The 144,179-nt window shown below is 43.8% G+C and overlaps 4 protein-coding genes across 6 annotated transcripts; 2 read left to right on the top strand and 2 right to left on the bottom strand.

The window, feature by feature from the left end:
- Positions 1 to 9,069: 9,069 nt before the first annotated feature.
- On the bottom strand, positions 9,070 to 41,915 carry LOC311102560 (all trans-polyprenyl-diphosphate synthase PDSS2-like). Of its 3 annotated transcripts, XM_084143938.1 has the most exons (9): positions 41,823 to 41,915; positions 41,248 to 41,389; positions 34,290 to 34,427; positions 15,079 to 15,277; positions 12,270 to 12,344; positions 10,914 to 11,087; positions 10,574 to 10,705; positions 10,418 to 10,453; positions 9,070 to 9,412 (listed from the first exon to the last, which is right to left on the bottom strand). In XM_084143938.1, coding segments are annotated over exons 1-9 (1,053 nt in total). In that variant the 5' UTR covers positions 41,824 to 41,915; the 3' UTR covers positions 9,070 to 9,256. The 3 variants fall into 3 exon arrangements, with proteins under 3 accessions (XP_084000064.1, XP_084000062.1, XP_084000063.1); XM_084143936.1 differs by lacking the exon at positions 41,823 to 41,915 and having other exon boundaries at positions 41,248 to 41,575; XM_084143937.1 differs by lacking the exons at positions 9,070 to 9,412; positions 41,823 to 41,915 and adding an exon at positions 9,673 to 9,828 and having other exon boundaries at positions 41,248 to 41,575.
- Positions 41,916 to 50,486: 8,571 nt separating this feature from the next.
- LOC311103063 (sine oculis-binding protein homolog A-like) lies at positions 50,487 to 75,809 on the top strand (the record flags this gene model as incomplete). Its single annotated transcript, XM_084144586.1, has 8 exons — positions 50,487 to 50,582; positions 54,535 to 54,606; positions 55,605 to 55,737; positions 56,761 to 56,973; positions 58,997 to 59,148; positions 59,664 to 59,687; positions 63,109 to 63,204; positions 73,761 to 75,809. 8 exons carry the CDS (start codon positions 50,487 to 50,489, stop codon positions 75,807 to 75,809), a joined length of 2,835 nt encoding a protein of 944 aa, XP_084000712.1.
- Positions 75,810 to 81,617: 5,808 nt separating this feature from the next.
- Positions 81,618 to 131,264, top strand: LOC311102300 (rho-associated protein kinase 2-like). Its single transcript, XM_084143602.1, has 32 exons — positions 81,618 to 82,445; positions 112,905 to 112,986; positions 113,061 to 113,161; positions 113,285 to 113,422; positions 115,746 to 116,006; positions 117,514 to 117,658; positions 118,414 to 118,552; positions 118,713 to 118,804; positions 118,966 to 119,125; positions 119,303 to 119,366; positions 119,652 to 119,663; positions 119,823 to 119,911; positions 120,008 to 120,056; positions 120,184 to 120,319; positions 120,410 to 120,501; positions 120,677 to 120,923; positions 121,027 to 121,133; positions 121,240 to 121,396; positions 121,523 to 121,868; positions 122,000 to 122,069; positions 122,207 to 122,310; positions 122,590 to 122,776; positions 125,012 to 125,105; positions 125,203 to 125,297; positions 125,428 to 125,619; positions 125,830 to 125,998; positions 127,611 to 127,681; positions 127,773 to 127,861; positions 127,977 to 128,055; positions 128,180 to 128,444; positions 130,131 to 130,344; positions 130,942 to 131,264. The coding sequence occupies exons 1-32, from the start codon at positions 82,347 to 82,349 to the stop codon at positions 130,997 to 130,999; spliced, it is 4,203 nt and encodes a 1,400-aa protein (XP_083999728.1). The 5' UTR covers positions 81,618 to 82,346; the 3' UTR covers positions 131,000 to 131,264.
- Positions 131,265 to 132,881: 1,617 nt separating this feature from the next.
- Positions 132,882 to 136,433, bottom strand: LOC311102949 (solute carrier family 66 member 3-like). Its single transcript, XM_084144446.1, has 7 exons — positions 136,125 to 136,433; positions 134,703 to 134,785; positions 134,332 to 134,401; positions 134,146 to 134,203; positions 133,771 to 133,891; positions 133,500 to 133,541; positions 132,882 to 133,373 (listed from the first exon to the last, which is right to left on the bottom strand). The coding sequence occupies exons 1-7, from the start codon at positions 136,268 to 136,270 to the stop codon at positions 133,270 to 133,272; spliced, it is 624 nt and encodes a 207-aa protein (XP_084000572.1). The 5' UTR covers positions 136,271 to 136,433; the 3' UTR covers positions 132,882 to 133,269.
- Between the last annotated feature and the right edge of the window lie 7,746 nt (positions 136,434 to 144,179).

Raw genomic sequence — 144,179 nt, 5'->3', positions numbered from 1 at the left:
GAATTGAAAGGTAAATAACTAGCTACATTATTTGTGGGTAATTTGCGAATCCCCATATGAGGCTTGATAGCCCTGCAGGCTATTTCATGTGAGCTGGCATACTGGCAGAATACGGCCCAACCGCAGATTTTCTCTGCATTTCAACAGGTAGCTGCAATATAGCGCTCTCTGAAGATGTGCAGTACCTTCACAGAGTGGGCCACAAACTAATAATACTAAACAATGGAGAAAATGCATCCCATGACATTTTCACCTGCACAAAGTGAATTTAGTGTTCAATTACATTCCATGAGACTACATAACCTACCTACATATTTGTGATAGAATAGTTTATAAACAAATTATGTATTCAATGACAATGAAAACATCGATCAAATTGATTTAGAAACCCCGGCCTTTAATACACATTGCAATCAATCCACATCCGCCTTTTCAGATCCACTTGCAACTTGGACATAAAAAGTAACATTACTATGGTATGTCTCCCTCCTGTGTTTTCAAATGGAATTGCATTTACAACAGAGGGTGGCGGTGAAGAAATAGCTATTGGGCCCACTACTGTTGGTCCAGGTCAGATTCCCAGATAAAAATGTAAATAAATCGTATTTCTCACACTTAAAATGCCTGAAATCCAACATCATCCCATTTGATCCAAAGAATATGTCAGCATCCAGAAAAAAAATCCAGTTTTGTAAGGGCATTAATGCATGTCTGAGGATTAGAGGACTAAGTCGTTATGTAGACATAAAGGTAGCTGCTATTCTACCTTTTAAAATTATTATATGCGGAATTCAATTAATCTTACTTTAATATGAATAAAGACTTGCTAAAGTGCCAAAACTCAGCAATTTGACATGTCCCTCCGTGCACACTCTGCGACTTCTAGGAAAACTTTAACCCACTTAATCCCAACATTTCTCCAAGTTTTTACCATAATTGTAAAGCATTAGTTATTTTATTGCTTTGACAGTCATTTCTGAAGAATACTAATTATTGAATGTGAGTCCTTTACATCTGCCCCTCATTTTAAGGTCAACCCTGTTACGTGAACTGAACTGAATATGGTGAAACTATTACTTTTTAAATATTTTTTTCAAAAGAAACAGTCAAATCAGTGTAAAGCATGAGAGCTGGTTCTACTCTTTTCTGGTGTTGTGGTGGAAAACAGAGGGTTTAGCATAATATGTCAACCCATAGATACAGGCTAGACATTTTTTAACAATTGCATTTGTTTTGTGAAGTTTGCATTCTATTGCCCCTCCCTGTTGCGTACAACAAGCTTCCATTCCCCCTGTCACAAGAGGATTTATGGCTGATTGAAGATGAAATCGTCAACCCTGTTATGATCAACCCTGCTACTTTATTTGTATTTATTAGGGATCCCCATTAGCTGCTGCCAAGGCAGCAGCTACTCTTCCTGGGGTCCAAACACATTAAGGCACTTACATCACACATGAAATACCCCTACATATCTACAATACAAAATCTATAATACAGTGCCTTGCAAAAGTATTCATCCCCCTTGGCGTTTTTCCTATTTTGTTGCATGGATTTCATGTAATGGACATACACAAAATAGTCCAAATTGGTTTAGTGAAATGAAAGAAAAAAAGAATGGAAAAGTGGTGCGTGCATACGTATTCACCCCCTTTGCTATGAAGCCCCTAAATAAGATCTGGTGCAACCAATTACCTTCAGAAGTCGCATAATTAGTTAAATAAAGTCCACCTGTGTGCAATCTGTGTCACATGATCTGTCACATGATCTCAGTATATATACACCTGTTCTGAAAGGCCCCAGAGTCTGGGGCACCACCAAGCAAGCGGCACCATGAAGACCAAGGAGTTCTCCAAACAGGTCAGGGACAAAGTTGCGGAGAAGTACAGATCAGGGTTGGGTTATAAAAAAATATCAGAAACTTTGAACATCCCACGGAAAAATTTAAAGAATATGGCACCACAACAAACCTGCCAAGAGAGGGCCGCCCACCAAAGCTCACGGACCAGGCAAGAAGGGCATTAATCAGAGAGGCAACAAAGAGACCAAAGATAACCCTGAAGGAGCTGCAAAGCTTCACAGCGGAGATTGGAGTATCTGTCCATAGGACCACTTTAAGCCGTACACTCCACAGAGCTGGGCTTTACGGAAGAGTGGCCAGAAAAAAGCCATTGCTTAAAGAAAAAAATAAGCAAACACGTTTGGTGTTTGCCAAAAGCCATGTGGGAGACTCCCCAAACATGTGGAAGAAGGTACTCTGGTCAGAGGAGACTAAAATTGAGCTTTTTGGCCAAAGGAAAACGCTATGTCTGGCGCAAACCCAACACCTCTGATCACCCTGAGAACACCACCTCATTTCTACCAGCATGTTAAATGTGCAACCACCTTTACTCCACACACAGAGACACGTACAAAGCTCTCCCTCGCCCTCCATTTGGCAAATCTGACCATAATCCTATCCTCCTGATTCCTGCTTACAAGCAAAAACGAAAGCAGGAAGCACCAGTGACTCGGTCAATGAAAAAGTGGTCAGATGAATCAGATGGCACTTGGGAGCCAGGCCCACCCATTGCAGAGCCCAGCCAATCAGTGTAAAAAAAAAAAGTCGGTCCTGCTCCTCTCCTCGCTACCTAACTTCCCCTCACAGTCCCTTCAGTTTCCCGTTAGTTTGGCTGCTCAGCCTACCTAAGTTATCCCTCACCCATCATAGCCCTGCCATTCCCAACCAATCAGAGCGCTTGGAAATGTGCATCTGGACACTGCACCCACCCACTCAGCTCAGAGTGTTATCGTCATCCAAAGGGAGAAGACATGTTTCTGAGGAAGATGAGTTGCGAGGCCCTACACACCTCTCTCATCTAAGAGACTACCAGCCCTGCTCCAGGCCTCCTCAGTGGTCAGGGAGTGACCACACCCTCACCAGTTGGGAGCTGATGAGGGAATACGAGTACCTGCATCATGAGCAGCAAGAGATCAGGAGGGCGTACTCTAGGCCATCCCGGCCTGAGTCACCGCCACGGGAGCGCCGCTACTCTCCTGACCACCACCGCTCTAGGCCTCCCTGGCTAGAGACATCGTCACCGCCACAGGAGCGCCATCACTGCCGGTACGCCATGAGTCGGCCTGGCTACTCCCCTGAGAGACACTACTCCAGGCCCTCCCGGCCTGAGTGTTCGCCATTGGGACCCCCACTACGTCCCGAGGTGGCCCAGTTATTCAACAAATCTTTGTCGTTCCAGGCCCTCCCGGCTGGAGCCTACGTCGTATTTGCCAGATCGTCAGGAGCGCCACCTCCCCCCCGAGGTGGTCCAGCCGCTGTCCCAGCCGATGTCCCTCTAGGCCCCTCCGGCCAGAGGCACGGGAGCGTCGGGTCCATTTCTGCTCCCCAGAGAGGCCTAGCTCCCAAGCAGATGGAGACAACTCCAGAGTGCACAGTCCACGACACCAAGGTCTGCACCCTCCTCAGCCAGCTCGACTAGCCACAGTTAAGGAGACTCCCACTCCAGTCGTGGAGCCACAGCCAGCCACTGCCATGGGGCCTGTTCTGGTTGCCGTTGCGGAGTTGTCCTCTCCTCCCAGTGGGGATCCCCTGCTAGTCGAGTCAGGTGACCACCAAACACACAGCTGTTTCCAATTGAAGATTACAAGTCATTCTGATTACCAAAATCATATAAACATCTTCAAATGGAAACAGCTGTGTCTGCGTGTGGGTGTGGTGGTGACCAAGTGTTCAGTATGGGCCTCAACATCATGTTCTAACCAGACAGCACTATAGAGGACAGAACCAAACCAATCAGTTATAAGTACATAGCGGGTGAGGGCATTCACAGCTGACCGCTCAGACGGGTGAGGGCATACCAGCCAACAGTTTTTACATGGTCCTTCTAGCCAGATTTAGTGACCAACAGTTCTTTACATGGTCTGTCATTTCTCCGGATTTAGCGACCAATAGTTTGCACAGTGAGTTTTTACCCACAAAAGGGCTTTATTACAGAAATAAATACTCCTCAGTTTCATCAGCTGTCTGGGTGGCTGGTCTCAGACGATCCCCGCAGGTGAAGAAGCCAGATGTGGAGGTCCTGGGCTGGCGAGGTTACATGTGGTCTGCGGTTTTTAGTCCGGTTAAACGTAATGCCAAATTCTCTAAAACGACATTGGAGGCGGCTTATGGCATAGAATTGAACATTAAATTCTCTGGCAACAGCTCTGGTGGACATTCCTGCAGTCAGCATTACAATTGCATGCTCCCTCAAAACTTTAAACATCTGTGGCATTGTGTTGTCACAAAACTGCACATTTTAGAGTGGCCTTTTATTGTCCCCAGCACAAGGTGCACCTGTGTAATTAATGATCATGCTGTTTAATCAGCTTCTTGATATGCCACACCTGTCAGGTGGATGGATTATCTTGGCAAAGGAGAAATGCTCACTAACAGGGATGTAAACAAATGTGTGCACCACATTTGAAAGAAATACGCTTTTTGTGCATATGGAAAATTTCGGGGATCTTTTATTTCAGCTCATGAAACATGGCACTTTACATGTTGCGTTTATTTTTGTTCAGTATAATTGTCACCATGGAAGGCCAAAACTCCATCCCACTAAAACAGGTTGAAATTTCAGGCGGTCTTTTCAAACAGCTCTTACACTAAAAGGGCATTATCATCATTTTCACAATGTCACAGTATTATTTCAACCTCATATTGTTGAAATAAATATAACACAGGAAAATTACATTTTTGACTGCACAGGGCCTTTAATAGGCACTTACTATAGTAAAACAAAAATTACCTCTTGAGATGGGAACATGTTTTTAATTATGTGAAATCATAAAGACACCGAATTGGTGGAAGAACCATGAACTGCCCTTAAAAAGGCTATACAAAAGGAGGATATAATAACCTTTGGCCCCTGGGTTGCTCTTTAGCCAAAAAGGGTCCCCTAAATAAACAGGAATACTTGTCCAGAAACGACCATATTGGACAGGTTCCAAATCCCAGACCCAAATTCCATGGCATTACAAATGGATTCTGCAAATGAACAAAGAGATTTCGTTAATCAGTTCCGTCACAATGTAGGGAGCACAACTTGACCTTGTTCTGTCGAGGACATACTGTATCATATCTAACATCCACGCACACTCTAGTTAGTACCCAATGTTCTAGCACTGACTGGTCACAAATTTGTCGATGTTGGGCTGATATAACAGCTGAGACGGTGCGACAGTCATTATTTGGTTAATGAGCTGTCTCAGTGGCAGTGTGTGGCGCGGCAGTCTGATCTGTCAGCCAATGAAATGCGAGACCTGTGCTGGAAAGTCGGGGGTCACTGAAGCGAAGGCTTGCAACAAGGGGCTGGGATTCAGCACTTAACACTTTGAAGTGCTCGTTAAAATGTCATTTTTGGACAATATGCTCGTTTCTGTTGAAGAGAGAACAGCATATTGTTCCTAATGCACTGAGTGGTTTCATCCATCACCATGTGATGGTATTAACAGGTGTTCACTGAAAGGTAATTTGTGAAAAGACTAATTGAAAGTCTATCACGGCACTATTATTGATTAGAGATCTTTCAAATGCACACAAAATACACTAAACAAAAACATACGCAACATGTAAAGTCCCATGTTTCATGAGCTGAAATAAAAGATCCCAGACATTTTCCATACGCACAAAAAGCTTATTTAGCTCAAATTCTGTGCACAAATTTCTTTACATCCCTGTTAGTGAGCATTTCTCCTTTGCCAAGATAATCCATCCACCTGACAGGTGTGGCATATCAAGAAGTTGATTAAACAGCGTAATCATTACACAGGTGCACCTTGTGCTGGGGACAATAAAAGGCCACTCTAAAATGTGCAGTTTTGTCACAACGCCACAGATGTCTCAAGTTTTGAGGGAGTGTGCAATTGGCATGCTGACTGCAGGAATGTCCACCAGAGCTGTTGACAGAAAATTGAATGTTAATTTCTCTACCATAAGCCGCCTTCAACATCGTTTTAGAGAATTTGGCAGTACGTCCAACCGGCCTCGCAACCGGAGACCACGTGTATGGCGTCGTGTGGGCGAGCGTTTTGCTGATGTCAACGTTGTGAACAGAGTGCCCTATAGTGGCGGTGGGGTTATAGTATGGGCAGGCATAAGCTATGGATTACAAACATAATAGCATTTTATCGATGGAGATTTGAATGCACAGAGATACCGTGACGAAATCCTGAGGCCAATTGTCGTGCTATTCATCTGCTGCAATCCTTGAAGAGGAGTAGGACAACATTCCACAAGCCACAATCAACAGCCTGATCCACTCTATGCAAAGGAGATGTCGCGCTGCATGAGGCAAATTGTGGTCACACCAGATACTGACTGGTTTTCTGATCCATGCCCCTACCTTTTTTTAAAGGTATTTTTGACCAACAGATGCATATCTGTATTCCCAGTCATGTGAAATCCATCATTAGGGCCTAATGAATTTAATTTAAATTGACTGATTTCCTTATATGAACTGTAACTCAGTAAAATCTTTGAAATTGTTGCGTGTTGCGTTTTATATTCTTGTTTAGTATAGAATACTGAATGCCAGGTAAAGGGCTAGGTCTTCAATGAAAATTAGGTTTAGAATGCAGGCAAACCAATGGATGGATGTTTCCACGAAGGGGAAAGACTACCTATATGTTTGCCCCCCAGACTTATTTTCTGTGTCCATTTTGGGACACTCCTGTCAGTGTTACGTTAGTGGACTAGCCAACAGAGTACTCATCTTCTTTTGAGTGGCATGTAGAGATTATGCCCTTTTGAAGACACTCTTGTTGAAGTCTCTGTTTTATGGACATTTGTCCTCTGTCTGTAGGAGCATGATGTGGGGAAGCTGTAATAGAATCTGTTTTGCTGCGCTGGCTGGCTCTCCACTGCGCCCCATCTGTAATTACACCACACAGACACCCACTCACATGGGGTAGCTGCTGCCTGCTGCCCCCTCCACAACATTATTTGTGTAAACTCAGCCATCTTGTCAACCTAGCAGTCTGGGTGCGACGGATGGGAAACCACAAAAATAATCTCTATGAACAATAACACTGTAGGGTTTCAGATATATGATACTGTACATGGAGTGGTCACTCTGTATAGAGATTTCTAAAATGCAACCTCCCTGCCTTGAAGTGATCACTAATCTGTAAGGACTGAATTTTAAATAGAGATCCACACCTGTAATTCTGGGCCTGTAGCAAGGACCTCAAGAAAGACAGGTAAATGTTCTCAGTAAAAATTGTTCCCAATTTTAAGAAAAACTTTAGTTTGAGTTATTTGAAGACCCTTATTCTCCTCTTTATGTTTGGTCCCTTTAACTTCCTTCTTTCCTCCTGTCTGCTCACGGCATGGATTAATATTACATCAATGGCCAAAGGCTTGCTCTTGTACACAATGTTCCTACTAAATGGAGGCAGCACTGCAGCTAACCTAACAGCGCCAAAAACATAGTGGGAGTGGACTCAAACTACTACCCACATCCCATCGACTGAGATCCACATTTTTATTTGAAATGCCCTCTACATTACTGGATAAGCTTCGCAGTCCTTTTCTTTTCCCCTTCCTCTGTACCGCATGCCCTTCAGGCCAGGCCGCATGTGACAGACAGACACTGATGGTAGTGGTGACGCTTCTCCAACAATGTTCCCTCTACAATTTTTCAGCACTGAGCAAATTTCAGGTCTGCTGAGTGCAAACTTGAACCTTGTGAAATTTCTGTGCAACTTCCGGTGCGCATTTACTGTGAACACTGAGGCCGTACCCGCTTTAATTTACTGTTTTAGGTTACTGTGGCTATTTGATCATAATGTAGGCCTACCATTTAAAAAAACAATGGATAAAATGCATCACATAACATTTTAACATGGAAATTGTGGTTCTATCATTCAGCCTACAGTAGAAGCCAATGTGTGGTGTTCAATGTAGACCTACATTCCATGTGACTTTTGAAAAGAACATGCAGGGCTTGACATTAACCTGTTTATCCACTTGTCCTTCAGACTAGGAGCTGACTGAACATTTTGATGTGTTGTTTGATACAAGAAACCACTTTACAAAATAAAATCCATTATTATTCCCATACCATTATTACAGAGAATCAGACAAATTATGCTACCCTCTGCCTATTGGCTACTTAGCTTATTCAAGCCCGTCTCAAAACACTGCCCCTTTAAGACACAAAAAAAGCTCTTTACCTGACTTGCTTTTCAAAGATGGCTAGAAATGTACAGGTTTTGTGCTCTTGTAGGAAGCAATCACTCCCACATTGCTGACTACAAATGAGCTATAACTGGGCTAATAACTCACTAACTAGCTAAGGATATGAACAAATGTACACACGTGGCTACATGCAGCTCTTGCGTTGATCTTAAAACAAGCGCATAATAATCCTGACCGCTCATGCTGTAAAACAGTTGAATGTGAATGGCACAAATCCATATGGCAATGGTCTATTTGCATATAGGCCTACTGCAGCTCTGATTGATTATAGCGCACCGGTCTGTGTAGAGTACGGGCCTGAGTCATGCCTGTCAATGCAATAGAATCCTACTCCAATGCGCTCTGCCTACAACAAAATCTCTTGCATAGTTAGTTTTGTTTCGGTATGTTGCATTGAAAGTGGCTAATATTGCGTTGATTCAATCACAATTCCCACAGTAAAGGGAAATGTTGATAGTGTTAACTAAAGGGGAAAACTCTAGAAAGTTGAGTGAAGTTCAATCTCATGCTTAGAGGGAACATTGTTCTCTACCCAGTTTCACACCTTGGCTGTCCCCTGCCGAGAGTGCCAGGGAAACCACAGACCACCACCCTGGCGCCAACCCACAGGGGCACATCGGCCCAATCAATATCCTTGCATTTCCTGTCCATTTGCTGCAGGTCATGGGAATGGGCCTCATTAATAATTACTGCTGGCGGAGCTTCGAGTGTGTTCCTCGTGGCAGGGCCAACGAAATTTGACATTTTTCCCTCCTAGATTTTTGCTGTTGCACAGTGACAGAGCAAAGTCGTAATAGTAGTAAACACAATAAAATAACTCAACAGATGACTGGATGTGAATTGTTTTAATAGCAAACAGTTAAATTGAGTTTTAAAGGTGTGATCTGTAGTTTCATTTCCGGTAAACGCCGGTGAGGGTTGCGAGTGTTCTGCTCACCGATTGGCTTAAATGGAACCAAGATAGTTTTTTGTGTGTGTTTGAGCATTGATTGATTGTGGCCACAGGGGAGTAGGGGGTCAGAACTTTGTGACCGCGCGAGCGATGTTCTCCAAGGCTGAGCGCGCCTCAGAGGAAGGGAAACACTGGATGGACTCCAGAGCTTTGTTGCCGTGGTAATGACACAGATCTATTGTCGAGGTGACACCTTTCTCCAACTTGATCGTGGACCGCAGCTGTTGCAGGAAGAGACCATATGACATGACTTCAGCATTTTTTTTTGTAAGCAAATGTTGAAATTAGCATCCTATTGTGAACAATGAGGATGGAATGTGCAGTGGTCAAGACAAAACTGTACATTGGTCATGAGACTCCCCCTCCTCCCAGACACACTGAGTAATCTTGGGTGTCTTTCCCCCTTCTGCTCTGACTCAGTCAGGACATCTTTTTGCTTAGGGCGTTCTACCTAATGAATTCTGGGACTGAAAAGCCCCTGTGGGCTTTCGCTTAAAAAACAGCAGGCAGGGAGCATTGCTCCTCTGCACTAATGTGGGTGCACGCTCCTCAGTTTGGAAACGGGACACAGCACACTCCAAGGGTCTCCACCATACTCCATTAGTCCCCAGAAAGTCCTGTCCACCACCTTCTCTTCCTATGTTGAACAACAGGTGGCAGAGATTACCAAAATATGGTCTGACTGAGACCATCTCCATGGATGTTCAGACTGCATTACATTTAAGACTAACAGGAGCAGTGCACAGGGCACACCTAGTGTTTGACACAATGTGTATTTCAGAGTAAAAGCCCAGGCAAGCAGGACACATTTATTATATTGTAAATACTAATCTATATGGAAATGAAAATTATAGTTACTACAATAACTGTTGTGCAGTTAGGAGGATACGTTCTCCCCATATCCCCCCTCCTGAAGGAGATTCTCTGACAATGGATCTGTCTCAGTCTCTCTGTCTCCTCCACAAATAGTCCTGGTTACCTAATCCCCACGATCTGGTTTCAGACGTGACCAGAGATTCCCCCCCCCCCCCCCCCCCTTGTCTCTTCCTGCACCCCCATCTGTCCCCTCCTTTCCTTTCTAACTGACTTTGGGAAGGAAATGTCAAACTTGTGATTGGTTACAGTGGATATCAACACTCTCTAAGCATCTTTGACAGTCTTGCAACCTACCTTGCTACCATAGCACAATAATAAACATCCACTGTATGTACATTCACCCTGCTCACCTTTGTATAGTCAATTTGTCTTCCAATAGTTTTTGCCTGTTCACAGAGAAAGATGGTGGGAAAGAAAATTCAAGAAGTAAGTATACATCCTAACCTTGTGGCTATATAAACAATTAAAATGTCAAAAGTAATAGCACAGGATAAGTGGTTCAGTACCTGTTGCAGCTGATGACACCATCTCTCCTGCCCCACAATCTGCCGGTGGAAAACCACAGGGGCCGAGTTAAAACTGAAGGTTACTGGGTCTGCTGAGCTGCTCTTCACAAATAGCTGCAGGTCAGAGTTCAACTAAATAGGGGGGAATGACAGCATTTGTCAATAATCATGACAGCCTAGTCATGATCCTTACATGTTACGTTTCACCACCTATCTCAGTGTATTGCAAATACCCACTGTGTCTTTCACTCGCATTTTCACATTTTTAGGAAAGATTGAAAGCAGCATGATTCTATACTTTTCAGCAAAGCCAATCTTTCAGGTTTCCTGCAATACTTGCCTTGTGGCCCAGTGATAGATGCTTGGCATATTTGTAAGCCAGTCCTTGGGCATCTTTGTCATGTTTGGCGAGCTCCATCGCTGCCTGACAGCTTTTTGCCAGCAAGGCACCATGGGACAAGAACGTCTGCTCCTCCCACGTGACCATGTTGATTTCATCAGTCAGGCTATTGTCCTGAAAAGAGCAGTTTACATAAAGTGTTATGTATTCAGTTATGACTGTTTCCATTACATAGAAGTACATTTTTATCCGATTATCTACATTTCGAATAACAGCGCCAACTATAGAATATACGGTACAACTTTAATTCTTTGGAACTTAATTGTTCATAAGAGCATTTCACTGGAAAAATAAAAACTGGAGACTAAAACTTTATATTTTGTTTAAAAATTGCGATTTATAACCACAGTATAAAGTTCCAAGGAGAGAAGAGCCCAGGTTGAAACTGGAACCTCCTCTGAGGTAGAACATAACACTGAGTTCTGCTGGGAAAGCTCTTCTTCAGAGGGTGAGGTGTAAACCGTATCTCTCTACCCGTCACAAATAATCAGGTTGCATCCAGTACGTAATACTAGCAGACTGATAAATGAACAACACTGTTCTATCAGGTAAGCACACTAAAAAGTTTGTCCAAATTAATAATTTAGTAAAATGCATGTTTTCATTTTATGTTAAAAACAAAACTCACCTTTTTTTTAGTTATTATGACCATAACTGTAGTAGGGGATGCCTTGACATATTTTTTTAGTAATGTTCTCAGTTAGTTTGTATGGTGTCATGTAACTACAGGTAACTGCCAAAATAAAGGACACACTTGAGTAAATGAGGGATACAAAGTATACTGAAAGCAGGTGCTTCCACACAGGTGTGGTTTTCTGAGTTATTTAAGCAATTAACATCCCATCATGCTTAGGGTCATGTATACAAAAATGCCTAGTTGCCCATTATTTTGGCTACCATGGCTAGAAGAGATCTCAGTGACTTTGAAAGAGGGGTATCAAAGGAGCACAGGGGGTTTAAAGGGTGTATGTGTGTCTCAGTCACCAGAACTCAACCCAATTGAACACTTATGGGAGATTCTGGAGCGGCGCCCAAGACAGCGTTTTCCAGCACCAGCACCATCAACAAAACACCAAATCGACTGAATATTTTGTGGAAGAAGGGTGTCACATCCCTCCCATAGAGTTCCAGACATTTGTAGAATCTGTGCCAAGGCGCATTGAAGCGGTTCTGGCGGCTCGTGGTGGCCCAACGCCCTATTAAGACACTTTATGTTGGCGTTTCCTTTATTTTGGCTGTTACCGGTAGCTATAGCTGGCTAGGGTGTCCCTGGTAGTGGTATATAAATTGTCTTACCTCCAAACTGTTGGGCATCTCATGGTAGGTTCCCTGCACCAAGTCACCAATGGCACTCGAGATCAACTCCACAACCTGTCAAACGCAAAAGAAAAAAGCTTTGGTTAACCACCATGAAAGTACTTTATGTAGTATTGAAATTGCTCTAAAGTGAGATGGGGATGGGGTTTAGGCTAAGAGGGTGTCTGGGCTGTAAATTGACCAGCTCTAACTCCTCACATTTCCAGCTCATTATCGGAACAGTGTGGACTGACTGAGGACTGCCTGCTGTTTTTATTAAGCACACCCAGACTGAGCTTTGTCAATTTCAATCTTATTTATAGTGACCCCCAGTTTAAACTGTATTATGAGGCTTTATCAGGTATCCAGTCTGAGAAGATGAAAGGCTGGCAAGGCAGAAATCAGGAAATGTTATGAGGGCTGAGGGGTTGATGAGGCTCTGGAGCAGTGGTCTGACATCTGGTGCTGGGGCTCTTTGTCATCAACAACCCAACTCAGAATTGATTATCAATTTGATACCTTCTTGTTTTAGATATAACTTCACTCTGCTCAACAGGTTGTGGCCCGGCGGTATTGTATATTCATCATTTTTATAATGTTTTACACTAGCTCCCTCCCTTTGAGGAATTCTCAAGTCTACTAGGTCCAGGTGTGTGGGCATGTAGTGGAATGAATGTTAAAAAAAGGAAACAAATCTTAATTGTTTTCTTATTTAGGATTCAACTTGCCCCAGTTAAAATTGTGAACTTTGGGGCATCAAGTCAAAGATCTCGGGAGGCTGAACAGCTTTGTCACATAAAGCTCCATTAAAACTTGGAGGTCATAGTGTCATCTGTCTGCAGTTGCCCAGTCCCTCTTGCAGTGGGAATCCATGATCACTCACACACTATACTAAATTCAGTCAGGCACCTTATTTTATATGATTGTCCAAACCACTGACTGAGTTTAAATAATCACAAACACGATGTTCATCAGCTTTATCTTCTTTCACAATCAATTGCTCCTAAAGAACAGTGTATGGGCACAAAGATTTACAGGTAGATAAGAAAGACAATCTATTTGTTGTACTCCCTTAAATTCAAGAGGTTTTTTCATGATTTGAGAGTGTGTCTCTATCAGAGTCTTCATACTGCGCTCTGGGTAACCAGATCCTTTAGGAAATATTAAAGAAACTCAAGCCTCACGAAAGGCCCAAAAGGACAATACCCCTACAGTGTTACCAGATGTGCTGTCTTTGCTAGGCTGGGAATTAGGAAAATGAAGGGAGGGGGGAGTGGGGGTCTTTTTTTGGAAAGTATCAGATAAGCCCCCGCCTCCCCCTTACTCTACTCCCAAATCCAGGCAGATCGTGTTTTGCCGACAGGTCTGTGAGGGAGAGAAACCGGAGCTGGGCTCCGAGATCACTTTACCCTTTATACCGGCCTAGGATTCCTCTCAAGGCCGGAACACATAGTCCAGATCAATTGCTCCCCTGAAATATTCCCTGGTTTATGTGAAATGCTTATAAACCTCTAAGCGCTTATGCTACGACTGCTACTACTGTCATGTCTGTCTTAGGTGACACACACGTAAACACAATAAAATCCTTGAAAAATATATTTTCTCACATTACACCTCAAGCAATTGGTGAGTGTGAACATTTTATTCTCTATCAAGGTTTGAATAGGGGTCTCTATTTGTCATTGTCCATTTGTTTAGGAGGCAGTGTCGTGACCATAGTTTAGACACACGTGAGTACTAATTTCAACATTTTAACTAGGCTGTTTTACAACTCTTGTGGGGGGGGCACATGTATGCATGTCCAGCAGGGGGAGCTCTAGAATGTCATTACATTATTGAAAATAAGACAATCTGAATTATACTGCAAAACAAATGAGTGTCATGATGTTCATGTAAGGTGTTAAAAATGCCTATGTATACCACTTTGACAATGCCCAAATTTAAAGAAAAAAAAGTACTTCTGTTATCAGAATTGTCATGATCACCGTGTCTTTAGGTGGCATTTTAAATGCCTGTTTGTCTGTCTGAGCATGAACAATCTGAGCTGAGGGAGTGGGCAGGGGGGAGAATTTGGAAGATTGCAAAGCAGAGAGAAAAGTGGTTATTATGATCCTCTTGTGCAGCCACATTCTGTCAGTTGAGGTTGGTGACACATTCTGACAGTTGAGGTTGGTGACACATTCTGACAGTTGAGGTTGGTGACATATTCTGACAGTTGAGGTTGGTGACACATTCTGACAGATGAGGTTGGTGACAATCTGTCAGTTGAGGTTGGTGACATATTCTGTCAGCAAAGGATTGCCAGTGTATGCACTGGAAGTGACCTGTGACCCACCATGCCCGCACCCAGACACGCACACAGACACACAATCTGCAGAAGTGCTTAGTAAGAATGAGTAGAAGGCCGTAAGAGAATGTAACCTGTGTAAATGAGGGTGCATTATTCCCACCCAAGCATATGTTGTGTGTGAGTATCGGTCTGCCTGCCAGTGGCCTAAGTGAGATAATATATTTGTTGATTCGATCAATCCACAACGGCCAGGAAAACTTGACACAGCAAGCTGATGTAAATGGTGTTTAAACTCCGCTTAGACTGTTTGTATTCTCATCACTATCCTTAGTTGTACTGCAGCGATCTTAGCATTGTCAACTATCATCTTCATCTCACTGACGATCTATTGAGATCTCACAGGTAAAAAGTCTGAATTCAGATTGCATTTTGGAAGAAATTTAAAGGCAGAACGAAAAAGCTACAGGGCAAGAAATCTGTATCTCCAACATAATGTGTTATATGACGACTATTTCATACCTTAGTATTGTTTAGCTGGGCCAGTCCAGTGCAAGCATTGGCGAGCAAGAAGTCCCCACTGAGAACGGACATCTTGTTTCCAAACTGCATGTCCTTCAGAGGTCCGTCAGAGTTGGTCCACTCCTTGAGATTGACGATCCCACGATGCACCAGGAAGGCCGTGTGGATGAGCTCTGTGATTTCAGCCAGGTTCCTCTGGCTGTAGAGGAGGAAATATTTACATTATCGAATTGTCATCAGTAAAACATATACAGTGAGGGAAAAAGTATTTGATCCCCTGCTGATTTTGTACATTTGCCCACTGACAAAGAAATGATCAGTATATAATTTTAATGGTAGGTTTATTTGAACAATGAGAGACAGAATAACAAAAAAAAAAACGCATGTCAAAAATGTTGTTTTTTTTCAAATTGATTTGCATTTTAATGAGGGAAATAAGTATTTGACCCCCTCTCAATCAGAAAGATTTCTGACTCCCAGGTGTCTTTTATACAGGTAACGAGCTGAGATTAGGAGCACACTCTTAAAGGGAGTGCTCCTAATCTCAGCTTGTTACCTGTATAAAAAGACACCTGTCCACAGAAGCAATCAATCAATCAGATTCCAAACTCTCCACCATGGCCAAGACCAAAGAGCTCTCCAAGGATGTCAGGGACAAGATTGTAGACCTACACAAGGCTGGAATGGGCTACAAGACCATCGCCAAGCAGCTTGGTGAGAAGGTGACAACAGTTGGTGCGATTATTCACAAATGGAAGAAACACATAATAACTGTCAATCTCCCTCGGCCTGTGGCTCCATGCAAGATCTCACCTCGTGGAGTTGCAATGATCATGAGAACGGTGAGGAATCAGCCCAGAACTACACGGGAGGATCTTGTCAATGATCTCAAGGCAGCTGGGACCATAGTCACCAAGAAAACAATTGGTAACACACTACGCCGTGAAGGACTGAAATCCTGCAGCGCCCGCAAGGTCCCCCTGCTCAAGAAAGCACATATACAGGCCCGTCTAAAGTTTGCCAATGAACATCTGAATGATTCAGAAGAGAACTGGGTGAAAGTGTTGTGGTCAGATGAGACCAAAATCGAGCTCTTTGGCATCAACTCAACTCGCCATGTTTGGAGGAGGATGAATACTGCCTATGACCCCAAGAACACCATCCCCACCGTCAAACATGGAGGTGGAAACATTATGCTTTGGGGGTGTTTTTCTGCTAAGGGGACAGGACAACTTCACCGCATCAAAGAGATGATGGATGGCGCCATGTACCGTCAAATCTTGGGTGAGAACCTCCTTCCCTCAGCCAGGGCATTGAAAATGGGTTGTGGATGGGTATTCCAGCATGACAATGACCCAAAACACACGGCCAAGGCAACAAAGGAGTGGCTCAAGAAGAAGCACATTAAGGTCCTGGAGTGGCCTAGCCAGTCTCCAGACCTTAATCCCATAGAAAATCTGTGGAGGGAGCTGAAGGTTCAAGTTGCCAAACGTCAGGCTCGAAACCTTAAAGACTTGGAGAAGATCTGCAAAGAGGAGTGGGACAAAATCCCTCCTGAGATGTGTGCAAACCTGGTGGCCAACTACAAGAAACGTCTGACCTCTGTGATTGCCAACAAGGGTTTTGCCACCAAGTACTAAGTCATGTTTTGCAGAGGGGTCAAATACTTATTTCCCTCATTAATGTAAATCAATTTATAACATTTTTGACATGCGTTTTTCTGGATTTTTTTGTTGTTATTCTGTCTCTCACTGTTCAAATAAACCTACCATTAAAATTATAGACTGATCATGTCTTTGTCAGTGTGCAAACGTACAAAATCAGCAGGGGATCAAATACTTTTTTCCCCTCACTGTACAAATATAAAAACGCAACATGCATCAATTTCAGTCAATAAATAAATTAGGGCCTAATCTATGGATTTCACATGACTGGGAATACAGAAATGCATCTGTTTGTCACAGACACCTTAGAAAAAAATGCTAATAGCCATTTGATTAGCTGTTCAGGAGTCTTATGGCTTGGGGGTAGAAGCTGTTAAGAAGCCTTTTGGACCTAGACTTGGCGCTCCGGTACCGCTTGCCGTGCAGTAGCAGAGAGAACAGGCTATGACTAGGGTTGCTGGAGTCTTTGGCAATTTTTAGGGCCTTCCTCTGACACCGGCTGGTATAGAGGTCCTGGATGGCAGGAAGCTTGGCCCCAGTGATGAACTGGGCCGTACGCACTACCCTCTGTAGTGCCTTGCTGTCGGAGGCCGAGCAGCTGATGCAACCAGTCAGGATGCTCTTGATGGTGCAGCTGTATAACTTTTTGAGGATCTGAGGACCCATGCCAAATCTTATCAGTCTCCCGAGGGGGAATAAGCTTTGTCGTGCCCTCTTCACGACTGTCTTGGTGTGTTTAGACCATGATAGTTTATTGGTGATGTGGACACCAAGGAACTTGAAGCTCTCAACCTGCTCCACTACAACTCCGTCGATGAGAATGGGGTCGTGCTCGGTCCTCCTTTTCCTGTAGTCCACAATCATCTCCTTTGTCTTGATCACGTTGAGGGAGAGGTTGTTATCCTGGCAACACACGGCCAGGTCTCTGACCTCCTCCCTATAGGCTGTCTCATCGTTGTCAGTGATCAGGCCTACCACTGTTGTGTTGTCAGCAAACTTAATAAAGGTGTTGGAGTCGTGCTTGGCCATTCAGTCATGGGTGTACACGGAGTACAGGAGGGGACTGAGCACATCCCTGAGGGACCCCCATGTTGAGGATCAGCGTGGCAGATGTATTGTTACCTACCCTTACCACCTGGGGGCGGCCCGCCAGGAAGTCCAGGATCCAGTTGCAGAGGGAACTGTTTAGTCCCAGGGTCCTTAGGTTAGTGATGAGCTTGAGGGCACTTTGGTGTTGAACGCTGAGCTGTAGTCAATGAATAGCATTCTCACGTACAGTTGAAGTCGGAAGTTTACATACACTTAGGTTGGAGTCATTAAAACTAGTTTTTCAACCACTCCACACATTTCTCGTTAACAAACTATAGTTTTGGCAAGTCGGTTAGGACATCTACTTTGTGCATGACACAAGTAATTGTTTACAGAGATTATTTCACTTATAATTCACTGTATCACAATTGCAGTGGGTCAGAAGTTTACATACACTAAGTTGACTGTGCCATTAAACAGCTTGGAAAATTCCAGAAAATTATGTTATGGCTTTAGAAGTTTCTGATAGGCTAATTTACATCATTTGAGTCAATTGGAGGTGTACCTGTGGATGTATTTCAAGGCCTACCTTCAAACTCAGTGCCTCATTGCTTGACATCATGGGAAAATCAAAAGAAATCAGACAAGACCTCAGAAAAAAAATTGTAGACCTCCACAAGTCTGGTTCAACCTTGGGAGCAATTTCCAAATGCCTGAAGGTACCACGTTCATCTGTACAAACAATAGTACGCAAGTATAAACACCATGGGACCACGCAGCCGTCATACCGCTCAGGAAGGAGTCGCATTCTGTCTCCTAGAGATGAACGTACTTTGGTGCGTAAAGTGCAAATCAATCCCAGAACAACAGCAAAGGACTTTGTGAAGATTCTGGAGGAAACAGGTACAAAAGTATCTATATCCACAGTAAAATGAGTCCTATATCAACATAACCTGAAAGGCCGCTCAGCAAGGAAGAAGCTACTGCTCCAAAACCGCCATAAAAAAGCCAGACTACGGTTTGCAACTGCACATGGGGACAAAGATCGTACTTTTTGGAGAAATGTAATCTGGTCTGATGAAACAAAAATAGAACTGTTTGGCCATAATGACCATTGTTATGTTTGGAGTAAAAAGGGGGCTGCTTGCAAGCCGAAGAACACCATCCCAACCATGAAGCACGGGATGGCAGCATCATGCTGTGGGGGTGCTTTGCTGCAGGAGGGACTGGTGCACTTCACAAAATAGATGGCATCATGAGGAAGGAAAATTATGTGGATAGATTGAAGCAACATCTCAAGACATCAGTCAGGAAGTTAAAGCTTGGTCGCAAATGGGTCTTCCAAATGGACAATGACCCCAAGCATACTTCCAAAGTTGTGGTAAAATGGCTTAAGGACAAAAAGTCAAGGTATTGGAGTGGCCATCACAAAGCCCTGACCTCAATCCTATAGAAAATGTGTGGGCAGAACTGAAAAAGCGTGTGCGAGCAAGGAGGCCTACAAACCAGCTCTGTCAGGAGGAATTGGCCAAAATTCACCCAACTTATTGTGGGAAGCTTGTGGAAGGCTACCCTAAACGTTTGACCCAAGTTAAACAATTTAAAGGCAATGCTACCAAATACTAATTGAGTGTAAACTTTTGACCCACTGGGAATGTGATGAAAGAAATAAAAGCTGAAATAAATCATTCTCTCTACTATTATTCTGACATTTCACATTCTTAAAATAAAGTGGTGATCCTAACTGACCTAAGATAGGGAATTTTTACTAGGATTAAATGTCAGGAATTGTGAAAAACTGAGTTTAAATGTATTTGGCTAGGTGTATGTAAACTTCCGACTTCAACTGTAGGTGTTCCTTTTGTCCAGTTGGGAAAGGGCAGTGTGGAGTGCAATAGATATTGCATCATCTGTGGATCTGTTGGGGCGGTATGCAAATTGAAGTGGGTCTAGGGTTTCTGGGATAATGGTGTTGATGTCAGCCATGACCAGCCTTTCAAAGCACTTCATGGCTACATATGTAAATTTAAGATGGCGCCGACAGAGAGGGCTGCCTCGCTTCTAGTCCGTAGGAAACTTTGCAGTATTTTGTTTTTTTATGTATTATTTCTTAAATTGTTAGCCCAGAAAATCTTAAGTGTAATTACATACAGCCGGGAAGAACTATTGGATATCAGAGCAGCTTCAACTTACCAGCACTACAACCAGGAATACAACTTTCCCGAAGCGGATCCTTTGTTCGCACCACCCAGGGCATTTGAACTGATTCCAGAGGCCGACCCAAAACAACGTCGCCGGAGGAGAAGGAGCCGGAGCGGTCTCCTTGTCAGACTTAGGAGGCGCGCACACCACCCATCGCTTCCGAGTATATTACTCGCTAATGACCAGTCCCTAGACAACAATGTGGACGAGATCAGGGCAAGGGTTGCTTTCCAGAGAGACATCAGGGATTGTAACATACTCTGTTTCACGGAAACATGGCTCTTTCGGGATACATCACGCCAACAGGAATAAACATCTCTCTGGGAAGAAGAGGGGTTGGGGAGTATGTTTCATGACTAATGACTCATGGTGTAATTGTAACAACATAAAGGAACTCAAGTCATTTTGTTCACCTGACCTAGAATTCCTCACAATCAAATGCCGACCGTATTATCTCCCAAGAGAATTCTCTTCGGTTATTATTACAGCCGTGTATATCGGCCCTCAAGGAACTCCACTGGACTTTATGCAAACTGGAAACCATATATCCTGAGGTTGCATTTATTGTAGCTGGGGATTTTAACAAAACAAAATTTGAGAAAAAGGCTACCTAAATTCTATCAGCATATTGACTGTAGCACTCGCACTGGAAAAACACTGGACCATTGTTACACTCATTTCTGCTATGCATACAAGGCCCTCCCCCGCCCTCCTTTCGGCAAATCTGACCACGACTCCATTTTGCTCCTCCCTTCCTATAGGCAGAAACTCAAACAGGAAGCACCTGTTCAACGCTGGTCTGACCAATCGGAATCCACGCTTCAAGATTGTTTTGATCACACGGATTGGGATATGTTCCAGGTAGCCTCTGAGAATAACAGACGTATACGCTGATTCGGTGAGTGGATTTATAAGGAAGTGTATAGGAGATGTCGCCACAGTACCCACTGTGACTATTAAAACCTACCCTAACCAGAAACCGTGGATAGATGGTAGCATTCGCGAAAAACTGAAAGCACGAACCACCGCATTTAACCATGGCAAGGTGACGGGGAATATGGCAGAATACAAACAGAGTGGTCGTTTCCGCCGCAAGGCAATCAAACAGGCAAAACGTCAATATCGAGACAAAGTGGAGTCGCAATTGAACGGCTCAGACACGAGACATATGTGGCAGGGTTTACAGACAATCACAGACTACAATAGGAAAACCAGCCACGTCGCGGACACCGACGTCTTACTGCCAGACAAGCTAAACAAGTTCTTTGCCCGCTTTGAGGATAACACAGTGCCACCAACATGGCCAGCTACCAAGGACTGTGGGCTCTCTTTCTCCGTGGCCGAGTGAGTAAGACATTTAAATGTGTTAACCCTCGCAAGGCTGCCGGCCCAGACGGCATTCCTAGCCGCATCCTCAGAGCATACGCAGACCAGCTGGCTGGTGAGTCTACGGACATATTCATTCTCTCCCTATCCCAGTCTGCTGTCCCCACATGCTTCAAGATGGCCACCATTGTTCCTGTACCCAAGAATGCAAAGGTAACTGAACTAAATGACTATCGCCCCGTAGCACTCACTTATGTCATCATTAAGTGCTTTGAGAGACTAGTCAAAGATCATATCACCTCCACCTTACCTGTCACCCTAGACCCACTTCAATTTGCATACCGCCCCAACAGATCCACAGACAATGCAATCGCCATCACACAGCACACTGCCCTATCCCATCTGGACAAGAGGAATACCTATGTAAGAATGCTGTTCATTGACTATAGCTCAGCATTCAACACCATAGTACCCTCCAAGCTCATCATCAAGCTTGAGGCCCTGGGTCTCAACCCCGCCCTGTGCAATTCTGTCCTGGACTTCCTGACGGGCTGCCCCCAGGTGGTGAAGGTAGGAAATAACATCTCCACTTCACTGATCCTCAACACTGGGGCCCCACAAGGGTGTGTGCTCAGCCCCCTCCTGTACTCCCTGTTCACCCATGACTGCGTAGCCATGCACGCCTCCAACTCAATCATCAAGTTTGCAGACGACACAACAGTAGTAGGCTTGATTACCAGCAACAATGAGACAGCCTACAGGGAGGTGGTGAGGGCTCTCGGAGTGTGGTGTCAGGAAAATAACCTCACTCAACGTCAAAAAAACAAAGGAGATGATCGTGGACTTCAGGAAACAGCAGAGGGAGTACCTCCTATCCACATCGACGGGACAGCAGTGGAGAAGGTGGAAAGTTTTAAGTTCCTCGGCGTACATATCACTGACAAACTGAAATGGTCCACCCACACAGACAGTGTGGTGAAGAAGGCGCAACAGCGTCTCTTCAACCTCAGGAGGCTGAAGAAATTTGGCCTGTCACCTAAAACCCTCACAAACCTTTACAGATGCACAATTGAGAGCAACTGCACAGGTCACAACCGCAGGGCTCTCCAGAGGGTGGTGTGGTCTGCACAACGCATCACCGGGGGCAAACTACCTGCCCTCCAGGTCACCTACAGCACCCGATGTCACAGGAAGCCCAAAAAGATAATCAAGGACAACTACCACCTGAGCCACTGCCTGTTCACCCTGCTATCATCCAGAAGGTGAGGACAGTACAGGTGCATCAAAGCTGGGACCGAGAGACTGAAAAACAGCTTCTATCTCAAGGCCATCAGACTGTTAAATAGACATCACTAGCACAGAGAGGCTGCTGCCTACATACATACTTGAAAATCACTGGCGGCAGGTAGCTTAGTGGTTAAGAGCATTGTGCCAATAACCGAAAGGTCACTGGTTCTAATCCCTGAGCCGACTAGGTGAAAAATCTGTCAATGTGCCCTTGAGCAAGGCACTTAACCCTAATTGCTCCTGTAAGTCGCTCTGGATAAGAGCGTCTGCTAAATGACTAAAATGTAAATGTAAAAAATCTAAAATAAATGGAACACTAGTCACTTTAATAATGGCACTTTAATGTTTACATATCTTGCATTACCCATCTCATATGTACAGTGAGGGAAAAAAATATTTGATCCCCTGCTGATTTTGTACGTGTCAGCGTCTGGGTGAAGTGGTGAAACGGAATCAGCCGCAGGACACAGAACTGAGAAAAGTATGGCTTTACTAAACACAAAGTAAACCATAGCAAACCCTCCATGCAGGGAAGAGCAAAACAACAGCTCAACAGACGATGTAACAACGAACAATCACGCACAAACCCAGGAGGGAAAACAGAGGTAATATAGGGAAACCAATAAGCCTAATGAGTAACAGGTGTGAATGATAAAGACAGGACTAGTGTGACACAGAAACATCGATCGGTGGCAGCTAGTACTCCGGTGACGACGAACGCCGAAGCCTGCCCGAGCAAGGAGGAGGGGCAGCCTCGGCTGTATCCGTGACAGTACCCCCCCCCCCCCGGCCTCGGGGACGGCCAGGAGGACGCGGAGCAGGGCGAGTCAGATGACGACGATGGAACTCCCTTAACAAGGAGGGATCGATGATGTCCCTCCTGGGAACCCAGCGCCGTTCCTCCGGACCGTACCCCTCCCACTCCACGAGATACTGCAGGCCTCCAACCCGACGCCTCGAATCCAGGATGGAACGGACCGAGTACGCCGGTGCCGCCTCAATGTCCAATGGGGGCGGAGGAACCTCCCGCACCTCAGACTCCTGGAGCGGAACAGCTACCACCGGCCTGAGGAGAGACACATGGAACAAGGGATTAATACGGTAATCAGGTGGAGCTGTAACCTATAACAAACCTTGTTCAACCTCATCAGGACTTTAAAGGGCCCCACAAACCGCCGACCCAGCTTCCGGCAGGGCAGGCGAAGGGGCAGGTTTCGGGTCGAGAGCCAGACCCGGTCCCCCGGTGCATACACCGGAGCCTCACTGCGGTGGCGGTCGGCAATCGCCTTCTGTCTCCTAATAGCCCTTTGCAGGCGTACATGGGAAGCGTTCCATGTCTCCTCCAAGCGCTGAAACCATTCATCCACCGCAGGTGCCTCGATCTGGCTCTGATGCCACGGTGCCAGGACCGGCTGGTAACCTAGTACACACTGAAAGGGAGACAGGTCAGTGGAGGAGTGGCGGAGGGAATTTTGTGCCATCTCTGCCCAGGGGATGTAAACTGACCAATCCCCCTGCCGGTCCTGGCAATACGACCTCAGAAACCTAACCACATCCTGGTTTACTCTCTCTACCTGCCCATTACTCTCGGGGTGAAACCCTGAGGTCAGGCTGACCGAGACCCCCAGATGGTCCATAAACGCCCTCCAGACCCTCGATGTAAACTGGGGACCCCGATCAGACACTATATCCTCAGGTACCCTGTAGTGCCGGAAGACGTGTGTAAACAGGGCCTCTGTGGTCTGTAGGGCAGTAGGGAGACCGGGCAAAGAAAATGAGACAACAGGACTTAGAAAACCGATCCACAACGACCAGGATCGTGGTGTTACCTTGTGACAGAGGAAGATCCGTAACAAAGTCCACCGATAGGTGTGACCACGGCCGTTGTGGAACGGGGAGAGGTTGTAATTTACCTCTGGGCAGGTGTCTAGGTGCCTTGCACTTGGCCCTCATCGAACAAGAGGAAACATAAACCCTCACGTCCTGAGCTAAGGTAGGCCACCAGTACTACCCACTAAGACAGCGCACTGTCCGACCGATGCCAGGATGACCAGAAGAGGGTGACGTGTGAGCCCAATAGATCAAACGATCGCGAACCTCAGACGGAACGTACACACGACCCACTAGACAATGGGGGGGAGTGGGCTCTGTGCGTAACGCCCGCTCGATGTCCGCGTCAACCTCCCATACCACCGGGGCCACCAGACAAGAAGCCGGAAGTATGGGAGTGGACTCCCTGGTCCGCTCCTCTGATTCATACAGCCGGGACAGAGCGTCGGCCTTAGCATTCTGGGAACCTGGTCTATATGATAGGGTGAACACAAAACGCGTGAAAAACATGGCCCACCTTGCCTGACGAGGAATCAGTCTCCTCGCTGCCCGTATGTACTCCAGATTGCAGTGCTCATTCAAAATGAGAAAAGGGTGTTTAGCCCCCTCAAGCCAATGTCTCCACACCTTAAGAGCTTTCACAAAAGCTAACAACTCCCGATCCCCCACATCATAGTTTTGCTCCGCCGGGCTGAGCTTCTTCGAAAAGAAAGCACAGGGGCAGAGTTTGGGAGGCGTACCCGAGCGCTGAGACAGTACAGCTCCTATCCCAGCCTCGGACGCATCCACCTCGACTGTGAATTGCAAGGAAGGATCCGGATGAGCCAGCACAGGAGCCGAGGTGAACAGCGCCTTCAGCTGACCAAAAGCCCTGTTTGCCTCAGCTGACCACTGCAGGTGCACCGGTCCGCCCTTTAGCAAAGAGGTGATGGGAGCTGCTACCTGGCCAAAGCCCCAGATAAATCTCTGGTAGTAGTTGGCAAAACCCAAAAATCGCTGCACCTCTTTTACCGTGGTAGGAGTCGGCCAATTACGCACGGCTGAAATGCGGTCACACTCCATCTCAACCCCTGACTCTGACAAGCGGTATCCTAAGAAAGAGACTGACTGTTTGAAGAACAGACATTTCTCAGCCTTAACGTATAGGTCATGCTCCAACAGTCTACCAAGCACCTTGCGCACCAGGGACACATACTCGTCGCGTGTAGCGGAGTAGATGAGAATATCATCTATATACACCACTACACCCTGTCCATGCAGATCCCTGAAAATCTCATCGACAAAGGATTGAAAGACTGAGGGAGCATTCATCAAGTGGAGGGCCGAATGTATCCCTGTCCCAGAGATTCGGTGACACATGTCTCCATAGCCACCGTCTCCTCCTGTGACAGAGGATACACATGACTCCTGGGAAGTGCAGCGCCCTCACGGAGATCTATCGCACAATCCCCTCATCGATGGGGTGGTAATTGAGTCGCCTTCCTTTTACAGAAGGCGAGAGCCAAATCGGCATATTCTGAGGGAATGTGCATTGTGGAGACATGGTTTGGACTCTCCACCGTGGTTGCCCCTACGGAAACCCCTACACACCTTCCCGAGCACTGAGGTGACCGTCCCTTAAGAGCCCTCTGTTGCCACGAAATACTGGGGTCATGGGTGGTTAGCCAGGGAAGCCCCAGCACAACGGGAAACGCAGGAGAATCAATAAGGAAGAGACTCATTCTCTCCTCATGACCCCCCTGCGTCTCCATCCGGAGTGGAACTGTGACCTCCCTAACCATACCCGACTATCTAGGGCACGTATGGGCAAGGGCACATCTAAAGGCAATATAGGAATCCCTAATCTATGCGCAACCAGCCAATCCATGAAATTCCCAGCTGCGCCGGAATCTACGAGCGCTCTATGCTGGGAATGTGGGGAAAACTCAGGGAAAATAACATTTACCATCATGTGAGCAACAGGGAGCTCTGGGTGAGTTGGGTGCCTACTCACCTGGGATGGTCCACCAGCACCCTGCCTGCTGCCTCGGTTCCATGAGGGTCCTCTCCTCATCAGCACCTCCAAGCTCCATAGGTGTGGAGTCAGAAGGGCTGGGGGATGGCCTGGACGGACCCTGATCTGGACGTCCGCGGGTGGCCAACAGGTTATCCAGCCGGATCGATAAATCTACCAGCTGGTCCAGGTTCAGATTAGTGTCCCTGCAGGCCAGCTCCCTACGAACGTCCTCCCGTAGACTGCATCGGTAGTGGTCAATCAGGGCCCTCTCATTCCATCCCGCGCTGGATGCCAGTGTCCTGAAATCCAGGGCGAAGTCCTGTGCGCTCCTCCTCCCCTGTCGGAAGTGAAACAGACGCCCCCCCCCCTGCTCTCCCCTCTGGCGGATGATCGAATACTGCCCGGAAACGGCGGGTAAAATCCTCATAAGGAACAGACTCAGCGTCTATTCCACCCCACTCCGCGTTGGTCCATTCCAGCGCTCTGCCTGACAGACAGGAGATGAGGGCGGACACGCTCTCGTATCCCGAGGGAGCCGGGTGGATGATTGCCAGGTAGAGCTCCACCTGGAGCAGGAAACCCTTACACCCGGAAGCTGTCCCATCATATTCCCTCGGGAGCGAGAGCCGAATACCACTGGACCCAGGGTTTGATGGTCTAGATGGAGGAGAAATCGGAGGAGGAGGAGGTGTAGAAAACCCAACTCTCTCCCATCGATCCATGGTGTTGATCACTCGATCCATAGCCGAACCTAGTCTCTGCACCATGGTCGAGTACTGTTGGATGCGTTCCTCCACCGAGTCGCTGGGACCGAACGTGCCTGCTGACTCCATAATGGAGTGTGATTCTGTCAGCGTCTGGGTGAAGTGGTGAAACGGAATCAGGCGCAGGACACAGAACTGAGAAAAGTATGGCTTTACTAAACACAAAGTCAACCATAGCAAACCCTCCACGCAGGGAAGAGCAAAACAACAGCTCAACAGACGACGTAACAACAAACAATCACGCACAAACCCAGGAGGGAAAAACAGAGGTATTATAGGGAAACCAATAAGCCTAATGAGTAACAGGTGTGAATAATAAAGACAGGCCATCCCCCCCTGTCAATCAGAAATATTTCTGGCTCCCAGGTGTCTTTTATACAGGTAACGAGCTGAGATTAGGAGCACACTCTTAAAGGGAGTGCTCCTAATCTCAGCTTGTTACCTGTATAAAAAGACACCTGTCCACAGAAGCAATCAATCAATCAGATTCCAAACTCTCCACCATGGCCAAGACCAAAGAGCTCTCCAAGGATGTCAGGGACAAGATTGTAGACCTACACAAGGCTGGAATGGGCTACAAGACCATCGCCAAGAAGAAACACAATAACTGTCAATCTCCCTCGGCCTGGGGCTCCATGCAAGATCTCACCTCGTGGAGTTGCAATGATCATGAGAACGGTGAGGAATCAGCCCAGAACTACACGGGAGGATCTTGTCAATGATCTCAAGGCAGCTGGGACCATAGTCACCAAGAAAACAATTGGTAACACACTACGCCGTGAAGGACTGAAATCCTGCAGCGCCCGCAAGGTCCCCCTGCTCAAGAAAGCACATATACAGGCCCGTCTGAAGTTTGCCAATGAACATCTGAATGATTCAGAAGAGAACTGGGTGAAAGTGTTGTGGTCAGATGAGACCAAAATGGAGCTCTTTGGTATCAAGTCAACTCACCGTGTTTGGAGGAGGAATGCTGCCTATGACCCCAAGAACACCATCCCCACCGTCAAACATGGAGGTGGAAACATTATGCTTTGGGGGTGTTTTTCTGCTAAGGGGACAGGACAACTTCACCGCATCAAAGGGACGATGGACGGGGCCATGTACCGTCAAATCTTGGGTGAGAACCTCCTTCCCTCAGCCAGGGCATTGAAAATGGGTCGTGGATGGGTATTCCAGCATGACAATGACCCAAAACACACACGGCCAAGGCAACAAAGGAGTGGCTCAAGAAGAAGCACATTAAGGTCCTGGAGTGGCCTAGCCAGTCTCCAGACCTTAATCCCATAGAAAATCTGTGGAGGGAGCTGAAGGTTCAAGTTGCCAAACGTCAGGCTCGAAACCTTAATGACTTGGAGAAGATCTGCAAAGAGGAGTGGGACAAAATCCCTCCTGAGATCTGTGCAAACCTGGTGGCCAACTACAAGAAACGCCTGACCTCTGTGATTGCCAACAAGGGTTTTGCCACCAAGTACTAAGTCATGTTTTGCAGAGGGGTCAAATACTTATTTCCCTCATTAATGTAAATCAATTTATAACATTTTTGACATGCGTTTTTCTGGATTTTTTTGTTGTTATTCTGTCTCTCACTGTTCAAATAAACCTACCATTAAAATTATAGACTGATCATGTCTTTGTCAGTGGGCAAACGTACAAAATCAGCAGGGGATCAAATACTTTTTTCCCCTCACTGTATTCTATACGATATATTGCATCTTAGACTATGCCACTTTGATAACGGTAATGACATTGCTCATCAATATATTTATATTCCATTCCTTTACTTAGATTTGTGTGTATTAGGTTTTTGTTGTAGAACTGTTAGATATTACTTGCTAGATATTGCTGCACTGTCGGAACTAGAAGCACAAGCATTTCGCTACACTTGCAATAACATCTGCTAACCATGTGTATGTGACCAATACATTTGATTTGATTTTGATTTGAGTGCTAGGGGTCGGTAGTCATTTAGGCAGGTTACCTTAGCGTTCTTGGGCACAGGGACTACAGCACCAGCTGTTATTTACAAATATACACAGACCGCCACCCCTTGTCTTACCGGAGGCAGCTGTTCTATCGTGCCGATGCACCGAAAACCCCGCCAGCTGTATGTTATCCATGTCGTCGTTCAGCCACGACTCAGTGAAACATAAGACATTACAGTTTTTCATATCCCGTTGGTGGGATATTCTTGATCGGCGATCATCCATTTTATTATTATTATTATATTATTATTATTATCCAATGATTGTACGTTGGCTAATAGGACTGATGGTAGAGGCAGATTACCCACTCGCCGTCGGATCCTTACAAGGCACCCCGACCTACATCCCTGACATCTCCATCTCTTCTTCATGCGAATGACGGGGATTTGGGCCTTGTCGGGTGTCTGAAGTAAATCCTTTGCGTCCGACTCGTTAAAGAAAAAATCTTCATCCAGTACGAGGTGAGTAATCGCTGTCCTGATGTCTAGAAGCTCTTTTCGGTCATAAGAGACGGTGGCAGAAACATTATGTACAAAAGAAGTCACAAATAACTCGGGGGAAAAAAACACACAATAGCACAATTGGTTAGGAGCCCGTAAAACGGCAGCCATCTCCTCCAGCGCCATTGTTCTCAAGCCTTTGTAGCGTGCACAAAAACTCTGTGGTGTTCATGAGCTGTGCACGTGCTTGGCCTCACGCCACAACCTAATTGGACAATTTTGTGCCGATCTGATCCCGCCTCCCACTTTAACCTTGCAACCTCATTGGACATCATTCCACCTGCCAATCAACACTGTCCCTTCTGCATGGTTGTGGCTAATTCCCATTGATGTACAGACTAGTATGGCAAGCAATCTATTGTGATTATGTAATTTATACAATGGAAAAGTTATAACCTACTTACAGTATATGTTTGCATCAAATTACTTACTCCTTTAAAGTCATGTAGTGATAATATTTAGGCCTAGTATTTGTCTATCTGATTAATGATGATCGCTGGCAATCAACTGCAATGATTTGATTTCTCTCTAGAGAAACGGTGCATTGGGCTCACAAAAAAAACGAACTAAATGGAATTCAAAGCCGGTCAATTAGTTGTTTAATAACCAGACAATTCAGTTAATCGCTCAGCACTATTCCAGAGAAATGTAGTCTATTGAAAGAGAGAAATTAAACTATAACCGAGGTCTAACATATCTAACTTCTAATTTTCAAATGTTTTCTAACTTATGATGCATGGATTTGATCGATGTATTCTCGTTGTTATCAAAATAACTAATGGTAAAGTCACGTAGCCAGGCAATCCCACTCGCTTCAGAGCGTGCGCTCACTACATGACATGAACGAGCGCGTATCTCGTGCACTAAATGATGCCAGGTAATAAGAATGTAAGGATAGGACTGCAGATGGTTTATTATGCATGTATGAGCCATGCATTGATGCGTCGAGTCCAAAACGGGAGGTTTAAAAAATAACGACGTAGTTTTCAATCCTCCTGAACGCATCTTTAAAAGAAATTTACAAAATAAAGTTTGCCATTATTGAGGAAAAATAAATAAGCATTTCCTAAATGCCATTATAGTCATTAGAAATAACAGCTATTCTTGATTACCAGACAAAAGACTTGCAAATGTTTTTTTGAATGGAGCCTTTGAACGTGGCCTGAGGGAGGCTATAATCAAATGTTGATTCAGTCATTGCTGGGGATAATTAGGTGTCCTCTCCATATGGGGTGAGCCTGCCAGGGTGAGACAGACAGACAGGGGGGATCGGTCTGTGGAGGGAGCCAGGGATGGGTTCGATGATGGACACTTAGGGCCATCTTTCAGATGGTGTGAAACAGTCCTGATAAGACATTTCAATTCCAGTTATCTGTCAATTCTAGTTGTTCCTGCCGATAATACGCCGTATACATACGTGCCTTGTCTGGCAGCAGGTAATTGCATGTTCTACAGTTGCTCAGAGAGAGTTGTTATTAAAATGCTATAATGTCATTTATTTCTCTGCTCAATCATACCCATTGTCCCCCTTCTGTGAAGAGGAGTGGATTTGGCCTCTCTTTGGCAATGTCTTTCATTTCAATCCCTGCCACTGCATTGATGTTATTAACACACAGTATTCAAATGTGTCGGTGTAGACGTTTTAACAGTTAGGGATGAAAATGATAGCCTACTGGCCCCCCGTGTAGCTCAGTTGTAGCTTTACACAGATCAGTCGTCCTGGTCCCTTTGCAGAAAAACAGCCCCAAAGCATGATGTTTCCACCACCATGCTTCACAGTAGGTATGGTGTTCTTTGGATGCAACTCAGCATTCTTTGTCCTCCAAACACGACGAGTTAAGTTTTTACCAAAAAGTTCTATTTTGGTTTCATCTGACCATATGACATTCTCCCAATCCTCTTCTGGATCATCCAAATGCACTCTAGCAAACTTCAGACGGGCCTGGACATGTACTGGCTTAAGCAGGGGGACACGTCTGGCACTGCAGGATTTGAGTCCCTGGCGGCGTAGTGTGTTACTGATGGTAGGCTTTGTTACTTTGGTCCCAGCTCTCTGCAGGTCATTCACTAGGTACCCCCGTGTGGTTCTGGGATTTTTGCTCACCGTTCTTGTGATCATTTTGACCCCACGGGGTGAGATCTTGCGTGGAGCCCCAGATCGAGGGAGATTATCAGTGGTCTTGTATGTCTTCCATTTCCTAATAATTGCTCCCACAGTTGATTTCTTTAAACCAAGCTGCTTACCTATTGCATATTCAGTCTTCCCAGCCTGGTGCAGGTCTACAATTTTGTTTCTGGTGTCCTTTGACAGCTCTTTGGTCTTGGCCATAGTGGAGTTTGGAGTGTGACTGTTTGAGGTTGTGGACAGGTGTCTTTTATACTGATAACAAGTTCAAACAGGTGCCATTAATACAGGTAACGAGTGGAGGACAGAGGAGCCTCTTAAAGAAGAAGTTACAGGTCTGTGAGAGCCAGAAATCTTGCTTGTTTGTAGGTGACCAAATACTTATTTTCCACCATAATTTGCAAATAAATTCATTAAAAATCCTACAATGTGATTTTCTGGAAAATGTTTTCTCAATTTGTCTGTCATAGTTGACGTGTACCTATGATAAATTACAGGCCTCTCTCATCTTTTTAAGTGGGAGAACTTGCACAATTGGTGGCTGACTAAATACTTTTTTTCCCCACTGTACATCAAATCTTAACCTGGGTACAAATCTCACACAAATACTGAGCGCATTGTTACTTCAGCAAAAGTATAAAGCAGGGTATTGAGTACATCCTGTACAAATGCAGCTAAATAATAATAATAATAATGTTGGCACTGGTAGCTATTCCGACAGACACCCCACACTAGGACCCCTAAAGAAGCCTCGCCCAGTCTCTGCCTCAGATCTACAACTCATGATAAGCAGCGTCGGAGCCAGGGGAGGAAAAAGGGGAGGAAAAAGGAAAAAGGGCTGAAGGGGACTTGTGTATAAATAGCTTCGGCAGCCGGTTGCATAGCAACTGATGCCATCTTGCTGAGGCGTTCCCGCCCCTAACACGGCCCTTGTCCTGAGTGTTCTGTTCCATTTTCCTCCCTCTACAGGGTCCGCAATACCCTGCAATACAGCTGTGTTTCTGTCTGTTTTGTCTCTGGGTATCTGGCTGTTTTGTCTTCTGTGTCTGTCTCTCTGTCTGTTTCTGTCTCTCTGTTTCTGTCTGTCTCCCTTTCTCTCCATCTGTCCGTCTTTCTTTCTCTCTGATTCCGTACAGCTCTGGCCCTCTCTCTATGCTGAGTTCCCTGGTGAGCCATCAGTACTGGGCACTGGAGTGGGAGACATTTTACAAATGCTGGCTGTCAGGAGGGAGGGAGGAGAACATTCCCCTGGAGGTATAAATCAATCCCCCCATCAGTGCTCCGGCCCAGGTGCTAATGAGCCCACATTCCTTCAACAGAGGAGAGGGGGTGAGACAAAGTAAGAGCAAGAGAGGCAGGGGGCGGAGCGAGAGGGGCAGGGGGGCGGGGGGGAGAAAGGGGAAGGGTGAGAGAAAGTGTCAGAGACAGAGAGAGGGTGGGGGGTGTGCGGGGGGATGGCGGGGGCGGAGCGAGAGGGGCGGGGGGGCGAGTGGGGCGGGGGGGGGGAAGGGGAAGGGTGAGAGAAAGTGTCAGAGACAGAGAGAGGGTCAGAGAGAAGCAAATGTTTGTCTGTGTTTAATCAAATCAAATTTAATTGGTCACATACACATGTTCAGCAGATGTTATTGCGGGTGTAGCGAAATGATTGTGTTTCTAGCTCCGACAGTGCAGTAATATCTAACAATTTCACAACATATACCCAATACACACAAATCTAAGTAAAGCAATGGAATAAAACATATGTAAAGGACAGGTACCGGTACTCCTTGTATAGTCTCGTTATTTTATTGTGTTACCATTTCCTTTTTTGCTAATTGTTGGGAAAGGGCTCGTAAGTAAGCATTTCACAGTCTACACTTGTTGTATTCGGAGCATGTGACAACTAAAATGTGATTTGATTTGAGTAGAAGGCACAATCCTCATGAAACTGGATGCAACATCTTGCAGTATGGGGATCCTGATGTATTGCTTTAGTTTACTCTGAATTGTTGGTCATTTCAATAGCTGGAGCCCTAATCTTATGGATGGTCGATAACTTGATAAGTCAGACTGTAAGCATATTCATTACACCCACTCCACACTAGCCCCCCTCCTGTCCTGCTTGACAGACTTCTCCACTGAACCTAGAGTTGAGGCAGTGCTGCTCGCCAGCTAGGAGCAAGAAAAGGGCCATTCAGACACCCAGTGCACCACCTGCCAAACACAACAGCGACTTCTGGTAACCACTTGGCATGGTTGTAGAGTAATATCCACACAAAATTCCCTGTTCTGGGCAACATTCTCTATGTGTGCAGTGTGCTTGCGTGTGAGTGTGTGTGAGTGAGTAAGTGAATGTTGTCATCAGAAAAAATGACAAATTGGAGCTGGTGTTTGTGTGGTGTCAGATCAGGAGCAATGAAAAGTATTTTCCCGTCTTTTCACCAAGTCAGTGGTAATGAAGGAAAGGAGACAAGGAAAGAAAGCTATGGAGGAATGTGAAGACAAAGCCTCAGAGAGGCGTGTTTACCTGGGGTAGATGCCGCTAACCATGTCCTGGGTCAGGAGGTCTGAGGCTGTGTGCTGGCTGGGACCGGCTGCCTTGGACATCAACAGGACCACCAGGCCCCTCATCTGAAGGTTGTTTCTGCTGTCATAGATTAAGCCCCTGAGAAGAGGGACAGGCACCAATCAGGCATTTATTGTTGGGTAAGGGTTTATACATGTGGAGATATGCTCTGTTTCATACACAGAAAATACATCTGAATGAAGACAGAAAAATTAATTGTAGCTGAGATTGACACAAAACAGGCATGCCTTGGGCCACATCTTGAATTTGCAAAAATTGGCAATTTCATGTATGATATTTGATCTTTCCCACACATTTAAAGAAATGTCCTTCAGGAGTAAAAAAACGAACATATTTTCATCGTCCAAAAATCCATTCTGGCAAGCAGGGAATTGCCGCTGAATGGCGGGCTAAGTATGCAGCCTCTTAACAATGACAAAGAATATGTCCAGTAATAGTATGGAAATGAGAGGTGGTGCAACACTATGTTAATGAGGTTGTGTGTAGCATTCACCGCCTCTCTCCAGGGGCACCCCAAAAATCCCTTTATTCCCTCACATCAACGCTAAGCAAAGAAAATGGCTAATTGCTGCTTCATGGGGGTGACGCATAGAGAAAGGTCAACACAATCATGAAGACAACTGCCTTTCAAAATCAAAATTAATTGAGCTGCATTGTCAAATATCATTTGGGCCACATCATAGCAAGTGGTGGAGGGCTTTATATTCAATGAGCATACCTTCAAGACATCAACTCAAGAATGTATAATTTAATTTTTTCACCTTTTTTTTTTATTGCTAAGGGAAGTGTCAACCTGAGAGCACAGCTATGAAGGGAGGTGAGGGAAAAACTAGAGATGTGCTATTTGTGAAAATGTATGTCATGGAATGCACCTTGGAATATTGCTCCACTGCTCACATTTTTGTTGGTGCACCCCACTCTTTTATAGTATTAAAAAAAAAAAAATCTCAGTGTAGCTTTAAACAAGCAAGCTTAGACAGACTAATGATTAATAAAGACCGAACCATATTGATCAGTTGTGGCACAACACATTGTTTGCCAGCAAAACGGGGCCCCACACACAATTCCAGCAGAGCTGCAAGGCTCTAGCGGTGGGCTGGCCACTGTGGAGATAAAATAACTGTGGTCCCGAGGGAGCAGTTAGACAGAGCACATCTAATCCTGTCCCCAGGGAGCCCCCTGTGCCATGAATCACACTCTCGTTAGAGCCCAGAGTAGACACCGAGCACCACCCACTCCGCCTGCGCCCAGACACCAGCCTCCACAAGATAAGTCTCCCTCCCCTTGACCAAACCCTGCACCACAGGGAGGGGCGAGAGACGGGGGGAGAGAGAGAGGCAAAGGAGAGGACGAAAGAGACAGACAGAGAATGAAGGGAATGTGCGAGAGGCAGAGGAAGAAAGAGAGAGCAGGAGAAAGAGGCGGAAGAACAGAACAAGAGAGAAGGATGGGGAGAGGGAGAGAGATGGGCAGGGAGAGGGGAATAGAGAGATAAAAAGGGGAGATGATGGGAGATATGGTAAGTGCAATAGATAAGTAAGGAAACTGACAGGTCTAATTTGATCTGTTAAATCCTTATCTCAGTGGAACCTAAGGAAAACCATCACATGAAACAAGTTGTCATCTGATACTTTCCTGTGTTCATAATTGTAACAAAAAGAACAGCATGTAGCCTAGGTTAACCTCAACAAAATTCAGTACACTTTTGCCAGGTTTCTAAAAAATCTCCTACATCAAAAATATTTATTGAGAGGTAAAAACTGTCATTATGAGGGGTGATATTACACTGAAATTCCTATAGCTTTCAATTGAAAGAACAGCAACCACACCATAAATGTTATCTGCCTGTGGTGAGACTGGCCAAGTCTGCAGCCTGAAGATGGCAGGTGATTCATATGTATGCCAGTGGCCACACAATGGCACATCAATCAATTATAACCACCCTCCTGCAAAAGGGTGGGGCTGGGAAAGAGGGAGAGAGAAAGAGAGATGGGTCAATGTCATTTTAATGAGTAGGACTACTACAGTGCTCTCTGAATCGTATCTATCGGTCTAGTACATAGACTTAGACCGAGTACTGCACAATTATTAAAATGTATCACATGTAGTTAGCCAATTTAGGGGGCAAAGAATCAATAACAATTTTTTAAGTCAAAACACAATCACTTAAGGGTAATATTTGGATAAACTCCTCATTGTACAAAATAGGATTTGGCATCTATCTCTAAATATTTCCTGAACTCCTACATGTGACGAAAAAACTCAGTTGAAAACAATTGAAGCTACTTGAAGAGAAAAGTCAAACTGTGTCAAGGTTTTTCCCCGCTACAAAGTGAAAGTCCCTCTGTCCTGCATTGCCTGCCACACTCTGTAACTCCAGACTTTGGGCAAAGTTAGCTGAGCTGAATTTTTTAAGAAAAAAAATATATATACGAAACACAACTCCACGGGGGTCTGCCTGTCTGCTATTGTGGATATTTTTATCTGCGCAGCATCTTGGACAGAGACAGTAGGAAATACAAACCAGCCAACCCAAGCTGACAGTGAGGAGTCAGACTGTCAGAGGTCCACTTCGCCCCTGTGCTACAACACTGAAATTGATTGTCATATCAGATTTAGGTGTATAGGTTATTACACCCTTGGGTAATATGGTTTCCAACACACTTGTCTGCATGGCAGGATTGGATTCCAGCACTCTCTTTATCATTCCCTGTCCCTTTGCTTCTTTCTTATAGTGAGAAGCCATTCATCCCAACTGAAGAGAGATGGCACTGAAGGGTAACTAACTATCTGGCTGATAGTTTAGAGAGGTAAATAAGAAGAAGATATCTTCACCTGCAATACCTTTGTTGTGGTGGTGCAGGTAGATGCTTAAGGGGCTAATTAAGTACAATTCAGCTATGAGGCTTTGTAATCAATCCATTTGTACTAAGTGATAAGCTTATTCCAAAATCTAACAGAAGGAGTGCTGGGATAGCGGGAGAGAGAAAGAGAGATGGGTCAATGCCATTTTAATGGGTAGGACTACCTACTTACAGTGCTCTCTGAATCTTATCTATCGGTCTAGTACATAGACCTAGACCTAGTACTACATAATTATTCAAATGTATCGCATGTAGTTAGCCAATGTTTGGGGCAAAGCACCAAAAAACATTTCTTAATTGAGAACACAATCACTTAAGGGTAGCATTTGGATAAACTCCTCAGTGTACAAAATAGGATTTGGCATCTACCTCTAAATATTTCCTGAACTCCTACATGTGACGACAAAAACTCAGTTGAAAACAATGGAAGCCACTTGAAGAGAAAAGTCAAACTGTGTCAAGGTCTTTCCCTGCTCCAAAGTGAAAGTTCCTCTGTCCTGCATTGCCACACTCTGTAACTCCAGACTGAGCTGAGTTGAATTGTTTAAGAATGAAAGGAAAAGAGAACACAGAGGTCAAATGTTTAGATGAGTTCATGTCACGCTGCCTGTTCATGTTACACACTCATTTGGGGTTGAGCATTTAAATGCCCAATGCAGCTGTTTTTATCTCAATATCAAATCATTTCTGGGTAACAATGAAGTACCTTACTGTGATTGTTTTCAATTAAAAAGGACAAAAAGAAACAAAAATAGCTTTTTAGCAAGAGCAATTTCTCAAGCAAGAATTTTGCTAGGACTGGACTGAGTGTAGAGGGGAAAACTGAAAAGTAGCTGTTATTGGCAGAGAGGTTTGAAACTCTTTCTTATTGGTCTAATACCTAATTTACCACCTGTCTTTTCAAAAAGCTCTTACACTAAAAGGGCATTATCATAATTTTAATAATTCACAATTTCACAGTATTATTCCAACCTCATAGTTTGGAAATATATACACTGAGTGTACAAAACACCTTCCTAATATTGAGTTGCACCCCCTTTTTCCCTCAAGGCAGACATGGACTCTACAAGGTGTCGAAAATGTTCCACAGGGATGCTGGCCCATGTTGGCTCCAATGCTTCCCACAGTTGTGTCAAGTTGGCTGGATGTCCTTTGGGTGGTGGACCATTCTTGATACACACAGGAAACTGTTGAGTGTGAAAAACCCAGCAGCGTAGCAGTTCTTGAAACACTCAAACCAGTGCGCCTGGCACCTACTACCATACCCCATTCAAAGGCACTTAAATATTGTGTCTTGCCCGCACACAAAATTCTTGTCTCAAGGCTTAAAAATCCTTCTTCAACCTGTGTCCTCCCCTTCATCTACACTGATTGAAGTGGATTTAACAGGTAACATCAATAAGGGATCATAGCTTTCACCTGGATTCACCTGGTCAGTCTACGTCATGGAAAGAGCAGGTATTCCTAATGTTTTGTAGACTCAGTGTATCAAACAAAGGAAAATCACGTTTTTGAGGGCACTTGGCCTTTAACAGAATCTACACAGCACAGAATCCATGGGACTTATTGAAATTAGTCACATTTTGAGACTATCTAGAAAAAAAAAACGTTTCGGGTTTTTAGTTTTAGTTTCAACCTTTTAGTAGGCTAGAATTCAATGAAGGAAAATCACAATTTTTTTATTATTTGGGTTGCCATTGCATCATCTGAAACAATGTCTTATTTTCTTATGTCAATCCTCCATTTGATTTAGTGTAGGCTGTTTTTAGAAACAAGTTAGACAATCTGTTTTGTTATTTCAGGCTTTTCTTTTGTTTACATTTACTGGATGACCCTATTTGTCAGAGTAGGCCACCAGTCTACACATAACTTTGTAGACAATACCAGCAGGCACTGTACAAGGAGAGGAGACAGTTGAATTGCCAATACAAGCCACAAGAGGGTAGCCACTCTACCCAGCTCAGTCCTCTACAGCCAAAAAACTAAAAGAAACAAGAGAAGACACCAGCATCTTTCTCTGGGAGCTGTAAAAATCATGAAACAGCTTACAAAATAACAACAAATTAAAACTTGTCTGAGACATAAGGACGGTTAATTATGGAGCTTAGGTTGTGACAACCATCACACTTGCTCTCAATAACAACATCTTTGACACACCAGTGATTAAAGCAACAACAAAAAATCCCATGACAAACTTTAATAAGACATTACCCCTTTAAAGAGCTCTGTTGTGCAGCTGTTACTAAACCCTGCTTGAAATTCAGGTTGTAAAACTGCATTTGTAAAATGATTCCACACACAATTGAAGGAATAGAGAAATAAACGTGGTAACAATATAAAACTAGGATCCCACTCTTTTTTTAAACAAAGGTCAAAACTGCTTTCAAAATACATTTGCCAAAATTGCTTTCAAATGTATTTTCCTGCAATTGCATTAAAGAGCGACTAAACACTCCGATAGGCACGTGTGTTTTTCTGTTGTTCATTAGAAAAAATAGATTTCAGTCTCGGAGGTGTGTTTCCTGACCGATTCCGCGTTTGGTTAATGGTGTTTGTCCCCCATGAGACAAGCCTATTTCACTTCCTCAAAATCCCCAGAATGAATCTATGATAATAAATGTTTGTTTTTGCCAAGGACATTTTAGTTGCGAAATGTTATGTTTACCTAAGGTGTTTGGTGCAGTATTTCTCAAGTAAAAAAATGTGCGACATGTCTTCGTCAAATCAAAACCCAACCTTCATTTACCCGTTGTGACACACGGATGTTCCAATCTCCCTTTTAGACGAGACTGACTTTATGACCAACATGATCCTATTTACACTTTGTAGTAAATTTTGACACTAGAATAGCTGTTTCTGACTCATATCGATGCCGCATATGTCGTTTTCAAAGGGATTTGTTGCTTTTTAAAAAGAATTGTTGTGCATTGACTGCTTGTCAGAATACGTTTCCCTCCTATGGCACTCGCAACTTGTATGCGCCTCGAGAGGAATCTTTATCTCACATAGAACACACCACAACAAGCCGACTAGGTAAATAGGTAAACTACTCTCTATGGGGTTGTTTTAATAACAACATTACATGGCAAAAATAGTAGCACTGGAAAGTTCCATCCTGAATGATAAATTATAGGCTTTGAATTACTTTGCCAGCAGCTACAGTAGCCTACACACCGCTGTCTGAGTTGAGCGCTGTTGTGGTGCGCATTATAGACTATTTAATTCCCTTCATCTGAACACCGGAGTGTCATCAACAATCATGCATCTCAGTTCAGTGCAGACAGCGTAAAAGAGAGAATAAAATATTTGAGAACATTTATTTGTAACTGTATTAGGATGTCATCTTGAAACCAGCCCCCCTCTACACTGATCTAAAAAACAACCTCTCCAGAATCCATATGAAGGAGGACTTTAACCCCTAGTGTAGCCTGTACTGAGGGGCCAGAAACCCAGGGTTTTCCTCATTAAATCAATTAATAGGATTGTGCACTCTAAATACAACCTAATTTGACCTACAGTAGGTGCACCCAATGTGGATAGGTCTATTTTATTTTCACATTGCAAACTGAGACATAGACTGGTCCCAGATCTGTTTGTGCCATCATGTCAACTCCCATTACAAGGAGTGGCATGATGGCACAAACAGACTGGTACCCAGGTTAACTGCAGCATGGCTTGGGTCACTAAAAGGGAACTGAACTGGCCTGATGGCATATGGTGCCAGCTGCCATAAGCCTATGTGAAAAGAAAGCAGGCCCTTTACTGTTCCTAAATTTGGGGGCATTGTTGTGGGGGTGACCTGGTCAGTCGAGGAGGCAGAAGTTGGTTGGATCAGCTCAATCAGAAGTTATGGTAGGGAAGATGGTGATTGACTGTCATGACTGACATAATCAAGTCTTCTAAAACCACAGATAGCCAATACAGAGTTGCATTGTTTGTGTATGATGAAATTGTGTATAGAAATATTTGATATTTGCATTACAAACATGATGTAATATCATATGCAATACTATATGTTTGTGTGTAAACCATACCTTGCAGTGTTGAGTAACGGGTGTTTTGTTCCAACCAGTTTCCTCACGTGCATCGCTACATCACTGAGTTCATCACTCAACAAGCAGCGCAGGCTCATGAAGGAGGTCGGATAACCCACGATTTTCTCTGCATCCGAGACCACTTTATTCCAATTAGAAGGCGTTGTGTTGGAGAAAATACTTATGTTCCTCTGTCCACGGTTTAACACACCGATGCACGAGAGTCGAAACCAAATTACTGGCATCTTTACAGCTGTATGTATTTTACTAATTCAAGTGGAAACAAGGGTAAAACAAACCCTTGCGTTTTCGATCAAAGCTTAACACAAGCTAGTATAAGTCGATTAAACAAATAAACTAAACGATGGCAGGCAATTAAATTAACTTACTAAATTAGATATCTAGCTAGCTATATTTACAATATCTCATGCTAGCAACACCTGTAAGTGTAACGTTATGATGATGTCATCCTCGCTAGCGACAATGTTATATTAATTGAAAGTACTTCACTTTACGGCGCCACGTATGTCCTGAGTATAATGCTGGGTTATCACCCAACTTAATTTGATACTTACTCCCTTTGAGATATCCTATAAAGTCTTGTAAATATTCCGTAACACACGACCTAAAATGTTAAGCATTGACACAGGAGGCCGCCATCTTGACGTAACGCACTACGGTATGTCGCAAAACCTTTACAACAGTACCTTGTGCCCATAGAAATAGAATCCATGGATTCTATTTCTATGGTTGTGTCCGATTTATCAGCATTTGGAATCAGTTTTAAAATAGGCTACAAGTGAATGCTGTCTTGTGGCTAGTATCACCAAAAAGATTAGATGTGCATGTATCTTATAAAATGTGCTATAAAGTCCACTCTGTAAAGATTTGGGTTGCCTGTGGATTTAAAATGGACAAAACGTTGTTTAATTTTGACTGTGAAGGATCCAACATTCAGAGCGAAATAATGACATAAATTAAAAGAAAAACGTGCATTTTTGTATTTTCTGTCGATTTAGGATATCATTGTTATTCGGAAGATGCGTCATTGACATAATATGATTATTGAGAAGTCATTTAGGCCTATCAAAGTTGACATGATGGCACCATGTAGGCTAGAATTTGTGTCCTTTGGAGCAAAGTTGTTACATTTGTGTTTTGTGGCCAGTGTGGTGAAACTGATGGTTTCTCTGAACTGATGGCTTCTATGGTTGTGGCTAGATGGTCTACAGCATTTTAGCTAAGCGTAACCCTAACTCTTTTCCTAACCTTAACCTAATTCTCCTAACCAGCTATGTTAATTATCCTAACCTGCTACTTGAATTATCCTAACCCGCTACGTTAATTATCCTAACCTGCTATGTCAATTCTCCATCTAGCCACAACCATAGAAGCCATCAGTTCCGAGAAACAATCAGTGTCACCTATGGAGCGAATTCAGTGCCAACAGAAATTGAATTTTAATTACATAATTTAGAATTTGTATTAGGATATTGAATTTGAATGTAATACTTTTGAAATTGTAATGCACAAATTCAATAATTTAATTCATAAATTGAACTTGTATTTCATGATTTGAAACTAAATTCAATGAATATTGCATTCTGTTTTAAAATACAATTGAAATGTAATTGAATATTCAAATTCAATATTTATATATTCAGTTTCAATATGGTAGATATTGCATTCATTGTCTGTGAATCAAGTTTCCAAACTATCATTTCAAGTTTATCAAACTTTCAAATATTCAACTTCTCAGATGCATTCAGATTCAGTTTTCAAATTCAGTTCTCCAAATTGAGGTTCTTAACCAGAGTCAACATCCTGGTACTTTGCCAGCCAGGAAAGGTTGAGGAGAACAGATACAATCAAACGCTCTCTGTGGTAAATAAGCTTCTGGCGGTTTCTGAAGCCAATGTGGCATGTTGAATTTATTTTCTTCCTATGAATTTGGCTCTAGCATTTGAACCGTTTGGGCTATAAGCTATTATGACCCCATTCCTCAAAGCTAAGACTCTATTCCCCTCTATGATGATCACAGGCCACACAGGCCACGTTAGAAGGGAGTGTGATAAAAACTGAAATTTTCCCCCAATAAGAATATAGTTGAATAGCCCTGTCATAGCCCTTCTAAGGATAGCCTTTCCACCCCTTATGAATATTTTGAAACTTTAATAAGTTTAATATTTGAAACTTTTGTAAGCTTGAAATGATAGTTAGTTAACTTGATTCACAGACAATGAATGCAATATATACCGTATTGAAACTGAATATACAGTATAAATATTGAATTTGAGTATTCAATCAAATTTAAATTAAATTTAAAACTGAATATAATATTCATTCAATTTAGTTTCAAATCATGAAATAAAAACAAGTAAAATGTATGAATTCAACGATTCAATTTGGGCATTACAAATTCAAAAACATTAAATTAACATTAAATACCCTAATACTAATTTCTAAATGATGGAAATCAAATACAATTTCTGTTGGCACTGAAATTGCTCCAGTCACCATACCAGTATGCTCGGGCTGTTGTTACATTTGTATCAGCAGCGCAAAGTCGATACATTGTATAATTTCACCTCACCTGTGAGAGTGAAGAGGGAATGCAGCAACTCTTGGAGGACAGTGGATGTTGATAAAAGTGCTTATTTATTGTTAAACTAGAACCAACGCAGTTCTGCCCTTAGCCTTTTTTGTGTGATAGAAAAAAAAACTTGTCCAGTCATGTTACAGTGGGGAGAACAAGTATTTGATACACTGCCGATTTTGCAGGTTTTCCTACTTACAAAGCATGTAGAGGTCTGTAATTTTTATCATATGTACACTTCAACTGTGAGAGACGGAATCTAAAACAAAAATCCTGAAAATCACATTGCATGATTTTTAAGTAATTAATTTGCATTTTATTGCATGACATAAGTATTTGATACATCAGAAAAGCAGAACTTAATATTTGGTACAGAAACCTTTGTTTGCAATTACAGAGATCATACGTTTCTTGTAGGTCTTGACCAGGTTTGCACACACTGCAGCAGGGATTTTGGCCCACTCCTCCATACAGACCTTCTCCAGATCCTTCAGGTTTCGGGGCTGTCGCGGGGCAATACGGACTTTCAGCTCCCTCCAAATATTTTCTATTGGGTTCAGGTCTGGAGACTGGCTAGGCCACTCCAGGACCTTGAGATGCTTCTTACGGAGCCACTCCTTAGTTGCCCTAGCTGTGTGTTTCGGGTCATTGTCATGCTGGAAGACCCAGCCACGACCCATTTTCAATGCTCTTACTGAGGGAAGGAGGTTGTTGGCCAAGATCTCGCGATACATGGCCCCAACCATCCTCCCCTCAATACGGTGCAGTCGTCCTGTCCCCTTTGCAGAAAAGCTTCCCCAAAGAATGATCTTTCCACCTCCATGCTTCACGGTTGGGATGGTGTTCTTGGGGTTGTCCTCATCCTTCTTCTTCCTCCAAACACGGCGAGTGGAGTTTAGACCAAAAAGCTCTATTTTTGTCTCATCAGACCACATGACCTTCTCCCATTCCTCCTCTGGATCATCCAGATGGTCATTGGCAAACTTCAGACGGGCCTGGACATGCGCTGGCTTGAGCAGGGGGACCTTGCGTGCGCTGCAGGATTTTAATCCCTCACCTTCCTCATGATCATTTGATGCCCCACGAGGTGAGATCTTGCATGGAGCCCCAGACCGAGGGTGATTGACCGTCATCTTGAACTTCTTCCATTTTCTAATAATTGCGCCAACAGTTGTTGCCTTCTCACCAAGCTGCTTGCCTATTGTCCTGTAGCCCATCCCAGCCTTGTGCAGGTCTACAATTTTATCCCTGATGTCCTTACACAGCTCTCTGGTCTTGGCCATTGTGGAGAGGTTGGAGTCTGTTTGATTGAGTGTGTGGACAGGTGTCATTTATACAGGTAACGAGTTCAAACAGGTGCAGTTAATACAGGTAATGAGTGGAGAACAGGAGGGCTTCTTAAAGAAAAACTAACAGGTCTGTGAGAAACGGAATTCTTACTGGTTGGTAGGTGATCAAATACTTATGTAATGCAATAAAATGCAAATTAATTACTTAAAAATCCTACAATGTGATTTTCTGGATTTTTGTTTTAGATTCCATCTCTCACAGTTGAAGTGTACATATGATAACAATTACAGACCTCTACATGCTTTGTAAGTAGGAAAACCTGCAAAATCAGCAGTGTATCAAATACTTGTTCTCCCCACTGTACCTAGCTGGCTAACAATCTGGTAATTGGCCCATATGGTTTTAGATGGCAAAGGAAAGGCGCTCCTGGATACCTCCAGGAGATGTACTTAAAGGGTAGGATTCATAAAGGCCTAATCTCTTTTTCTGGTGCTCCTAAATACTGTTAGGAGTACCAGTGCTAATGAAAAAGTTAATTCATAAGCACATAATATTTCCAGAGTGGGATCTTCATGATGGGGCACATTTGTAAATACACTGTTTTTCAAAGTACTTTGAGCATAATTGACCAGTGAATCTATGGATTTACAAACAATCTAGCCGTTGAATATGACGGATAGCCATAAATTCATAAAATATGTGTTCACGTTCATTAAACATTTTGGTAACACTTTATATAAAGTTACTCGTATAGCTGTGTAATAACACTAACATTGTGGTATACCAATTGCAGATGTCTGGAGGTTCTGGTGGAGTGGAAAGAGCTGTGCTACATAACATTCTGTTTTGACTATTCTACAGTAAAAGCAAGGTAAGAATGATTTTGTTTCAATTTATGGAACATGTTACAAAGGAACAATGTTGAACTGCCAGCTGTGTGTGTGTTTGTGTGTGAGAGATTATTTCAAAAACATTTATTTAGAACAAGGAGCTCCCCTTTTTGGGACTCCTCTGTGGATTAATGATGATACTTCTCCTTTTCTTCATCTGCATTGAGGATAGTAAAAGCAGCTATAGCCTACTGGGGGGGGGGGGGGGGTAAGCCACCTTACAGTAGATACACCCTGTGGAAAGTCATGGAGTCAATATGTGAAATAGGAGGGCATTGGCCTCTTCTTACCATAGAAAGATCATGGTGAGCATGCAAGTGTGTTAGGACTTTGCCGTTGCTGCAACTGAGTTCTACCCAAACTCCTTGGTTCTATCATACTGAAGAGGTCAATAACTTGACTGGGACCACCTCACCTGTCAGAGGCTTGCACAATTGATATTGTAAATCTGTAATGGCAACAGATAAGAAGCATCTGTCTAGCAGTGGCAGACAGGATATGGCCCATATACCTCCACAAAGTGGATTGTCGGATGTGCCAGGGCTTGCAAACTATCGCGAATTACAAAGGGAAACCCAGCTGCGAGCTGCCCAGTGACGCAAGCCTACAAGATGAGCTAAATGCCTTCTATGCTCGCTTCGAGGCAAGCAACACTGAACCATGCATGAGCGCACCAGCTGTTCCGGACGACTGTGATCTCGCTCTCCGTCACCGATGTGAGTAAGACCTTTAAACAGGTTAACGTTCACAAGAGCCCGGGCCAGACGGATTACCAGGAAGCGTACACAGAGCACGCATTGACCCGCTAGCGGGCAAGTGTCTTCATTGACATTTTTAACCTCTCCCTGACCCAGTCTGTAATACCTACCTGTTTCAAGCAGACCACCATAGTCCCTGTGCCCAAGAACTCCAAGGTAACCTGTGTAAATGACTATCACCCTGTAGCACTCACATCTGTAGCCATGAAATGCTTTTAAAGGCCGGTCATGGCTCACATCAACACCATCATCCCAGACACCCTGGACCCACTCCAATTTGAATACCGCCCCAACAGATCCACAGATTATGCAATCTCAATTGCACTCCACACTGCCCTCTCCAACCTGGACACCTATGTGAGAATACTGTTCATTGACTACAGCTCAGCGTTCAACACCAGAGTGCCCTCCAAGCTCATCACTAAGCTCAGGACCCTGGGACTGAACACTTCCCTCTGCAACTGGATCCTGGACTTCCTGACAGGCCCTTCCGCCACGCTGACCCTCAACACAGGGGCCCCTCATGGGTGTGTGCTTAGTGCCCTCCTGTACTCCCTGTTCACCCACGACTGCGTGACCACGCACAACTCCAACACCATCATTAAGTTTGCTGACGACATGACGGTGGTAGACCTGATCACCGGCGACGATGTGACAGCCTATAGGGAGAAGATCAGTGACCTGGCAGTTTGGTGCCAGGACAACCACGTCTCTCTCAACGTCAGCAAGACAAAGGAGCTGATCGTGGACTACAGAAAATGGAGGGCCGAGCACGCCCCCATCCACATTGACAAGGCTGTAGTGGAGCGGGTCGAGAGCTTGAAGTGCCTCTGTGTCCACATCACTAAGGAATGAATATGGTCCACACACACGAACACAGTCGTGAAGAAGGCACAACAACGCCTCTTCCCCCTCAGGAGTCTGAAAAGATTTGGCATGGGCCTTCAGATCCTCAAAAAGTTATGCAGTTGCACCATTGAGAGCATCTTGACTGGCTGCATCACCGCTTGGTATGGCAACTTCTTGGCGTACGTCCCCAAGGTGCTACAGAGGGTAGTGCATACCGCCCAGTACATCACTGGGTCCGAGCTCCCTTCCATCCAGGACATTTATACCAGGCGGTGTCAGAGGAAGCCCCAAAACATTTTCAAAGACTCCAGCCACCCAAGTCATAGACTGTTCTCTCTGCTACTGCATGGCAAGCAGTACTGATGCACCAAGTCTGGAACTAACAGGACCCTGAACAGCTTCTACCCCCAAGCCAAAAGACTGCTAATAGTTAACCATATAGCTACCCAGACTATCTGCATTGACTCCCTTTTGCACTAACTCTTTTGACTCATCACATACGCTGCTGCTACTGCTTATTATCTATCCTGTTGCTTAGTCACTTTACCCCTACCTATATGTTCACTACCAGTCAAAAGTTTGGACACACCTACTCATTCAAGGGTTCTTCTTTATTTTACAATTTTTTTACATTGTAGAATAATAGTGAAGACATCAAAACTATGAAATAACACATATGGAATCATGTAGTAACCAAAAAAGGTGTTAAACAAATACAAATATATTTAATATTTGAGATTCTTCAAATAGCCACCCTTTGCCTTGATGAGAGCTTTGCACACTCTTGGCATTCTCTCAACCAGCTTCATGAAGTAGTCACCTGAAATGCATTTAAATAAAAAGGTGTGGCTTTTTAAAAGTTAATTTGTAGAATGTATTAATGCTTTTGAGCCAATCAGTTGTGTTGTGACAAGGTAGGGGTGGTATACAGAAGATAGCCCTATTTGGTAAAAGACCAAGTCCATATTATGGCAAGAACAGCTCAAATAAGCAAAGAGAAACGACAGTCCATCATTACTTTAAGACATGAAAGTCAGTCAATAAGGAACATTTCAAGAACTTTGAAAGTTTCTTCAAGTGCAGTGGCAAAAAATAACATCTAGCGCTATGATAAAACTGGCTCTCATGAGGACCACCACAGGAATGGAAGACCCAGAGTTACCTCTGCTGCAGAGGATAAATTCATTAGAGTTACCAGCCTCAGAAATTGCAGCCCAAAGAAATGCTTCACAGAGTTCAAGTCACAGACACATCTCAACATCAACTGTTCAGAGGGGACTGTGTGAATCAGGCCTTCATGGTCGAATTGCTGCAAAGAAACCACTACTAAAGGACACCAATAAGAAGAAGAGACCTGCTTGAGCCAAGAAACACGAGCAATGGACATTAGACCGGTGGAAATGTGTCCTCTGGTCTGGAGTCCAAATTGGAGATTTTTGGTTCAAACCACCGTGTCTTTGTGAGATGCGGTGTGGGTGAACGGATGAGCTCCGCATGTGTAGTTCCCACCTTAAAGCATGGAGGAGGAGGAGGTGTTATGGTGTGGGGGTGATTTGCTGGTGACACTGTCTGTGATTTATTTAGAATTCAAGGCCCACTTAACCAGCATGGCTACCACAGCATTCTGCAGCGATACGCCATCCCATCTGGTTTGGGCTTAGTGGGACTATTTGTTTTTCAACAGGACAATGACCCAACAAACCTCCAGGCTGTGTAAGGGCTATTTGACCAAGAAGGAGAGCGATGGAGTGCTGCATCAGATGACCTGGCCTCCACAATCCCCTGACCTCAACCCAATTGAGATGGTTTGGGATGAGTCGGACAGCAGAGTGAAGGAAAAGCAGCCAACAAGTGCTAAGCATATGTGGGAACTCCTTCAAGACTGTTGGAAAAGCATTCCAGGTGAAGCTGGTTGAGTGAATGCTAAGAGTGTGCAAAGCTGTCATCAATGCAAAGGGTGGCTATTTGAAGAATCTCAAATATAAAATATATTTGGATTTGTTTAACACTTGGGTGGGGTGTATGTTCAAATCTCATCACGGACAACTTTAGCATTTTATCTAATACTTACTACTTTTCAGCTACTTTGCAACTACTTAGCATGTTAGCTAACCCTTCCCCTAACCCTAACCTTTCCCCTTCCCCTAACATTAACCCATTAACCTAACTCCTAACCTTAACCCTAACCCAAACCCCTAGACTAGCTAACGCTAGCCAGCTAACTAAGGTTAGCCTTAGCAACCTAGCTAACGTTAGCCACAACAAATTAGAATTCGTAACATATCATATGTTTTGCAAATTCAGAACATACTGTACATTTATCAAATTCATGACATATCAAGCAAATTGTAATTAGTAACATATCATACGAAATGGATGATGGACATCCACAAATGAATACATACCATACGAAATAAAACATATTATACTAAATGGATTGTTTCGAATTTACATACAGAATAATACGAAATGCTCTGAGAGCAGGTTGAACTACAACCTATTAACAGGTCGGACATTTCCGAGTCTCCTAATTCCGACTAGCACGTGAACATGGCAATAGCCCACCTCTGATCAGCAGCGTCATATTATGTACAGTGGACGCTCCTCCCCTTGCCTAGATGTTTTTTCACTCAACCTCTCATTTCACTCAGAGGCAGTCACACACCAACTTGCGCACAGACCGTGGAAAAATAGCGGCAGAAAATGGCTGACTTAACCGGGCATCGCGAGCCCTCAACAGCATCAGCAACATCTCCGGGGCTGTTCCCAAGCTTGACATTCGCCGTTGGGCAACTTTAAAGCAGCCCCGCCTTATCCAGCCATCCACCGCAAATATTGACAAAGCTATTATAAAAAATGGCAGAGATGGAAAAAGAGGGCAGACCCCCCGAAAATAAAAGAAGCAGAAAACCGGCTCACCCCGTGAAAAGGGAAATCAACGAAGAAATGAAGGTAAGTGATCGATATTGGACCACTTGCCTAGGATTACGCATGGAAACAGAGCGCTCATTAAAGCGAGTGATTTTCTGTGGATGCGTAAAAAGCGCATCCTCTTTCACATTTTAGAGAAGATTGGATTAATTAAACTGCAATTTATTGTTTGAATAGCCATCAAGTTCAATTATCATTCATTTTGGCAATTAATTAAACCCACTCATAACCTAGTCCAGTGTCCACTGCATTTTTAATACAAATGGATAGGGTAGATGTACTTTTTGTCAATGAATGGGGAAACATATTATCGAGAATTAGGACCCCATTTATTGTCATTTGTGGGGTTTTCCTTACATGATTCCATTAGAGTAGGCTAAATAGAAAATCCACTGCATCCGTCAAGGCGTCAACAGTGCCACTACTACTATTACTACCGCTGCTCCCGCTGAAACAACACTGAGCGTAGCCTACGAAATTAAAATAAAACTGCAGGGGGAGACTATTTAGATATATGAAAGGAAATACACTTAATTCACATTATTAACGCTAGACGTCGTCTCTACACTGTCGTGAACGCAAGCCAAACGATGTCTGTCTTGTCCTGCAGTGGACGATCCGAAGCGTGTACTCCAGATGTGTCTACAGGCGCCGGATAAGAGGCCATTGTTTATCGTGCGTTATGCTGTTCTGTATAAACCTACCAGATGGTACAACTATGCATGTCATATACTAATATAAATATTTTACAGAGAGAAATAGATTTTCCAGCTGTGCTGGAATACACTGTGGAGAAAAGAGGACATGGCATGCAGGGAACCTATCGCTGCTTTGTCTCGGGGTTTCATCATGTGTTCATTGTTTGTACACATTCTATACCTGGGTTGAGAAAAATAATTGCCAATACAGAATAATTACCAGAGCAAAGTCAGATATGGTCCTGTTATTAGAGCTTGGTTTTTATTTTGATATATTTATTCAGATGAATTATGAACAAAGATAGTCAGGAAAGCCTAAAAACGTTTTGGTGTGGATCATATCTCCTCTCCTCCAAGAGGTGTGTGTACTGGCCTTGGGTTTCAGAGAAGAAGAAAATTATCTTGAGGAATGCTAAATATTTGGATTTGAACGTTTTATTAATCGTTGCATTGGGATCCATAAAGGGGGCAGATATTGCCCCTTAGGGACATTGGTCTCTTGTGTGCTACATTCAGCCCTAATGCATGCCATTTATTCAAAGGTTTATCTGCAACAAAAAAAAAATGAGTGGCATATCTGTAGGTAGTTGCATGTGCAAAATAAAGATAACAGCAGTTATTTAAAATTGAAAGATAACTCAAAGGCTATACTATTATTTTGACTAGCACATAATGGTATTATGTGTATGTAATTTTGTTTCTTTGTCTCCATCAGTCAAATTATGAAAATTGTGCCCAAGTGTCTAATGAATTTCATAGTGTGTCAGACAGACAGACAAAAGTTTTCTGCACTGTTGGGAAAATGACTCAATCGTAATTTTCATTCTCTGAAGTGACTGACTGAAGGCAGTTGTAAAATATTACTCAAACCAAAGCTGCCATATCCTCTGCTCAATCTCCTTGTTAATGAGCTTAGCTTAAAATGTGGAAGGTGACACATCTATAATTATCACCATATGTAGAGCATCCTGGATGTCTCCCATGCAACCAAATATGATTCATTGATTCTCCTTCAACATGGAAGAACACAGCTCCAATTCAGATCTGTTGGCAGCCAGACAACAGCAAAAGTCACAGGTGCTGCTATACACCCAGACATACAGGTGCTTTCTTCTACATTAAACACAATGTATATCTTTCAATTATTTATGTGAGTTCAAGTTCTATGTCAGCCTATCCAGATAAGTGATTATGAAGGAGGCGGTAATAGTATTCGAGACTAGTAGCATTCCTAGACAGTTTGTGGCCATAGGATGTGCTGTAGTGTCAACAAGCTGTTCTAAAACAACAAGACTCATATGGGGACACAATTACAATTGAATTTATTTTGTCTGAGATGCAGTAATGTCCCCCTGGAAAAACATGGTTCAAACTTTGCATCTGGCCCTGAATGTGTTCATGGAGTTGATGAACACTGATTTATTATGTAGATATGCCATTTATGTCACAGTGTGACAAAATTGTTACTGCTTGAACAAAGACCAATAAGAATAGCGGATACAGATGACAAAGTAGCCCTAGTTCAATGTTCAGATTAAGATACAGTATTTATCTCAAAAGCCACTATCTTCAACATTCTCTGCCAAACATGCTACAGTATAACGCTCTCCCTAAACCAGAGACTGAAGGCCTGTTTGCTACTTTAAACCGTTTGCTACTTTAATTTATTTATTTTCTCCCTCCTCTCTCGTCTGTTCGAAAAAGCAGGCAAAAAAGACACCAAACAATGTGCCCTTGTGAGAGATCATACATCAGAAAAACAAAACAGTCTGACAGTGTTTCCTTCATCTTGTGCTGCTTTAATGTGCACCATGGTAAAATAAGCCACAGTAAGTAATCGAGGAGAGGGGGGCTGTACTTGGTGGGATAGGGGATAGTGGAGGTTAAGAGCAGGGGAGAAAGGAATGTATACAGCAATAGGCTGCCTAAGCTGTAAAAACTGAAACCTGAGCGTCTGCACAGGATCAGATGTCAAGGAAGGTAGAGGAAATGGAAGCAGAGCAGTGGGAGAGAGAGGAGAGCGTGAACAAGGGAATGGAAAAGTGTGGGCCAGGAGAGTCTGAAGGAGGGCCGTCTCAAGGAAACTTGGCATGCGGATTAGGGAATTTTATCATGGTGTACTGTAACCTACTCTGGTTTCTGCCCACAAGGTATCGGATTCCCCCTGCTCTCCCTTACCAGCAGCACCTCTTGCTAACTGAAGGAAATAAGGGAACTACTGCTTTTGATTTAATGTATCAAAATAATATAATTATTCTAAACTGCTGAAGTTTAGTCTGTTCCAGAGTTGAACAGTGGCAGCAAGTTGGTGTTTTGCAGAGCTGTGATTAGGTTTGAATGGTGGTATTTTGTGACGATTTTGTATAAATAGAGTTTGATCACTTTTGATCTCTGTTGATGATTCGTTGAATCGGGTGTGTTAGTCCTGGGCTGAAACAAAAGTCTGTGGGTCTGTAGGGCCTGATACATTATAAATTGGATAGCCAGAGGAGATTTAGTCCAGTCCAGAGAGTTTGCACATCTGCAGTGGACAGTTGACACTCTGCTCCCAGACTGCACCATAGCACTGCCTCCCACCACATCATGAGTCAAGTCTGTGTGCTGCTTTCATGACCTGCCATACAGATTGGGTTCCACTCTCTTTACCACTCCCTCTTTCTGGAAGTGGCAGGGTGACAGAGGGAACAGGGAGCAAAGACGAGGGCAAACGTTCTTGACGATAGAGAGAGACAGATGACTGTTGCTGGCTTTACACCATTTCATTTTGTTTGAGTAATGTGATGCAGTCACATCTGAGTCAAGCAAGCACTTACTGACTGAGTCAATGTTCTTCTGCTGTAACATGTCAAAACCCCAGCAGTTGTTGAAAGAACTAGTGCGGCAGAATCCACCCTAGACAATAGTAGTGACTACAAACTTTGTATACATAATGTTTACAGTACATGATCGGCATTTGTAGCAGATAGCCTAGTATTGTGTCAGTCTGTTCTTGGTTTAAGATATAAGTATATCAGTGTTTGCATTTCTAGAAGATTGCCTTTTTCCTGTTTCTGAATTTTACTTGTATCTCATGCCTTGTGATTCCACGTCTGCAGTTTCTGATTCAGAGCTGATGTTATAACTAACGCTGATTATGCTTTCATGTAATGAAATGACTTCGCCTATCCAATGGTATTGACAGGGCAACCCATAATTGACAATTAAATGCTTGATTGAGTACTATTTGATTGACAGTTCAATGCCAGAATGTAATGAAATGACTCGTGTCTCATCAGGTTCGGGCTGAGCGGGCCCGCCCATGGGCAGGCAAGGCGGGTGATCTCCATGGCAACCCACCCTACTCCATGGTGAGCCCCTTTGTCCGTGCGAGACAATAGTGCTACTCTGAGCCATATATAGAGAGATTTCAGCCAAAAATATGTATTTATGCCATTTACCTAACTTCACATAATTCTATGGCAGCCATGTTAATGTTTCCTGTATAGCGTAACACTCACTAATAGCGTATCATTTTCTGAATTTTATACACAGATAGATAATTGAACTGTTAGAATTACAACATGAACATACAGTAGCACCTCTAAAGATGACCAAACTCTCTCTACATACGATTCTGGTGCTACTGAGATTTTCAGGTTTAATGAATGATGGGCTGATAGTTCTGTCTCAATAGAATAACATTATAGTGCTCCTTACATGTAAGGAGGTGAGGTGGGTTTGGTTGGATATTACTGCTTGTGTAGATTTGCCGTGGAATAATAAATCTGTGGTAGTGCTCGTGGTTTGATGGGTTGGGAATTCTGTATAATGTATGATACGTAGACAATGTGGGTTTTTTGTGATGTGATCAGTATAGACTATTTGTGGAAAGTTACATGAAACTCATGTGAATTGCTTTTGGAAATCAACTGTAAGAAGCTATGAAAGAAAACTTAGATTATGTGCTGGTACAAACATAATTAATTGAGGCCTTGATCAAACCAGTCTGGGATAAGTCAACTGTCAAGTTGTCCTGATACGTGTGCACATATCTCTAGTAAGGGTTCTGCCACTAGTGAATATTTGCTACTGTGAATATATTACACATTATTACATTATGGTTCAGGAAATTGGGCCGACCCATAAAAAAAACAACCATGCAGCTTGGTTTCATGTAGCAAACACATAATACTGCATTTCCTTTATTGTGTGTTTTGGGCGGGGGGGGGGAAGCCTTGTTCATATAATCATATGCTACCAAACCCTTATATCCCTATTGCCCCCCTCATAACACTGTGACGTAATAGTGAAACAGGGTTCATGTTTGTTAATCCTAATGGCCAATATGGTGTCTCTTGTCTTGCAGAGTTTTGCAGAGAACACTATGAACGAACTGCTGGGCTGGTACGGCTATGACAAGGTAGACCTGAGAGACCAGGACAACATCGACATACGGAACTACCCAGATGGAGAGGTACAACACATCTCTGTCCTGAAAGGTGAGCATAACCATGGAGACAAATATTTTATTATCTGGACATTGCAGTTGTTGATTCTTTGAAAAGGCTAAAAAAAATTAGTTTCACAAGTGGTAATACAAGTGATGTTGTGATGAAGAGGCTGAGGATCATACTGCTGCAACTTCCCACTGCGCACAGACATCATTTCAAGGTCTAGTTTTCATTTACTTTTGGTTGAGTTGTCAACTAACGTGAATTCAATGTGAAATGTCATTGGATTTAGGTTAAAAGTTTGGTGAAAAAAAGACGAAATTCCCTTACGTTGATTACTTTTTGCAAATCCAATCAGCTTTCCACATTGATTCAACGTCATCACATGAATTTTTTTTGTTGAAATGACATGGAAACAACATTGATTCAACCAGTTTGTTCCAGTGGGTTGGCAGTAGTTCGCCATGATTGATGAGGCAATTCAGTCAGGCTATCCAGATTAAAACCTTCTCTAGTTGTATCATCCAGTCATTATGGTGTAGTTGTGTTTTAGTAGGAAACTGCACTTTGCTTTTCAATTGGTGATTAGACGGGTGTCTCTGGAATCTCTACATGGTGACCCCTGATTATAATGCTTGATAAAATTTGAGAGATTCACGTCAGTCATTGAACAAACATATGGCCTTATCCAATCAAAGCTGCTAACCGGGATTCCAGGGTAACAAAAACGATACCCATCTTGCGTTAAAAGCGTATTCATATACACACCAAAACAATATTTACAGTTTGGAACAAACTATTCTGCAGATCTTCCAGAGCTGCACTGCTGAAGTGTAGCTCAGATGGTAGAGCATGGCGTTTGCAACGCCAGGGTTGTGGGTTCGATTCCCACGGGGGACCAGTATGAAAAAATAGAAAATAATGTATGCACTCACTAACTGTAAGTTGCTCTGGATAAGAGCGTCTGCTAAATGACTAAAATATAAAAAAATGTAACAATGATGTCCATTTCCATTGCTTTACATACAGTAAGTCAAGAAAGACCAATGCACTGACTTTTGTCTCCCTCAGAAAACTATTTGCCAAAAATCCCAGGAGGATCGGGGGAGAACAGCGATGTCTCCCCAAACCAAGCCAATAGCTCCCACTCTACACCGACATCGAGGAACGGAGTGACAGAGTCCTCCACCACTCCGTCCACCTCCACACCCAGCACCAGGGAGCATGGGAACATGCCGATCATAGTCCCACTGATCCCACCCCCCATGATCAAGCCACCAGCAGGTAAAACACCTCACACACACACCTACAAATTAAAAATGTGTTTAAGCTTGCACTTTAAGGACCAATGGAATGTATCCTATAATCCGGTACAAAATATACAAAACAGTGGTATACAAATGTAACAAATCACATCCATTTCAGTGCTCAAATCCATGGTCAGTTTTACAATCACTTGATGAGGGCCCATAGTCCATAAAGACTTGCACACACTACCCTGCTTCCCCTCCTCCAGCTGTTTAAGTGTCAGTATCACCCAGTCAACTCTCAGTGGAAATGTACATGGCCTGCTGGCCAGACAGAGGGCTTCATTGAACCACAAGTGTGCCATGAGACTCCAGAGGCTCATCTGCCTGCATGGGGAGAGGAGAGTGCCTTGGCATCACTCTAGAGGAGTACCCACTGCTTCGCACAACCTCGCAATGCACAGCGGGAAAAACAGATGGTATGGTCCCTTTCGACTTGCACCCCTTTTGAATTATTCATATGCCCTGCTAGAGCAACAGAGGGGCCTTTGAGGTGCAGGTACACTGGATGATGGAGGTATTTAATATGGGCGCTGCATAATTACAGTACCAGGCTCTCTCCCAGCAGACGTGAGCTGTTTGAGAGAACGCATAACGAGAGATGAGAAAAAGGCCAAAGAAATCTGAACGCAAACAAACCACCTCAAGTGACCTTTTTGTATGAAATAATGAGATACTTTCAAATGAACACTTCAACTTGTGTGTTGTTGCCGTACATTTTATTTCAAGACTGCAAGGTTGCCATGGGACTTTTTAACATAGATGTTCTAAAACGATACAATAATGGAGGGATCTTCCCCAGGAATATTTGCTTGAAAGGAGAAATACATATTTTTCACTGGAAAACCTCTACCCCCATTCACACCTACCTCTACAGAGAGCTCTCAAGATTGGTCATGCAGCAGGAGAATAAAGGAGCATATAATATGCATGCTGTAGCCACGGTGCTATCTTTGGGCCTCCCGGGAGTTATTCCCCTTAATTGATAATTAGTATTTACTTTGAAAAGGATTTGCGCTATAGATCCATTAAGTTTAACAAAAGGGAAAAAGCCTTTCCAGTACCCACCACGGTGTGATAATGGGGTGAGCGGAGGTGAAAGACTAATGGCCACATTGTTTTTCACCTTTGCACACACTTAGTCATAATGTGATAATTGTAAGTTATTGGAAGTCTCACAGGAAGAAGTCTCTCAACATAGTACTACACTAAGGGGCTAAAAACCAATGGCAATTACACAGCAGCCATTGTTTAATATGACAGACCCATTTGATGTCATGGAGGGCTGAATAGTGTTTAGTTTCCATTTTCTTATGAATTTCCAATGAAGCCCTCTGCAATTTAATTAGATAAACTTCAGCTGAAACATTTCTGTAAAATCACCAACCAATTTTTGTCCACAGACATTCCTTCGGGCATCTCTGTCTGGTTGGAATGTCTCGTACTGCCTTGATGACTGCAGCAAAAACCCCTTGGGGTAGGAAGAACTGTACTATTTTGCCTGGAAGGGGAATACGGTCAGGATGCATTGTTGGTGGGATCATTCACATGATGAGATTTGACAGGTGGCTGTCAGATTGTTGGGGAGGAGGCGGAGTTGATGGGGTGGGGGCCAGCGGTTGGACTATCATTATGCTTTGTCCCAGTTCCAGCAGATTTGTCTGGGATGTTCCCTCAGACGAGGATGTGTCTAACGTCCAGATCATGTGTTTGTGGTCCCCCAGACGAGGATGTGTCTAATGTCCAGATCATGTGTTTGTGGTCCCTCAGACGAGGATGTGTCTAATGTCCAGATCATGTGTTTGTGGTCCCTCAGACGAGGATGTGTCTAACGTCCAGATCATGTGTTTGTGGTCCCCCAGACGAGGATGTGTCTAATGTCCAGATCATGTGTTTGTGGTCCCCCAGACGAGGATGTGTCTAATGTCCAGATCATGTGTTTGTGGTCCCCCAGACGAGGATGTGTCTAATGTCCAGATCATGTGTTTGTGGTCCCCCAGACGAGGATGTGTCTAACGTCCAGATCATGTGCGCGTGGTGTCAGAAGGTTGGCGTCAAACGCTACTCCCTCAACATGGGCACTGAGCTGAAGAGCTTCTGCAGTGAGAAGTGCTTTGCCGCCTGCCGCAGAGCCTACTTCAAGAGAAACAAGGTAAACTCCTTCTCAACACTCCTGCCTTATTACTTAACCAATTATGAAAGTGCCATGTGATAAATACACATAAATCACTTCCTCCCTACATCCACTCTTTCTGATATCTCAGAATAAGACGCTGCAAGACACTTGTCAATCCTTAGGAAATGTAGTGACCAACTTTCAGCTTTGTACAGTATCTCCACTAGTTGGCTGGGTAAGGTGCCCACAAGTTTAGGTACTTTGGATATTTCGCTCCTGAGTTTTGACCTTTCGCTTCTGAGTACCCATTGTAGTAGATTAACATGAAACCAATATCAATCCTTGGCTTGTGGTTTCATCATTGAATATCCAGAAACACAGTTTCAGTAATTTAAACCCTCATGCCCTATGCAGATCAGTTGACTTTCAAACATGCATTGGTTCTAATGATCAGTATATATTGTCTTTCCAAAGACCGACCGTCATTAAGTTAAATAGTATTTGTCCTGATTCCTGAAGTTAAACATTCTGCTTTCTTTCTTATACCTAAGCTTGGATATTTAAGGAATTACAGTGTAAGTATGATATGTCTTTATTCCTTTCCCTTGTTTGTCTAAAGTACATTTTTCATCCAAACATAATCACTTAGCATTGCTCTGTATGCTACTAGCTGTTGAAATGGAAGTACACATATGTCTGATCATTTTGAAGATACATGAACCCAGTTTTTTCTGTTCAAAATATCTATTTTCACAGCATGAGTTGCCTTGTGCCTGCTGTGGTTCCTCCCACGTTTGTTAAGCATTGCTAGTCTTAAAGTGATAGTTCACTCTAAAATCTAAGTTTATTTTACACTTCTATGATTGCTGTATGTATGTTCTGTATATATAAACAAAAGCACAACAGAAGAGATATTGTATTTCAGTGAGTAAGGAACAAAGTGAAGCGTTAACCAGGGACAGAATTCCCACATTAGGAAAACAGACATGGCTACAGCACAGAAAGGCCTTGTCTGCTGAGGTGGTGCAGATTATATATTATGTCTCACACTCTCACATTCATGCAGGCCATTTGTGTAAGTGATATCCACATGTTTCTTTTTCATGCACCCACAAGGTTGGCCACAACAAACCCTCCAGTTTTTCCACAAAAAGAAATTGCATGGCTGAAAACGTGTCTTGTGTCTGTGTGTGTCTGAAAGGGGAGCTAGGACATAGTGAGTAGGGTGGCGTAGGGGTGGGCAGTGGAGACGCATCATGTTTCGCTAAATATCTACAGCTGCCTCGTCCGCGTAACCCAATCTCCTCCTATGGCGAGCGGGTGGGGAGGATTCAGTTTCTACCATTGCCACTGCACAACACCATCCATCCAGTGCACCAGGAATAATACCAACATTCAGACATATGATAGGGTGGCTGAGGGTAGAATAGTTTTGATCCAGTTTTGAGCTCAGCTAGTGACTAGTCTGTTTTATTTCACATAGATGTTCAAGAAATACAGAATAATAAAAACTGATGTTGTGGAGAAAAAAAACCACACACACTCTCTCACCCCTCCCCTCACATCATGTAAAAGCACTAGAGAGGGAGGGTAAAGTCCAAGTGAAGAGACACTAGCTTGTATTTTACAGCTAATTTCCGCTGCAATACGCCTATTTTTTCATGGCTCAGGAATCTCTCCATACACCTCAAGAGACCTGTAAAATTCCATCTCTGTCTTTGTCTCTGAGGTCCCTCCAGGCAAGAGGGGGCAGAGTGCTTCTTTACGTCACCCCAGTATTGTCACATCACCTCAAACAGACACAAATCTTTACACACTGGCTGACGGTTGCCTGCACTGCTCTGACACACTCTGCAATTTACTTTAGCATCTGGATCCAGTGTCAAGGAAGATGCACTGAATAATAGAGGTGTGTGTGTGTAACCTGTCAGCATTGTGACTCAGTCCTGGCTAGGGAACCTCTAGGCCCCCATGTCGCAGCAGGAGAGCCTAGTGAGGGAGGTGATTATTTCATAGCTGACAGCGATTTAATACCAAAAAGGGAAAGGGTAACACTTTGAGAGTTTGAGGGAAGAAACTGGAGCTTGAACTTGCATTACACTGATATGGTCATATAATGCTCTTTCTCCCACTGAAAGTCTAACTAGCCCAGCTAGATAGCTTCGACTTAAAAAAAAATATGTTAGAGTAAAGGTGTATGATCATTAGAAATCGTGGCTTGGATGGACCAATCAGCAATTTTCATTATTTTGCTGTTAGCCAACTTAGTAAACACTGACTTCCTAGAACGTTGTAATATGACATGAAGACCACTTTTAGAACTGCAGTACAGTACATAAGTTACTTGACTATCGTAAACAAGCTTGTTATCCCACAACCAAATGGGAACAAGAAGAGAATGTTCGAGGAACATTTCCTGTTAGCTGGGTAATCTAATGAGAGGACAGAAGGAGGGGGCTGGCCCAAAGATGTGTGTTGTCCCAGGTGGGTGGAAAATTGTGCATTTGTGTTAGATGTGTGTGAGGATTTATGCAATGGGACGTCTCCATTAATGTCTGTTTCTTGTTGTTGTGGGTATGTGTGTGTACATTTGTGAGGGTATACCCGTCAGTATCTTTTGGAAAACACACCTCTTGGCAGGTGAAACGCACACACACCTGGGCAGGCCCAGATGCCCAGATGGAGGCTTTCACAGTGACAGTTGTTGTACCACTCCCTCTGGGCATTGGAGTCACCAGTGGGCACACATACCAGTGGCGTGAAACTGTGATGCCATGTTTACACCGGACACTTTAGCCTGACTGCAACTGTATTTAGTTGGCATGGTGTGGCCATCAATAAGACATCACGTCTCTTCTGCAATTACAAGTGTTACTGAATTTTCCAGGGTACTCAGCTGTGGTAATATTTGCGTAAAGTAAATATCTAATAGCCAAGAAGTAATTTGAGGAAGAGTAACTTTTGAAAGAGCTTTCCTTCCAAAAAGTGGAGAGTGGGACATCTCCCATAATCACTGCAACAGCAACTGATGGTTAGAAATGATGACCAATTATTATTTTGGAAGGGAAGTTGTTTCAAAAGGTGGCGTGACTTCTCTGGAGGACTCATTTTTAACCTATGGCGGGTAGACACTTTCTTAGCCCATGTTTGGGTTTGTCTCCAGGTAGTCTGTTTTCCTTTATGCTCTCAGTCTCGTCCTACACAACTGTTGAGCCTGATTCCCAGTAAAGGACATGGTGTCCCCATTGTATGACTGTACTTTCACACTGGGTAATCTCTCTCGCTCTCTCTCTTTCTCCCTCTCTCTATTTGTGCGTGTGTGTGTGTGTGTGCCCCTCATGCCTCATCCACTGTGCCAGCACCTCATTAGCACTATATGTAAATGAATTGGCACAGGGCCAGAGGGTCACAGCACAAAATGGAGACTGGGTAATGACACAATGGCGTGTGTGTGTGTGTGTGTGTGTTGGGGGGGGGGGTTACATTTAAATGATTATCGATGTGTGTCCGCACAGTGTCTAGTGCCAAAGTGGTGCTGTTGGATTTTAAATCCTTTATCCTGTTTCCTTTAACCTTGATTTTTGGGACATTGTTAAACAATTGTTTCTCCATGGAAGTCTTTAAATCTGATTAATGTAGCCTTTTAACCAGCCTCCCTGGTTAACAAATTAGATGAATGTACAATCTCATAGAATTCCCCTCTTTCACAGTTCATAATGATAAGGCCAATATAACATCTAGGCTCTTCAGCTGTCAATGTGAACATTTAACCATAGTTAACACACACACACACACACACACACACACACACTTTTCCACATGGCTTTCTTTTATGATAATGAGAACTTGCATATGATTCCGCAGCCCAAAGCATGCTCACCCTTTTACCTTTGTCGGTGTCTTTCCATTCATACGTTTGATGTTGTTTTCCTTTATTTTCTGTCCACCTGTTTATTTTGTCAGTTCGTAAAAAGAGGCCGTTATTTCTCCCCTCAGGCGAGAGACGAAGACGGCCATGGTGAGAAATTACCCCAGCACAGCTATTCTAAGGATACGCCCAGGCTTGTCTTCAAAACAAACAGCGATGTGCTTGTAAGGACTAAAACATTTAACAACAAGATAGTTTAAGTATTTGATGGCTAACTGTAGAAATGTAATGGCATATTTTGATATCATGACTGTTTGATGTGTTGAATAATGTAGATATGTTTGTTTTTAGAGAATGTGCTGTTAGTCTAGTTTTCTTTTGTAAAAACATTGATTTAATGTGAATAACATACTTTTTTTCATTCAAATCGTTTTATTTTCTCATTTTCATTCTGCACTGTGTTAGATTCAGATGTTGTGTTCTCTCTTCATAGATCCATAATGGGGAATTTTCAGCCAATTTTATCTTTACCTTTTTGGGCTTGGTGACATCAATACATTTCAATCCAGTAACTGAATTGGACATATGATTCACATGTAAATATTAGCTCTAAAATATTGGCAATTTTCTATTTGAATCGTGTCTGGTTCAATTAATTAATTTAAATGATTTGTGATGCAATAGACCCATACTTTGTTTTGCAGGCTTCATAAGATCGTCATGATCAAAATTGTTCCCCCATCAGATACTGGTCCACATAATATACTGTCCAGAAGATACTGGTCCCCCCACCAGATATTGTTCCTCCAATGCATACTATCACAGACAGTATCACAGTCTGTTCCCTTGCTGATCAGTTTGTTTCGTGTTTAACCAGATGGTTAGCGAGATGGACGGGTTTTCTAAACTAAATTCAAATGAGAAATCAGTATAACAAGTACTTAAAACAATGCTATGTCAAAGTGGTTACAAAATAATAATGATCAATTAATTACTCTTTAATTAATCACACCATATTATTATGAACCGTAAATTCCAGATCAAGAGCACTAGAAACAAGACTGTGAAATTGTGTAACAGGTCCTTGAAATATAATCGAAAGATACAGTGATAGAACAAAATAAATGGCCCCATGATGTCTGTGTGCACTTGGTAGGTAGCTAGGTAATTACCTACAGAAACGCAAATGGTTAAACGGAGCCGGAGTGAATGCTAGTACGATGGCCACGGTTGAAATAAATGACCATAATTACATTCAACTGCAAACATCTGTGTTCAGGAGAGGGAGAGACTAGAGAGAGAGAGAAAAATAACTCCATTAGGGTAATGCACAGTGAAATTTCACTCACGGTGCAGAAACTCGTTAAGTGCTCTCCATCTGTCTTCTTTTTTAGCCCAGGAAAATTTCAAGACATTTATAATTTAAAATATCCAGGCTTACCATCATTGAACCCAACTTACAGAGCACTTTTCAGACTTTTTCTGCTATGGCTCATTGCGTTCCACAGGATCGAATAGACAGTTTAAAAAGAAGACTACTGATATCGACGCTCGCTGAAGGGTGACTATGGATCACTCACCTGTAAGAGTACCAACACAGTATATGAAACACTAGTCTTTAACCCTGTAATGCTGGCCACTATAACAGTACTACAGAGCATTACAGAGATGGTCTGATCTCATGTCTACATCATGACAGCCTCTCCCACAGTGGCCATTTGACTGACATCTAGTGATGGAGGAGATCTCTGTTTAACATTAACATTCCATTATGGACAAGATTGTAATTGACTGATTTGTCCATCGCTTTGACATGCGTGACCTGTCAATTGACAGACAGGGAAGAGATGGAAAAGAGAGATAAAAGGAGAGAGTGAATGAATCATGATGCTCTATCAACTGAGATCTGAGTAGGTACTTCAGTAGGTCTTAAACTACTGAGTGACAAATGAAACAGGCCAGGGATTCAGAGGCACATGAGTGCCACATTACGGTTAAAGCCAAATGATGGGGGTTCCCAAAGCTGTTGTTGATTTTGGGAAGAATCCATGACCATTCCAAATCTGAAATTGTCATGTCGTGCGTGTGTGTCTGCGTGCTTGTGTGCGTGTTCTAATCAACATGTGACTCAAGTGCGGCAGGCATATACGTGAATCTCTGAAAGATTGAATGCGTAGGATCATAGTCGTCTTCCAGTAGCATCCCACAACCTATTAGCATTCAGCAAAGGGGATTATGGTGTGTGTGATGGATGGACGTCGTTGAGGGGTCTGACAGCTGATTAATGCCTTAATTATCTCCAGTGAGTCGCTGCCACGTCCCTCTGAGCTGGCAGAGTGAGTTGTGTGCCGAGCTGTGCCCCATCTCCTTGGCCAACCTATTGCCTTCCACTCACCAGGGTCACATTCATTATCTCAGATACTCTAATGAGAACGGCCACGTGATGATTGGACGTTCAGTGTTATTGAGCATTTTGGAAACTTTTGTAGCCAATGAAAAAGATCCTGGCATCACAAGACCCTGGCATCCCACAGAGTATGTGGTCCTCTGTTGCTCAATTGGTAGAGCATGGCGCTTGTAACGCCAGGGTAGTGGGTTCGATCCCCGGGACCACCCATACGTAAAAATGTATGCACACATGACTGTAAGTCGCTTTGGATAAAAGCGTCTGCTAAATGGCATATTATTATATTATTAAGTTGTGCTAGGCTGCTCCCCTGCCCTGCCCAATGTGTGTAATGCCGCTGCGGTAGGGTTGGATGATCCCATTCCATTTTAATGCAGTCAATTCCACTTTAATGCTGTCAATTAATGAATCAAATAAGCTTTTTTTATGTAATGAAAATATCCCAAACACTCATATTAAAGTTTCACATCCGTAGTGAATAGCTACGCATTATAGCACCCACCTAGGTGGTGCTCAGCAGCCATTTCTCACCAGAACATGTAGAACTCCGCCCAGCTGTCACTCTCACTTCTGTGCCCCCTACTGGCAGCTTGTTCACTGTCTCCATCTGTCCATCTCACCCACCCACCAGAATCACGTACCCCCACTCATCATCATACCTTCGGGAAAACCTTTTACTTGAGGCTGTTATGTGCTGTGCCTGTGGCCACTGTCACACGTGGCTCAGTGGCTAAATTTGTATCTGAATGGTTCCTCCTTATGAAGGAGGTTTAAGAGGTGACAACCCCATGGCAGGTGTAAATGGGAATTACATTTCTGGACAAAGTTTTGTTCATTTAAAAGCTTTAAGTACACCCATCTAGATTTGCACTCACTTAAGACAGTTTAAAGCTGGATTTTCCTCAGGTTGTAAGCATTTATCAAGGTGTTACCATGTGTAGTACAGTCTCTGCACCTCAAGGGTCATAGCAGTATGAAGTTGGTATGAAAATCTCTGTCTCACTCACACACATTCAATCATATTTTGGGGGTTTTCGGTAGAGTATGCAGCATTATGCAGTGGAAGAAAAATACAGATGGGTTTGCACAAAAATTGTCAGGGCGACGTGTATACGGTAGGCGAAGTCAAGAGCAGGACACCAAGCTACTGGCAGAACTTTTACTAGATTCAGTGCAACAAAACAAAGTACACTGGCAACCTCGAACAGCGAGGGAAAATAACAAGACCCGCACACAAGGGCAACTGCCGCAAAGACCAAAAACAATAACGCACAATACACAATGAGAAACAGAGGGTATTAAAGGGAACACAATCAAACATAATGGGAAACAGGTGTAAACAATAAAGACTAAACAAGACAAACACCGAAACATCGATCGGCAGCAGCTAGTACTCCGGGGACGACGAACGCCGAAGCCTGCCCGAGCAAGGAGGAGGAGCAGCCTCGGCTGAATCCGTGACAGTACCCCCCCCCCCCCTTGACGCGCGGTACCAGCCGTGCGCCGACCCCGGCCTCTGGGACGGCCAGGAGGACGCGGAGCAGGGCGAGTCGGATGACTCCGGTGGAAATCCCTCAACATGGAGGGATCTAGGATGTCCCTCCTAGGGACCCAGCACCGTTCCTCCGGACCGTACCCCTCCCACTCCACGAGATACTGCAGGCCCCCCATCCGACGCCTCGAATCCAAGATGGAACGGACTGAGTACGCCGGAGCCCCCTCGATGTCCAGCGGGGGCGGAGGAGCCTCTCGTACCTCACTCTCCTGGAGTGGACCAGCTACTACCGGCCTGAGGAGAGACACATGGAACGAGGGGTTAATGCGGTAATTAATGGGCAGTTGTAACCTATAACATACCTCGTTCAATCTCCTCAGGACTTTAAATGGCCCCACAAACCGCCGACCCAGCTTCCGGCAGGGCAGGCGAAGGGGCAGGTTTCGGGTCGAGAGCCAGACCCGATCTCCCGGTGCATACACCGGAGCCTCACTGAGGTGGCGATCGGCGCTCACTTTTTGCCGCCTGATCGCTCGCTGTAGATGGACATGCGCAGCGTTCCAGGTTTCCTACGAGCTCCGAAACCACTCGTCCACCGCAGTGGCCTCGATCTGGCTCTGATGCCAAGGTGCCAGGACCGGCTGATAACCTAGCACACACTGAAAAGGCGTAAGGTTAGTTGAGGAGTGGCGAAGTGAGTTTTGGGCTATTTCTGCCTAGGGGACATATTCCGACCACTCCCCCTGCCGTCCTGGTTCACTCTCTCCACCTGCCCGTTACTCTCGGGGTGAAACCCTGAGGTAAGGCTAATCAAGACCCCCAGACGTTCCATAAACGCCCTCCAGACTCTAGAGGTGAACTGGGGACCCCGATCAGACACTATATCCTCAGGTACCCCGTAGTGCCGGAAGACGTGAGTAAACAGGGTGTCAGCAGTTTGTAGGGCTGTAGGGAGACCTGGCATAGGAATGAGACGGCAGGCCTTTGAAAACCGATCCACAACGACCAAGATCGTCGTATTCCCCTGGGAGGGGGGAAGGTCCGTGACGAAATCCACCGAGAGGTGAGACCACGGTCGTTGTGGAATGGGTAGGGGTTGTAATTTCCCTCTGGGTAGGTGTCTAGGCACCTTACACTGAGCGCACACTGAGCAGGAGGAAACATAAACCCTCACGTCCTTAGCCAAAGTGGGCCACCAGTACTTTCCACTAAGGCAGTGCACTGTCCGTCCAATACCAGGATGGCCAGAGGAAGGTGACGTGAGCCCAGTATATTAATCGTTCACGAACCTCGAGCGGCACGTACTTCCGACCCTCTGGACACTGTGGGGGAGTAGGATCGGTACGTAACGCCCGCTCGATGTCCGCATCAACCTCCCATACCACCGGTGCCACCAGACAAGACTCCGGAAGTATGGGAGTAGGCTCAATGGACCTCTCCTCTGTGTCATATAGTCGGGACAGGGCGTCTGCCTTAACGTTCTGTGACCCTGGTCTATAGGTGAGCGTAAACACAAATCGGGTGAAAAACATAGCCCACCTAGCCTGGCGAGGGTTCAGCCTCCTCGCCGCCCGGATGTACTCCAGGTTACGATGGTCAGTCAAAATGAGAAAAGGGTGTTTAGCCCCCTCAAGCCAATGCCTCCACACCTTCAGGGCTTGCACCACAGCCAACAGCTCCCTGTTCCCCACATCATAATTGCGCTCCGCCGGACTGAGCTTCTTAGAAAAGAAAGCACAGGGGCGGAGTTTAGGTGGCATACCCGAGCGCTGAGACAGTACAGCACCGATCCCAGCCTTGGACGCATCCACCTCAACTTGGAACGCCAAAGAGGGATCCGGATGCGCCAACACCGGAGCCGAGGTAAACAGGTCCTTCAGATGCCCAAAAGCCCTGTCTGCCTCAGCCGACCACTGAAGACGCACCGTACCCCCCTTTAGCAGAGAGTGAATGGGAGCTGCTACCTGCCCAAAGCCCCGGATAAACCTCCGGTAGTAATTGGCAAAACCCAAAAACCGCTGCACCTCCTTCACCGTGGAGGGAGTCGGCCAATTGCGCACGGCTGAAACATGGTCAATCTCCATCTCCACCCCTGATGCGGACAACCGGTGTCCCAGGAAGGAGATGGACTCCTGGAAGAACAGACATTTCTCCACCTTTGCATACAGGTCATGCTCCAACAGTCTACCAAGCACCGACGAACCAGGGACACATGCTCTGCGTGGGTAGCGGAGTATATTAGAATGTCATCAATATACACCACTACACCCTGTCCATGTCAGTCCCGGAAAATCTCATCCACAAACAATTGGAAGACTGAAGGAGCATTCATTAACCTGTATGGCATGACGAGGTACTCATAGTGACCCGAGGTGGGACTGAATGCTGTCTTCCACTCATCTCCCTCCCTAATGCGCACTAGGTTGTACGCGCTCCTGAGATCCAATTTTGTGAAGAATCGCGCCCCGTGTAATGACTCCGTCATACTAGCAATCAGAGGGAGAGGATAGCTATATTTGATGGTGATCTGATTGAGACCACGGTAGTCAATACACGGGCGTAAACCCCCATCTTTCTTCTTCACAAAAAAGAAACTTGAGGACGCAGCGGAAGTGGACGGCCGTATGTATCCCTGTCTCAGCGATTCGGCGATATATGTTTCCATAGCCACCGTCTCCTCCTGAGACAGAGGATACACATGGCTACGTGGAAGCGCAGCGCCTACTTGGAGGTTTATCGCACAATCCCCCTGTCGATGGGGTGGTAATTGAGTCACCTTCTTTTTACAGAAGGCAAGAGCCAAATCGGCATATTCAGGTGGAATGTGCATGGTGGGAACTTGGTTAGGACTTTCCACTGTCGTGGCCCCTACGGAAACACCCACACACCTCCCGACACACTGATCAGACCATCCCTTGAGAGCCCTCTGTTGCCATGAAATGTTGGGGTCATGAGACGTCAACCAGGGAAGCCCCAACACCACGGGAAACGCAGGAGAGTCAATCAAATACAACCGAATGATCTCCTCATGGCCCTCCTGCGTTTTCATCCTGAGCGGCGCCGTGACCTCCCTAATCAACCCAGACCACAAAGGGTGACTATCTAGGGCATGGATAGGGAAGGGCACCTCCACTGGAACTATAGGAATCCTTAACTTATGGGTGAAATGGCGGTCGATAAAATTCCCAGCTGCGCCTGAATCGACTAGCGCCTTATGCTGGGAATGAGGAGAAACCTCGGGAAACACAACTTTAATACACATATCCGCAACAGGGAGCTCTGGGTGACTTGGGCGCCTACTCACCTGGAATGACTCATCAGTGCGCTGCCTACTGCCTCGATTCCGAGGAGACCCTCCCCAGCACCGACCAGCAGTGTGTCCTCTGCGGCCACAGTTGGTGCAGGGGACGGCCTCTCTCCTGGTCTCTCTCCTAGTACCAGCACCTCCGAGCTCCATCGGGGTCGGCTCGGAAGTGCTGGGGGATGGAATGGACGGCCCCGAGTCCGGACGTCCGCGGGTAGCCAACAGGGTGTCCAGGCGAATCGACATGTCCACCAGTTGATCGAAGGTTAGGTTGGTGTCCCTGCAGGCCAATTCCCGACGCACGTCCTCCTTCAGGCTACATCTGTAGTGGTCGATGAGGGCCCTCTCATTCCATCCCGCGTTGGCAGCCAGTGTCCGGAAGTCCAGTGCGAACTCCTGCGCGCTCCTCCTCCCCTGTCGAAGGTGGAATAGACGTTCACCCGCCGCCTTACCCTCTGGTGGATGATCGAATACTGCCCTGAAGCGGCGGGTGAACTCCGTATAGTTGACTGTGTCGGCGTCTATTCCCCCCCACTCGGCGTTGGCCCACTCCAGCGCCTTGCCGGACAGACAGGAAATGAGGGCGGACACGCTCTCGTATCCCGAGGGCGCCGGATGGATGGTTGCCAGGTAGAGTTCCACCTGGAGCAGGAAACCCTGACACCCGGCAGCTGTGCCATCATAAGCCCTCGGGAGCGAGAGCCGAATCCCACTGGACCCCGGAGATGAAGCGATGGGCATAGCTGATGGTGGTGGTATCGTCGGAGGAGGTGTAGACCAACTTCTTCTTTCCCATCGCTCCACGGTTTTCACCACCTGTTCCATGGCGGTGCAGAGAGCCTGGATCATAGCCGCTTGTTGTTCTACGCGCTCTTCTATTGATCCAGCTGGCACCGCCGCTCCTGCTGACTCCATGTCTAATAGGTGCGTTATTCTGTCAGGGCGACGTGTATGCGGTAGGCGAAGTCAAGAGCAGGACACCGAGCTACTGGCCGAACTTTTACTAGATTCAGTGCAACAAAACAAAGTACACTGGCAACCTCGAACAGCGAGGGAAAATAACAAGACCCGCACACAAGGGCAACTGCCGCAAAGGCCAAAAACAATAACGTACAATACACAATGAGAAACAGAGGGTATTAAAGGGAACACAATCAAACATAATGGGAAACAGGTGTAAACAATAAAGACTAAACAAGACAAACACCGAAACATCGATCGGCAGCAGCTAGTACTCCGGGGACGACGAACGCCGAAGCCTGCCCGAGCAAGGAGGAGGAGCAGCCTCGGCTGAATCCGTGACAAAAATACAGATGGGTTTGCACAAAAATACAGATGGGTTTGCACAAAAATACAGATGGGTTTGCACAAAAATACAGATGGGTTTTCACAAAAATACAGATGGGTTTTCACAGAAATACAGATGGGTTTTCACAAAAATACAGATGGGTTTTCCTAACGAGGATACAAACATGCACAGGTGCCGTGCAGATGGACTTTTATTTACTTGGTGTAACGAAACAGAATTTGACCAGATAATTTCATTACAATCCAGTGTTTCATGTACCTTATCTGCAGATTCTGTGAGGCAGAGAGATTACATTCTGGTTACCAAAGTTGTTATAGAGCAGGGATGGCAACTTTGATGGGGGTGGGGGCCACAAAAAAACTGAACTCATCATGAGGGGCCGCAGTGGCTCATGGGTCTGCATACTCACATCCATACCCCCCCCCCCCCCCCCATTTAATTAGCCCCCCTCTTGACAGGGAATATTTTGTTTGTTTGTTTTAAAGCTATTCTACACATTTTGTCATAGGGTGGAGGCAAATGTTTGCTGTTTTTAATACAGTACCAGTCAAAGGTTTGGACACACCTACTCATTCAAGGGTTTTCTTTATTTTTAGTATTTTCTACATTGTAGAATAATAGTGAAGACATCAAAACTATGAAATAACACATATGGAATCATGTAGTAACCAAAAAAGTGATAAACAAATCAAAATATGTTTTATATTTTAGATTCTTCAAATAGCCACCCTGGGTTGAGGTCGGGGGATTGTGGAAGCCAGGTCATCTGATGCAGCACTCCATCACTCTCCTTCTTGGTAAAATAGCCCTTACACAGCCTGGAGGTGTGTTGGGTCATTGTCCTATTGAAAAACAAATGATAAACCCACTAAGCCCAAACCAGATGGGATGGCGTATCGCTGTAGAATGCTGTTGTAGCCATGCTGGTTAAGTGTGCCTTGAATTCTAAATAAATCACAGACAGTGTCACCAGCAAAGCACCCCCACACCATAACACCTCCTCCTCCATGCTTTACGGTGGAAACTACACATGCGGAGATCATCAGTTCACCCACACCGCGTCTTACAAAGACACGGCGGTTGGAACCAAAAATCTCCAATTTGGACTCCAGACCAAAGGACAAATTTCCACCGGTCTAATGTCCATTGCTCGTGTTTCTTGGCCTAAGCAGGTCTCTTCTTCTTATTGGTGTCCTTTAGTAGTGGTTTCTTTGCAGCAATTCGACCATGAAGGCCTGATTCACACAGTCCCTTCTGAACAGTTGATGTTGAGATGTGTCTGTGACTTGAACTCTGTGAAGCATTTATTTGGGCTGCAATTTCTGAGGCTGGTAACTCTAAGGTTACCAGCCTCAGAAATTAAGATAGGGCTATATTCTGTATACCCCCTCCCCCTACCTTGTCACAACACAACTGATTGGCTCCAACGCATTAAGAAGGAAATAAATTCCACAAATTAACTTTTAAGAAGGCACACCTGTTAATTGAAATGCATTCCAGGTGACTACCTCATGAAGCTGGTTGAGAGAATGCCAAGAGTGTGCCAAGCTGTCATCAAGGTAAAGGATGGCTATTTGAAGAATATATTTGATTTGTTTAACACTTTTTTGGTTACTACATGATTCCAAATGTGTTATTTCATAATTTTGATGTCTTCAATATTATTCTACAATGTAAAACATAGTAAAAATAAAGAAAAACCCTTGAATGAGTAGGTGTCTAAACTTTTGACTGGTAGTGTATGATAACTGATGATCAATGCGGTGCCGAAAGATGCTGGCCTATGTTGACTCCAATGCGTCCCACAGTTGTGTCAAGTTGGCTGGATGTCAATTGGGTGGTGGACCATTCTTGATACACACAGGAAACTGTTGAGCGTGAAAAACCCAGCAGTGTTGCAGCTCTTGACACACTCAAACCTGTGTGCCTGGAACCTACTACCATACCCCGTTCAAAGGCACTTAAATCTTTTGTCTTGCCCATTCACCCTCTGAATGGCAAACATACACAATCCATGTCTCAATTGTCTCAAGGCTTAAAAATCATTCTTTAACCTATTTCCTCCCCTTCATCTACACTGATTGAAGTGTATTTAACAAGTGACATCAATAGGGGATCATAGCTTTCATCCGGATTCACCTGGTCAGTCTATGTCATGGAAAGAGCAGGTGTTCCTAATGTTTTGTACACTCAGTGTACAATGTTGCTGTAGTGCATTGTACCTGATGAGGTCTTTTGTCTTGTGTTTTGTTTTTTGTGTTACAGGTGTGTGACTGGTGCAAACACATCCGCCACACCAAGGAGTACCTGGACTTTGGTGCCGGAGAACGGAGGCTGCAGTTCTGCAGTGCCAAATGCCTGAACCAGTACAAGATGGACATCTTCTACAAAGAGACTCAGGCGGCGCTGCCGGGGGGCCTGTGTAACTCAGGACATGGCCCTGTGGAGGGCAAGTCAGAGAGCAGCACCGGGTTGCAGCTCTTAACCCCCGATTCCTGGGGCACACCTTTGGGTGACTTACGCCGCAAAGCCCCTTCCCCTGGGGGAAACTCCTCTGTGCTAGTCCCCTCCAGCTCCACCGCTGCCTCTCCCTCTGAGACAGGCACTGTCTGCTCTCCTTCTTCCTCGTCTGCCAAAAACCCCACGCCCAGACCCCACGAGAGTCAAACCTTACCCCCTCCCCCACACCCCTCTCTGCACCCTCCCATGGGAGTCCCCTCGGGCAGCCCCCCCATGGTGATGACGCCCCGGGGGCCCGTGCCCCTGCCCTTCTTCATGGAGCATCAGATGATGCAGCAGATGCGCCCGTCGTTCTTCCGCCCACCTCCCCACGGCCCAGGCCCCAACAGCCCTCTGTCCAACCCCATGATCCCTGGCATCGGACCACCACCCCCACCACCCAGAACCCTGGCTCCGCCGTCCAGCCCTATGCACAGGCCCCAGTTCTCACCCCACCACCACCCCGCCAACAACCCCAACCTGGGAGGGAACCTTCCAGGGATGATGCCACCCTATCCAGGCCTACACATACCCGGTTTTCCTTTCCCCTCCAACATGATGCCAAATGGGCCCATGCATATGCCGCACATGATGAACTTCGGTATACCTTCCCTCGTACCCCTGGTGCCTCCGCCAACCCTGCTGGTCCCTTACCCTGTCATCGTGCCCCTGCCGGTGCCCATCCCTATCCCCATACCCTTCCCCTTCAACCCCAAGACCTCCAACGACAACCCCAGCAACAACAACAACCCCATTCCCAGTGCGTCGGGGGAGACCACTGATCCGACAGAGCCCAAGCCTTTCTCCCCTAGTTCCTCCAGAGAAGAACTGAAGTTGGGGCCCTCCAGTTCTGGGGTGCACTCCTTGGACTTCTCTGGCTACACTCTGGGCCGCTTTGGCTCTGAGAGGAGTAGGACTGACATGGTGGACCTGACCGTGAAGACTGAGAGTCCGGGGAGTGCCACAACCTTGGGCCTCTCGCTCTCTGGTGGCCCCGCGGCCTCCCTCCCCGAGGGAGTGATCGACCTGACTCTGGGCCGGCGGTCGCGGCTGCAGCAGGTCATCCAGCGGGTGGTGCCCAGTGTCCAGGTGAAGGTGGAACCGGACAGGGACTCATCCAGCCCCCCACCCTCTGGACCATCCCCTCTGGATGCCTCTGTGAAGGGGGACAGCAGCCTAGAGGACATGAGCCAGGAGGTCAGGGAGGCCATTAGTGTCTCTCTGGAGCCAAACTCCCTATCTTGTTGCCAGGCCACATCACCATCCCCCCAGCCAAACCAAAACTCCTACCCCACCCAGCTCACAAACCACCCTGGCACCCCACAGAGACAGTCCTGCAACCCCGCTGCCCCCTTTAATGTCATAGTAAACGGCAGCAGTCAATCCACAGACAGTCCCGGCAGGAGCACGTTACCCACACCTCCGTCTGACCCTGGCCGGAGAGGAGGAGGTGGCGAACCGGCCAACTGTGAGCTGGAGCGGGAGGCGCTGAAGGAGAACAGCTGCTCAGTGGCAGAGTGGGAACCAGGTAAGAGGGGCCCGAGTGAGGAGGCAGCACACGGGGGCACTGATGAAGGCAAGCTGGAAGCTTACGGCGACCTTATGGATCTGGACGATGATGACGACCACGCCTATGCACTGCCCCTGCTGCTGCCCAAGGCTGGCTGTGTCATCCAGCCTGTGCCAAAGCCCAACGACAAGACGGCCATCGTGTCCTGTAGCATCAGCGCTCCCCTGGCGGCAGGGGCAGGGAGCCCCGAGCTGGAGCTGCCACTAAAGAGGAGGTGCCTGCGAATACGCAATCAGAACAAATGAGGCAGAAAAGGTTGGTCTCATGGTGCCCCCTACTGAGGACCCAAAGAGGTCCCCCTCTCATAATCTCTGCCCTGTACCTGTCCCTACTACAGGTGGTGTGGAAATAACAGCTTTTTTGTGTAAATGTCACACAAATATCAAACTGTCTGGCAGCTTTTCAAAAAGGCCTTCATAACATGAAGATGTCTGATTTAACTCTGTGGAGGGTGTTGTGTGTTTGTGCTGCTTTTCAGCATATGTTGATGTATATAATTGCACTGATGTTTGATCATATTGTTTAAATATATAGAAAAGTTTCCTCATCAAGCATAAACTGACCTTTTTTGTCTGCATAGATCTATTGCAATGTTTCCCTCACTACTGCCCTTGCTGTAGCTTTCGACCTGGTCTGAGAGGGGTACTGCCAGAAATGTACCACCATGAGGGAAGATATACTTGATATACTCTGAAGTCAGGGTTGATAAAAAGCTAATGCTATTTTAGTCAAGCATGCAGCAGTAAATCAACTGGATCTGAGCGAGAGATGTGTCTAGATGAAAAATAGACCTGTAGAATGGGGATTCCCTTTGTCTGATCTAACATGTCTAATTCTGGATCCTCTTTCTCGTTTCACATTTCAGCTCAGACAGGTGGCAGTATTTCCCCAACAGAATGAGGGACGCTTTTAAGCTGTTGACAACACTAGCCTTCAACCATCCGCTCCTCCACTCCACGAACCTCTCTCCAAGCCAACCAGCCATGTAACCCTAATCTTGACCACTCAGACCACCCACACTGCCCATCTCCCTTCCTTCCAAAGCAAATGCTCTGTCAGATCTCTGCTATCCAACTGAGAAGCCACAATGCTAACCCAATAGGTTTACCAGCAGTTTTATGTTAGCTGGAAGAGGCCTAAGGTAGCATTTTTAGCCAGTCTGTTCCACAGTGAAAGGTGGAGTTTTTATTTGGCAAGAAATTCAGGCTAAAGTCATCCCCACCCGCCCGCCCCTCCTTTGCATGATCACAACCAGTACAAAATGCTAACCTCCAACCCCCATCCCACCATTGACAGTGACAGGACTTTTGTTTTGAACTGGTAACCAAAAAGAGACATCTCATGATGGAAGGTAACAATCAGAAGGATACATTTTTTGAGCCTCATGTGTTCAGGAATAAGAAGAAGGAAAAAGGGGAGCGGTGAAATCCTTGTGTTCTGACTGTAGCACTCTCCATCCCTGGAGATACCTGGGGCCCCCTGCCATCACAAAGCCTTTCTCTATTGGAGCAATGGGGATATCTCCACAATAAAAGGAGACCTTGGCACTATTGATCTGCTCCTCTTCAGTGGGTTTCATGTTCATAAAAGACAAGGATTTTCAAGTATATCCTCACACACTGATTTGTGGACAACAGGGTAGAGATCTCACCAGCAAAAGACGGTGGGCAACTGTGGACTGTGCAATCTCTGCCATCGTGGAGGCCATTTTGCTTCTCTGCAAGCCGCTGGTCAGACGAATCAGATGTGTAATTCTAATTCTTATCATTTATATATTTACATTTTTTACATCCTAATGCTATTGATGATAATGATATACTGTATCTTCAGTCACATCTCTGATGTGTACAGTAAGGTTATGGTAATGGAGTGACTTCCATCATGGAAACAAAAACAAGACTGCTGCTCATCACACCGCAGAGGGATTGCGTCAATTGAGAGTTCAGACCACACCCATTAGCATTGTTTCATCACTAGTGCTCAGGGTTGTAATGTTGCACTAGGATTTACCATTGACAAGGGATGCTGACTCTCTCTTAAAATGAAATTTGCTTGTCATTCTTAGATAATTCTCTGGAAACACTGGTCCAAATGTACTGTATAACTATTTGTAAAGCCAAACTACTGAAAGAAATTAATCAATTCTTTAATCAGTCACACATGTTGTCATAAATAGTCATATTTACATTATGATATGGGGAATCATCTCACTTCCCTGTCCATCATCCTGTTCTGCATTTGGTCATTTGCCAGTGTTAATCTGTCTGCATTATAACATTTTGGCGGTGTTTATTTTGCTTCATCAGAGTTTATACTGCCGGTAGACACTAAAATTTTTGCCATCTATTTATTTACTACGTTTTGGTGTCATTACGTTTGCTATGGCTTCATGGAGGAATTGTTTGCTCAATTATCTTGTATATCTAGTATGTCTTCAAATCTTTTGGTGCAAAGATTAAAAGATTTTTCCGCATAGACTTCTTTCAACATCAAATTTCCTTTTTCGATTTTCATGCTCAATCTTGCCTGCCAAAATCTCCACCTTCTTGCCAACTTATTTTTCCATCTCTCCATTTCCCTTTGGGTCTGAACCTTCTTTCTCTTCCACTGAACACCAATGGGAAATGTAATGCCAAACACCAGTCAGAGCTATGGGCTGCATGTTTTATTACAAAAATGGGAGAGTTACACACAAACACACACACATGCGTGCATTTGCACACACACACACACACACACATACAGAGGTGTCAAAAGCAACAACTCACCACGCTCCATGATGTACTTTCTCTCACACACGCACGCATGCACACACACTAACTAAAATGAAGTTTAGATATTAATTCTCTCCATCCATGTATTGTTCCAACTCCTCTCTCTTGACTCCCTCCCTGATGACAGTAGTGTTTGCCAATGTTCAGATTAGAGACTGTTGACTCTGAGTATGCACTGCAACACAATCTGCCACGTATTGATAGTCAGGCATTTAGGCTTTGCCTGTCCCGTGCCAAGACTGAGATTCTGTGTCACAGAAATCATTGCCTTGAATTTCAGTCTCTTTTTTTATTTTATTTTTTATTTTTTTAATGTGTCTGATATTTCCAGACTTTGCCACCTAGCCTTTTGCAGTCAACATAGTGCACACTCCAAGAGAAGCAATTCATGTTCAAACAATTAACTTTTGCACTGACTAATTCTCAATGATTCCAACCAAAATCAGAGATCACATAAGAAACAGAAATTCTGAGGAATCAGTTCCATTTCTTCATTCACTTTTACTTGACCTCACCACCATATGTAATGTGAACCAGAGATACTTGGACAAATATAGCCTTGAAACTGGAAACGTGTAGTGTCTGCGGTTCTTGACAGATGTGGGAGACAGTTGAAACTGAGACAATAAAACAGCTCTGGTTTCTGTCTGATTGCAGAAATGTGTGTGCCTGTCTGTGTGCATGCGCGTGTTGAATTGATCTCAGCCGACCATTGCTGTTCTTGTCTGGGTGCATCTCAGTGAAAAATAAACAAATATATAATGCTTAGAATTGCCACTAGGTGTCAGGGTAGATCTTCTTTGCTGCCAACACGGTGGGACTTAAAATACTCACAACTATGAAGCAGAGCCCCCTTCTAACACTTCCACATACCTTTGAGTGGCCCTGACGCATAGACCTCACCCTAACACACCGGCAACAACACACACACCTTAATATCGTCTTCATCGTTGTGACCGAAAAGCCAATTCACCCCTCCAATGCCAGCATCATCAGTCTTGCTAATGCTTACAGGAATTAAGTTGAAAACAAATTGTATTTGGATAAAGTCATCTGTCTATTTTATGGCGGAGAGATGAAGAATAAAAGAGAAAATCCAGCACCCTTGTAATGATATTAAATAGGCTAGGTCAACAGCCTAAGATATGCAATGACAACTTCCTATTCAAAATCTTTATAGACAGAGAGTAGAAATACAAAACAAAAACATGACATTTCTCATGTCACTTTTCAAACGTGAACAGAAAAGCTGCCTTAACTCTCGCTTGTGTACTACTCTACAGTGCAGTTGATGATGCTCGCCAGTAAGACTCCCCACTTTGTACAAAAGAAAATAGACAAAAAATAACTTTATGTTGCTAGTGTTGATGTATAGATTATCAGCTTTTTTTGTGACTTGTATAAACCCAACCCTCACATTTTGCTAAAAGACCCTTCTTCCTACAGCACCAACAACTCATACTTGTCCCAAACATCCCCCTATCCCTTATAAATTTCATCTTATGGTGAATTCTCAACCTTTTTGTGTACATTTTATAGTATTATTTATTATTGACAAATCTTTGCATTTGCAAATAGAAAATAAAGTTTTTTGGACTGGGCATTTTGTTTAAATGTCAATGCTTGGTGAAGAGTGAATTGTTTCTTTTATAATTAAAGTGAAGAAAACAGCAAGAAATGGAAATAACCCTTGTCTTTTTATTATGAAGTTGTTACTATAACTTGTTGCCAAGATTGCTTTGAAAATAATAATTTTGTGCTGTAACAGTATTTGCTTTATTCAGTGAATTGCTTATGGAGACTAATAAATAGAGGCACACACCAACCTGTTTCATCTTTGTCAATATCCGTTTATGTCAACTGCAGACACGCACACATACACACGTTATTTATCCTTCTCTCACCGTGGCGCAAAACACCCAAATATTATTTGGACACATTGTGTGCATATTCTCCACTGCGCATCACAGAACAATTAGCAAAAAGTCTGCACCAGCCGATACAGCATAATGAACAAAGGTGTGACTGGTGCAGGTACGGTATGTAGGTCTACCGTAGGTGCCATCTGCTGGTCTATAGCGCCACCCTATGGCTCTTTTCCCACAATGAACTACTACCCACCCTAATAGCCCACCAGCAGGGGTCCCCCTTCCCAGTGCTGCCCCTTATGTAGCAAACCATGGGGGTTTCACATCGGCCTGCACAGAAATAATAATAATAATAATATGCCATTTAGCAGACGCTTTTATCCAAAGCGACTTACAGTCATGTGTGCATACATTTTTACGCATGGGTGGTCCCGGGGATCGAACCCACTACCCTGGCGTTACAAGCGCCATGCTCTACCAATTGAGCTACAGAGGACCACAGCTAAATGCATTGGCATAAACACAATGCACCAAAACAACACCACAAATAGCTTATAATTACTGGGAGCAATGTCATCATCGACATCGATGGACAGCCATAGAGTATGTCTACTGCTAGCCTGGGCAGCCGCTAATGGACTTTATGGGAGGATGGGTTTGTGGTAATGGCTGGAGCAGAATTAATGGAATGGTATCAAATACATCAAACACATGGTTTTCAGGTGTTTGATGCCATTCCAGTAACTCCATTCCACTACCATGCTAGAGTGGCTAAAGCCTAGGAATGCTACTTCCTGATGTTGCACCCTGCGTTCAACCAATCAGATTGCAGCGGTCTGTTTTTTACCCCTGGCTGAACACCGGGCGAAACATCAGGAAGTATAGCATTCCTAGGCATTACCCATTCTAGCATGGTGGTGGAAAATTATGTGGCAACCCATCAAGAGGTTCAAACGTCTTGTTGTAAGTCGGGCTAGTGCCCCAAATCGCTACACTGGTGTCAGAAGTGTGATGGCGCTGCTAGGAGGCCAGATGATAAATCCAAGAACAAATATTTTATTAGGCTTAACATGCAGCTATATGATATACTCTGCAAGTAGCCGACTTGTTGCACACTTCAGGATCATTGCACACAGCCATAAAAAACTCTTAACTGTTACAACAATATCAAGAGATATAGGCCTATGTGCTGTTAAATAGTGGAAATAATGTATCAATCAGATTAATCATTACTGAGTGTGAAGAATGTATTTGTAAAAACTTTAGGAGAGTAGTCATCAAATAGGCCTACCTATGGTTCATCATGGTGCAGCTTCCCACATTGAACAGCAGGCTATATAGACAAGAGGCGACAGAGAAGGCTTATGGGTAAATGAGGCGGCTGTGTTTGCATGTTGATATCAGAGGAGGGAGGAGAGAGATCTAGCTCTGGAAGTGGAGTATGTAGTGTACGAGGAATCCACGGTGGCTAACTGTAGTTAGCCATTTCGACAAACCTTTGTTTTTTGGGCATGCAGGGATAAATACCAAAATAGTTATGTAGTGCATGGGAGGAGAAGAACTGATCGTAGAAGGTTTTTAAACTATTCATCACGCAAGCTATTTTGGAGAACGCCATTCTTACCCTGTCAATTTGCCTACGACAGTGAGGCAGTCACGAAATCCATGTAATTTGAGAGTTTCTAAAGTTGGATTTTAAATACTGCGGACTGTTTTAGAAACACATTTTTGAAATTGAAGCAAAGCACTTCGGAGCGCCCAAAAAGAGAAGGGGAGGGGGTCAAAGAAAACGCCCTGTTGCTGAATCTTCTAAAAATGCTAACTTAATCGCCGTGTGGATCATAGAGAACATTCATATTGAATATGGTACCATACGTTTTTATCTTGATTTGCGTTTAACGAAATCTCCTAACTAATTGGCAAGTTTGAGGAGCGGCGCTTCTCCCTTCACGGTGGATTATTTTTTTCCCCTTCATTGTGGACACTAATTCCGAAGCGATTTCAGAGTGCAGCGAGTCGGAGGCTGCTAGTCCCACGGCGATTGCCCAAGAACAAAAATATTTTTTCTCATGTAAACCCAAAGAGTTCTCATAAGGCTCGTCTTATATGTAAACGAAACGGGCATTAATCAATCGCAAAGATGTCGCTTGGTGCAGAGAGACGGATGGAAAACCGGTTGAAAAAGCTGGAGGCCATGATCAAAGATCCAAGGTCTGCGATAAACTTAGAAAGTTTACTGGTAAGTCTGCTTAAATATTTTATTAATTATTAATAGGGCCCATGTTTCCCTCTTGCGCATTTTGAAGCAACCGACAAGATAGCAGTAAGTAGACTTCTTGCGCCATTTAACCTAGATATGTATACATTTTGATGTTGCAGATTTCGACATTGTAGCCGAATTTCCTTCGCTGCGCGGTGTTATCATTGGGCAAGGTTTAGGTCTAACTTCCTCACCACCAAGCCTTTGATGATGCAGGTCAACAACATCCACTTGAGAAATTATAGGCCTATTGCACTATATCTTTTAGATTAACAAACAGTATTTGCACATTATCGTTAGGCTACATTTTAGCACCGATTACAGCATCATGTGGATCATTCTGTGACAATGTGTAGCCGAGGCCTATATGCTAATAGTAATTGCCCGGATATTCAGATGACAGGCAGACGAGGCCTATAATGAATTGCTCCCCTTAAAGTTAAGATAATAGTGGCTGTATAAGCCTATGTAAGGGTACAAGGACAGTCATCGAAAATAGTTGGGCCCTATGTTTTCTAGTGGTATATGAGAGCATTTGATGCAGCAGACAACCTACTGTGACTATAGCTGTAGCCTTTAACTGTCTGTTTGAAGATGATGGGGATTAGTGGACAATGTGCATATCCCAGTAGGTTACTTCTGTGGAAACGTTTCTTCCGGTCAAATCCTTGAGCGATCTTCCACTTGGCAAGGGATTGGCCCACTGTATGAGATATGCGCCACACTGTCTTGCTTGGCACCAGACGGGTACCACTATCAACGGCATGCCACATGCGCGCTTGTCTCTTATACAGACAGATGCGTTGTAGTAGCTGCCAAAGAGAGGACTGGGTTGTAGACCTCAGCCAACTGTTTAAGAGGATAATAACAAGTAAACGATTGAGGAGCATTTACCCAGACAGGCCTACTCACTGCTGTGGAATGTCGGGAGGACTGTCATCTGTTAATAGGCCTGAAAACATCCCGCATAAACCTATTGTGATAATAGTTGTTCCAGACTGAATAAGCCACACCAACATCACGAACAAATTTAAGTATTTCCTTCTGAAGCTCCCTCAGACACTATTCAAAACTGAATTGAAGGCCTAGCATTGGATTTTCCGGCAGTTACCATAGATACTATGTCAAGCAGTTTCTGAACCTGAATTCAACTTCTTCAGTGCTAGTTAAAATCTGTTAAAAGTGCAGAATGGATATAGTTTATATGCAGTGACTGAATCCTCAGCTGTTTATTTCCTGGGAACGAGTAGGAGATAGATATCAAAGCTAGATGACTGTTCTAGACTGAAGTTGAGTGGGAAGAGTGTGTGGGATTGAACAGGCTGTATCCTCTAGCCATTTTGAGCCTCTCGCTCTCTGTTATCTCTTGCTATGAAGAAGGCAGAGAGGACAAGCATCAGGCATTGCATTGATGCAATAAGACTTTTTCTACATACTCTGACCAGCAGAACATATTCAGACTTGTTTCTACATGCTCTGTCCAGCAGCACCCATGTTCTGACCAGCAGCACACATTCAGACCTCTCCCGGTATACCCTCCATTTTTCACTTTAAAAACATTGCCTAATGGTAAATTATGAACACACACACACAAAGTCATCGACATTTTTGCTAATGTATTAAAAATAAAAAAACGGAAATATCACATTTACATAAGTGTTTAGACCCTTTACTCAGTACTTTGTTGAAGCACCTTCGGCAGCGATTACAGCCTCGAGTCTTCTTGGGTATGACGCTACAAGCTTGGCACACCTGTATTTGGGGAGTTTCTCCCATTCTTCTCTGCAGATCCTCTCAAGCTCTTTCAGGTTGGATGGGGAGTGTCATTTGGTGTTCAAATAATGTTTTTATTTGTCTCATGCTTCCTAGACTAACAGTGAAATGCTTACGGATCATTTTCCAACAATGCAGAGTTAAAGAGAAGATCAAATAAAAAATTGAAATAGTGACACAAGGAATAAATACACAGTGAGTAACGAATAAAAAATAAAGAGTAAGCACTACATGGCTATATACACTGAGTGTACAAAACATTAGGAACACCTGCTCTTTCCATGACACAGCTTTCAACTGGATTCACCTGGTCAGTCTATGATCCCTTAATGATGTTATATCCACTTCAATCAGTGTAGATGAAAGGGAGGAGACCGGTTAAAGAAGGATTTTTAAGCCTTGAGACAATTGAAACATCAGCATATTTGTCACATGCGCCAAATACAACAGGTGTAGACCTTAAAATGAAATGTTTACTTACAAGCCCTTAACCAACAATGCAGTTAAGGAAAATACATGTTAAGAAAGTATTTACTCAAATAAACTGAAGGAAAAAAGAAGAAAAATAACTAATAATTAAAGAGCAACAATAAAATAACAGTAGCGAGGCTATATACAGGGGGTACCGGTACAGAGTCAATGTGCGGGGGCACAGGTTAGTCGAGGTAATATGTAGGTAGAGGTAAAGTGATTATACATAGATAATTAACAGAGTAGCAGCAGCGTTAAAGAGGGGGTTGGGGGGACAATGCAAATAGTCCGGGTAGCTATTTAATTAGCTGTTCAGGAGTCTTATGGCTTGGGGGTAGAAGCAGAGAGAACAGTCTATGACTAGGGTGGCTGAAATCTTTGGCAATTTTTAGGGCCTTCCTCTGACACCGCCTGGTATAGAGGTCCTGGATATCAGGAAGCTTGGCCTCAGTGATGTACTGGGCCGTACGCACTACCCTCTGTAGTGCCTTGCGGTCGGAGGCCGAGCAGTTGCCATACCAGGCAGTGATGCAACCAGTCAGGATGCTCTCTGGTGCAGCTGTAGAACCTTTTGATGATCTGAGGACCCATGCCAAATCTTTTCAGTCTCCTGAGGGGGAATAGGCTTTGTCGTGCCCTCTTCACGACTGTCTTGGTGTGTTTGGACCATGATAATTTGTTGATGTGGACACCAAGGAACTTGAAGCTCTCAACCTGCTCCACTACAGCCCTGTCGATGAGAATGGGTGCGTGCTCGGTCCTCCTTTTCCTGTAGTCCACAATCATCTCCTTTGTCTTGATCACATTGAGGGAGAGGTTGTTATCCTGGCACCACACGGCCAGGTCTCTGACCGCCTCCCTATAGGCTGTCTCATCGTTGTCGGTGATCAGGCCTACCACTGTTGTGTCATCGGCAAAATTAATGATGGTGTTGGAGTTGTGCCTGGCCATGCAATCATGGGTGAACAGGGAGTACAGGAGGGGACTGAGCACGCACCCCTGAGGGGCCCCAGTGTTGATGATCAGCGTGGCAGATGTGTTGTTACCTACCCTTACCACCTTGGGGTGGCCCGTCAGGAAGTCCAGGATCCAGTTGCAGAGGGAGGTGTTTAGTCCCAGGGTCCTTAGCTTAGTGATGAGCTTTGAGGACATTATGGTGTTGAACGCTGAGCTGTAGTCAATGAATAGCATTCTCACGTAGGTGTTCCTTTTGTCCAGATGGGAAAGGGCAGTGTGGAGTGCAATAGAGATTGCATCATCTGTGGATCTGCTGGGGCGGTATGCAAATTGGAGTGGGTCTAGGGTTTTTTATTTTTATTTTTATTTCACCTTTATTTAACCAGGTAAGCCAGTTGAGAACAGGTTCTCATTTACAACTGCGACCTGGCCAAGATAAAGCAAAGTAGTGCAATAAAAACAACACAGAGTTACATATGGGGTAAAAAACATAAAGTCAAAAATACAACAGAAAATATATATACAGTGTGTGCAAATGTAGGTTTCTGGGATGATGGTGTTGATGTGAGCCATGACCGGCCTTTCAAAGCACTTCATGGCTACATATGTGAGTGCTACGGGTCGGTAGTCATTTAGGGAGGTTCTTAGTATTCTTGGGCACAGGGACTATGGTGGTCTGCTTGAAACATGTTGGTATTACAAACTCAGCCAGGGACAGGTAGAAAATGTCAGTGAAGACACTTGCCAGTTGGTCAGCGCATGCTCAGAGTACACGTCCTGGTAATTCGTCAGGCCCTGCAGCCTTGTGAATGTTGACCTGTTTACTCACATCGTCCGGAACAGCTGATGCTCTCATGCATGCTTCAGTGTTGCTTGTCTCGAAGCGAGCATAGAAGTCATTGAGCTCGTCCGGTAGGCTCGTGTCACTGGGCAGCTCGCGGCTGTGCTTCCCTTCTGTGGTCCGTAATAGTTTGCAAGCCCTGCCACATCTGACGAGCGTCAGAGCCGGTGTAGTACGATTCAATCATAGTCCTGTATTGACACTTTGCCTGTTTGATGGTTTGTCTGAGGGCATAGCGGGATTTCTTAAAAGCTTCCGGGTTAGAGTCCCGCGCCTTGAAAGCGTCCGCTCTACCCTTTAGCTCAGTGCGGATGTTGCCTGTAATCCATGGCTTCTGGTTGGGGTATGTACGTATGGTCACTGTGGGGACGACGTCATCGATGCACTTATTGATGAAGCCAGTGACTGAAGTGGTGTACTCCTCAATGCCATTGGAAGAATCCCGGAACATATTCCAGTCTGTGCTAGTAAAACAGTCCTGTAGCTTAGCATCTGCCCACTTCTGTATTGAGCAACACACTGGTACTTCCTGCTTTAGTTTTTGCTTGTAAGCAGTAATGTGGAGGATAGAATTATGGTCAGATTTGCCAAATGGAGGGTGAGGGAGAGCTTTGTACCCGTCTCTGTGTGTGGAGTAAAGGTGGTCTAGAGTTTTCCTCTGGTTGCATATTTAACATGCTGGTAGAAATGAGGTATAACGGATTTAAGTTTCCCTGCATTAAAGTCCCCGGCCACTAGGAGTGCCGCCTCTGGATGAGCATTGTCTTGTTTGCTTATGGCCTTACAGCTCGTTGAGTGCGGTCTTAGTGCCAGCATTGGTTTGTGGTGGTAAATAGACAGCTACGAAAAATATAGATAAACTCTCTTGGTAAATAGTGTGGTCTACAGTTTATCATTAGATACTCAGGCGAGCAAAACCTAGAGACTTCCTTAATATTATTTGTATTTATTATGGATCCCCATTAGCTGCTTCAAAGGCAGCAACTACTCTTCCTGGGGTCCAGCAAAGTTAAGGCAGTTCATACCATTTTTAAAAACATTACAATACATTCACAGATTTTACTACACACTGTGTGCCCTCAGGCCCCTACTCCACCACTACCACATATCTACAGTACAAATCCATGTGTACGTGTGTGTATAGTGCGTATGTTATCGTGTGTGCGTATGCATGTGCCTGTGCCTATGTTTGTGTTGCTTCACAGTCCTCGCTGTTCCATAAGGTGTATTCTATCTGTTTTTTAAAATCTAATTTTACTACTTGCATCAGTTACTTGATGTGGAATAGAGTTCCATGTAGTCATGGCTCTATGTAGTACTGTGCGCCTCCCATAGTCTGTTCTGGACTTTGGGACTGTGAAGAGACCTGTTGGCATGTCTTGTGGGGTATGCATGGGTGTCCGAGCTGTGCGCCAGTAGTTCAAACAGACAGCTCGGTTCATTCAACATGTCAATACCTCTCATAAATACAAGTAGTGATGAAGTCAATCTCTCCTCCACTTTAAGCCAGGAGAGATTTACATGCATATTATTAATATTAGCTCTCTGTGTACATCCTAGGGCCAGCCGTGCTGCCCTGTTCTGAGCCAATTGCAGTCCTTTTTTGTGGCACCTGACCACACGACTGAACAGTAGTCCAGGTGTGACAAAACTAGGGCCTGTAGGACCTGCCTTGTTGATAGTGCTGTTAAGAAGGTAGAGCAGTGCTTTATTATGGACATACTTCTCCCCATTTTAGCTACTCTTGTATCAATATGTTTTGACCATTACAGTTTACAATCCAGGGTTAGTTACCTCAACTTGCTCAATTTCCACATTATTTATTACAAGATTTAGTTGAGGTTTAGTGAATGATTTGTCCCAAATACAATGCTTTTAGTTTTAGAAATATTTAGGACTAACTTATTCCTTGCCACCCACTCTGAAACCAACTGCAACTCTTTGTTAAGTGTTGCAGTCATTTCAGTCGCTGTAGTAGCTGACATGTATAGTGTTGAGTCATCCGCATACATAGACACTCTGGCTTTACTCAAAGCCAGTGGCATGTCATTAGTAAAGATTGAAAAATGTAATGGGCCTAGACAGCTGCCCTGGGGGATTCCTGATTTGACCTGGATTATGTTGGAGAGGCTTCCATTAAAGATCACCCTCTGTGTTCTGTTAGACAGGTAACTCTTTATCCACAATATAGCAGGGGGAGTAAAGCCATAACACAAGTTTTTCTAGCAGCAGACTATGATCAATAATGTCAAAAGCTGCACTGAAGTCTAACAAAACAGCCCCCACAATCTTTTTATCATAAATTTCTCTCAGCCAATCATCAGTCATTTGTGTAAGTGCTGTGCTTGTTGAATGTCCTTCTCTATATGCATGCTGAAGGTTTGTTGTCAATTTGTTTACTGTAAAATAGCATTGTATCTGGTCACACAATTATTTTCCAAAAGTTTACTAAGGGTTGGTAACAGGCTAATTGGTCGGCTATTTGAGCCAGTAAAGGGGGCTTAACTATTCTTAGGTAGCGGAATGACTTTTGCTTCCCTCCAAGCCTGGGGACACACACATTCTAGTAGGCTTCAATTGAAAATATGGCAGGTAGGAGTGGCAATGTCGTCCACTATTATCCTCAGTAATATTCCATCCAAGTTGTCAGACCCCGGGTGGCTTGTCATTGTTAATAGACAACAACACTTTTGTCACCCCTTCCACACTCACTTTACAGAATTCAAAATTACAATGCTTGTCTTCCATAATTTGGTCAGATATACTTGGATGTGTAGTGTCAGCAATTGTTTGCTAATCTTGCCAATGAAAAAATAATTAAAGTAGTTGGCAATATCAGTTGGTTTTGTGATGAATGAGCCATCTGATTCAATGAGTGATGGAGTTGAGTTTGCCTTTTTTCCTAAAATTTAATTTAAGGTCCTCCAAATCTTTTTACTGTCATTCTTTGTCATTTATCTTTGTTTCATAGTGTAGTTTCTAATTCTTTTTATTCAGTTTAGTCACATGATCTCTCAATTTGCAATACGTTTGCCAATCGGTTGTGCAGCCAGACTTATTTGCCATTCCTTTTGCCTCATCACTCTCAACCATACAATTTTTCAATTGCTCATCAATCCACGGGGATTTAACAGTTTTTACAGTCATTCTCTTAATGGGTGCATGCTTATTAGTAACTGGAATAAGCAATTTCATAAATGTGTCAAGTGCATTGTCTGTTTGCTCCTCATTACACACCACGGACCAACATATATTCTTTACATCAACAACATAGGAATCACTACAAAACTAATACACAATATTAAGCCCAGCCTTTGGAACTTTGGTTTTCCTAGATATGGCTACTATATTGTGATCACTACATCCAATGGATTTGGATACTGCTTTCAAACAAATCTCTGCAGAATTAGTAAAGATATGATCAATACGTGTTGATGATTTCATTCCTGTACTGTTTGTAACTACCCTGGTAGGTTGACTAATAATCTGAACCAGGTTGCAGGTACTGGTTACAGTTTGAAGCTTTATCTTGAGTGGGCAGCCTGATGAAAGCCAGTCAATATTTAAATCACCCAGAAAGTATCTCTCTATTGATATCACATACATTATCAAGCATTTCACACATGTTATCCAGATACTGACTGTTAGCACTTGGTGGTCTATAGTAGCTTCCCACCAGAATGGGCTTTAGGTGAGGCAGATTAACCTGTAGCCATATTACTTCAACAGTATTTAACATGCAATCCTCTCTAATCTTCACAGGAATGTGGTTCTGAATATGGACAGCAACACCTCCACCATTGGCATTTCTATATTTTCTGTAAATGTTATAACCTTGTATTGCAACCACTGTATCATCAAAGGTGTTATCTAAGTGCGTTTTAGAGATAGTCAGAATGTGAATGTCATCTGTTACTAGCAAATTATTGATTTCATGAACCTTGTTTCTTAAGCTACATATGTTAACGTGGGCTATTTTGAGCACTTCTTCTGGGATGCTTACTTGTTTTTATTGCTTTACTGGGAAGCTTAGCAGCAGTAGATGTGCTCATGTTCTTTATGTTAGTGCAGGGTGAGCTGCACACAGTGGACCTCCTCCTAGGGCACACCAGCTCAGTGCAAACAGTATAAATCTGGTTCTTAGGCACATTATTACTGCATAAAATAGCTGTAGGATCAGCAGAGGCATTCAGGGCAGTTAGAGGGACATAAATTAGGTTACTTATATTGTGTCTACCGACGCCCCTGGTGTAATGTACATTTGCTGAAGCATTATGACATCTCTGCGTCACAATGGCTGGGCTTGGGTCATTGATAAGTAATTGTCTCAACGCAGCCTTATAATGCTGTGAAAGGATCCAGGAACCCAAATGATTTGGGTGGATCCCATCCTCCTTATAAAACGTGTTGTTTCCAAAAGGTATCGAAATTGTCAACAAAAGTTACACCCATTGAGCTGCAATAATCACGTAGCCAGTTGTGAAGAGCAAGAATCCTAGTAAAGCATTCAATGCCATGATTCAGAGAGGGCCCAGGGCCAGATATGATGGGGTTTTTGTTAGTGTCTAGCAGAGACTCAATCAGCTCTTTTAAAATCCAGTTTCAACTGTTCAGAGTTGCCCTTCATAATGTCATTAAAACCCACATGGACTACGATAGAATCGATTTCCATGTCCTGACGTAGTACATTCGGGAGCACCTTAGTAATGTCATTTACTCAAGCTCCGGGATAGGACATTGTTTTTGCACCAGGAATGGTCACATTTCTTACCATGGAGCTGCCCAAAATCACTTATGGACGGGCGAGAGGCAAGATAACTTGAGTCCGTTACGCCTGGTGCAGGCCTCCGACAGATGGAGAAGCCCCGCTCGATCCAGAGCAGGGACGGAAGGTTCTCGACTTCGAAATTGTAGTAGTAGGCACTGCGGCCGAACCATGAAAAACTGCCCCAGACCATTATTCCTCCCCACCAAACTTTACATTTGGCACTATGCTTTGGGGCAGGTAGCGTTCTCCTGGCATCTGCCAAACCCAGATTCGTCTGTCGGATTGCCAGATGGTGAAGCGTGATTCATCACTCCAGAGAACGCATTTCCACTGCTCCAGAGGCCAATGGTGGCAAGCTTTACACCACTCCAGCCGACACTTGGCATTGCACATGGTGATCTTAAGCTTGTGTGCGGCTTGGCCATGGAAACCCGTTTCATGAAGCTCCTGACGAACAGTTACTGTGCTGAAGTTGCTTCCAGAGGCAGTTTTGAACTCTGTAGTGAGTGTTGCAACCGAGGACAGACAATTTTTACGCACTTCAGCACTCGTTGGTCCTGTTCTGTGAGTTTATGTGGCCTACCGCTTTGCGGCTGAGCCGTTGTTGCTCCTAGATGTTTCCGCTTCACCATAACAGAGCTTATAGTTGACCAGGGCCGCTCTAGCAGGGCAGAAATTTGACGAACTGACTTGTTGGAAAAGTGGCATCCCACGTTGGAAGTCAGAGCTCTTCAGTAAGGCCATTTTACTGCCAATGTTTGTCTGTGGAGATCGCATGGCTGTGTGCTTGATTCTATAGACCTGTCAACAACAGGTGTGGCTGAAATAGCTGAATCCAGTAATCTGAAGGGGTGTCCACATACTTTTGTGTATCTAGTGTATGTAGGCCTACCGTAGGTGCCAACTGCTGGTCTATAGCGCCACCCTATGGCTCTTTTCCCACCGTGAACTACTACCCACCCTAATAGCCCACCAGCAGGGGACCCCTTCCCAGTGCTGCCCCTTATGTAGCAAACCATGGGGGTTTCACATCGGCCTGCACAGCTACATGCATTGGCATAAACACAATGCACCAAAACAACACCACAAATAGCTTGTAATTACTGGGAGCAATGTCGTCATCGACATCGATGGACAGCCATAGAGTATGTCTACTGCTAGCCTGGGCAGCCGCTAATGGACTTTATGGGAGGATGGGTTTGTGGTAATGGCTGGAGCAGAATTCGTGTAATGGTATCAAATACATCAAACACATGGTTTACAGGTGTTTGCCATTCCATTAGCTCCATTCCAGACATTATTATGAGCCGTCCTCCTCTTCTGTGATCTCCACTATCATCTGGGCTTGATGTGCAGAGCTTGTAATACACTGGTGTCCCCCGGCGACTGGTTTGTACATAAAACATTCTCCATTCAGGCTGTGACGTAAATGTAAATGTAAAGGCTTCAATTTCCTCCTTAACTATATTTAATGACGAGAGGGCTGGGGGAAAAAACGGGGAAAATATGCATACTTTCTTTATGAAACACCATTTTCCACCACCATGCTAGAGTGGCTAAAGCTTAGGAATGCTACTTCCTGATGTTGCACCCTGTGTTCAGCCAATCAGGTTGCGGCAGTCTGTTTTTTACACCTGGCTGAGCACGGGGCAAAACATCAGGAAGTATAGCGTTCCTAGGCATTAGCCTTTCTAGCATGGTGGTAGAAAATGATGTGGCAACCCATCAAGAGGTTCAAACGTCTTGTTGTAACAAGGTGTTGGATTGATAGTCACAGGGACAGTTGTAGGGTCACATGTTCAAGTCCCAGTCGACTACACTGGTGTCAGAAGTGTGATGGCGCTGCTGGGAGGCCAGATGTTAAATCCAATAACAAATATTTTATTAGGCCTAACTTGCAGCAATATGATATCCTCTGCAAGTAGCCGACTTGTTGCACACGTCATGATCATTGCGCACAGCCATAAAAAACTCTTCATTGTTACAACAATATCAAGAGATAGAGGCCTATGTGCTGTTAAATAGTAAGGCCATTCGCTGCCAATATTTGTCTATGGAGATTGCATGGCTATGTGCTTGATTTTATAGACCTGTCAACAACGGGTGTGGCTGAAATAGCCGAATCCACTAATTTGAAGGGGTGTTCACATACTTTGTGTGTGTGGGTAGAGTCCAGTGTGTGTGCTTAGTCAGTGCAGGAGATGGTGAAAAAAAACGGTCAATGGAGGTTGTCCGGGTAGCCATTTGATTAGCTATTTAGCATTATTGTTTAGAAGTATTATGGCTTGGGTGTAGAAGCTGTTCTTGTTCCTGTTGGTTCCAGACTTGGTGCATTGGTACCTCTTGCCATGTGGTAGCAGAGAGAACAGTCTCTGGCTGTAGTCTTCAACAATATTTTGGGCCTTCCTCTGACACCGCCTGGTATAGAGGTCCTGTATGGCAAGGAGCTTGGCCCCAATGATTTACTGGGCTGTACACACTACCCTCTGTAGCGCCTTGCGGTCAGATGCCAAACAGTTGCCATACCAAGCGGTGATGCAGCCAGTCAGTGCTCTCGATGGTGCAGCTATAGAACATTTTGAGGACCCATGCCAAATCTTGAATGGGGGAGTGCTCGGCCCTCTGTTTCCTGTAGTCCACGATCAGCTCCTTTTGTCTTACTTTCATTGAGGGAGAGGTTGTTGACCTGGCACCACACTGACAGGTCTCTGACCTCCTCCCTAGAGGCTGTCTCATCGTTGTCGGAGATCAGACCTACCGCTGTAGTGTCATCAGCAAACTTAATGATGGTGTTGGAGTCGTGCGTGGTCACAGGAGGGAAACTAACCACGCACCCCTGAGGGGCCCCCGTCTTGAGGGTCAGTGTGGCAGATGTGTTGTGGCCTACCCTCACCACCTGGGGCGGCCCGTCAAGAAGTCCAGGATTCTGTTGCAGAGGTAGATGTTCAGTCCCAGGGACCTTATTTTAGTGATGAGCTTCGAGGACATTATTGTGTTGAACGCTGAGCTGTAGTCAATGAACAGCATTCTCACAAGGTGTTCCTTTTGTCCAGGTGGGAAAGGGCAGTGTGGAGTGCAATTGAGATTGCGTCATCTGTGGATCTGTTGGGGCTGTATGTAAATTGGAGTGGGTCTAGGGTTTCCGGGATGATGGCGTTGATGTGAGCCATGATCAGCCTTTCAAAGCACTTCATGGCTACCGACGTGAGTGCTATGTGGCAGTAGTCCTTTAGGCAGGTTACGTTCGCTTTCTTGGGCAAAGGGACTATGGTGGTCTGCTTGAAACATGTAGGTATTACGGACTCGGTCAGGGAGAGGTTGAAAATGTCAGTGAAGACACTTGCCATTTGGTCTGTGCATGCTCTAAGTACACGTCCTGGTAATCCGTATGGCCTCGCGGCCTTGTGAATGTTGACCTGTTTAAAGGTCTTGCTCACATCAGCTACGGAGAGCGTGATCCCACAGTCATCCGGAACAGCTGGTGCTCTCATGCATGCTTCAGTGTTGCTTGCCTCGAAGCGAGCATAAAAGGCATTTAGCTCGTCTGGTAGGCTCGCGTCACTGGGCAGCTCACGGCTGGGTTTCCCTTTGTAGTCCGTAATAGTTTGCAAGCCCTGCCACATCCGACGAGCGTCAGAGCCGGTGTAGTACGATTCATTCTTAGTCCTGTATTGACGCTTTGCCTGTTTGTTGGATTTCTTATAAGCGTCCAGATTAGTGTCCCGCTCCTTGAAAGTGGCATCTCTAGCCTTTAGCTCAGTGTGGATGTTGCCTGTACTCCATGGCTTCTGGTTGGGATGTGTACGTTTTTTTTAATTTTATTTCACCTTTATTTAACCAGGTAAACCAGTTGAGAACAGGTTCTCATTTACAACTGCGACCTGGCCAAGATAAAGCAAAGCAGTGCAATAAAAACAACACAGTTACATATGGGGTAAAAAAAACAAAGTCAAAAATACAACAGAAAATATATATACAGTGTGTGCAAATGTAGCAAGTTATGGAGGTAAGGCAATAAATAGGCTATAGTGCAGAATAATTACAATAGTATTAACACTGGAATGCTAGATGTGCAAGAGATTATGTGCAAATAGAGATACTGGGGTGCAAAAGAGCAAAATAAATAACAATATAGGGATGAGGTAGTTGGGTGGGCTAATTTCAGATGGGCTGTGTACAGGTGCAGTGATCGGTAAGGTGCTCTGACAACTGATGCTTAAAGTTATTGAGGGAGATAAGAGTCTCCAGCTTCAGAGATTTTTGCAATTCGTTCCAGTCATTGGCAGCAGAGAACTGGAAGGAATGGCGGCCAAAGGAGGTGTTGGCTTTGGGAATGACCAGTGAGATATACCTGCTGGAGCGCAGACTACGGGTGGGTGCTGCTATGGTGACCAATGAGCTAAGATAAGGCGGGGATTTGCCTAGCAGTGATTTATAGATGGCCTGGAGCCAGTGGGTTTGACGACGAACATGTAGTGAGGACCAGCCAACAAGAGCGTACAGGTCACAGTGGTGGGTAGTGTATGGGGCTTTGGAGACAAAACGGATGGCACTGTGATAGACTACATCCAATTTGCTGAGTAGAGTGTTGGAGGCTATTTTGTAAATGACATCGCCGAAGTCAAGGATCGGTAGGATAGTCAGTTTTACGGGATGACGTCGTCAATGCACTTATTGATGAAGCCGGTGACTGAGGTGGTATACTCCTCAATGCCATTGGATGAGTCCCGGAACATATTCCAGTCTGTTCTAGCAAAATAGTCCTGTAACGTAGCATCCGCGTCATCTGACCACTTCCGTATTGAGCGAGTCACTGGTACTTCCTGCTTTAGTATTTGCTTGTAAGCAGGAATCCGGAGGATAGAATTATGGTCAAATATGCCAAATGGAGGGAGAGCTTTGTATGCATCTCTGTGTGTGGAATAAAGGTGGTCTAGAGTTGTTCTACCTCCGGTTGCACATGTGACATGCTAGTAGAAATGAGGTATAACGGATTTAAGTTTGCCTGCATTAAAGTCCCCGGCCACTAGGAGCGCCACTTCTGGATGAACATTTTCTTGTTTGCTAATGGCCTTATACAGCTCATTGAGTGCGGTCTTAGTGCCAGCATCAGTTTGTGGTGGTAAATAGACAGGCATAGCTGTTCTGTCCTGCCGATACACGGAAAACCCAGCCAACTGTATATTGTCCGTGTTGTCGTTCAGCCACAACTCGGTGAAACATAAGATATAAAAATGTTTTATGTCCCGTTGGTAGGATAGTTTATTCTCCAGTAATTGCACGTTGGCCAATAGAACGGATGGTAGAGGCGGGTTACCCACTCGCCGACGAATTCTCACAAGGCACCCCCGCTCTCCGCCCCCTGTACCTCTGTCTTTTCTTCACGCGAATGAAGGGGATTTGGGCCTGGTCTCAGAGAAACAGTATATTCTTTGCGTCGGACTCATTAAAGAAAAAATCTTTGTCCAGTTCGAGGTGAGTAATCGCTGTTCTGAAATCCAGAAGCTATTTTCGGTCATAAGAGACTAGCAGCAACATTATGTACGAAATAAGTTACAAACAATGCGAAAAAACACACAAAATAGCACAGTTGGTTAGGAGCACGTAAAACGGCAGCCATCCCCTCCGGCACCATTATCTGTGGATCTGTTGGGGCGGCATGCAAATTGGAGTGGGTCCAGGGTGTCTGGGATGATGGTGTTGATGTGAGCCATGACCAGCCTTTAAAAGCATTTCGTGTCTACAGATGTGAGTGCTACGGGCCGATAGTCATTTAGACAGGTTGCCTTAGCGTTCTTGGGCACAGGGACTCTGGTCTGCTTAAAAGATATAGGTATTACAAACTGGGTCAGGGATAGGGCTGTGATGGTCATTTAATAACCGTATAACTGACGGTTATGGATGAAGACCGTCATGCAAATAAAATAACCGTCAAAACGGTTTAAATAAGCCTACTTTAATTTTAGGATTTTTTAAATTAACTTTATTTTCATGTAAATTAACTCTACCTAATAGCGTGAGTGTTTGCTAATGATTATAGGCAATTGTTTTGCTAACTTAGTCTGTATATGAAACTTTATACATCTCCTCTTTCCAACTTTCCTTTGATGCTCAAGCAGCTAATCGCTAGAGGCGGTGGGGTGTAGAGCGCTATAATTTATGGCACTTCTGTAAAGAAAAAATGTTTGGACTTTTTTATACAATGCAAGTTTTCATTTGCTTGCTAGTAAATTAAAAAATGTCTTTAAAAAAAGGTTGGATGTGTCTGACTATTCATTAATAAAAGGTTGTTCTGGCTCTGAGGCCTATAGCCTAATGCCCTAATGTTGTGTCAAATGGACAATGTGCCAATCCTCTCCAACCTGGCATGGTATAATTTGATATGGAATCTTTTCTTAATTTATAGACTAATCAACGCTGATCAGGCCCGGTCCTGGCCAATATGCTGCCCTAGGTGAGAATTGTTTTGTTTGCAGAGTTCAAAACCTGCTACACTTGTGAGAAACAAGTTTTGGTTTATTTCATACAATCATTTACGCGCTTCATGTAAGTAATTGAGTGTGGTTTCTCTGTCCTGTTAATGTTGACAGAGCACGCACGCAAAGAAGTACCTGGCCTGCTTCTCGCAAATGTCAAATGTAGGAAAGTGCCCAGCTGTAGGAAAGTGCCCAGCTGAGCTTCTCAGTGCTTTTTTCTCTTCACCTCACACTGTCAACGAAGTGCCTTTTATTATTTTACATTTGTTTTTACGTCCATTCAAATTAAAAATATTTCCAAAACTCTACCCCTCGATAATCAGCGTCACTGATAAATAGGCTATGGACATGTTGTGATTTTTGTTTCTATTTTAATGATTGTCAATTTCATCTTCATACTATGGCATTGCTGTCCCCTTCATACTTTCTTTGTCAGTTCCTTATCTTATAGCCTGCTTTCAGGAAAGCCTAAGGTAGGCCTAGGTTTTTTATACATTTTAAGGAAAGGAGAGATATTTGCGCTTGTGTCTGACATACGCTGGTGGCTTAGATTGACGGGTACTTTTACGGGGGTGTGCTTGTGAGTTTGCTGATTCTCTCTATAGGCCTATACAGTGCATTCGGAAAAGTATTACATTTACATTACATTTTAGTCATTTAGCAGATGATCTTATCCAGAGCGACTTTACAGTTAGTGCATACATTTATTTTATTTTTTTCTTCATACTGGCCCCCCGTGGGAATCGAACCCACAACCCTGGCGTTGCAAGCGCCATGCTCTACCAACTGAGCTACACATTTTGTTACAGCCTTATTCTAAAATTGATTTTTTTTTAAATTCCCTCATCAATCTACACACAATACCCCATAACAATAAAGGGAAAACAGGTTTTTATACATTTTTGCAAATGTATTAAAAGTAAAAAACAGATACCTTATTTACATAAGTTTTCAGATCCGTTTTCTATGAGACTCGAAGTTGAGCTCAGGTGCCTCCTGTTTCCATTGATCATCCTTGAGATATTTCTACAACTTGATTGGAGGCCACCTGTGGTAAATTCAATTAATTGGACATGATTTGGAAAGGCGCACACACCTGTCTGTATAAGGTCCCACAGTTGACAGTGCATGTCAGAGCAAAAACAAAGCCATGAGGTCGAAGGAATTGTCCGTAGAGCTCCGAGACAGGATTGTGTCGAGGCACAGATCTGGGGAAGGGTACCAACATTTTTTTGCAGCATTGAAGGTCCCCAAGAACACAGTAGCCTCCATCATTCTTAAATGGAAGAAGTTTGGAACCACCTTCCTAGAGCTGACTGCCCGGCCAAACTGAGCATTTGGGGGAGAAGGGCCTTGGTCAGGGATGTGACCAAGAACCCGATGGTCACTCTGACAGAGCTCCAGAGTTCCTCTGTGGTGATGGGAGAACCTTCCAGAAGGACAACCATCTCTGCAGCACTCCACCAATCAGGCCTTTATGGTAGTGGCCAGACGGAAGCCACTCCTCAGTAAAAGGCACATGACAGCCTGCTTGGAGTTTGCCAAAAGGCACCTAAAGGACTCTCAGACCATGAGAAACAAGATTCTCTGGCCTGATGAAACCAAGATTGAACTCTTTGGCCTGAATGCCAAGCGTCACGTCTGGAGGAAATCTGGCACCATTCCTACGGTGAAGCATGGTGGTGGCAGCATCATGCTGTGGGGAAGTTTTTCAGCGGCAGGGACTGGGAGACTAGTCAGGATCGAGGGATAGATGAATGGATTAAAGTACAGAGAGATCCTTGATGAAAACCTGCTCCAGAGCACTCAGGACCTTAGACTGGGGAGAAGGTTCACCTTCCAACAGGACAACGACCCTAGGCACACAGCCAAGACAACGCTGGAGTGGCTTCGGGACAAGTCTCTGAATGTCCTTGAGTGGTCCAGTCAGTGGCCGGACTTGAACCTGATCGAACATCTCTGGAGAGACCTGAAAATAGCTGTGCAGCGACGCTCCCCATCCAACCTGACAGAGCTTGAGAGGATCTGCAGAGAAGAATGGGAGAAACTCTCCAAATACAGGTGTGCCAAGCTTGTAGCGTCATACCCAAGAAGACTCGAGGCTGTAATCGCTGCCAAGGTACTTCAACAAAGCACTGAGTAAAGGGTCTGAATACTTTTGCAAAAATGTTAAACCAGTTTTTTGCTTTGTCATTATGGGGTATTTGGTGTTGATTGATGAAAAAACACAATTTAATCCATTTTAGAATAAGGCTGTAATGTAACAAAATGTGGAAAAAGTGAAGGGGTCTGAATACTTTCCGAATACTCTGCTAATATTATCCCAGGGTACACCCTTTTAATTTCAGTAGTGCTCAGCTTAGGCACATTAGACATACTGTATCATAGAAGCTTGAAGCAAAACATCAATGATGGCAGTATTTTCCCCCAGGCCCCAGCCCCACTGATCCCCTTTAGTTGGCAGAGCACCATTGCTGACTGGGTAACTTTTTTCAGTCTCCAGTGTCAGGCAGGAGTTTTACTGACTCCAAAACGGCCCCTCTGGGAGAGCAGCATTAAAGAGAGGGCATTTCTCTAGATAGGCCTAACTACTTGATGCAGTTGCATGAGCCGCCTTTTCGCTGTCCTCAAGGAAATTACCTCATTGAGTAAATAGTTGGAGCTATATATGGGGTTCAAAGTGCCTCTGATTTGCTGCACTTTTCTCTTAATCTAACTGCTCCCCTTCTCTCTCTCTCTCACCGGTTCAAAAGGAATATATGATTTGATTTTCAAAGTCCGATCCACACCAGTAACTTAGATCTGACTGCAGTTTCATTATTCTCAATGTTTGTTTCATTTGTGTGTTGCTGGAGATATGGGCAATTCCAACTTTCAAATTATGGAATTATATAAATTATTAGTCTTCTGTCTCTGTGGAGTGTGCGGAGTCTGGCGAGAGAATAAAAAAAGTATTGACATCAAGTTGAACCCTCATAACATCTCAATGAAAGTGTATTGCACATGTCAAACTCAATCCACGGAGGACCGAGTGTCTGCGGGTGTTTGCTCCACCCTTGTACTTGATTGATGAATTAAGGTCTCAAATTAGTACGGAACCCCCCTCACCTGGTTGTCTAGCTCTTAAAAGCAAAAACTTGCAGACTCTCTGTCCTCCTTGGAATGAGTTTGACACCGCTGGTGTATTGGTTACTCTAGTCCAGGGCTCTCCAACCCTGTTCCTGGAGAGCTATAGTCCTGTAGGCTTTCACTCCAACCCTAATCTAGGGCACCTGAATCTAATAATTAGCTGATTGCTAAACAGGCTTGGTGAGCCCTGCTCTGGTCTATCAAGCTTCTCTCAGGTGCTGTGAGTTTGATTGGCACTTTAAATGTCCATTGGTGGTTTCATCTAGTTCCTGTCAAATCATATACTGTTTGTATGTATTCACTATCACTGCTAGTGCCACTACCTCTGTGTTAGTATTAGTTGCCTGCTTGTTTTGATTATTTATCTCTGTGGGTTAATTTGAATGGAACCACACACACGTGAGAATGGTGGTGTTGATTTCTGGGTCTGTACTTTGTATGGTCTGATTTTGGCATAGGCTGGCATGGGCTGGGATAGGCGGAGTGATTCCATACGAAATCAGGACAGAAAAATACCATGATTTGGGGGATTTTCATAATACATAGATTGGTGCTTAGGATGAAGGATTGTTGACATACACTGCTCAAAAAAATAAAGGGAACACTAAAATAACACATCCTATCTGAATGAATGAAATAATCTTATTAAATACTTTTTTCTTTACATAGTTGAATGTGCTGACAACAAAATCACACAAATTATCAATGGAAATCAAATGTATCAACCCATGGAGGTCTGGATTTGGAGTCACACTCAAAATTAAAGTGGAAAACCACACTACAGGCTGATCCAACGTTGATGTAATGTCCTTAAAACAAGTCAAAATGAGGCTCAGTAGTGTGTGTGGCCTCCACGTGCCTGTATGACCTCCCTACAACGCCTGGGCATGCTCCTGATGAGATGGCGGATGGTCTCCTGAGGGATCTCCTCCCAGACCTGGACTAAAGCATCCGCCAACTCCTGGACAGTCTGTGGTGCAACGTGGCGTTGGTGGATGGAGCGAGACATGATGTCCCAGATGTGCTCAATTGGATTCAGGTCTGGGGAACGGGCGGGCCAGTCCATAGCATCAATGCCTTCCTCTTGCAGGAACTGCTGACACACTCCAGCCACATGAGGTCTAGCATTGTCTTGCATTAGGAGGAACCCAGGGCCAACCGCACCAGCATATGGTCTCACAAGGGGTCTGAGGATCTCATCTCGGTACCTAATGGCAGTCAGGCTACCTCTGGCGAGCACATGGAGGGCTGTGCGGCCCCCCAAAGAAATGCCACCCCACACCATGACTGACCCACCGCCAAACCGGTCATGCTGGAGGATGTTGCAGGCAGCAGAACGTTCTCCACGGCATCTCCAGACTCTGTCACGTCTGTCACGTGCTCAGTGTGAACCTGCTTTCATCTGTGAAGAGCACAGGGCGCCAGTGGCGAATTTGCCAATCTTGGTGTTCTCTGGCAAATGCCAAACGTCCTGCACGGTGTTGGGCTGTAAGCACAACCCCCACCTGTGGACGTCGGGCCCTCATACCACCCTCATGGAGTCTGTTTCTGACCGTTTGAGCAGACACATGCACATTTGTGGCCTGCTGGAGGTCATTTTGCAGGGCTCTGGCAGTGCTCCTCCTTGCACAAAGGCGGAGGTAGCGGTCCTGCTGCTGGGTTGTTGCCTTCCTACGGCCTCCTCCACGTCTCCTGATGTACTGGCCTGTCTCCTGGTAGCGCCTCCATGCTCTGGACACTACGCTGACAGACACAGCAAACCTTCTTGCCACAGCTCGCATTGATGTGCCATCCTGGATGAGCTGCACTACCTGAGCCACTTGTGTGGGTTGTAGACTCCGTCTCATGCTACCACTAGAGTGAAAGCACCGCCAGCATTCAAAAGTGACCAAAACATCAGCCAGGAAGCATAGGAACTGAGAAGTGGTCTGTGGTCACCACCTGCAGAACCACTTCTTTATTGGGGGTGTCTTGCTAATTGCCTATAATTTCCACCTGTTGTCTAGTCCATTTGCACAACAGCATGTGAAATGTATTGTCAATCAGTGTTGCTTCCTAAGTGGACAGTTTGATTTCACAGAAGTGTGATTGACTTGGAGTTACATTGTGGTGTTTAAGTGTTCCCTTAATTTTTTTGAGCAGTGTATATTTGACATTTGTATCTGAAAGCATAATTGAGAAATAATTTACCAAAGTTGCCATATTTATTATATTTTGGCTTTACCCAGGCCTCCTTTAAGAATCCATAATGTTTCATCTGTAGGTGCTACAAAGTAACAATTGATGTCATGCTTTACTGCTTTCGCTGTAATATGAGTAGTATTTAGATTTTAAAGTTTTTTTCCCGTTAATGTATTAATATTGAAAAATATAAACCTGAATGTAGAACAACCAAAATGTTTGATTTAGCAAATCTGTCAATATATTGTTTAACATAATATACTCTATGGGCATATCGAAGTTCCAGAGTCGAATCTCTGCTAGTTTTAAAGTTATGGCCCATTTTATACAAAGACATTGGCATATTAGTAGGCAAGACAAACATATTTTCACAATTTCAATAAATCATAGCATGTTTTTTGGCTTATTCAGTAGTTTTTACGTGATTAAGTAAAAATAATGTTCAAAGTATCATTTATATTCCTAAAACATAAGTTGGAAATTATACTGTTGCTGCTTCCTGTTGTCATGGATTTTTGATTTATAGCCCAGTGTCAAAACACTGGTTTTAAATGTTGAAATTCATAATCAATATGCTGAAATAGGTTGTAATAGACCAAAATATACTCCCTACACATCAGAGGAGGCTGGTGGGAGGAGCTGTAGGAGGATAGGTCATTGTAATTGCTTAAATGGAATGGTATCACGCATTATGGAAACCACATGTTTGACTCCATTCCAGCCATTACAATGAGCCTGTCCTCCTATAGCTCCTACCACCAGCCTCCTCTGCGACACATACATGTGTCACACTTGTGTTTAGATTACTTATATTTTGCTAAATTAGTAGCTACCTTATAAACTGCACACACACCCACATTTACCAAGCGGCCACTCTAAACTGGAATTGATTAGCTTGTTCTACTGTAATCAATAGCGCGCACATTAATCACTCATCTAATTGAATAGAAATCAAGGGAACTGGGACAATAACCGCGGAGACGTACCGTTTGCTCTTGTAAAAGACGAACCACAACGAACTTGCGTATACTACATACACTGTACCTATCGATAGATAAGAACCTGTAGTGCCACAATGTTTATGGTAGATGGCCAATACGAAAAAGGAAACGCAACACTTTTTTGACTGGATAATTTCAATGAATCATCACCTCACAGATAGTTCTACATAGTGACGGGTTGTCTTTCATTTGAGTGATAGCTTGACTGTCAAATCTGTGTATTTGTTTGTGGCCAGTGACTTTTCTAAAGAGACCGCCCCGATTTGTCCTTTGAAAATGATCAACTGCTATGGACAGGCACGTATGATAAAATCAACGGTGCCAAACCAAAGATATTTATCTGTTTTAAAGAATTCGATTTAGTATCATCTTGATGACTACAGACTTTTATTTTAAGGTGAAAAGGATGTGTAATTCCACTCAATTTATGTGGTGAAAATACAAGCTTGTGTAAGGTAGTAACACAAACTGTCCACATTAGGGAAATTAGCGCAATATTAAATAATAATTTACGGAGTAGCTGCGGTTCTGGATTTTCTGGAACCCAACCTACCATGGCTATTGATACGGAGACTTCTGCGCATGTGTGTGTGATTCTTTTTTTACGTAGCTTCTGCCCACTGCTGCCTGCGTAGCTTCTTCTCAGTGCTCCCACTGCTCCATTGACATGGAGGGGGAAACCTTCATGTTGTACACGAAAGATATGGTCGACATGAACAAACTATGCATTCATGAAATCTTTTCAGGAGGGGTGTTAGGCTACCTGCAGCTTTCATGTTGTACACAAAATACAAATAGTAGGCAGTCTAAAGCAGTAGTTGACAAACGACGTAAGGAATAATAGTGCGCCGGACGACGCAAAACGAAATAATAGTTAATAGGCCTTGTGTGTGTGGTTAAAACGCAGATAGTTTTTTGCCCCAATACAAAACTCAAGTGGGGAGTTATATTATTTTTACAGGAACTCTGGCTAGTGGCTACGCTATGGCAGCAACTATAAAGATTAGCCTACGTCGGCACACAAAACGCTGATTGTATTTGCTCCAATGCAATGTGTAGGGACTGCATCCTGCTTGTGCAACTGCAATATCCATTACATCAGACAAAGAAGGTTGTATATCCTTCAATAAATATTTTTGGGAATGTTTGTTCAAATCGCCAGTGTTTTTTATTTCAGCTGTTAAGAAATATGAGGCAGAGAGGCTAAATCATCATGGTGCAGAAGAGGGTGAGTAAAGAGAACAGGAGTGTGAGAAGCAGATATGTAGTGTGTAAAAAATAACTCGTGCAGAACGTGATCCGGATCCTTAGCTTTGAGAAAGAGGTTTCCGGAGTGGAGGGAGGGTGCTGGGCAGGAGCAAAAACTCAGTATTTGCAGCCACGGCCAATAATTTAATATGACAAAATAAGGTATGTCAATTTAGGATAATAGTATATGTTGCCCACTCACAAGCTAATGCAACAATTACACCTATTTCTCACTCATTTAACCATTTAGAGTTTTAAAATGTTCTCAAACACAATTTAACTGAACGCTGTAGACTAGAGCCTCCATTGTGTCTGTGCAGCAGCCTGAACGTTTGATGTCCCTAATAGTAGGCAATGTAACCAATCACAGCCCGCCTTTTACTTGTATCATTGCACATTCTGTAAATTTACCAGCAGAGGGCGACCATTTTGAATCCATTTTCACATTCACTCTGTTGGTAATGCTTACAAATTGGATCATATGTCCTAAAGTAGCAGAGATCCCACTCTATACCTTTGAAATGCCTGTAGTGTGTATTATGTTAAACAATATATTGAAACTAAATGTTTCCCCCCCCCAATATTCATGTTTATTTTTCAATATTCATAAATGAATGTACTTTTAAAAATGTACTTTGGAAATCAAAATACTACTCATATTACAGAGCAAGCCGTAAAGCTTCATATGAAACCAATTGTTACTTTGTAGCACCTACAGATGAAACATGATGGATTCTTAAAGGAGGCCTGGGTAAGGCCAAAATGTCAGAAATAGGCCAACTTGTATCAATTATTTCACAATTATGCTTTTAAATACAAATGTCAAATATACACTGTGTACAAAACATTAAGGACACGTTGCTAATATTGCGTTGCCTTTTTTTACCCTCAGAACAGCCTCAATTCGCCGGGGCATGGACTCAAGGTGTCGAAAGCGTTCCACAGGGATGCTGGCCCATGTGGAATCCAATGCTTCCCACAGTTGTGTCAAGTTGGCTGGATGTCCTTTGGGTGGTGGACCATTCTTGAAAAACACAGTTTTGCAGTTCTTGACAAACTGGTGCGCCTGGCACCTACTACCGTACCCCGTTCAAAGGCACTTAAATATTTTGTTTTGCCCTTTCACCCTCTGAATGGCACACATGCACAATCTGTCTCAATTGTCTCAAGGCTTAAAAACCCTTCTATAACCTGTCACCTCCACTTCAAATCAGTGTAGATGAAGGGGATTTAACAAGCGACATCAATAGGAGATCATAGCCTTCACCTGGTCAGTCTATGTCATGGAAAGAGCTGGTGTTCATAATGTTTTGTACAGTATGTCAACAATCCTTTCTCCAAAGGACCATTCTATCTATGGATTCAATTTTGTGAAAATCCCCAAAATCGTGGTATTTTTTTGTCCTGGTTTCGTATGGACACACTCTAGTGCTAACAAGGGGAGGACTTGACTGATTGATAATTATAATGTTTCTGTGGATAGGACACACATTGTTTGAATTGATGTGTTAAATTTGTGTACTTTGTCCAATATTAATGGTAGAGTGTTATCCAGGGGAAGACAAACACAGTGAAGCCGTTGCAAAGCACAGAATTAGAGGCTTTTAACCCAGCAGATTGCTAAAATGAAGTTAAACTTGTTTTTTTTTATACATTTGTTTCCACATTCATATTATCTTTTGACTCTCCTTTCTCTCGTTCTCTCTGTCCTGTCCCCCTCTCTCTTCCTCTTGCTCCTCCTGTCTCCAGTCGTGGGGGAAATCCAGTGTTCGATGGAACTGCTGCTCTGTTCCAGCTGTGCTCTGACTCCTCATGGCTGAATTTCTGTCCAATTTGTCTCTAAATGTGACCGCTCTGCTCGCTAGCTGCACCGGGCGCTATGTGCCAGTGGGGAGAAACACTGCCATATATGGTGGTATGATGGTGGCCAGGGCCAAGTTTAGCAAAACAACCATGCACACCTCCTCTCTTGAGACAGCCTCTCCTCCCCTATTCCTCCTCCTCCATTCTCTCCGTTAGCCACGGAAGTCCCAGCTCCCGTGCAGAATGTAGTCCTAACATTGTGAGAACGTTAGCTAGTTTGCACTGCTGGTCATGCAAATGTAGTGCAAGTGTATGCTGTAATTGTAGGTCAAGGGGCTAAGCTTTACGACTGAAAGTAGTTAGTCTTGGATATTTTTTTTGCCTTGTTTTGGTGTAGCCCTTATAGGGGGCATGAGCAAGGCTTGTGGTATCTGAGGGAGAAGAAGAGAAGGAAAACATTGCGACTAAAAGCACTGAATCCTGTGGGGAGGGGGTGTGTGTGTGTTTGGTGCAGTCAGACTTTATTTTTAGGCATGAAGACATGTCAGGGGGATGGTAGGAGAAGGGACTTTGGGGAAGCGTTCCGCCTACTTGTGTACCATTCTATTCATCTACCTTCAGCATCACCACTTCATGACCACCTCCTGGGCAAAGACAGCCTCCCATCAAACGCTGTGCACGCACACGCTCACATACACACTTTTCTAAAGTAGTGAGCCATCATCACACCATTTTGTTTATTATTACCTTTAGCCAAATCACCTATGGAAAAATATACTGAACAAAAACGTAAACGCAATATGTAAAGTGTTGGTCCCATGTTTCATAAGCTGAAATAAGAGATCCCATAAGTGTTCCATACGCACAAAAAGCTTATTTCTCTCGAATTGTGTGCACAAATTTGTTTACATCCCTGTTGGTGAGCATTTCTCCTTTGCCAAGATAATCCATCCACCTGACAGGTGTAGCATATCAAGAAGCTAATTAAACAGCATGATCATTACACAGGTGCACCTTGTGCTGGGGACAATAAAAGGCCACTTTTGTCACACAACACAATGTCACAGATGTCTCAAGTTTTGAGGGACCGTGCAATTGGCCTGCCAACTGCAGGAATGTCCACCAGAGCTGTTGCCAGAGAATTGAATGTTCATTTCTCGACCAAAAGCCGCCTCAATGTCGTTTTGCCTCATTTGGCAGTAAGTCTAACCGGCCTCACAACCGCAGACCCGTGTAACCACACCTGCCCAGGACCTCCACATCCGGCTTCTTCACCTGCGGGATCGTCTATGACCAACCACCCAGACAGCTGATGAAACTGTGGGTTTGCACAACTGAAGAATTTCTGCACAAACTGTCAGAAACAGTCTCAGGGAAGCTCATCTGCATGCTCATCGTCCTCACCAGGGTCTTGACCTGAATGCAGTTTGTTGTTGTAACCAACTTCAGTGGGCAAATGCTCACCTTCGATGGCCACTGGCACACTGAAGAAGTGTGGTATTCACGGATGAATCCCGGTTTCAACTGTACCGGGCAGATGGCAGAGAGTGTGTATGGTGTCGTGGGCGAGCGGTTTGCTGATGTCAACGTTGTGAACAGAGTGCCCCATGATAGCGGTGGGGTTATGGTATGGGCAGGCATAAGCTACGGACAAAGAACACACTTGCATTTTATCAATGGCAATTTGAATGCAGAGAGATACCGTGACGAGATCCTGAGGCCCATTGTTGTGCCATTCATCCGCCGCCATCACATGATAATGTGCGTCCTCATGTCGCAAGGATCTGTACACAATTCCTGGAAGTTGAAAATGTCCCAGTTCTTCCATGGCATGCATACTCACCAGACATGTCACCCATTGAGCATGTTTAGAATGCTCTGGATCGACGTGTACGACAGCGTGTTCCAGTTCCCGCCAATATCCAGCAACTTCTTACAGCCATTTAAGAGGAGTGGGACAACATTCCACAGGCCACAATCAACAGCCTGATGAATTCTATGCGAAGGAGATGTGCTGCATGAGGCAAGTGGTGGTCACATCAGATACTGACTGGCTTTGTAATCCACACCCCTACCTTTTTGTGAGGTATCTGTGACCAACAGAAGCATATCTGTATTCCCAGTCATGTGAAATCCATAGATTAGGGCCTAATAAATGTATTTCAATTGGCTGATTTCCTTATATGAACTGTAACTCAGTAAAGTCTTTGACATTGTTGCATGTTGTTTCTATTTTTGTTCGGTGTACATAATATACTTGATGAGTAATAAGTCGACAACGTATCTGCTGTTTCATTTCTCTGACGTCAAACACATCTGTTCAAAAACAGAACATATCAGGCAAGCCATCTATCAGCAGTTAGACAAAATACAGACATGGTGCTTGTCTGTTTCCCTCCATGGGTCACGGTATGACATGGGGCCTTGCTATTTATGAGACTATGGCTCTGGCTATTTCAGAGTTATGGGCTCTGCCTTGCATACTCCTCACTCCGCCTAGGCTCCGGCTTCGCTTCTCCCAACAACTATATTTAAACATCTGGAATTTGATCAAACATTTGCTTTCTACTCAAGCCTTTTAAAGTCCAGAGGCTGTTGTTTTCTGTTCCACATGCCTGGAGATGGGATCAGAGAGAGGGAGGAGGGTTTGGGAGATGGAGATGGGGAGGGTCCCTGTCAGATCTGTTGCTATTGCTTTAACTAACGAGAATTGGTTCTCAATTAACATCCTCGACTAAGAAAAGGTTTCATATGAAATAGATCATAATAATAAACTGCATTACTCCATGTCCTAGGTGTGTTCATGTAGTTGAATCAAAATGTATCAGAAAATGAAACTTTTTATTTTTTTTCCCCTCCAATGTTTTATATTTGTGTTGCCAAACTACAACAGGAAAGGCCCAAGGAAATTAATAATAAAATGAACACTTGTGTCTGTGTGTGCGCGTGAGTCCAGTGGTTATTGGGGGCTGGGAGGACTGAAACCTTAGATGGGCATGAGAAGAAAAAAAAAAGCCATGATCCAAACATTAAAAACCACACAGAGAATGGGTTAGAAAGAAAAATAGGACCCTAACGTAAACACCTAGCACTTACCTAAATCTTTGTATACGCAAGTAACATACTGAATTTCTTAATTTCCACATATCTTTACAACTCCTAGAGATAGTGACTTGAAAACTACAGAGACACAAATAGATAGACCTATTCCTGAGAGTCAATGATTTTATGAATAGGTATGAACTCTTCAGACAGTGATGCTAAGCCAGGGACACTCTGACCGACTCACTGCTGCTATCTTATCAGTCCTCCCTGATCTGTCTGAACTATATCTGAACTACAGTGAACAAACACTGCTGCTTGGAAGCACACTGCAAATCTGCCATGTATTGGTTGCATGGCAACGTCTTAGAAACATGATTCAGTGGGTGACGCAGTAAGAACAAAGTTGGTGACAGGCCACACAAGTCAATCTCTACTAAAATATAACAATCATTATCAATCCTATAATCTAACAAAATGTATGCACACCAGCTTGTAGAAGAATACAATACGCATGTCAAGCTTGAACACTGTGGTAGGAGGAGCTGAGAGAAAAAAATGATGAAAACTAAGATTCGCACACACTGTATATATATTTTCTGTTGTATTTTTGACTTTGTTTTTTTTACCCCATATGTAACTCTGTGTTGATGTTTTTAAATCGTAGGCTATTGCTTGCTGGTGTGCAGCTGCTACCAACAAACTATTGTGTTATTTTTATTATTTTATTTATTTCACCTTTATTTAACCAGGTAAGCCAGTTGAGAACAAGTTCTCATTTACTACTGCGACCTGGCCAAGATAAAGCAAAGCAGTGCGATTTAAAAACATCAACACAGAGTTACATATGGGGTAAAAAAAAAAAGTCAAAAATACAACAGAAAATATATATACAGTGTGTGCGAATCTTAGTTTTCATCATTTTTTTCTCTCAGCTCCTCCTACCACAGTGTTCAAGCTTGACATGCGTATTGTATTCTTCTACAAGCTGGTGTGCATACATTTTGTTAGATTATAGGATTGATAATGATTGTTATATTTTAGTAGAGATTGACTTGTGTGGCCTGTCACCAACTTTGTTCTTACTGCGTCACCCACTGAATCATGTTTCTAAGACGTTGCCATGCAACCAATACATGGCAGATTTGCAGTGTGCTTCCAAGCAGCAGTGTTTGTTCACTGTAGTTCAGATATAGTTCAGACAGATCAGGGAGGACTGATAAGATAGCAGCAGTGAGTCGGTCAGAGTGTCCCTGGCTTAGCATCACTGTCTGAAGAGTTCATACCTATTCATAAAATCATTGACTCTCAGGAATAGGTCTATCTATTTGTGTCTCTGTAGTTTTCAAGTCACTATCTCTAGGAGTTGTAAAGATATGTGGAAATTAAGAAATTCAGTATGTTACTTGCGTATACAAAGATTTAGGTAAGTGCTAGGTGTTTACGTTAGGGTCCTATTTTTCTTTCTAACCCATTCTCTGTGTGGTTTTTAATGTTTGGATCATGGCTTTTTTTTTCTTCTCATGCCCATCTAAGGTTTCAGTCCTCCCAGCCCCCAATAACCACTGGACTCGCGCACACACAGACACACACACTGGCCCACTGAACACACACGGTCTAGTCTGAAAGAAGGGTTCTGAATCTCCCCGGGTGTAGCCCAAAAACACGCATGGAATGGACATAGACTCAAAGTATTTCCTGTTGCTTTTGCAATAGGGGAGGGGCATGGAAATTATGTGGTAATAATGGAATCTTATGTTTACATTTTAGTCATTTAGCAGACGCTCTTATCCAGAGCGACTTACAGTTAGTGAGTGCATACATTTTCATACTGGCCCCCCGTGGGAATCGAACCCACAACCCTGGCGTTGCAAACGCCATGCTCTACCAACTGAGCTACACAGGACTACAACTATGTTGATGTCAATGAAGTAAATGCAGCTCTTCTTTGTACCTGTAGACTACTTCATAGGCATGCAGCTGCTTTGTGTAATTGCACCTTTTCTTTTTTTCAATGAACCCTAAATGAAGTGATTGTGGTAATGACCAATCGCTATTTTACCGTGATGTTTCAAAATAAATGCCAGCTAATACAACTTCTATAGTCCACTATTTTAAAAGTGTAGCCTCACTTTTTTTCTTCTCACAGCCCATTGAGTAGGGATAGCCGGGCTACGTAGAGTTGTCTCTAAAGAGGAAATTACTTGCACACTGAGGGACTGGCTTCATGACACTGACATTATCTTCAGAGTGCTGGGTGGGGTGGACCATGTCCTGTATTGCTGTGCTCTAAGGAAGATGTCAGTGTGGTCGTGAGCGTGTCTGTGCATGTGCTATTTCTCCTTAAATAGGAGTTCTGTGTAAGGTACGTCCTTTATTGGGAAGTGTAGAGATTAAACATATGGCAGCAAGCTGTACAGTGTACACTGACTTCTGCAAAGTACGGAGAGGGGGGAAACAAACAAACAGACACACATAGGATCAGAGAGGTTATAGTAAGGTTTGTTGTAATGTTATTCTTGGAATGAACTACAAACCGCAACAGATTATCTGTTGGTGTCAGAATGACTGTTGACAAATCCACTGCCATACATTGTGTTTTAGGCCTGTTATGTCAATTTCACTTCACTCAATTGAAGTTCTGGAATTTTTTATTAGATCATATTTTATGCCCAATTCCTGAATTACATTTATTGTTTTATGTTGGTTTCTCTTTTCCGATGAACGAGTTTCCTTTCTCTTTTTCAGGATTCTATCAATGCCTTCGTACTAGATCTGGACTACCCTGCCCTACGGAAAAACAAAAACGTAGAAACCTTTTTAAACAGATGTAAGTATATGTTTGATAATAGTCAATGTGAATGTATGTGTAATGGATGACTGACTCCTCTCTTCTCCATGCAGATGAGAAGGTGATGGGGCACATACGGGAGTTTCAGATGAAGTCTGAGGACTTTGACAGGGTGAAGGTGATCGGCAGAGGGGCGTTTGGCGAGGTTCAGCTGGTGAGATTTCATAGAGATGTTAAGGACCTGCGTATTCACTACACCACTTAGTTTTGACTCTCCCCCTATGTCTTTGTCTTTCCGCCTCTCTTTCTGTCACTTTAATTCCTTTGTTTTCCCCAGGTTCGACACAAAGCCTCTCAGAAGGTGTATGCCATGAAGTTGCTGAGCAAGTTTGAGATGATCAAACGATCTGACTCTGCCTTCTTCTGGGAGGAGAGGGATATTATGGCCTTCGCCAACAGTCCCTGGGTCGTACAAGTAAGACATGACTAGGGCTGTTACGGTGACCGTATTACTGCCACACCGGCGGTCACGAGTCATGAAAGCAGTCAAATTCCACGTGACCGTCTAGTCACAGTAATTGGCCTTCTCCAAGCTCTGATGCTGCTGATGGTCTTTAGTAGCCTACCAAACTTGCTAACTGCCTGGGACTCAGCACTCACATCAATGCAAATGTAATCGAAAATCTAATCAAACACTTCATGAGAGCCCATGTTGCGCAACATTTCTATAGGCTATGCAGTTGTGTGAGAAAACGGAGTGATGGCCTCTATTAAAAAGAGGAGGATCCCATCAGCTTTCTATAGGCTAGGCCTACTATATTTATTTCTCAACTTTCCTAATATTAAGCACATTGCTTCTCCTTACAACAGGAGTATGGCTTACCTGGCTGGCATGAAAATGAACCACAGGTAAAGCGTCCTCCATTCGCTATTTAAGTGCATCGATTACATGTATTTTTTCCCCCTGCCCCTGTTTCAAGACGGGTGCATGATAATGTTCCATTCTAAACCAAACCAAATTTCACACATATCAAGAATAGTCTGATGGGTGACTATTAGCCTATATATTATCACTTGTGAATGATGCCCAGCGTAAGGCAAGAAACAATGCATACCTTTTTTTCTCTCTGCTTTTTCAAATCATAGTCGCACCCCTCATGTAGCCTAGCCTATAAGCCTATATGTTTTGATGAGGTTTGTATCACAACTAAAGTGGCCAAATAACTTCTTAAAATTAAGTACATGAATCCGCTTTACAACGGGTGTAGAGCCTAACTGGCATACATATGCAGCGCGTGAGTTTGATGTTTGGGAAAGATAATTTTCACCATAAAAATGCACCTTTATAATAAAAGCATTACATGCCCAATCGCATTTGCGGTTACTTTTGATAATGGTGTTTTCCTGCTAATGGAACATTCGCACTTATAACCTACTGCCGTGTGCGCATTGCTGCGCTTATAATGTGAACAAATAGCCTAATACTTTATCAACATTTTAAGATAAACGTTCTGATATGTTGCGTCAGCCTTATTGCGTAAAAATGTTTTTTTTTATGCTAGTTGTTGTATTAATTTGGGATCTATCGCATCCCACAACTACCCCAGACTATGTTTGGAATATTTATTTCTCGTACAGAATAGGTCGGCTTTTGTACTATGGGCGATAGTAGATTGACATAGGCTAATGCTTTTGCAGTTCATTAGGCCTACTCATCTTTTTGGCTGACGAAAATACATGTGGACAGTTCTTCCAATATCTTCAATATGCGCCTCGGAATTGGATAAGGACGCACGCAGTTGCGTCCTCGATGTGTCTGTTTTCACTTGTAGCCTGTGAGAAAGACCTGATCACGTGACGGAGAGCCATGTGAGTGAGAGGTGCTTCGGAGCAAGCAGCATGCAGGGAGAAGGGAATTATAATTATTATATTCAGCCACTGGCTGCAAAAGGCATGGAATTTTTTAGGGAGCATTACGACCACACAAAGGAGATGCCGCTGGGAAATTCAAGGCATTGTCAAGTGCTTGACAAATTGTGAATGAGAGACTGAAGTGTGTAAGCCTGCACAAAAAACTAAGCAGAGCTCATGCCTTTCATGCTACTTTTTTCAAATCATCATTAGTCGCATCATGCAGCCTTAGAATGTATTAAAAATCAAAACATTTAGCCCAACATTTGTATCACAACTAAAGTTACATAAATAACTCTAAATTAACCACTCAACACAGAATAGCCGCATGTGCGCACTCCCTCAAATCGTTTGGAAAAAATATAATTTTTATTTTATTCAATTGTATTCTTCATACTATAAAATAACGCCATTGAATTCTAAGCAAACCTTGTCTGCTAAATGAACTAGTGTAGCCCACAGCCATATGGCATAGCCAGATCAGTACCTAATATAATAGACTACATTTTCTTCATATCATGTTTCTTTAGACCTGTCTAAAATAAATTATGGATTTATTGTGATGGTGTAGGCTATATTACATGGATGTATTATACTTTTTTAAATGTAGATGTTCCAAAGGTCTGCATCAGTGGCTTGTAGGCTATGTGTGGAAGCCAGAAGATGCAAATGTGTTTATGGTAATTAACGGTCAATTACCGTGAGACCGGCAGTTTATTTGCTTGACAATCACCAGCTGATGAAATGTTGTGACCGCCACAGCCCTAGATATGACACACACTATATAATGTCTTAAAACGATCTGCACAAACCATATCAAACCAGAATAGTGTGATGTAAGAGAACCCTGTAACTTGTATTGTCTTTGCTTTCTGGTCTGTGTCTAGTTGTGCTGTGCCTTCCAAGACGACCGCTACCTGTACATGGTGATGGAGTACATGCCTGGAGGGGACCTGGTGAACCTCACCAGTACCTACGATGTGCCTGAGAAATGGGCCCGGTTCTACACGGCCGAGGTGGTCATGGCGCTGGATGCCATCCACTCCCTGGGCTTCATCCACCGTGATGTCAAGCCTGACAACATGCTCCTGGACTGCCACGGACACCTCAAACTGGCCGACTTCGGAACCTGCATGAAAATGGACTCGGTAAGGACAATATTTTCATCTTGTTCCAATTGTGCAGTGTGCTAAAGAGAGCATTACTCCCAATACTTCCAGCGGAATATCTCTAGTGTCTCGCTGTGCTTTAAGTTAACACTCTGATAAGCGCTTATTATATCTTAACTGTATATACAGTTGAAGTCGGAAGTTTACATACACTTAGGTTGGAGTCATTAAAACTCGTTTTTTCAACCACTCCACAAATTTCTTGTTAACAAACTGTAGTTTTGGCAAGTCGGTTAGGACATCTACTTTGTGCATGACACAAGTAATTTTTCCAATAATTGTTTACAGACAGATTATTTCACTTATAATTCACTGTATCACAATTCCAGTGGGTCAGAAGTTTACATACACTAAATTGACTGTGCCTTTAAACAGCTTGGAAAATTCCAGAAAATGATGTCATGGCTTTGACATAATTTGAGTCAATTGGAGGTGTACCTGTGGATGTATTTCAAGGCCTACCTTCAAACTCAGTGCCTCTTTGCTTGACATCATGGGAAAATCAAATGAAATCAGCCAAGACCTCAGGAAAAAAATTGTAGACCTTCACAAGTCTGGTTCATCCTTGGGAGCAATTTCCAATTGCCTGAAGGTACCACATTCATCTGTACAAACAATAGTACGCAAGTATAAACACCATGGGACCACGCAGCCGTCACACCGCTCAGGAAGGAGACGCGTTCTGTCTCCTAGAGATTAACGTACTTTGGTGCGAAAAGTGCAAATCAATCCCAGAACAACAGCAAAGGACCTTGTGAAGATGCTGGAGGAAACAGGTACAAAAGTATCTATATCCACAGTAAAACGAGTCCTATATCAACATAACCTGAAAGGCCGCTCAAAACCGCCATAAAAAAGCCAGACTATGGTTTGCAACTGCACATGGGGACAAAGATCATACTTGTTGGAGAAATGTCCTCTGTTCTGAAGAAACAAAAATAGAACTGTTTGGCTATAATGACCATCGTTATGTTTGGAGGAAAAAGGTGGACGCTTGCAAGCCAAAGAACACCATCCCAACCGTGAAGAACGGGGGTGGCAGCATCATGCTGTGGGGGTGCTTTACTGCAGGAGGGACTGATGCACTTCAATATATCCACATAATCTTCCTTCCTCATGATGCCATCTATTTTGTGAAGCAACATCTCAAGACATCAGTCAGGAAGTTAAAGCTTGGTCGCAAATTGGTCTTCCAAATGGACAATGACCCCAAGCATACTTCCAAAGTTGTGGCAAAATTGCTTAAGGACAACAAAGTCAAGGTATTGGAGTGGCCATCACAAAGCCCTGACCTCCATCCTATAGAATTTGTGGGCAGAACTGAAAAGGCATGTGCGAGCAAGGAGGCCAACAAACCTTACTCAGTTACACCAGCTCTGTCAGGAGGAATGGGCTTCACCCAACTTATTGAACTCAACTGTACTTGATGATTCATACCTGGTTTGCTTGAGATAGTGTATCTAACTGAAGGATTGACTTGTTGCAGACTGGCATGGTGCACTGTGACACAGCGGTTGGCACTCCAGACTACATCTCTCCTGAGGTTCTGAAGTCGCAGGGTGGAGATGGTTACTACGGACGGGAGTGTGACTGGTGGTCTGTAGGTGTCTTCATCTTCGAGATGCTAGTCGGTGAGTTGGTGTTGTTTAACTTCTTGGTGTTCATGTTCCCGCTCTTTGTTTGTCTCAGAAATAATGACTCATTCTTAGTTTCCACTAACTGAAGGAAAGTATTTTACTGGAACTAAGATATTTAAAGTCTGCCTATAAAAATATATTAGAGAACTTGTAAGCAAATTGCTTAACATTTAACATTTAAGTAATTTAGCAGACGCTCTTAACCAGAGCGACTTACAAATTGGTGCATTCAACTTCTGATAACTAGTGATAAAAAATGGTTATGGGGGAGGGGAGGGGGGGTGGGTAGAATGATTACTTTTATACTATTTATACTATCAAACCAGCTGCGAATAAGATTTCATGGAGTAGGATATAATTTCCAGATCAAAAAAAAGTTTATGTGAACTGTATTAATAGGTCTAATAACCAGGGTAAATACATTTACATTTACGTCATTTAGCAGACGCTCTTATCCAGAGCGACTTACAAATTGGTGCATTCACCCTATAGCCAGCGGGATAACCACTTTACAATTTGTGTTTATAATTTTTTTTGGGGGGGGGGGGGGGTAGAAGGATTACTTTATCCTATCCCAGGTATTCCTTAAAGAGGTGGGGTTTCAAATGTCTCCGGAAGGTGGTGAGTGACTCCTGGCGTTGTGAGGGAGCTTGTTCCACCATTGGGGTGCCAGAGCAGCGAACAGTTTTGACTGCTTAGAACATGTTGTCATTATTTTGCACCTCATTTCTTTGCTATGTTCCCATTAGGTGACACACCGTTCTATGCCGACTCCCTTGTTGGAACCTACAGCAAGATAATGGACCACAAGAATTCCCTCAACTTTCCAGATGACGTAGAGATCTCCAAAGACGCCAAAAACCTAATCTGTGCCTTCTTGACAGACCGGTAACAATGATAAAAAATAAATCAAGTAACCAGATTTACAAAAACATCAAGTTAGTTTGCAAAGTAATTTTGGTAGTAGTCCTAATAAACCGACCGATATTCAGACTGAACTATCTCAGCTCTCATAACAGAAGTCCATGGCCCTTTATTTGGTGTTTAGGGATGTACGACTGGGCCGCAACGGAGTGGAGGAGATCAAACGACATCCCTTTTTCAAGAATGACCAATGGAACTTTGACAGCATTAGAAACAGTAGGTGTCTCTGTTGTACGGTCTGCTATTTGTTCATACACATTTTATCATCCTGGTACAATACACAACATATTACATATGGATACCTAGAAATTACATGAATAACACAAACAATATATATATATTTTCTCTCCCATCTCGCCTCTCTTGCAACTGTTCAGCGGCCGCTCCTGTGGTTCCAGAATTGAGCAGTGACATTGACACCAGTAACTTTGATGAGATAGAAGATGACAAGGGTGACGTGGAGACCTTCCCTACTCCTAAGGCCTTTGTGGGCAACCAGCTTCCCTTCGTCGGTTTCACATACTTCAAGGAGGACCAGTAAGACTTGAAAATGAATGTCTCCTTATCACACCCCCTCCTCATCATGGGCAATATTTTGACCTCAGCCATCCACTTCACATGAGTTACTAAGTTTTACCAAGCTTTGATTATGTTAAGGAGTATGAAAATGTGTATGCGCTGTTAGTTTCTCAAACACCAATGTGTTTCCTCCAGGTTACTAAGCGGTGTGAATAACTCAACAGTTGTGACTGTGAACTCAGCAGCCTTGAAAGGAGAGGTGGGTATTTCTAATTCTATTTCTATGTAATTCTATTTTGTGCGTATTAATCTAATGCAAATATATAATAACCATGTCATAACTGGTTATAATAGAATAATTCCTGTAGTTGAGCTGAGGAGTTGTACACAATCTGTCAAGTTCTTTGCGATGCTGAAACACTTATGAGGCTTTCCTCCAGTAGCTAAACAACAAGCTAATCCTGGAAAGGCTCAGCTTATTGACTTCTATGCTGACTGAAATTGTTTTGCCGAACTAACTTAATTAATTTATCATCTGTTGCAGGATATTGTGATGGTAAGTATTCTCTTTCTTGACTCAAATTTCCACTGTTTTGATATCAATTGGCTTTGAACAAATTGTGGTCTAATGGTAAGTTATAGTGTCAGAGCAGAGTCCAGGTGAAGTGTATCGTAACAGTTGTGCTTCCTCATTCTCCTCTTCCTCCTCGCTCAGTCAGCCAAGCTGCAGAAGAAACTCCACCAGCTGGAAGAGCAGCTCAATAATGAGATGCAGACCAAAGATGAGCTGGAGCACAAGTGCAGGTAGGCATCATCATGCTTTGGCCTAACTAAAAACCATTAGCGTTACATGTATGATCGTGGGAGATGAGAAAGTTGACATGCACTCTCTTCCTGCAGAACTGCCACCAGTCGTCTAGAGAAAATCTCCAAAGAACTTGATGAAGAGGTGAGAACTTTTGGAGCTACAGTAGCAATATAGCATACAACTATAGCACACAACTGAGAAAAATGGCAACCAAGAAATAATGAGTTGTTCCATTACAACACTTTCCTTTGTGGTGGTACGTTGACAGATGAGTAGTAGGAAGGCTCTGGAGTCGAGTCTGAGGCAGCTGGAGAGAGAGAAGGCTCTACTGCAGCACAAGACTGTGGAGAGCCATCGCAAGGCAGAGAGCGAGGCAGACAGGAAACGCAGCCTGGAGAACGAGGGTGAGGACCGCTGGCTGAACAAACACACATATATACATACACACACACACACTGTATACTTTCATATCTAACTTGTGATGTGGTCTGCAGTCAACAGCCTACGAGACCAGCTGGACGAAATGAAGAAAAGAAATCAGAACTCGCACATATCCAATGAGAAGAACATTCACTTACAAAGACAGGTGTGTGTTTCTGCTTTTGGATAAAATGGCTTTGTGTGTTTATGTGCTTGCTTGTTTGTATATGTTAATGTGCATATGTCCACGTATGTATACTGAGTGTTTATGTGCATGTGTTTATGTGTGTGATTGGAATGTCCATTACAAAGTGACTGACGTGTTCTCCATAATACTTCAGCTGGACGAGGCCAACGCTCTGTTGCGTGCGGAGCAAGAGGCGGCCACAAGGCTGAGGAAGGCCCAGACGGAGACCGGCAAGCAGCTGCAAGCTCTGGAGGCTGGGGGCAGAGAGCTGCAGGACAAGTGCTGCCTGCTGGAGCGCTCCAAGCTCACCCTGGAGAAGGAGTTCATCGGGCTGCAGGCAGCACTGGAGGCTGAGAGGAGAGAACACAGCCAGGGCTCTGAGACCATCGCAGACATGCAGGGTGAGTGGGGATTTTGTTTGTGTGGGAGAGACTGTGTGCGTGTATTCACACGTACGTCTCTCGCAGCATGATTTGGCCTTCGCTGACATTTTTCTCTCTGTAGGGCGAATCTCAGGGCTGGAGGATGAGGTTTGGCAGGTGAGACAGATCCTGTCCAAAGCAGAGACAGAGAAGAGACAACTACAGGAGAAACTCACCGATCTGGAGAAGGTAATCCACACTGATTCATATCACTACATCTATAATTTCCTTACTTTCTCTCGCGCACTTTCTTGAGCCTTTTCTAACCCACTATCTTTCCTATTCTCTCCTGTAGGAGAAGAACAACAAGGAGATAGACATGACGTACAAGCTGAAGGTGTTGCAACAGGGACTGGAGCAGGAGGAGGCATCACACAAAGCCACCAAGGCACGGCTTGCGGACAAGAGCAAGATTGAGTCGATCGAAGGCGCCAAGTCTGAGGCCATGAAGGGTAAGATCGTTCCTGAGTTCTCAGGTATGACAAAGGACAGGAATCAGTCTTCTGTAAATAAACTAGACTCTGGTTAGCAGGGTCAAATCCAATTAAATAAATCACTCCTCTCGCTCTCTCCCCCAGATATGGAGCAGAAGCTGCAGGAGGAGAGGGCGTCCAAGCTGCGTGTGGAGAACAGGATGTTGGAGCTGGAGAAACATAGCAGCATGTTGGACTGTGACTACAAGCAGTCCCTGCAGAAACTAGACGAGCTCCGCAGGCACAAGGAGAGGCTCACCGAGGAGGTGAAGAACCTGACCCTGAAGATTGAGCAGGAGACCCAGAAGCGCAGTCTTACCCAGAACGACCTGAAGGCCCAGAACCAGCAGCTAAATGCCCTGAAGACCTCTGAGAAGCAGCTGAAACAGGAGGCCAACCACCTGCTGGAAATCAAACGCAGCCTGGAGAAACAGAACCAGGAGCTACGCAAGTCAGTCAACATTCTGACTTTCTTTTCTCTCCCTTTTTAATGTTTTACTTTGGATTTGTTTTGCAATTAATAATGCAGACAGAAAATGGCATCACAATAAAACAAACTTTAATTTGTGTTTGTGTCCACAGAGAAAGGCAGGACTCGGATGGCCAAATGAAGGAACTTCAGGACCAGCTAGAGGCTGAGCAGTATTTTTCGGTAAGTCTGCTGCAACTATAACACTTAATGGTTTGTCTTTGAGAGCGGAATCCTAACTTGAGATAACTTGCACCCTTTGTATGCATTCTTGAAGTGTGAATTTGTGTTTTGAAGATGCTCATCTCTGTGTTGCCCAGACGCTGTATAAGACCCAGGTGCGGGAGTTGAAGGAGGAATGCGAAGAGAAGAGCAAGCTCTACAAGGACATGCAGCAATCACTTCAGGAGTTACAAGAGGAGAGGTGAGTACAAGGAAGTGGTGTGGCGTGGCCCTACACTGTTTACTGAGACTAGTCTACAACTCAAGTCCTGCTGAACTTATAAACATCTGACCAGATACCCAGAAGAGGATGGGCTTCTCTAGGGTCTGGTTTAAGCCTGCTTCCTCTTTACAGAGTTCTTGTAATGAATATCGTTATTGATTTATTTACACGAACGACACAAAAAACAACACAACCAACACCCATGTTGAATGCTCCATGATGTGACATGTTTGACCTGTGACACCCCCAACCCCCCAGGGACTCCCTGGCGGCGCAGCTGGAGATCACACTGACCAAGGCAGACTCGGAGCAGCTGGCTCGCTCCATCGCTGAGGAGCAGTACTCAGACCTGGAGAAGGAGAAGATCATGAAGGAGCTGGAGCTCAAGGAGATGATGGCCCGACACAAGCAGGAGCTGGGCGAGAAGGACATCACCATCGGCTCGGTGAGTCAGCCCTGGTCCATGTTCCCCTGGTCAGTGTTTGCACAAGGTGCTTAAAGTAATTGAATTTGGCACTCTGAAATTCAAGTACTGGAATACCTTGAAAGTCAGACATTTTCTCAAGTTGGTACTTGAAAAGTACTTGAATTAAAATGAGAGGAGAACAGAAAATGATCAAATATGTTAATATGAAAAATATTACAAAAATGTATTGGCAGACTACAGAGTTTTATTTCCTCACGTGTTTCGCGCTCTGGTTAGCAGGTGAGATCGCTCATTCCACCCACACTGCCACTCAGCCAGGCAGGTACAGAACTGACTGATTAGGCGCCGCCAAACGTCACATCCATAGATAAAATGCCAGGCAAATGTAGATTCAAGCCTGCCTGGCAGGATATTGATGTTTATGAATGGGTTTTGCCAGACCCAACCATGGATGTTTTATTTATGAAATAGCGTTTACTCACCATTTTTATTTGGTTAATTATCGTTTACCCACTTATTATTGCGTTCCCAGCGTTGATAAACGCTCAGAAGGCATCTTGATCAGAGTTCTAATTGCGTCTACCTCTGCGAACGAATGGAATCATGAATGATTCATGTATGCTCGTCATGTTCACCTGATCCCCCGGATTTGCCTTGTTAGCAGCGCATTCATTCACCACTGTCCAACGGGAAACTCCGCCCATGACCGACAGGTGAAACAAGCTACCTCAGCCCAGACCTACAGTGGCAAGTAGCAGAGATGACGCTGACAGTGGGAATTCTTTTAACATCCCTCGACTCCTGCGTGTCAACAGACATCGCCCAAACAAACCCCCCCTGACTCTCGAGAGAATGAGTGTACAACTGGTCGCTGATATGTCAGTCAGATGTCTAGCTAGCTAGATAACTCTAGAGCTCTGGCTATTACATTTACATTTTAGTCATTTAGCAGACGCTCTTATCCAGAGCGACTTACAGTTAGTGAGTGAATACATTTTCATACTGGCCCCCCGTGGGAAACGAACCCACAACCCTGGTGTTGCAAGCGCCATGCTCTACCAACTGAGCTACAGGGGACTATAACTAGCTGGCTAGAAGGATGAAGGATGAAGTTAGAGGCTAATGTTGAACGGAGCCTGACTCAGCAGGAGCAGTTGACTGAAATTAAGCTAGCTATAATCAAAAGATGGGCTACTATAAGTTCTCATAACAAAATACCTTTCCTTTATAGAGAGTAGTGAGAGAGACAGTGGTGAGTCAGGCTGCAAAGGAGATACACAGAGAGAGGAAGCATTGAAGCAAGCAGGGAGAGAGGTTAGTAGTACAGTGGTTCCCAAACCTGGGGTCTGGGACCCATGTGGGGTCCCAAAAAATGTTAATAGGGTCCCCTGAGAGTCTTTAATCAAACATTAAAAACTTGTTTCTCTTCAAATGGGTATAGAATACAACATTTTTGAGTCATCTAAGGACCTTATACACTATCAGAATTCACTTTCATGTCATTATGTGTTGGGACAACCTGTGGGACTTAAAATGTAGTGAAATACAGTATAAAGACCATTTAAATATAAAGACAATTTAATATTATGTACACTGAACAAAAAAATAAACGCAACATGCAACAATTCCAAACATGTTACTGAGTTACAGTTCATATAAGGAAATCGGTCAACATCCTCAGTCCTGACTTACCACTCCTGTATGTAGTAAATAAGTAGTAAAACATGTATTATTGAGTAGAACTTGTCAGGTAGTGATGAGTAATAAGTTAGTTGGGTTTTTTCATGAGGTTGTGGTGATATACTATTGGCGACTAAAGACAATTGCATAATAGGAACTATTACAAATTGATGGTCCTTGAAAATAAATATTAGTGCTTGAAAAAGTACTTGAACGTCCTTGAATTTGACTTGCCACTGTCTGTACGAACCCTGCCTGGTGTCCTGTTCCTGGAAGGCCGCAGTGGGCTGCATTGGGATTGGGCTTTTGTCCCTGCTTAGTGCTTTAGAAAACACAGAATTCAACTGATTGAATAATCATCAAGAACTTGATAAGCTTAGTCAGGTTTGCTTGTGTGCTAGTACTGGGCTGGGACTATAGCCAGGACCAGGAGTAAACAACAACGGAATTGAGCGTTGTAACCAATAGATCTGTGAGTCTGACTGAGGTGACACCTGTTGGGCCGTGAGAATGCTTTCTGTAGCTAAATACTATTGGATTGGTCTCACTTTTTGTCTGCTCTTTCCTGCCCAGCTGGAGGAGGCCAACCGAACCCTCACCAGCGATGTGGCTAACCTAGCCAATGAGAAGGAGGAGCTCAACAACAAACTCAAGGAGACGCTTGAAGGTGATTTTCTGCTTCCAGCCTGTGGGTGTCTGTGTGGTTGCTATATTTCCGTTCAACATCAGATAATGTTCTATTCTTCTATTTGCAATGTGTTCAGAGCTGCAGACGTCCAAGGATGACGAGCAGCAGATGAGCCAAATGAAGCTCGCGTTTGAGAAGCAGCTCCAGTCAGAGAGAACACTAAAGACCCAGGTAGATGTATTTTAATGTCATTTCTTCAAAGCTTTACAATGTTGCGTAGCAAGGAAATCGTGTTGAAGACACTTGTCTTTATTGTTTTAATGTTCATCATGACTATTGATTTATCTTGTGTGTGCATCAGGCTGTGAACAAGCTGGCGGAGATCATGAACAGGAAGGAGGTACGTGCGGCAGGCAGTCGGCGCGGCAACGACACTGACGTGCGCAGGAAGGAGAAGGAGAACAGGAAGCTGCAGCTGGAGCTGAAATCGGAGAAGGAGAAACTCAACTCCACCATCATCAAGTACCAGAGAGAGATCAACGACATGCAGGCGGTCAGTCCAAGTGCAACACAACCACAACCTTATACTAACCATCACACAACCACCTGTATAGCACCATCATTAATTACCAGAGGGAGATCAATGACATGCAGGTGGTCAGTCACACCAAGAGAGATCAACGAAGTTAACAGGGGCCTCAAAATATACAATATACAGACATTTCAAATGTATGTTTCCTTTGCCCCTGTTTGTGTCAAATAGCAAATAGCAGATGAGAGTCAGGTACGCATCGAGCTGCAGATGGCCCTGGACAGTAAGGATAGTGACATAGAGCAGCTACGTAACCTCCTGAGCTCCGCCAACGTTTCCTCCCTGGAATCAGCCAGCATCAGCAGTGGGCCAGACTTTGATGCGGACGATGCCTACACAGGTAAGGAGGACCCATTTTATACTGTATGTGCGTTCAAAACCCAATGTACAAGCAGTCCTGTTCACATAGCCTTGTCCCTCACATGTATGTTTAAATTGACTTTTGGTTATTTTCTTAACTGGATGCTGATTGGCTGAAAGCTGTGGTATCAGACAATGTACCACGGGTATGACACACAACTACTTGTTTACTGTTATAATTACGTTGGTAACCTGTTTTATAATAGGAATAAGGCACCTCGGATTTGTGGTATATGGCCAATATACCACGGCTAAGGCTGTATCCAGGCAGTCCGCGTTGCGTGGTGCCTAAGAACAGTTGCCTGGCTACCCAGACTCCTTGCTCCGGCCAAACGCTACGCCACGGACGTTTCTTCTCCACAATGAGTCTGGATCTGAGTACCTCCCCAACGATTTCTAGAACGCAAACACATTCTAACCGTTCTGATTGTTCCCAAAAACCAATGGGTTGGGCCAATGCCAGAACACACGTGGGTATGCAGCGTTTAGAAGATTTGCCATTGGCTATGATTCTCTGATTGGTAAGAGATGATCCAATCACTGATTACTTTTTGTACTACACCCCTCATTTTGACATCACCACAAACAACTTAAATGATGACAGTCTGACTGAAGTATGTAGCAAACAGGCTGCGTTTAAATGATCTTTTTTCCACTAATTGGTCTTTTGACCAATCACATCAGATATTCTTCAGAGCTGATCTGATTGGTCAAAAGACCAATTAATGAAAACAATTATTGGGCTGCCTTAGAGCACCGGAAGAATTCAGTTTAAGAACAGTCCATAGCTGTGGTATATTGGCCATATACCACACCCCCTCAGGCCTTATTGCTAAATAAAGAACTAAGACCACTTGAGCTTTTGTCTTTACAGTTTATATACTCTATGATCTTTACACTTACCTTTTACTGTAATGTTGATATACCTCTTACTTTGTCTTCCTCTATCCTTTCCAATTTGCTTTCCTCTCGTTTATCCTTTCTTTCCTTTTTTTCCATCTCTGGACAGTTTTAGTACTTGGAGTCTGGTTTGGCCTTCCTATCTGCTGTCTTCAGAGTCCTTCTGTAACCACACTTTTTTAAATACAAGAAAGATTTCACCTTTATTCTATTTTACGTGGCCAAAAACAAATGGGGGGGAAATGAGGTGACTTACTCTCTTGTCCTGGAGTGCCATCTATCTTTCCTATTGTCTTTGGCATGTGATTGTTTTTGACTTGTCCAGTTGCCAGTATGTGTACAGGCTCACTATAATAGGCTACTTATAATAGGCTACTAATGACTCAGATGATTTGTGTGATTGATACATTGATTTATTTGATTGGTTGATTGATTGATCTTTTGTCCATCATGAAGGAACACTTCTCTGCAGCTGAAACATAAACCATTAAACCTGCATGTTTTGCAGTTGAGTCCATCCATAATGTGTGCGGAGTTGCTGTGGACATTTTATGTATCTGCTGTTTACATAATTTTTGTGGACTGAAATGGAAAACGCTATGTTTCCTGGGAATATGTACAAACTGTGAAGCATGTAGATCTATCACAACATTGCCCTTCTGTTTTAATGTTTCCCCCTCTTTCTCTCGCAGAAATGAGATTAGAGGGATGGCTCTCACTGCCTGTGAGGAACAACACCAAGAAGTTTGGATGGGAGAGAAAGGTGAAAAGATTTTCAACCTGGCTTGACTGATCAAACATTAGTTTGATATTATTGATGTTCTACAGTTAAAAATGTTTTCTTGTCTCTCTAGTATGTGGTTGTGAGCAGCAAGAAGATTCTGTTCTATAACAGCGAACAGGACAAAGAGCTATCCAACCCCTACATGGTGCTGGATATCGAGTGAGTAACGACTATCTATCTGCTCCTCTTATTTAAATTTAAATCATGCTAATGCTATAACTGTATTTAATATATTTCTTAAACTTTTAAACGTTTTGTTCTCTTCCCTTTTCAGTAAACTCTTCCACGTGCGGCCTGTCACTCAAACGGATGTTTACCGTGCTGATGCCAAAGAGATCCCCAGGATATTCCAGGTCCCTTGCTTCTTATGGCTCTTTGTTCATGCATTTATTTAACGATTCATGTGATGTGACTAGTTCATACTGTTGATGGTAATGATTGACATCGACCATGATGATCTCTTCCTTCTCTCCTCAGATTCTGTATGCCAACGAGGGAGAGTGTAAGAAGGAGCCTGAGTTCCCAGTGGAGCTGGCCAGCGGAGAGAAGTCCAGCTACATCTGCCACAAGGGCCACGAGTTCATCCCCACGCTCTACCACTTCCCCACCAACTGTGAGGCGTGCACCAAGCCCCTGTGGAACATGTTTAAGCCTCCTCCCGCCCTGGAGTGCAGGCGCTGCCACATCAAGTGCCACAAGGACCACATGGACAAAAAGGAGGAGATCATCGCGCCCTGCAAAGGTAGGGGTGGGGCGTGAGGATGTTGTCGTTGCTTATAGCAGAGCAGGGTTACATACAGTGCTTTCAGAAAGTATTCATACCCCTTGACTTATTCCACATTTTGTTGTGAACATTAATTCAGAATGGATTAAATAGATTTCTCACCCATCTACACACAATACCCCATAATGACAGTGAAAACATGTTTTTATGATTCTTTGCTAATTTATTGAAAATTAAATGCAGAAATATCTCATTTACATAAGTATTCACACCCCTGAGTCAATACTTTGTAGAAGCACCTTTGGCGGCGATTACCACTTTGAGTTGTCTTGGGTATGTCTGTATCAGCTTTGCACATCGGGAGTTGGGGATTTTCTCCCATTCTTCCTTGCAAGCTCTGTTAAGTTAGCTGAGGAGTGGCCGTGAACCGCAATCTTCAAGTTTTTCCACATTTTCAATGGGCTTTGGCTGGGTCACTCAAGGACTTTCACATTCTTGTTCTGAAGCCATTCCAGTGTTGCTTTGGCTGTATGCTTGGGGTCATTGTCCTGTTGGAACGTAAATCTTCATTTCAGTCTAAGGTCGTTTGCACTCATCAAGGATTTGCCTGAATTTGGCTCCATTCATTGTTCCCCATTTAATCCTTACCAGTCTCCCAGTCCCTGCCGCTGAAAAGCATCCCCATAGCATGATGCTGCCACCACCATGCTTCAAGGTAGGGATGGTGTTAGATGGGTGATGAGCTGTGCCTGGTTTTCTCCAGACATAGCGCTTTGCATTCAGGCCAAAGAGTTACATTTTTGTCTCTTCAGACCACAGAATCTCTTATGATCTCAGTCTTTCACATGCCTTTTTCTCTGGAGTGGCTTCCGTCTGGCCACTGTCCCATAAAGCCCAGATTGGTGAAGTGCAGTAGAGACTGTTGTCCTTCTGGCAGGTTCTCCCCTCTCAGCCAAGGAACTCTGTAGTTCTGTCAGAGTGGTCATTAGGTTCTTGGTCACCTCCCTGACCAAGGTCCTTCTTGCCCGGTTGCTCAGTTTGGTCGGACGGCCAGCTCTAGGCAGAGTCTGGGTAGTTCCATTTTTCAATGATGGAGACCACTGTGCTCTTGGAAACTTTCAACACTCTAGAAATTGTTTTATACCCTTCCCCAGATATAGGCTTTATCACAATTCTATCTCGGAAATCTACAGACAGTTCCTTGAACTTCATGATATAGTTTCTGCTCTGACATGCACTGTCAACTGTAGGACCTTATATAGACAGGTGTTTCTTTCCAAACAATTTAATTGGCCACAGGTGGACCCCAATCAAGTTGTAGTGACATCTCATGGATGATCAAAGGAAATTGGATGCACCTGAGCTCAATTTGGAGCGTCATAGCAAAGGGTTGTGAATACTTATGTAAATGAGATATTTCTGTATTTTATTTTCAATAAATTTGTCATTATAGGGTAATGTGTGTGTGTGTAGATGGGTGAGGAAAAAAAGTATTTAATTCAGGCTGTAACACAACAAAATGTGGAATAAGTCAAGGGGTATGAACTTTCTGAAGGCACTGTGTAATCATATAAAAATACATTGTCAGGGACATATCAAGGGATGGTTAGGGGGTTGAGGTGTGCAGCGCTGTTTCGTAAGTTTGTTTGCACAGTTCTTTGTCTTAAAAACACAATATAAACCCTTCCTTTTGTCCCCCTGCAGTGAACTATGACGTATCCATGGCCAAGAACCTGCTGCTGCTGGCTGTGTCGCAGGAGGAGCAGCAGGAGTGGGTGGGACGACTGATCAAGAAGATCCCAAAGAAGCCGCCTGCCCCTGAGCACTTTGCCCGCTCCTCACCCCGTGCTACCATGAAGGTCCAGCCCAGCCAGTCCATGAGGCGGCCCAGCAGACAGCTGCCCCCCAGCAAGAGCAGGTAAAACCAAAGGCCAGACGTAGACCGTAAAGCAAGGGCTCTGGTGGATGGAAAAAGGGGTAACCTTACACCTATCAAATACTTACATGTGAAAAGGATGTGACCAGTGCTCTGTGGTTTGGGGCCATGCTCAACACCACTTTCCTCTTTCAGATTGCTCGGCTTTGACCTACAGGACTGGCATTGGGAGTTAGATGATATCGATGATGATGCTTTTGATTTCTGATGAGCAGATAGGGTAAAAGCCTTGGTAAATCCTCAGTAAGGCATGGTGTGCAGTGAGTTTGGTTGTATTGGAATAGAACTGATATTCTCAGCTGAATATTGTTTATCTTAAATTTCTCTAATCTATTTCCTGGCATTCTTGGACCATGCCCAGGAAATGGTTTGTGTACCTGAATTTAAGAAATTAAATGTGCATGTGTTCGTCTTCATAGTTGAATATGTCAGGAAATATTCCATACACTTTTAGGTTTCCAGGAACCCTACTGGATCTGATTCCTATGATCGGACCCTTAACCCTTTCCTTTCTGGATATCCCATTTCTTATATCAGACGCCTCCTGAACCCTGTGTGACCTTTTCCCTCTGACCTCAGTCCCCCTAGATCCGACACCCCCAGGATGCAACGAGAAGACTCCAAAAGTGGCCATTGACACATCATGACTTACCTCTTCTCTGTGTTTGTGTGTGTGTTTGTCTAGTCATTTTAATGTAGAAGATAAAGTGTTATAATATGATGGTTTGTATGTTTATTTCCGATGACTTGACGATTTGCAATAAAACATACAATCAAAAGATCCATTCTGCAAGGTTGACTATAGGTGTTTGTATGTGTGACAGCTGCATGCTATGTGGGGTGATGCATGCTGTGGTGCAGGCAATGTCGCTGAGCTGTGGGTTGGTTTTGGAGAAACTAATACTTTTCCCCTCTTTTCTTTTTCCAGTTAACCTTACTTGGGAATGTGGTGCTGGTTCGAGGTGGTGGGTGTTTCCTCCTAACACGCAATCAAAAGACTGATAACAAACAGTGTTCCACTTGGCATTTCCTCCATGCACAAATTTGATTCCACTTCACTCTTCCAGAAGACTTCTATCTATCCCATTTCCGCCTTGAGAGTTCTATAGTATTTTTTGTCAGTCACTTCAACTGCTAGTCTCCCGAGAACGATGGGCCAACACACCTACTTGTCGTCTGTGTGCATATGAAGAGCAACTTCTCTCCAGGTTCCTTAAGGAGGGGACGGTTGGATGTCGAGGCCATGGGAAGGGGTTTGGCTTTGGGTATCCCGATTTTCACTCAACACAGAACAGCAGCCTCAATAACGCCAAATGGCATGTGAGAGCAGAGGGCTGAAGCACTTACCTTGACAACACTTAAGAAATCCACATTGGAAAAAGCAGAGATCAAGAGATGAGGTTTGAGGTGATCTGCCAACCTGAATGCTCGTGGCAAAGACATCTTTCAATAATACAGTTCACAAGTATCTAGTGCAGAACACTACGCCCACAAGGAGAACTATACTGTAAACTGGTAGGTGGATAGAGCTCAAGTTCAGATGCTAACACTGACCTTATAGCACTTCACCCTGGCATTGCCTTAATGTACTTAGACCACGCAGCATGACAATTATAAGAGGGAAATGCTGAATGCAAGGGGTGCAGCATTAATATCATAGCATGACTCCTTCATTGTTTGGATGTACATCTGAGCAAACCAGAGATGATGCACGAGTATTGTATGACTTAGAAAACATGCTATTTTCTATTCAAAAGCTACTTGATGAGGGCCCCTCCACCATCTTCAAAATCATCTGTGTGATGTTGCATTTTGCCCCTAAGGCCTCAAAGTGCTATTGCCAATATGCCTTTCCTTTGGTAAGTCCACCTACAGTAAGATTATTTTATTTTTTCTCCATGGAAGAGGGGAACATCAAAAGTTTACTTGTCTTTGTTTAAATAAAGATGGAAAAAAAAGTCTCAACAAATGTATTGAACAGTAACATGTAATGGAAGCTTGTTGAATGTTTTTCTGATATTTTTGTAAAGAATTCCTCTTTTGGCACGTGGTGTGTATCTGGCTCATATTTCAGGTGGAGAGATGGTGTGCTTTGAGTGCTCTGCTTTATCCAAGAAGCTTCTGAAAAGCACATTTTATACATATATAAATATTAATATACACAATATATATTTTACATGACATACAGTGCACATTGTATTATTTATACTGCCTTGTCCACTTTGTATTTAAAGGCGCTTCATCCAGAATGCATGTTTGATATTGCTACAATAAAGAAATGTATGTGCCTTCTGGTTTAGGTCATTGAGGTGTATGCTGTCTTTTCTATACCAAAGTAATTTGTCAAAAATAAGTTGATTTTGCACCACTGTCCTGTGTGATATCAGCATATACCAGTCAAATTGTTAATTTAGCATATTTTTTTATAGCTATCTCGCTTTCCAATATTACCTAATAACAGGAGGCCACTATTTCAAAGGGGGTATGGGGTTTATTGATTCAAATCTTTAGAAAATGTATTGAAAGTTAGCTGTGTTTAATGTTTTATCCTGAGAAACACATCTGCATCTCAACAGAAAGGATTAATTAACACACCCAATATGTTTGGTCAACACTCATTTTTAAATCGTTTGCACTAACTTGACCTGATGTCAAACTGAGAATACAGCCAAATAAATGTCTGGCTTAAAACCAGCATTAAATGTAAAAAGAAAAAGGTACCAAACTGTTTTTAGAAAATAAAATCCTCCTTTCAATATGAAAATGGTTGGTTTGCCAACTGTCCAGTTCTCAGCCTCATGTCTGGGTGAAATTAAACATTGAAAGAAGAGTGTGCAGGCAAATTGTCCAGTTTTTGACATTGGCGGTAGTAACAACTATTTGTCAGGTATGTTTGTGACAGGAGACTTAATCCTGCTTCTTCTGTACTTCCCCAGCCCTTTTCCTGTAGTAGAAGACTGTAGCTAGCACCCATGAATTCAGCAGTGTCATGACAATAAATCGCACCAGAACTGTGGACAACAGAAGACAAAACAGAGATGTTAGAGAAACATGCTGCTGCGCACTAATGTAATGATGAGTAATAACAGACATTTTCCAGCCAACACCTGATAACTGCAGTGGCAGGACTGACTTACCCTGCATGTCTCCACTTGTCACAGCGGTGGTGTAAATCCTTGCTGAAACAGACAGTTAACAAATCACATTATTACATTCCATGACTATCTTCATCGCTGTGGTTGCCATATCACCTAGGCAGGCACTTGGTCATAGCTCCAATTTGCCCTCTAGGCTAAGTGAAATTTGTTGCTGTATCACTCATACTTATATCCTAACAGTCTGTAGGGGTGATGGCCTATATGGGGCTGGGCAAGTGTGTGTGTGTGCAGTTTAGAATGGTTCACTCACCAAAACATGTGTAGGTTGCCATACCCCATGAGAGGGCGCTAACCTGGCCTGAGTCCTTGGACTGCCACAGGCATTGGAGCTGGGCAAACTTACTGCCAGCACTGATGAATGTACACAGGCTCTGAGAGAGATGGAAAGGTTAAGAAAGGTAAACAATTGATTTAGATAACTTGCTCAAAAGACCTTTCAATGTTATTTCATCATTGACTGGTGCTATGCCTATATTTGGCTGTGGAAACAATTTCACCAATGTGACTAATAAGAGTCCTTTGCAAGCTGTTCTTCATTATTCAATAAGCTTTCTGGCATTGTGGACATTGACAGTCTGAATAACCTACTGCTCTTTTTCACATCTCTCCTCAGTCTTCTACTTACCATGGCCAAATCAATTATCCACTTCTGCACAGTGAGTAGTTGCCAGCCTCCCACAAACCTGATCAAGCCATGTCAAGGGTCTGCTACCAATTTCCAAAATGTTAGCATTACATAAATCAGGAGTGTGTGTGTGTGAAATCAGGAGTAGTGTGTGTGTTTGTTTGTTGCATGAACAGGGAAGGATACACGACTGCATAAATCAGACTTTGCTTCAGGCTGCCATTGTAATGTAGAATCAAGAGCAGGAGGATGACATCTGGGACAAATAATGGCACACAACAGGATTAAAAGAACATGCTGTAACTCACTGTGTAACAAACTTATACAGAGATCAGGTATGCAAGGCTAGTCCATTTTGCCACCCATTGTAGGACTGGGGAACAAATACCCGGAGTTACAACCACAATAGGTTATCTTAATTTTTTACCATTTGTGGTTAGCAACGACCCTGAGGGGATGCAAGATAAGTCAGCAGCTAACAATGTGGTTGGATTCTTGTCTGGAGAGTATTGTTAACAGGGAAACAGGACTATTTCAAGGGTAGAAAGATGGCCCACCTTGAGCAATGAGGATGGGGTACTCCAAGTAGGTTGGGGGTGGGTAGTCATTAGACATCTGGTAGGTGACAAACACAATGAACCTAAAACACAGAAATGTGATATTAAGTTTATGGAAGATAAAATAATGTTGTGTAGGAACAACAGGGAACACAAAGTGAACAAGCAAGTCATGGATCAGCATGGGAGCAAACTGCTGACCCGACCATGCGCTGTATTTAAGGGCATTTTCATACGATAATGCTTCAGGATCCAAATTGGAGAATGGTCCAGAACAATAACAAAGTTAGGTGTGTATCGTGATATATGGTGCAACGTGCTTCAAGCCAACAGGATATGAGAGAAGTGAGAGGATGATGTGTTGCTGTCTCCTGAGTGCCGCAGTGGTCTAAGGCACTGCATCGCAGTGCTAACTGTGCCACTAGAGATCCTGGTTCGAATCCAGGCTCTGTCGCAGCCGGCCGCGACCGGGAGACTCATGGGCGGCGCACAATTGGCCCAGCGTCGTCCAGGGTAGGGGAGGGAATGGCCGGCAGGGATGTAGCTCAGTTGATAGAGCATGGCGTTTGCAACGCCAGGGTTGTGGGTTCGATTCCCACGGGGGGCCAGTATAAAAAAATATGTATTCACTAACTGTAAGTCGCTCTGGATAAGAGCGTCTGCTAAATGACTAAAATGTAAATGTTGCTAAAAGGAGAAATTAAGGACTGCAACGTCAACAAACCATGATGAGTCATGTGAAGTAGCAGGCAGACAGTAAACTACCCATGCTGTAGGCCTACCACTCCTTCCTTGCCTGAGAGCCAGTGTAATTCTGGCTCAGTGTCAGGATCCAGTGAGCTGTGGAGGATGATAACTGATATTCTTCACATTTATATATTTACTGTCTCACAAATATAGAACTTCTCCATGTTCCATTAGAACAAGCAAACGCACAGATTGTTTTTGTCACAAAATAGGCAGACTGCCATCTGGGTGGATGAGGTCAAATTCCCTGGGCCATTCTTAATCTGATGCTGAACCAAATCTGATAAATACTTGCCCTGCAACAAGGATATTTCAATTCAGAGCAACACTGCAACATGGTCTATACAGTCATCATGATTGACTGTATGGTTTGGCATCATTCTTCTGAATGTCTATTACTTTCATTTTACATGAGTCAACCACAGACAGCAGGAAGTGTATTGCATGTCATGGGTTCACTAGATACAATGTAACTAATTTATGCATGATGTTTACGGCTACATTGTATTCGCAGGCGTTGCAATTATGTATCATCACATATAATTCGATTTCTACTTTACAATTAAAACACCATGCAATACATCAATCAACAACCAATTACACATTCATAGAACCTAAAAAGGCAAATATTAGGATGGAGTATAATATACCCATGCACTGCTTTGTAAAACATACCCTGTTAGCTCCAGCAGAAGACTGTTGAGGCTCACTCCCGTTGTCGATTTCGCGCGCATCAAAACAAATATTTGCGGAAACTTTAGCACCATGCACACAAACAGCGTGCTAAAGTTAGCTACATGTAGTAGCTTGTCTGATTCCATGATTTCACAATTAGATGGAGATCTATCGACCTTTCGCTCCTGGATCACTTGGCAGATCACTAACGACTACTAACTATCACAGGATCGAGGTGGTTTGCCATGGAGTTTTGATTTCACTTCCGCACACATCACCCCACCCCCATGGTTTCTGACCCCAAGTCCCATCCGTAGTAAAACAAATTGGAGTACAAATTGAAAGATATTATAATTACGTGTACCTATCATTTTCATTTGTAGAAAATTGTAGACGGTGAACCAATATTTTGGATTTTTTTTTTATAAACAAATACAAATAGCAAAAAAATCTACATTTTTTATAATCAGAATAGCCTAATTGTTTTCTAGTGTGAGGCAGAGAGGCTTGAAATTCCATTCACTCAGCATCCTTCAAACAGACAATTATAATTTAATTACACTAATGTAGGGGATTTATTCAATACATTTTAATTAGTCATTTTATTGTGTTACAGTGGATTTAAAAGTCTGCACTCAGTGTTTTATTGTGTTACAGTGGATTTAAAAGTCTGCACTCAGTGTTTTATTGTGTTACAGTGGATTTAAAAGTCTGCACTCAGTGTTTTATTGTGTTACAGTGGATTTAAAAGTCTGCACTCAGTGTTTTATTGTGTTACAGTGGATTTAAAAGTCTGCACTCAGTGTTTTATTGTGTTACAGTGGATTTAAAAGTCTGCACTCAGTGTTTTATTGTGTTACAGTGGATTTAAAAGTCTGCACTCAGTGTTTTATTGTGTTACAGTGGATTTAAAAGTCTGCACTCAGTGTTTTATTGTGTTACAGTGGATTTAAAAGTCTGCACTCAGTGTTTTATTGTGTTACAGTGGATTTAAAAGTCTGCACTCAGTGTTTTATTGTGTTACAGTGGATTTAAAAGTCTGCACTCAGTGTTTTATTGTGTTACAGTGGATTTAAAAGTCTGCACTCAGTGTTTTATTGTGTTTTCCTTAGCCATGATTGTGGCATTGGAAATATGATCCTCATAGGATATTGTAGGCTACATACAGTAGTTTTAGTGGTGCATGTAATCTCAATTCAATTTGATGTGGAACGTGATGGCCTTTAAGCCTTTTTATGGATGTCAGAGTAGGGAGTTGAACACAACCACACATCAACCAAACCTCTAGGCTGAATTAAAAAAGAGTGGGACATCATATAAACAGGGACAGCTTAATCCTGACCCATTTATTTATTGGTCTGACAAATCAAAACTATTGTTACTAAGCCTTTTCAGAGAAACCACATGTTCAAACCCACATCACATAATTGGTGTGACATCATAGAGGGGGGCAGAGCAAGCTTCAAACAGGAAGCTCACAGTAAGGTAAGTGACATAGCTTTTTTCTGTTTTGAATAATGCACTGTGCCAACTTGGGATGTAAATGTACATACTATGTACTGGTGTATCAAAATACATAAGCAAGTTGCCAATATTATGTTTACATTTTGTAATTCAGTCAGTTTTTGTTGTTGTCCCACTTTACCAACCATAGCTAGCTAAAGTAGGACAGCATGGAGTAGCTAAAGTAGGACAGCATGGAGTAGCTAAAGTAGGACAGCATGGAGTAGCTAAAGTGGGAAAGTTTTATAGGCTTTTCCAATGGAGGAAAGATATCCAGTTTACATAAGGGACCCCCTGTACTTAGGTTAGTCAGGGCTCTGGTTCTTGTAGTACTATATCCTGTACATGTTTTCTTGTAGTACTGTTATTAGTACTGTTATTTGAGTGAATTCAGAAGAAGTGGGACACTTTTAGCATTTCTGTCTTCTGTAACCTCTTCAAACAACTGCATGTTAGCTAACCCTTCACCTAACCCTAACCTTAACCCTTTAACCTAACTCCTAACCTTAACCCTAACCTTAACCAACCCTAACCCCTAGCCTACCTAACGTTAGCCACCTAGCTAACGTTAGTGTTAGCCACCTAACCACCTAGCTAATGTTAGCCACAACAAATTGAAATTCGTAACATATCATGTGAATTGTAATTCGTAACATATCATACAAAATGGATGATGGACATCCACAAATTAAAGGTGCAATATGCAGACATCGCTCTGGCATTTCCTGGTTGCTAAAATTCCAGTAGTTCGCCTAATTTCAGTTTATGCGACAAAAAAACATGCATCATTGAACCATCTAAACTGCTGTGAAATATATTTTCAATAACCAAAAATATTGTATTTTCAGCTGTTTGAAGCTGTTGTACAAAACCGAAAGTAAAAGACACAAAAACGATTTTTAAGAACGGGAAGCATAGAAATAGCGAACATAGAACAGATCTACCGCTTCTTAGACTTGCTTTCAATGCGAATGACATATCTATAACTCATATTTCTATGTGAATTTGGTCGGGTCGCCCAACATGTTACATTTTTATTTATTTATTTTACCCTTATTTTACCAGGTAAGTTGACTGAGAACACATGATCATTTACAGCAACAACCTGGGGAATAGTTACAGGAGAGAGGAGGGGGGATAAATGAGCCAATTGGAATCTGGGGATGATTAGTGGCCATGATGGTATGAGGGCCAGATTGGGAATATTGCAGCTTTAATACATACCATACGAAATGTAGCATATCATACTAAATGGAGTGTCCAGGATTTACATTTACTATGTTACATCTACCCCTGAGTCCAGGTTGCAGCCTTGGTGTCTGCAATGGCAGGAAGTCAATGTGGTTTTATGGTTTGTTCTAGGCTAAACATCAACATAAATGTCAACCCTCATCAGCAATACTGTTTTCAACACATATGATGCCTTCAGAAAGTATTCATACCTCTTGACTTAGTCCACATTTTGTTGTGTTACTTTGATCCATTTTGAATTCAGGCAGATTTTTCTCTATCACCCATCTACACACAATATCCTAAAATGAAAAAGTGAAAACATACTTTTAGAAATTTTAGCAAATTTATAAAAAAAATCAAATACAGAAATATCTCATTTGCATAAGTATTCACACCCTGTTGTCAATACATGTTAGAATCACCTTTGGCAGCGATTACAGCTGTCAGTCTTTCTGAGTGTCTCTAAAGCCTTAATGCTCAAATCTGTTATATTTTTCAAATCTGTTTTGGAATACTGACTGTCCAAACATCAAGTTACAAGTGACCAAGTCGGATTTGTGTGGATTCAGACAGCAGTCATTTGCTGACATGGCTACGCTAGTTGTCAAAGTAACGACAGGTGTGTGCACAGTGGTGTAGGCTGATTGGTGGTGGTGCTTGCGCATCCAATCACTCAGAAGTTATGTAGCAAGCTAAGGTGTCTTCAATGCCTGCCATGGACGTTTCCCAGTTGCTGTGAATGTTCAAAATCATAGTGTAAAAACACTTTTAAAGCCTCAAAGGATAAGATGATCCAACTTTCAAAATGAGTCCTTTTTAGCTAGCCACAGCAGTCAACTAGCTGTCTAGGTAGATGTTTAGCTTTCTAGCACATTCACTAATTTGTTTGTAAACAATTAACAAGCTAGATAGCTACCACGTCATATTCTTGTCAAACTGTCAAGAGAGTAGCTAGCAAGCAACAAGATATGGCAAATAACAGTCTAAAAACCACTTGAGGGCAAATAAATCAGATTTGACCGTTCAGGCACAAGTCACATGGCCAGGAATCAGATTTGTATCTGACTTCAAACCACCTATGTAAGAAGGTGTTTTGAAATGTGGCTTGAAATATTCGATTCCATGTGTATTTTGGCTGTTCAGACTGCAGGAAAAATAACAGATTCAAATCGAATATGCAAAAATATTTGATTTGAGTCATTTCAAACTGCCAATGTGAACAAGGCTTAAGATATTTGCACACCTGGATTGTATAATATTTGCCTGGATTGTACAACATTTTTTAAATTTTTTTTATTCTTCAAGCTCTGTCAAGTTCGTTTTTGATCATTGCTACATAGCCATTTTCAAGTCTTGCCATAGATTTTCAAGACAATTTAAGTCAAAACTGTAAATAGGCCATTCAGGAACATTCAATGTCGCCTTGGTAAGCAACTCCAGTGTATATTTGGCCTTGTGTTGTAGGTTATTGTCCTGCTGAAAAGTGTATTTGTCTCCAAGTGTCTGTTGGAAAGCAGACTGAACCAGGTTTTCCTCTAGGATTTTGCCTGTGCTTAGCTCTATTCCATTTATCCTTGCCGATGACAAGCATACCCATAACATGATGCAGCCACCACCCTGATTGAACATTTGAAGAGTGGTACTCAGTGATGTGTTGTGCTGGATTTGCCCCACACATAACACTTTGTATTCAGGATAAAGTTCATTTCTTTGCCACATTTTTTGCAGTTTTAATTTAGTGCCTTATTACAAACAGGATGCATGTTTTGGAATATTTTTATTCGGTACAGGCTTCCTTTTTTTCACTCTGTCATTTAGGTTAGTATTGTGGAGTAATTACAATGTTGCTGATCCATCCTCAGTTTTCTCCTATCACAGCCAATAAACTCTGTAACTGTTTTAAAGTCACCATTGGCCTCGTGGTCAAATCCCTGAGCAGTTTCCTTCCTCTCCGGCAACTGAGTTAGGAAGGACACCTGTATCTTTGTAGTGACTAGGTGTATTGATACACCATCCAAATTGTAATTAATAACTTCACCATGCTTAAAGGGTTAAAGGGATATTCAATGTCTGCTTTTTTAAAAACCCATCTACCAATAGGTGCCCTTCTTTGTGAGGCATTGGAAAACCTCCCTGGTCTTTGTGGTTGAGTCTGTGTTTGAAATTCACTGCTCGACTGAGGTACCTTACAGATAACTGTATGTGTGGGGTACAGAGATTAGGTAATCATTCAAAAATCAGGCTAAGCAGAGTGAGTCCATGCAACTTATTATGGGACTTGTTAAGCACATTTTTACTCCTGAACCTATTTAGGCTTGCCATAAAAAAAGGACATGTGGCCTCCATTGTCACGTGTTGCTAACGAAACTCCTAGGGTGACTTCCAGAGAGTTGCGACTGGATCAATAAACCCGTCAACTTCGGGACACTCTCCTGACTTGAATTATGCAATTCATGTTCCACTTTTAAATAATAAAAAGAGCATAAAATTCAAATGAACAAATCCACCCTGTCGTTTTACAATATATAAACCTCAGTGAAAGTTAAACATTTATTTTGAGAGGTAGTTTATCTGTTACATGTGTCAAGTCTCGAAATCAGACATAAAAAAATACATGTGGCATTTAATTAGGCACGCCTCTCCATTCTTTTATATGAAATTGCGCAAACTCCAAACATATCGCAGTGCGTGTCAGGATAGCACTTTGCTCTGAAGCCTTGCTGGCTTGGTCAAAGTGGCTATCTGAAGGTCTAATTACCCCCTACACCACCTTGATAATTTTCACCCCCTCAGCTTTAGGACATTGGTGGAAATGGCGGAGGCACGCGTAGACACACAAATGGAGGGCCGAGGGGAAGGGGAAGGGGTGATTTGGGATTCAGCCAGAGGCACCACATTCTTTACTTATCTCAGGAGGACCCCTGGGATTGCAATATATGGAAGCACTGTCTCATGTAGAATTGTTAATGTTCTTTCTCTGAAATGTCTAACAAAATATTGACTTGACTGTTTCATTTAGGACTGTGTGGACAAAATTGGGACAATGTTTCCCAAAATAACAGGGGCCAATATTATCATATAGAGGTCAGCAATTACACTTCTGATGGGTCTAATGATTGTATCTGAAAGTGAGAGAGTAAACCCTAGCTCTTGTTATTCTTTTCCCAGGGATGGACCATCCTCCATGTGCCATAAAAAATTACAGGAATTACTATATGGCCAATGGAAATGAATGTGTCCCTGTGAACGACCAACAATGGAGAAAGGTTGACTTCAGTTTTGCTGTTCAATAGCCATGGTGTGCTGAATTATTCATTGCTGAACAACCATAGATCTTTGTCCTCTAATCTGGTGCGCGTTCCTCCAACAGTGAGCAAGACATGCAAGCAGAGCTCACTGGAGCAAGGAGACATCTCTTCATCCCTTTGGTTTTCTAAATAACAAATCAAATCAAATCAAATTTTATTGGTCACATGCGCCGAATACAACAGGTGCAGACATTACAGTGAAATGCTTACTTACAGCCCTTAACCAACAGTGCATTTATTTTAAACAAAAAAAGTAAGAATAAAACAACAACAAAAAAAAAGTGTTGAGAAAAAAAAGAGCAGAAGTAAAATAAAGTGACAGTAGGGAGGCTATATATACAGTGGGGTACCGTTGCAGAGTCAATGTGCGGGGGCACCGGCTAGTTGAGGTAGTTGAGGTAATATGTACATGTGGGTAGAGTTAAAGTGACTATGCATAAATACTTAACAGAGTAGCAGCAGCATAAAAAGGATGGGGTGGGGGGGCAGTGCAAATAGTCCGGGTAGCCATGATTAGCTGTTCAGGAGTCTTATGGCTTGGGGGTAGAAGCTGTTGAGAAGTATTTTGGACCTAGACTTGGCACTCCGGTACCGCTTGCCGTGCGGTAGCAGAGAGAACAGTCTATGACTAGGGTGGCTGGAGTCTTTGACAATTTTGAGGGCCTTCCTCTGACACCGCCTGGTATAGAGGTCCTGGATGGCAGGAAGCTTTGCCCCAGTGATGTACTGGGCCGTACGCACTACCCTCTGTAGTGCCTTGCGGTCGGAGGCCAAGCAGTTGCCATACCAGGCGGTGATGCAACCAGTCAGGATGCTCTCGATGGTGCAGCTGTATCATTTTTTGAGGATCTGAGGACCCATGCCAAATCTTTTTAGTCTCCTGAGGGGGAATAGGCTTTGTCGTGCCCTCTTCACGACTGTCTTGGTGTGTTTGGACCATGATAGTTCGTTGGTGATGTGGACACCAAGGAACTTGAAGCTCTCAACCTGTTCCACTACAGCCCCGTCGATGAGAATGGGGGCGTGCTCAGTCCTATTTTTTTTCCTGTAGTCCACAATCATCTCCTTTGTCTTGGTCACGTTGAGGGAGAGGTTGTTGTCCTGGCACCACACGGCCAGATCTCTGACCTCCTCCCTATAGGCTGTCTCATCGTTGTCGGTGATCAGGCCTACCACTGTTGTGTCGTCGGCAAACTTAATGATGGTGTTGGAGTCGTGCCTGGCCATGCAGTCATGGGTGAACAGAGAGTACAGGAGGGGACTGAGCACGCACCCCTGAGGGGCCCCCGTGTTGAGGATCAGTGTGGCAGATGTGTTGTTACCTACCCTTACCACCTGGGGGCGGCCCGTCAGGAAGTCCAGGATCCAGTTGCAGAGGGAGGTGTTTAGTCCCAGGATCCTTAGCTTAGTGATGAGCTTAGAGGGCACTATGGTGTTGAATGCTGAGCTGTAGTCAATGAATAGCATTCTCACATAGGTGTTCCTCTTGTCCAGGTGGGAAAGGGCAGTGTGGAGTGCGATAGAGATTGCATCATCTGTGGATCTGTTGGGGCGGTATGCAAATTGGAGTGGGTCTAGGGTTTCTGGGATAATGCTGTTGATGTGAGCCATGACCAGCCTTTCAAAGCACTTCATGGCTACAGACGTCAGTGCTACGGGTCGGTAGTCATTTAGGCAGGTTATCTTAGAGTCCTTGGGCACGGGGACTATGGTGGTCTGCTTGAAACATGTTGGTATTACAGACTCAGTCAGGGACATGTTGAAAATGTCAGTGAAGACACTTGCCAGTTGGTCAGCACATGCTCGGAGTACACGTTCTGGTAATCCGTCTGGCCCTGCGGCCTTGTGAATGTTGACCTGCTTAAAAGTCTTACTCACATCGGCTACGGAGAGCGTGATCACATAGTCTTCCGGAACAGCTGGTGCTCTCATGCATGCTTCAGTGTTGCTTGCCTCGAAGCGAGCATAGAAGTGGTTTAGCTCGTCTGGTAGGCTTGTGTCACTGGGCAGC

Source organism: Coregonus lavaretus (genome assembly GCF_964263955.1).
Source record: "Coregonus lavaretus genome assembly, chromosome: 27".
In the NCBI taxonomy this organism is placed as follows: domain Eukaryota; kingdom Metazoa; phylum Chordata; class Actinopteri; order Salmoniformes; family Salmonidae; genus Coregonus; species Coregonus lavaretus.
Note: the sequence above shows the minus strand (reverse complement) of the source record. Positions and strands in the feature narration are given on the sequence as shown.

Coding starts and splice junctions, on each gene's coding strand:
- LOC311102560 (XM_084143936.1), bottom strand. CDS start 41,492: ATGCCAGTAATTTGGTTTCGACTCTCGTGCATCGGTGTGTTAAACCGT. Junction 11,088..12,269: donor AGATGCCCAACAGTTTGGAG/GTAAGACAATTT, acceptor TGCTCTTTTCAG/GACAATAGCCTGACTGATGA. Junction 10,454..10,573: donor GGTGTCATCAGCTGCAACAG/GTACTGAACCAC, acceptor CTCTGTGAACAG/GCAAAAACTATTGGAAGACA.
- LOC311102300 (XM_084143602.1), top strand. CDS start 82,347: ATGTCGCTTGGTGCAGAGAGACGGATGGAAAACCGGTTGAAAAAGCTG. Junction 122,777..125,011: donor AGGACATCACCATCGGCTCG/GTGAGTCAGCCC, acceptor TTTCCTGCCCAG/CTGGAGGAGGCCAACCGAAC. Junction 125,620..125,829: donor AGATCAACGACATGCAGGCG/GTCAGTCCAAGT, acceptor TGTGTCAAATAG/CAAATAGCAGATGAGAGTCA.
- LOC311102949 (XM_084144446.1), bottom strand. CDS start 136,270: ATGGAATCAGACAAGCTACTACATGTAGCTAACTTTAGCACGCTGTTT. Junction 134,402..134,702: donor CCCCATCCTCATTGCTCAAG/GTGGGCCATCTT, acceptor TATTTGTCCCAG/ATGTCATCCTCCTGCTCTTG. Junction 133,892..134,145: donor GGATAATTGATTTGGCCATG/GTAAGTAGAAGA, acceptor CATCTCTCTCAG/AGCCTGTGTACATTCATCAG.